This window comes from Anopheles marshallii, chromosome 3 (assembly GCF_943734725.1).
Source record: "Anopheles marshallii chromosome 3, idAnoMarsDA_429_01, whole genome shotgun sequence".
Lineage (NCBI taxonomy): Eukaryota > Metazoa > Arthropoda > Insecta > Diptera > Culicidae > Anopheles > Anopheles marshallii.
In genome coordinates this window covers 10474292-10596187 of record NC_071327.1, presented here as the reverse complement: position 1 = coordinate 10596187, position 121896 = coordinate 10474292, and the positions used below count along the sequence as shown (strand labels likewise).

Sequence of the window (121896 nt, the reverse complement as noted above, 5' to 3'; positions counted from 1 at the left end):
GGTGTCGCGCTGGAGGAAGGCGTCAATGCGTTTCGTTGGTGGTTGGTCGGCCGTTCGGCAACGTTACGGTGCCACTTTGTTAGCTTCTCGTCCGCGAACTCTGTAGTAACTGTTGGACCGTACGGGAAACCGTGTGAGCTTGTGCGCGTGCGTATGTGTTTGTATGTTTAAGTAAGTGTATCCCTGTTAGAAACGGACTTTGATTGCCTCTGATCGCCCTATCGCGCGCCACCTTCTAACCGTGATTTCCGTGCGAAAATTTCTCCCCACTCCTTTTGTGATCGTGGTTTTAAAGAACGGAATAAATCACGGATAGTGACGGCAGAGCAGGTGCCATCCGCAAAACCAGATTTTCGATGGTAAAGGCACCACTATTATCGACCGCTTCCCAGCAGCAGCACCAGAAGCCCCAGTGCCCGAAGGAGATCATTCACCAGCCGTCATCGGTGGCGCTGTCCTGCGGTTCGTCCACCGCGCAGGTGTTGATACAGGCACAGCCCCATCATCAACACCTTCACCATCTGCTTCCGGCCCATCCCGCGCAGCTTCAGCAGCAATCGCAGCAGCAGCAACAGCAGCAACAGCAGCAACCATTATTCAGCTTCCCCCCTCCACTAACTGCAACTGCAGCGGCCACGACTGCGTACTATCCGATCGGCACGGTGAAGAAACATCGGCGCGTGCAGATACAGATGGCCACAGAACCACCGGTCGGTGTCGGTACGGGCGGTATTGTAGTAACGAAAACGGCTACATCGGCCGCCATCGCGGTAGTCGCACCGACCGCCCGAAATGCTGTCGCCATGGCCACCGGGTCGCTGAACAGTTGCATCACGACCAGTACCGGTGCGGGGCCGGTAACGGTTTGTAGTGGTGCGGGTTCCACCGTAGGGGTTCCGTCGGCCACCAGCCAATCCCAGCAGCCAATTCTAACCCTTGCGCCCAGTACGGTAGCCACGAGCGGTGCTATCAAGGTCAACCAACCGACGCTACAGCACCAGCGGATTCAATCGATGCACCACATCCATCACCATCACCATCATCAGCTGATCAACGGCATACCGGCCACGGCCGGACAGCGGATGCCGGCGAATGCTGCGGCAGCGGCCGCCGTCGTAGCGTCTACCGCCACCCACACCACGCACAATCCGGCCGCCGGGTGGCCAATGGTGGAACCGGTGTTCCATTTCGGGCCCGGCTTTGAGCTAGAAACGCGCCCATTCTGTCCGGCCCATACACCACCGTCGGAGCACGTTGTCCTGTTTCACGTACGACCTGGGGTAGCTGTCACGTTTCAAATCGCGGGCAACCGGGAAACTATACGAGGTAGGTGAACCCGATTTTTTCCCATTTTCCTTCGTATTGTGTTACTGTTTGATTCGCTATTTTAGGTAGAAATTAATATGCAATCCCGATAGCTGATTGATCGACTTTCGAGTGTAATGCTTGTAACCGGAACGGAAAGGGCTTTCGTTGCCGAAATATCGATGGAATTTGTTGGGGGTTTGACAATAAACGCTTGTGGCGCGCATATTGAATGCAAGTACTTGCACCCCAACCTATCGGGGGTTAAGCGTGGACGCCATTTCAATTATATCGCTAAACACAAGGCAACATCAGGCACAACGCCCCCGGAGAATGCGATATCTTTTACCAAATCGTTCGTGGCTGATAATACGATGCTTTGATGATTCGTGACGTTCCATTTTTTATGGCAAGCTGCCACAGGTGCCACTGGCAGGAAACCACCAACGCATCGCGAGAGCGTTAATTGTTTTATGTTTTCCCTTTGCCGGCAGAAAGTAAAGTTTACTTTCCGCGTGCGCGCCCATTAAAAGCGATAAAAAACCCGCCCCCACCATTGGCTGGTGGTGCGACCGAATGTTAAAAGAAAAATCATAAAAAAGGTGAAATGTGGTGACAATTTGCGTCAATCTAACAGCACACAAAAATACACCTTCCCTGTCGGTCGGTCGGGTTTTTTTTGGGGTGAGGTGGGGTGAGGATAAGCGATTATTAATGGTTGCGCCTTCTCTAATCCGGCAGGATCAAACGTTAATGTTTTGAGGTTTTGAATTTTAACAGATTTGCTGGTAGAATGTTCACTGGACATCTGGCGATGGGTGGCTTGATTTCTGAGCCCCAAACAAAGGCGACGGTGTTGAAAACTAAGGGTAGTCTCAATGGACTCACTACTCGAACAGAATTCATGTTGCTAGAGTTTCGTACTCTTCACTGTAGAATGGAGACAACAGCTCGAGTCCGCTTGAGTGGTAAAAGCTTGACATTGTGAGAAAAATTATAGCTTAAATTAAAATCTGTTCCCAACGGATCAGATTGGTTGCGCGAAAGCGAGAGAGAGAGAAAACCCCCGAATGGAAAGGAAATTATGCGAACAGGTCGCCGTCAGTAACGTCGGCAAAGTCCAGACAAGTTCCTGGCATTAACAGCAGCCGGTTGCCGTTGATGGGGCGCAGAAAGGTGATAAATTTGATTTTCAAATCGGGTCCGTGTTGGTCTTCGCCGTTCGTCGACCCCGTGCTAATTCTTGCAACCACCCACATCGGTGTGGGCGCGTATCGCGGATAATGATGCCCGACAGTAGTCACTCCGAGTGAATGTCCACGAGTCGCCCAGCACGGTCGCGGATCGCGAGCCGTCCGGACGTTCGTCGTGCGCCGATGAGCCAGTACAATGCAATGATTCGCCCCGGTCACTTGGCGAAGGTTAGGGTAGAATTTAATCCATTATTTTCCAGGCGCCGTAAGGATCCTGCTGTTGGAGGAAATTATGCCCCGGGGTAGGTTGGAATATGTTCATGCAAAAGAGGGAGACCGAAGAGGGGAAGAAAACAAAGTGATGTAACAAAACGCATATGCCAACGTTTGCAAATCTGTACTGCTGCTGGTGCGAACCACTTGGTCCGTTTCTTCATCGACTGTTTGCATTGAATTTGGAATCATATTTGCTCTCGGAAGTGTGGAGCTGTATGTGCGTCCGTGTGGTGTACGTGATTCAACCGAACGATGTAAATGTGCGCCACATCGATGATTGCCGTCTCCGGGCACGACAAATCGTGGAAGGTAATGTTTATGCTGCCTTTGTGATTGTGCTGTTTTTTTCTTACTTCTTACGTTGCTTGCATACTATCAATACGAATTGCGATCGATTTCTGGTCCGTCCGTCGGTAACGCAGTGTCAAGAGCCGTTTAGCATACGGTGGCGAGACGCTGGTCCAGTTTACACATGACCCTGAATGTGTCTATACTGCGTCATTCATACACAGGATATGTGCAATATGTTTACTCTCCGATACCTGCGATAAGCCTGTCACGGCACTCGGCAACACAGACAGGCAGTATGTGTGTGTGTGTGTCTCAGCACGGAGCTGGAAATCAATTGGGAATTTCCAACATTACCATTTACACAGACACACTCCGGGGTGTTGAAGCATGTCCCATACCCCCCGTAAACGATCCAATACCGGATACCCGCTAGCCGCATCGTGAGCGAGGCTTTATCGTGCGGCGTGTAACGCGATGAGCTGATAAATTGGCCCTTTAGACGTGGAAATAACCGGAGCTCGGATATCGAAACCTCGCGGAGTGAAATGGTCACACTGGATACCAACTACCACTGCTCCCTAACGGAGGGAAAGGAACCCGGAACGAGGAAGGACCGATTGCTGCCGTCGACGCATATCGATGCGAGATGTGAGCGATCGGGTCAACGAAGAAGTTGCCTAGCAGCAGGCGGGCACACACGACAAAGACGAGAGCTTAATTTGTTGAACTAAAGCCTGGTAATGAATTTGACCTTCGGATCCTATTCAAATCGTTCGAACACGCGGGTGATCATCGCAGCCGATTGCTGCCGACACGACCGTACATCAAATCAGTAATGCAATTGCTGATCGATGTGATAGCAGCTCGAAGAAAATAACCCCGAGAAGACGGCAGAATTCCCAGCGGGAAATTGAAAGAGATTTTAATTCGCTCAATAAAATGTACATCGCACTGCCGGGAAGTTGGATGAAGGGGACCGAACCGAAGTTGAGGTTCATTCGGCATTCACAGCCACTCCATAAGCAGTTGCAATAAATCTGTTCGTAATAAAATCGTTGTATCCGAGAACCCGAAAAGCGGTACACGGTGAGCACAAGAAAAAACAAGCATAAAATGCCGCATTTGCTCTTCATCAACGGTGCGAAGCTGAACGGCGGGCTTCACGGTCCCGTTCAAATTAAGATACGGGGCAACTTGTTGCAATATACCCGGTTTGCGGTAGGCCGGACGCGGACACACAACACACACACACAAAAAGCCATCCGGATGAATATAATTCCATGGTCGGAAATGCGGGACGGTGCGAGCGCATGGCTAAAGAGGGAACGATAATCTGCCACTCGACTTCCTCGTCGGATAGAATATGCGCCCGGCCATGTCTTTTATGGGCCATAAATCGTACGTTAGAGTTGTGTGTGGCCGCAGACGCGACGCATTCTTGGCTTGCGACGACGCCATGCCATGCTGTTAACGCTGAAAAGCTCACTTTTGCGAAAGGGTTTTCCTCCTAGCTTGATATGTGCCCCCGTTTTCCCGTGCAAAAGAGCGACGATCCTTGTTCGTCCGTTCAACGGGCTCACAGGACCAGAAGGCGGTTGGTTGCTTCCCGTTTCGGCGAGAAGGGATTCGGCGTATAATGGGTTTGAGGCTGTGTGTATGTAGGACATATTATGCACGCCGCCAGACAACATAAAACGTCCCGGGCGGGAGATGGTGTGCCCAGCGGCGTTTTCGAATGCAGCCTCAGCGTTGCGTTGCCTGGGACATAAAGCTGGAATGGTGCAGAACCCCCAGAACAGTTTCCACCTTCGCGGTGGACCTGCGGGGCCAGAATCATAATGGTTTGTGTTCTTTTCTTTTTCGCACACTGGGTATCATTTTTGCGGAAATAAAACATCGTTTTGTTTTTTTACTGCCGTACAAGAAGTGGCGTAAGGAAAGCGATCGCGAGAGGTGCATATGCACGTGAGTTGTAAATGTGCAGCACTGTGCAGTTTCAGCAGGACAGGAAGAAGCTCATAAAAAATGTATTTATTGTTAGTTTGATGAGCAGCAGGGAAGGTTAACGTTCCCGTGGCGTCGGCAGAAGGTTGACTAACTAGCGAAACCAACAAGACGGTTGTCTCATTACCTTTGCGTCCAAAGACTTCTGACTGTACAACCATGATGCCAACAAAATTGGACCCAAAATTGCCCATTTCTTAACAGACTTTTGCATTTATGTTTGCAAATATGCATATGTTTGTGGTTTGCGCTGAAAGGGCAGTTTTTTGTTTGTTTATTTTTATCAGGCTCTAACTATCATATTATTGGGGCGGCCTGGTGGCATGATGGTAGTGGTGCCGGTCTTCACACGAACGGGCCGGACCAAAATCTCATCCGGACCAATCTCCCATGCGCAGGACTTGACTATCCAGCTACTGATAAATAATGTCACAGAAAGCCTGTAATGGCAGGCCTCTTGAGGTTTTGTTGTGCGGATAAAGAAGTAGTGCTTAAGAAATCTTTTAAAGAGGAGTCATTCATAATAACCTTTAGTTAAGAGTCATTCGAATCAGAAATCGATTCTTAAAGGAGGAGAAGTCATAAATTTTGGATGATTGGTTAATCTTTAGATTCATTTATTATTAACACCCATCAACCCAATATTATTATTAACTATACTAATTGGAAGACTATTTGACATAATATTAGGTAGCTCTCCAGCCTCTTCGCCTCCCAACTTTAGGTTCCAATTAAATGGCCACCCCACATTATCTCATTACTGGTCTGGCAGTATCTGGTATCTCATTACCACTTCAGGCCTGTTTCTGTAAGATTTCTATGATTTGATCTATCAGTTGTACCAGTCTACCAAATTCTAATGAATTGTTTGATCAGCCTTACTAAGTCCTTTATGATATCTTAAACTACCCCAAGTCACAACATCATCGTATACCACCAAATTATGGCTATTTAGGACCAGATTCTGATGTGATTCGATCGACGACTTTAGAGGTCCGATTATAAAATCTAACGATGGGGTCTTCTTGGTGTAAAGAAGATCTACTACTAGATCATGCCTGCCATTTCTCGCTTCTTCTACTATATCAGCTCAACAACCCTCAAAACTCCTGCAATTTCTGGCTATTTTTCAATTCATAGTTTTATCCGTAGCTGGATATAGTCAGTCCTACGTTCGGGCAATTGGTCCAGACGGGATTTTACACCAGTTCTGTCGTGTGAATACCGGTGTCATTTCCAATACTCCACCAGGCCATCTCATTTCTTGCTTACGGGATTAATTTTACCAAGTACTGTCGTGTGAAGACCACCGCTGCTGTCAATTAAACTATCGGACCGTCCCAGATAGAGGAAGATTAGGATGAGAAGATGGTACTTTGGTATTAAAATTGACGATGTAGTTTTAGACCGAGATGCGTGAATGATAGGTATCTCTGAATATCAATATTGTTTCAAACTCATTGGTATGAAATATTCATATTGCTTTAAAACACTGGACGTGCTTCTTCATGTTTTTAACTTTACTCTACAAAAGTTCGTCAAACACCATAATGACGTCTTCCGATTTCCATTGACTTTGTTTTAATGTCGTGGAATAGGGAAATTCTGCGTGCGTGGGAAAATTCTTGTGGAGACCGTGGTGGAACTAGCACTAAACTACCGGAATGCCCTAACCATGCTAGCGTTACTCGATTATTTATAGAGCTCATAGATAGATGCTCTGTGTAGGGAAATATAGATCGTCCTTAACTTATATCGATACCGGAATATAATGATGAGCTTTCTGCGAGGGGATCGATTTTCTTCTTAATAAAATGAGGCGAGTTGATATAACATGGAAGAAGCTGCACAGTGAGAAAATGGAGCAAGACTAATAGACAGCCAACACCAGGAAGATGCAGGAAAGCAGGACGTCAGCAGCTATAGCACAGCGGAAGGCACCTAAACCCATCAAAATATTAAGTTTCCACGTCACGAACTTTCAGCGGTAAGGTTCCGAAAGAGATGCTCGGTTCTCAGTTTCCTTCTGCTGCTGCGGCAAGAGATTCACATGCTAAATGTTGTCACCGACTGCATTAACGATAGGTTGTCATCGCTGAAGGATGTTGGGTGGTGTTCATGGGCAGCAGTGCCATACGCAATTGATGTGCACAGGAACGGTGTTTGGTGTTCTTTAAGATTGTACCACAAGCACCTGATTCTGCCCCCTGTCAAGAAAATGTCCAAAGCTTCATACAAATCAGCTAGCAATGTGTGATGAATATGCTTTAAATGTACATGCAAAAGTGGAACGAACTCACGGCCCAACCCTAGTTGCACCGATAAGATTGAATGTTAGTCGTTAGCCGAAGGAAGACGTCTCCGTTCGATAGCACCACATATGCTTCCCCGTCCGTTACAAGGCCCGCTGCTGCATGGTAACATGCAGTTTGACATCCGTTTTCCCCGTATGCAACACGCGGCGAGTGAAATATGAGTGTGCTATCGTGATGAACGGCGAACCAACACCACGGCACATAAGGTTGAACGAGCGTTTCGTGCTTGTCGTCTAAAACAGCGCTACACATGTAGGGAACATGCAGCAAAAGTTAAGACGTTGCCTTCATCCACCGGGGCAGCACGGTCGCAAGGAAAGGACCACTCTGTCACGAGGGACTTAAGGTCGGTACACTTCGTTAGTGATTCTTTAATGCATCCTTCTGTCCGATCCGTTTGCTCCTTTACGTAGGGCGTTTGCAGTTTGTGCCGGTGTCTCTTCGGCAGGGCTGGGTGGATGATGAGGCAAGCAGAGCACCATCTCGGCGCTGAAGAGCGAATGCCGAGTGTACTAAAACTGAAGTGGTGTACCATCAGCATATATTCGCTCCCGGGAGCTTGGACTTTGGTCCAAATTTTACAAAAAACGATCCACATGTACAAACCGTTTGTTGTATTGGAGTTGGTCGGTGGCGTAGTTACGCGCGAGATGCACTACTTGTGTGTGACGACGAAGCTGACGACCAATCTACACACCGCCACAGCAGGAAGGAGCAGTTGCCGGTCGTTGACGAGCAGCACTTTTGCGCTCGTATGTTGCTCCCTTTTATGCTGTCAGCATGCAAACAGCAAACGGATGGAGGACAATGGTAGTGGGAAACATAAAACTGGATGCTGAACAAATTCGAATCATGTCGCACGCGAGATGACCCGAAAATGAAGTCAAGCTTTTTTTCCCCCCACCGCAAAAATTCCGATGAATGGGGGCAGATTTTGGGCAGGAATTATTAAACTGAGCCGCAGTAAGGAGGGACCGGCAGGGGAGGGCATATGAGTCCTGCTTAACCTCATTTTCCGTACCTCAATAATGTATGTTTTGTTTGCTTTCGATAACGTTACTCGCGTCCGGTGGGGTGGTTTAGGGGTAGAAGATGGTGTTTTGGTGGGGATGTCGGAATGTCATAAAACTCCTCACCTTCTTCACCTCTTTGGTGCTTGTTACTTCGGCCCACCCGCCTTCGCGACGGCAGAGCGTTCGGTTTTGCACAAACAACATTGTTTCCACGCTTTTTCAAGGACGTTGACAATATATTTCTATGGGCGGAGGGTGTGCAGTGTTTTGCTCAGCAAACCCGTGGAAAGACGATGCACTTTTCCACTGTTGATTCTGTTGGTGCAAATAAGTGGCAAGCGTTCGTAGCATTTCCGGTTCTTTGGTTAGCCCCCGGTAGAGGTGCCATTACAATTGCACAGTAAAAGGTGCATTTTATAGCCGTTACCAATGCGGGTGGGGATGGTAAGTGTGTCCGGGGGCGGGCAAGTTCGTCGAGGGGTTTTAATGTGCCCAAAGACCTCGGCATTAAGGTTCTCCCCGGGTTTATGCTCCCATTTTCCATTTTGAAGCATCCAGTGAGCGGGCGTGTGTTAGTCACCAGCTTTTATTCCGGTGGTGTTAGTAATGGCGGCGGGATATCCATTACAGACAGTTGTTTGGTGATAATAAAAGTTTTCACTGCAGCACTGCACATTACAAAACTGGAAGTAACTAACCCCCCCCCACCCCCACGGGCAACGGCGTCCACTCCCCTGCTGCTGTCGTCTCACAAGTGTCTTCGCGACTGGGATCGGTTCGGAAGGCATTCCGCTCGCGTAAACCGACCAGATACGTACGGTGCATCGTTTTGTGTGGCATTCGACGTCTAGGCTTCCTGTTCTGGAACCGTTGTGGACGTACAGTGCTTTTCAAAACTATAGAACAATTCAGATTTCCAGAAAATTTGATATGTTCATTAAGGGAGATTCGGTAAATTGAATATTTTGTATCAAACTAACCTGCATTAATGAACTGTTCTGCAATTAATCTAACATTTATTGCTTTATAAGGAAAAGGAAAAAGGGAAACACAATAGAATAGTATACAATTAATGTATGCCAAAAGTCTTCAACCATGCTCTGGAAACGCAACCATCACGAGCTGTCATTGAAAAACACCAAAACACGGCTACCTTTGAGAGACATTAGTGTACAAACATATAGTGCAGCTTACAGAAAGTGATGTTAGGGAGACTTTGCAGCTTTGACAGACATAAAATGTATTCAAATTGAAGGAACTGCCAACAATATTCATCTTAGAGAGACTTGCTATCTTTCAGAGTTACTACTTTAAGCAGACTCGACTGTAGTTAGTATCTAAAGTCTCCAAACGTCCAAACATACAACATGGTTTATGGCGAAGCTATTTTTGTATAGATCGTTGACAACATATCCTTAGGAAAAAAACCCGCACTTCGTATTACTTCAAGAGCTTCACATGTTGTTCGATCCAGAAGCAATCCGACAAGGCGACTTGCATGGCAATTTTTTCCGAGAATTGCGAATTGAGCCATCTTGAACTGGTCCTAATCGATGTCATTGCATTCGTTGAGAATCGACATCACACAGAACCAAATAAAAAGGCGTTTGGATTCGAATTCGGGAGTCGCTGGGAGTCCACAAACCTGTGTCGGTCAAAACGTCGGTAAAATCGTTCGGAAATCGGGTTTTGGACCAAATTCCTGCTGGAACATGTAGTGTTCATTTCCGTAGTGGTTTCAAAGACTAGAGGCTAGGAGAGAGATGTAAAAATACGTCGTGTTAAATTTGGTCTTGTTTATGTCGAAGAACATCAAGGATGCTCGAGCTCGTCTTTTCAAACATACAAACCGAGGCTCCTGAATATTTTTTTGTCTATCCTAAAGAATTGATCGCGTTAACTGCCGCATCACTGTCACTAAAGTCGCATATAGTATGAAGAATTCCAAACAGAGATCTGAAATGGAGTACCTGAGAGTTACTTCAAATTCTTTCAAATCATAACCTAAAATAGTGAACGTATCTAACACCCGATATCATTGTTTCCATCGATCTTATCCTGACGAGAAATAAACATTGGAGTAGCTCTATAGCTTTGAAAACGACTGTATGTGGTGGCAAGTGCTGGCAAGCGGAGTTTTTTGGGGTGGAGTTTCGCTACTCGTGGTCTCCATCCCGTTGTGAAGGGCCTGCCGCGCCCGGTGGGGGGATTTTCGTCTTGGGCAGCGAAATGGGTTTGTTGCAGGGGAGCACTGCAACTGCAGCCAGCGATACAACAGTGTATTTCATCTGTTTGCTCTGGAAAGCTGGGAGCATTTTGGGTGGGAGAGACCCGGGCCGAGGATGCAAGTGGCTGGATGTCCGAAATGGCCTGGGTAGCTAAAGCGAGATAGCGAACTTGCTTGCTTGATTTACTGCATTTGTGTGTACATCTCTGCGTGTGTAGACGGTGTTCCGTGTTCCGGATCTGTTCGGTTCGGTACTGGTCAATTGGTCTTTGTTACGGCTCGCTTTTGAGGCAAGGCAACTAGCGCGACCGGCTAGGTGACGGAAGGGGGAGGGAGTACATGATGGTTGGAATCTGGTTTGTGGTTGTTCGCGCTCCGATTGCACAAGTGGTTGCACATGCAGTCTTCGTTGTCGATTGAACTCTTTAAAGATGGTGTCATCCCTCTTCAGAATGTCCCCACCATCTACAGCTGGGAGGGGAGGGGGGAGGGGGGGGGGAAGAAGGGGGTGTCAGTTCTTGGTCTCTCGGGTTTAATACACACGCACACGCAGAGCGTTATAGCGGAGGGAGACGGATAGTTTGCCGGCAGAGAGCTCAGGGGAAAAGGGAGGTTTCGATGGAGGAAAGTTGGGTCGCCGAGCTGCTCGTATTGTATCGGTACAGTCGATTCATTGCACTGGAATGCAGCAGGGAGCAGAGAGTTTCGAGACACAAGCTGACATCATGCACTGTTGCAACATGCATTCACAAACACACACACACACACACACACACAGGCATATGACGTGCGGTATACGATCACACCGTTCTAGCTCTTACAGAGCACAACGGCGACCTTCTTCCGCGTGTGTGTTACCGTTCTGCCGGCTGGAGCGATTATTCCGTCTAATTGAGTTCGAGTCAATTATAATGCTGCTCCCATGGAGGACGAGAGTTCGGTGGCAGTAGTGGCAGCATAAAACAGCCACGACGCCCAAAGAAAGCTCACCAAAACGCCTCGCCAAGTATGGCGAAACCCAATCCCCTTGTACAGTTCGCGATAATGATTTGCTTAATTGTTCCCGAAAGCTTTGTTCGAGCGAATTATGGATCCCATTTGTCAGCAGGAAGATCTGTTTTGCGTTTGCTTTCCTTCCTTCATTCCTTCTGGTGGTGATGGTTGAAGAAACATTTTCTAAACATAACACCCCTAACATGACTGGCCCCGTAGTTTGTTGCTTCAACTAACGCATGGTTGATGATGATGATGATGAAAGTATGCAACGGATGAAGGAGCGAGATGGGTGATCGTCTTTCGACCAAAAGCAAACGTGTCACACTTGCAGGCAGGGGTGACTGAATTGCTGGAGAATGTGACTCGCCGCATACCAAGACGATCAATTCCTGCGGCGAAGATCCGGCACCACCACATGCAACACACACAGATAAGTCCGCCACATAAGTCACTTTTGGTGCGGTTGTGTGCGTGCGCACCAAATGCACACACACACACGCACACAGCCCTTAGAAAGTGAGCATAACATTCTTTGGCGAGCATAAAATTGATCTCCGCATCTGTAAGTGTGTGTGTGTTTGTGTGTTGAAAAATTCTCTTTCTCACTTTTTTTTCCCCGTTGGAAAACTGTTCGCTCCCATATTCCCCGGTTTATGTGCGGCTCTCTCACATGTTGCTCGATTGTATGCATCGCTGAACGCCATTCACCGTTGCGTTTCGGCAATTTCTGTGTGTGGTGCTGCTGCACGTAGCTGTCGTGGCATAATCTTCGGTTTGTTCCAACCCCCCCCCTTCAACCCGCGTTTTGCCCACATTCACTGCCCGTGACGAATCACTCCCATTCTCATCCGTGGTGAGATACATCTCACCCGGGTGAGATCACGTTTTCTCCCATCCACAACTCACTTTCTCTCCCAATGGTCGCCGTCGCACAGGGCTACACGGGGCGGCACGCATTTGTTTATGGTGAGGGTTGACTGGAAAGTGGCCAGAAACGGTCAGCGCTGCGTGGGGAATGCGGCTTCAAGCGGCAGGCGCACCAGTTGCGAGTGACGTGCGCACGGCGAAACACACACGAGCGAAACGCGTGTGCGTTCCCGTACCCGCAGAAATTGTGTGTTTATTGTGTTGTTTTGATGTTTTTTTTTGTTATAAAAGAAAGAGGTTATATAGAGGCAACATAACACCATCAACATCAACCCCGAAAAGAGCCATCTTTAAACAGAAGAAGAGCGGGGGGGAAAAAACACCAAATTAGTTTATAGTAGTAGTTGTGGTTGTGTGGTGCCCAGTGTGTAGTACATCCGCAATCATTACCGAGCATCGTCATCATCATTCTCGCGACGGAATGAGGATTGTGTCGCACCGCAAATAACGCGCTTTTTTTTCCTGTGTGCTGGTATAGAGTTGATGATGATGCTCCATTATTACTACCACAAACGGCCCAATTGGTATTGAAAGGGGGGGGCTTTTAGACGGCGACCACTACCAGCACCAGCTAGTGGTTCCCCTTTATTCGTGTGGAATCCGGTTGCCCCTGGGGTAGTATGCGTTGGAGATGCCGTTCGCGCGATGCGCGATCGGACCAACCTCCCCCCCTCCCCACCAAACCCACTCCTTTCCCTTCCCCAACCCCAGTAGGTCGCGGCGTCGCGAGCGGACGCAGGCGCACGCGAGAGCATAGTGGGTCGTCGCGACACAGACCCAACTGATCGTACCGTTCCCTAAGTGTGTTGAGCTGGCGGCCGCCACGCTGAGCGAAGTGTGCGTGGAGAGCGAGAGAGAGAGAGAGAGAGCGAGAGAAATTAGCTTCCGCCGATTGTGCACCACTGTGTGATGTGTTCCCTTTGTCGAGCGCCTGGCGTCGTGGCACAAACGGGGCCCAACCGTTCCGAGCGCTTGTAGTCGAGCTGGTTTTACGCCTTCCGTGCAACACAGTAGCGCGTGTACACAACAGGCCACCCAAGTTTTTTGGGGAGGGTTTTTTTTTTGTGGAGTGAGTTTCGACGCCCTTTTTGTTGTGCCCTACACTCTGGAACGTGAAAAACGGAGTACGAGTGAAAATTTGTTGTACATCATCCCGCACATCAAAAAAAAATAAAGCAAGTGCGTCTTAAATCTTTGCTTCCGTAAGGCAAAAGTGTGAGAAGGGAAAAAACACGGTGCGTGCGTGTAAGTTCGATGGTGCCCTTCTCCCGTTTTCCGGGGGGAAAAGGGTGGAAAAAGGAAGGTGTCATCTCACGGCACAAGTGCGTTGCACTTGTTGTGCATCTTGCTGCATCCCGAGTGCCCAGTGAACACACAAGACACACGGGGAGCCAGTGTTTGCCGCGAGTGCGAGACAAAACCAGACCAAAAAAAAACAAACGGAAAAATACAATCAAAATCTGTACTGTTCCAGTGAGTTGCGTTATGTTGTGTGTGTGTGTGGTTATGCGGTGAAGATTGGCCTCGTTTCTGTCTGTTTTTCCCCCCGTTGATCGTTCGCCGATCTTTAAGACACACCTGCCCCAAACCTCGCTCCGCCGTGCTGCCCCCAAAAAAGCTTCTTAAACAACCAGTGCAGCGCCAGTTCCGTTGAGCTGCAGTGATTATCATTCCACGCTGAAAGTTTGTTTGTCCGCCCCGTTGGTGTACGGTTGGTGGTGGTCTAGCAGTGGAATATATCTGTGTGGAATATTGCATTCGCCAACGAGAAGAGAAGAACCATCGATCCTCCACTGTGCCACAAACCTCTCATCCACGTTCATCCCCCACTGCGCACTGCATGTTGTTTTCGGTACCATCCCATCCCAACGCCGACAGAGCGCGCACAAGAAAACAAGCGGCCCAAAGAGGCCGATGGATAATTGCAACAATTATTGTGCTTTGGAGGTTTAGCTCCGTCGAAAACCGATATACCGGGGTGTACGGGGTCGCGGGACCAGTGGCCGTGAGGGGGAAAGGGAATGGGAGCGCAGTGGGGGGGGGGGGGGCTGTCTGTTTTGGAATGTAGACCACTAGGTGTATATCGGTCCAAATGGAACTGCTGGACGGGGGGTAGATGGTGGGTGATGGGGGAGGAGTATGGGGGTAAGGGGGGCATCGATCGAATGCGCTTCGAACTTTCGTTTTCGCTGTACAGCATTGGCATTGGCTGTGCATAAATACATATTCTTCCCCTTCTTCTTCCTGCAAACCACCCCTCCCCCCTCCACCCTCACCCCGTCCACCCCCAAAAGTGACGTTCGTGGTTGAGTGCATTCCCCCGTGAAATAATAAGAAAGAAAAAAAATTGCAGACACACGCACACACCACCCCGCAGAGAGAAAGAGAGAGAGAGATAGACTTGGAGACGTGGAAAAGCGATGGCAGCAGCAGTTTTGTTGAATGTTTTTGAGCAAATGGGGGGGGGGGGAGATTTTTGTTGGTGTCCCCCGTCGGCTTTGGGTTTTGCCATTTTTCTTCTTCACGCTCGCTTCATTCTATTGCACTGCACACTTGTAAGGAAGTTGACCTCTCGGGGTTGTATTGGTGTGCGTTGTTTTGTTTTTCTTTTTTGCTCGCCTTTCAAGTGGGACCCCCAAACAACATTTTGGGAGATGAGAGCGGTAACAACGGCGAGTTTTCCCTCATCACCAGCAGCCTGACGACGGCAAGAGTGGTTGAAAATGAAGTTTTCCCTCTTGAAGAGTAGTACCCTCACCCCATTTACACCCCCCCCTCTGGTACTGGTGGCCCCCTCCTTTCCTTTCGGTAATAACGTTGCATGTACACAAGTGCATCTCCACTACACGCACACATGCGGAGCTCTTTCTCGCTCGCTGCTTACATGGCAAGATGTGAAAGCAGATCCATATTTCCAACCCAGTGTTGTGGCTGAAATCTCACTGTGTGTGTGTGTGTTTACACGGAAAGAGAAAGAGGCAAAAGTGGCCGGAAACGCAACAAAAAGGGGGAAACGATGTCACGAGCCGGAAAAGCGGGAAAAGCCAAGAAGTTGCGGAGTGCTTTAAAGATAAGAAGAACGCCCAAGGAATAAAAGACCCATCGTTTTGAGGGTGAAGCATAGAGATATGTGTCTGCTGCAGGAGGCGGTAGAATACGACACAGTGAAGGAAAACATCGCAGACAAACAGATGCAACGCAAGAGAAGAATACAAAAAAAAACGAACGAAAAACGGAGGAAAAACAAAACACACATGCAAAGTTTGTGATTATACAGTTGGCTGTTTTTTTTTTGCTGTTGGTGGTTGTTGTGGTAGTTGGCTCTGTGTTGCAGGGTATGGTTTTATCTTCGACTCTGCCTTTGTTGGTGGTGGCGACTCTGATGTGGCAGACTGAGTAATTTCAAATATGTGGCATGTGGCAGTTTGTTTCCCTGGTTTTGTTCCGAAATATTGACACCTAACTGGGAGAATATTCCTCTTTTTCTTGGTGGAAGAAATCTGGAGAATACTGCGTTGATTCTGGAGGAAAAAGGCTCTGAAACAGTTTTCCATAATGTTTGGGAGTAGTTATGCAATGCCATTCAAAAATAGACGAGGCTTAAAGAAAATCAAATACTATTTAGACCTTATTGCGTCACAATGCTTTGGTTGATTGGATAGCTATTCGATTGGAAAGCGTTCGTTAAGGGTATGCTCTAATTGATGAATTAGTCCGTCAGGCATGTTGTTACGACCAACCTTTTGTTTTTGTTGCAACCTTTTCTCAATGGTTTGGTGTATTCGAGCAGAGATGATTATCCAGCCTTGGATGACAATACGAACCGTTGACTTGTAATCCCTTTTGACAGCTAAACAAATCGTTTTACCCTTGTCGATTCTGTTTTGACTGCAAAAGATTCACTGAAGACTAGCGAAGATTCGTATCGTGGTACGATCAAGTTGGGGAATTTCGTATTAAACTTTGCGCGCCTAATATTTTTTACATCATTTTCAGACATTTCTTGCTTATATGCACCAATATAGTAAATACTCGATCAGGGTAAATCTGAAACAAATTGTTGAGTTAAAATGAATCTTAGAAATGAATGTATGAAATCTGAATTACTATTCCAAAGATTCATGAATTAATATTGTGAGAGTAACTCCCCTGACATTAGCGGCACCGGTCTTCACACGAACGGACCGGACCAAAATGCCATCCGGGCCCAATCCCCCGTAGCAAGGACTGACTATCCCCGGCTACGTGGTAAAATTACTCGATGGCGTCATAGTGTTGGTTGTCTAGATAGGATTTGAACCGCGACCCTTCGGTCTGATAGTCCGAAGACCATGGCACAAGCACATTAAGCCAGCGCAAAAATTTCCCGCTAAGTACGCAATAAAAATCTATACCATTTCTTCTATTGGTACAGTTGTCACTTGAGACATTCTTCTTGGGCGATCTTTCGAACGACAAGCACTATTTGTTGACTCAGAATCTATCAAATTCACCGCAGCGGCAGCATGCAACCTCCTTTGCACTGTCATTGATGCTGAGTAAATTTGGTTGTTCAGTGATGTTTTCTTGCTTTTCCGGTCTGTTTTTTCTTTTCGCGACGACAAATAATGAGGTGTGGAAACACACGGATGTTTATCCAGATGTCGAAGCAGAAAAGCATTTGGGTGCTGCTTCGGCTGCTGCCTTCCACCACACGGGGGTACCCCGCTCGTACGTGCCACGATCGTGATGGTTCAAAGATGTGTGTTTACATTAAGCACGACTGATGATTCGCTTTGGATTTTCCAGTGTTTGAAGCGGGGTTGATTTTTGTTGTCGCCTCAAAAGGAGCAGGAAGAAAAAACCGCGCGCGTGTGTTCCCCTCAATCACGATCAATCGATAATAACAAAACGGGGCACAAGATGATCGTGAGATGCTGGGGCTGGATATGCGCGCCGGATCATTAGAAGTAAACCTCTGCTCTGCTCTCCGGTGTCCGATGAAGGGCTGGCAGTGAGCTCTGGCTAGTGGCAAGAGAGCAGAATTAGTCGATCGAGAGCCCGCTAACAGAGTGTGTGTGTGGCAATTGACGACGCGTCACCGTCGTTTTTTAACGGAAGCCTCCCCCCCTCGAATACGTCGCGAGAGCCTGCGACGATACCTCCAACACTCACACAACGGGGTAGGACAGAGATGACGATGGGGATGGGTTCCGTATTCGTGGCACTTCAAACATCTCGCGATCGCACACGCGCGCGCACTCTTCGCAAGTTGCGTTCCCGTTCGTTCGTTGTCGAGAGTCGAACCGCGGAGTTCAGTAGTAAGGTTCAGTTAAGTTTGAGGAGTTTTTTTTTTGCTGTTTTAATTGTTGGAAGTTTCGTTCATCAGCGACCAGTGAACAGCGGCAGGAATAGAAGCGCATGATAAGGGAGCAGTGCTTTTCTTAAGGGCGAAACATCCGTGTCGTGAGTCAAAAGTGTATCAGCAACGCGCTAGTGGATGATACGCGTGCCGTTTTAAGCTTGAACAGCTTCAACACTCCACATTCTATTGAACGTGGCTGTTTGTTAATGAATGTTTTCTTTTTGTGTGGGGATTTTTGTGATCTTGGGGTTATCCGCTCGCTATCCTCACCCTGCAGTTGCTGGGAGTTGTGTGTGCCATTTCGTGCTGTGGTATTTTTCTGCGAGTAATCATCCAACTCCTTCACTCCAGCTCGTCTCCACGGTTTATGCTGCGGCTTTGCAGAAGATACTGGAAAAAAAGAGATTGTCCACAAGCAAGTCCGGGGCGGGAAACGACGTGGTTGCGAGGTCGGGTGGCCAAGTGAGAGGGAAGCAACGTTCCGTCCGTGCTCCATGCTGTGCTGTTTTTGTTGCTGCTGCCGTTGTGTTGACTTCTCTTACCATGCTCCGGTGTTGTGTGTGCCGCAGCCGCTGTGTTGTGTGTCGGGGTTGTGAAATTATGACTTACACCACGTTGGCCCTTCTACTGTGCGGCGCACTATTGTTGTGCTTAGACTTCCCTTCGCCGCGGGTTGGGTCATGCTGGAAGGGATGATCGGGGTGGTGGTGAGGACGGCCAGAGCAATTTATGCTCGCTCTAGCGAGTCTGTATGTGTGTGTGTGTTTGCGCTCGTGTAGTGAATGTGGCATTTAAAGAGATCGGTGGTACACAGCTTCAGCAGCAGCAGCAAAAAATAGAGAGTGGGACGATAGCGTTGGGTGAAGCGAAGCGAACGTTTTTTTTTTTTAGCTTCATTGTTGTGTTCTTTTCTTAACCAATTTTCTTATTAAATCGAAGTCATTCATGCAAATTTCCTTCGGTTGCGGAAGGTTGTATACCGGAGGTGGGGGGATGGGTACAGGGTTGGTAGGAGTAAAGGTGAAAGGGGGTAACAGCGGCACCGCGGGTTAGGATGAATATTGCGACAATGATGGGATTTAGTTAGAGGTGGCTTTTGTGGCTTGCGGTTGGTGATCATGATCATGTTTCTTGGACCTTTTTTTTTTGCTCTGTCGCGCGATTTTATGAATCACGAGCCACAATAGTGTGTGGGATGTTGCTGTGCTGTGGATACAAGTGTGTTTTTGTGTGAGTGTTTGAGTGTGTCCCGGTAGAATGATGGGGTTTGACTCCCATTTTTGTGCAAAGGGAGGGGGTTTGGGGGGTGATAGTTGACGTTTTTCATCTCCTTCTCTCCATAAAATCAGCGAATACGAGTCTATTGGCTAGCCTAGCGTGTGTTAGTGTTGGACTGCAAGCTGCGCTTGGTGTAGATGTGTGCGTTCGCGCATATTTGCTGGAATGTTGTGCAGAAACCAGGCAACAAGGCAAGGGGGTTGGGTGGACTGACTCGCAGTGAGATTAAATAGTCCACTTCAGTTTACATTTCAGAATAGAGTCCCACGAGATGCGTGGCCTGTTTATGGTGTGTGTGTCTCTGTCTCTCTCTCTCTCTCTCTCCATTCACGACATTGGCTTTGGGCCAGAGTTCCTCGCGTTCCATGAGAGGTTGTGAATGAACTGCAACTTTTATCAAAGGAAGTTACTTATCGTCTCATAAATTCTTAAACTCCAAACAAATGCTACCACAACACAACAGCAACAGAGCGAACTCCTCAACTACTGGCAGCTCACACTCCTTCGCCGTGTGTGTGTTCGTATTTGCAATTTTAAAGCACAACGCGGATTAAGTCGGTCAGCAGATTTTTTTGTTGTGGCTTCTCTCCTCTGGAATTTCCCTACTTCCCCACCAATGTTTTGCTGATTCCTGGCGAAGTAATAACAACACGCACTGCAAATGGAAGCTAAAGCTCCACCGCTGTTATATAGTACACGCGAAGCAGACGGAGCAACGGAGCAGGCGAGAAAGACGCATGGCAAACCACGCAAAAGCCCCCGGCGGGCAGTCACCGCGGGAGGAGAGCACGCGAGTTCAATAAACTTCACCCGTTCGGCCACCCGGGTACAACCGGGTAGGAGGCATGTGGCTGAGTTGAGATTTCGCTAGGTTCTCCTTTCCGTGTTTTCTTCAAGCTTTCCTGCATGTTCCGCGGGACTGGCGGTGGGTAGCAAGAGAAACAAACGGCTAAGAGCACTGCCACGTAACTGTTGCGATTTTTGCGTTCGGGGGGATTGATACACAACCACATCGATCTTACAAAGACGAACGCTAAAAAAGCTCGCAAGACGCGTACCAGGGAGCGGGGAGGGGTTGTTGCTGCTGTCTATTTAGCGCTGGAAGAAGATGGAACTCGCTGGAATGCGTGGAAAAGAAGTGAAAAACTGCATAAATACACAAAAAAAGTAAGCTAAACAGTTGTGAAATGTGTAATATGCGAGTGGACGCACACATACGACGGTGTGGAGTATGATTGAATCACAAGAACTAAACCTGTTCAGTTCGTTCAGTTTTTTTTTAATGGAGGAACGAACCGCGTTCGCCAAATTATGTTGCTGCAGTTCGCGAATATTCTCCCAGTTGTACTATCTATGTAGACAGATTGGGTGAAATATGTGTTAAATGTTACAGTAATTTAACAAGCTGTGAAGCAGGTTGAATAGCACACATTGAACGGCTTGTAACGCAGGTTGAACTGCCAGTAACGCAGGCTGAACTGTTCGTAGCACAGGTTGAACTGCCCGTAACGCAGGTTGAATTGTTCGTAGCGCAGGTTGAACTGCCTGTAACGCAGGTTGAATTGTTCGTAACGCAGGTTGAACTGCCCGTAACGCAGGTTGAACTGCTCGTAACGCAGGCTGAACTGTTCGTAACGCAGGCTGAACTGTTCGTAACACAGGTTGAACTGCCCGTAACGCAGATTGAACTGTTCGTAACGCAGGTTGAACTGTTCGTAACGCAGGTTGAATTGTTCGTAACGTAGTTTGAACTGCCTGTAACGCAGGTTGAATTGCCCATAACGCAGGCTGAGCTGCTTGTAACGTAGGTTGATCTGTCCGTAACGCAAGTTAAACTGCCTTTAACGCAGGTGGAGTGACTAGGAACGGCAGATTGAGCGAACTAAATGAACGAGATAAAATATGAGGAACAAAAGAACGAAAGATGTTCGATCTGACCGCTCGTTCAGTTCTTCCCAAAGAACGAACCGGTTCGCTAATCGTTAACCCAACCGTAGTGTGGAGGTTTTTGAACTAAAGAAAAATGTATTAGGTACGCGAGAAGAGTTTGGGAGAGCTTTTTATTCTGGTCGCCCCATCCTCCCCCCCCCAAATCGGCAAATCGGCAGAGTTCCAGTGTGAAGTTACTCCCCCCCCCCCCCCCCCTCCCCTTTCTCTCCGCTTATTATCCAATGTAAAACGGTGTAATGTTTGCTGGAGACCGTTTCGCAATGTGAGCAAAACCGAACGACTCTCGTGGGAGATTGCGTGGGCCACGGCGTGAAGTGAAGTCGATCGAGGTGTGAGCGATTCGTCTCACTATGGAAACCAAGTCCGAGTCTCCCGCGGTCTCCAGTCAGTTCACAATGGTCGTGCAAAAGACGCAGATCGGTGGAGATCCCCGGCCGTGTGTGAGTTGTTGCTGTCGTGGTCGTGGTTGTTCGAAGGGAGGGACTGTCGCTTGTAGACCTTCTCCCCCCCCACCCTCCCTCCCCTCCCCTCCCCCCATACGATTGCAAGCTTGTGTGTGCGTACGTGCGTTGGAGCCCGTTCATGTCTTTCCTTCCACCTCTCTGTGTTGCACATTCTTTTGTGATTATGTGGTCGTGTGTGTGTTTGTGTGGGGCATCGTTTGTGCTGTTTGATTAATGTTGCCACGTTTTAAGTATTTCCCACACCCCACCCTCCCCCCCGAGGAGCTTCTTCCGGAGCACCGTCCGTAGCTAGAGGGGGAAGGAGAGTGTGAGAATGGTAGATGCAACATAGGCAAAATCAACCAGCAACATTTTGTTGTCGGTGGTCGATGGTGCACTCAAAAAGCAATACAGCCATATCCTGTCCTCCGGGCCATTTTTTCTTTCCTTCTGCTGGCTCTGGCGCACACCATTGCATATACACGCCGTGTGTGCGGCCTAGTTTCGCGAAGTTAATTTCCCGGTGGTGTGCGTTGTGTACGTGTACGTGTGTGTGTGTGTGTGTTGGTTGGTTGCGTGGTGTTCGTTTTTGTTGTTGCTGTTTGTTGCGCTTTCTGCAAGATCGGCACATTCCTTTCATTCAAAATCGCAATTGAAGAGACACGCAGTGTGAGAGAATGAGAGCGAGAGCGAGAGAGATGAAATGTTGGTTGTGCTGTAGCGATGTTGACGATGGCAACACACGAGCGAAGAAAAAAAAGGTCTCAACGCATTCAAAGGAGCCTATGAACTATTATTGTGGAGCATTACCCTCCTCTAAGGGTGGCTGGAGGAGGACGACTCTTCGGCGATGGGCAAGTTGGGGCGGGTGTGCAGTTTGCACTTTGGAACGTACAATAATGATACTGTGTGCGGAAAAGACGCGAACGCAACGGCCCGGAGAAACCATTCCATTCCCGGCCAGCAACGGGGAAAAACGGCCGCTCGTGGTGAAGCTTTTCGGTTTTCCGGCTTTGATTTACCCAACCGGTGAAGAAGAGAACCCCGGAGGGTTGCGTTGGTCTAGTCAAATGGAGACGGAGAAGAAGAAAAACGCCTGGTGAAGCATACTTACGTTTCGGTTGCTACGGTTGCGACGGCCTGGAGTCGTCCATGATGACGTACGTGATGTGTGGTGGCAGCAGCAACACGCGGGTGTCTCCTTTGTTCGCCGGGGCCGCTGTGTTGCCAATCTTGAATGGGAATTGGGAAACCGAGGCGAATGAAAATTCCACCCACAACGGGTGGTGACCTCGGGCTGTGCATTGGACTTCCTGTCGCGCGATACGCAAAAAAGCCAAGGGGGTGGAGAGGCGGTGGGGGGGAGGATGAAAAAGTGTGGAACAATATCAGCACGTCTAATCAAACTCACTTTGCAACAGGGTTGGAAAGTTAGAAAGGAACCGACGGGTGACGCACAACGGCGTGTAGAAATAGTGAAGGAAAAGTCACCGAACCGGCAAGAAAGGGCAACACGTTAGCAAACAGCCCACGAAACTACACACCGAACGCATAATGACAATTTTTTGCAACAGGGCCAAACCCTCTTCCCATTACCCCCAACCCCGCAGTTTTCGGTTGATGCACAAGACTATGATTAAATAAATTACCAACCGCGCAGCTCGTAGCGCAGCACACAATACGCGTTTTGTGTCGTAGTTAGTAATTTCAGCTTAGTGTGTCCCATTCCTTTCCACGCTGCCTGTTGCGTTCAGGAGCAGTTGCGGCAAGCAGCATTTGGTTGGGATGTAAAGCGTCACTTCACTTGTGAGGCTGTCCGGGTGAAATAGATATCGAACCCACCACGCCAACACCTCTTAAAGTCCGCGGCTTTTCTTATCAATTCGGCGTGAAAAGGGGAAGAGCGACTGGCGGCTGGTTGTGATGGAATTTCTATTTTTCGCGATACCACATCACGGTGACACGGAACCATCCCGTCCAATTGATGTTGATCGTTCCAGAATTCTGATCATCATCTTCCTCGGTTCGGTGGTGGAAGATTTGCTTTAATCAAGTGGTTCAGAGTTGCGTCTTGATTTGCAACAAAACCGCTGGAAGTCATCAGGACACTTCAATCCACAGCGCTGCCAGTGACGTTGATGGATCACCTTGCCGGATTTTTTGGACCGAATGTGCGGTGGGCGAACAATGTATGTGCCGAATAATGGCAGGGTGCGATGGGAGGACGGCGAGCGACGGGTGTGAAGAATTTCAATTGAATATGTTCTCGCTCGCGCCCAGGATCGCCCTGGCGGTTTTCAGTTGCTGATCGACGTTAAAGGGTCGATGAGAGCTGGTGGCACCCCGAGCGTAAGAGCGGCTTGATGTCTTGTTGATACGTCTCGTTGCTTCAAGTGAGATAAATTGAGTCAAGTAGGTAGTCTTGGTTCGAGTCCGGGAGTTCTTACTGTTTGTGTGGCGAGTTCCACGCCGATTGTGGACCTTACTCCGCCCAACTCCGAGGGTGATCTGTGCTGTTCCATCCTTTTGCGCTTTATTCCCGTAAAGAATTACTTTTTGGTGCAGGATAAATTGCAGTTTTTTCGTTGCTGTTGTTGTTGCCCCCAACACGTTTACAACTGCTGCCTTTTCGCGTTGGTGCTTTGGAGTTCTACACTGTTGTCCCCGGGTCACGGGTGATAAATTCGGCAGATTGATGCCGTCTGAGCGACCCATCCGATATGCGTCCTTGCAGACGGCGAAACAGAAAACGGCCATTTCCGCGTCTGGACAAACCACACCACCACCACAACCCCCGGGCGTGCGTGCCTTTGCGAAACGGAAATGGACTGTCGGCGGTCAAGCGGACTGGGTTGTGAATGTGTCCGTGTATACTAAACGGGTTGCAGGAGAAAGAAAAAAACGAAACGAAACAAGGGAATGAAGTTCAGTTTTCCATTTGCAGTTCCTCGTGTACAAAAGCTCCGTTTTATCTGTGTATCGTCAGCGTTTTGAGTTGGCAGCAACATCAGCCAAGTGTGCTGACGGCTAGTGAGTGTATGTGTGTGCGCCCTACAATATCTTACTTCCGGCTAGCGACATGTGAAACCTTTACTGCAAACGCACTTTGCTCGTGGCAATAGAAAGAGTAAGCGCACCAGCCACCAGCCCCACAAGCTCGAAGAGAAAGTGAGTGAGTGAGAAGGTGACCGCCACTCCGTGTCCGGCTATCCCAAAAGTGAATTCCCTGGCGAGTGGTGTGGTGTGGAAACGGGGGTAGGGGGAACGGGGAGCGTTTGATAAAGAAAAGCAAAACGGGCTCTGCTTGGTCGGAAAAGGCGCGTACACCGGAAGGCCCCATTGCTCTCTCTCGGTGCAGCAGCTCCAGCATTTACAGTGAAACTAAGTAGTGAATGTGTGTGTGTGTGTGTGCGTGGTGTGTGTGACGGAAAATAGGAGGGGGGGTGTTTGAAGAGGAAGTTTGTTTTGGGTGAAAGTGTGTGTAGAAGAAGAAAATCCCAAAAAGGCACCCTCATTTATAAGGATACCGAACGTGCGGTCAGCGCGGAGACCAGATTTTGTCTTGCTTGTTGGAACGACGTCCCCTCGTTGGCCAGTATCGGGGGTAGCCGAGTTTATCCATCATGGTTCGACGGGCGGTGTCCACTTCCCCGGAGTCGACGAACCACCATCTAAACAGCCACCATCACCTCAGCCAAGCACAGACGCCAACCTCATCGACCTCCTCGCTGTCATCGGCTTCCGATGGCCAGCCAGTGTCCCAGCAGCCGTCGCCCTCATCGCAGCAACACTCACCGGTATCGGTGAGCAGTGCGACCGGTGGCGGAGTGGGAGGCGGTGGTGGCGGGGCTGTCGCCAATGCCGGTGCGAACGCGGCCGGCGGTCACGGGTTCGATGTGCTCCAGTACGTACGACAACTGCCAGCGCCCCTACCCGGGCAACCACACGTGCACCTTACGCCGGCACCACCGCACGGTGAAAACGGTGGACACGGCGGTGGTCCCACCGGTGGCAGCATCTTTATCGCAGCGGGACCGTACGCCGGCGAGTACTATTCCGACCACTCGTACTACTATCCGCATCCGGACTATGGATCACCGCCGCCGGGTCAACACATCTGTCCGGTGCATGACTACGGTAAGAGGGGAAGCAATCGACAAACCGCCACCGTATCATCCAGTGGGCGCTTGATCGTCCTGGCCGTTTGGTGCGTCTCGGGACGGAGCAGCGTAGTAAACAATGATGCATCAAATTCTTAGTAGACACACGTACTATCAACACATCCGCCCATCCCACGATCCCACGTTGGTGAATGAGAGATGTGTTTTGTGACCCTTGATACCCAGGCAACAACATCAACAACTCCACTGTACTGATTTCTTCCTTTTGACAGGGGGTGTTTTTCACTAGTGTCAGGGGTTTTCAACGGGGTGGTCTCATCACGGCTTTGAGTTCCTCTACTTCATATCAGTCCGGGCAAAATGTCAGTCTTGTTTTGTTCTAATGCTATAGGCATTCCCGAATATTCAGAGCTGTAAAAAAAGTCTTAATGTCTTATGTCTTAAGTTTTATGTCTGCCTCAACGTGCATGCGTGCAGGCAAACCCTCTAAATTTGAAGAATGACAACGGTTTGGTACCGCCTACCGTCTAAGTATCGACTACTCTTCAAACGTTTATGCCCCATTACTTGCCTGAAGTTCTAATAATGGATTTGTCATATCATGCCCTGTTATTGTGATATCATCTGGTGCCTTTTTTATATTTCCAATAATGGGTTTGTTACATTATGCCCTGTTATTGTGATATCATCTGGCGCCTTTTTTTATATTTCCAATAGTGGGTTTGTTACATTATGCCTTGTTATTGTGATATCATCTGGTGCCTTTTTTTATATTTCCAATAATGGGTTTGTTACATTATGCCCTGTTATTGTGATATCATCTGGTGATTTTTTTGATTCTCTTGTGTTATTATCTGACGTTAGTGTGTTGTTTACTTGTACTTTTGCGATATACAGTGAATGTTTTACGAAATCATCTGCAAAAACCTTTACGATGCATTTAGTGAGGCATCTGTTGCTGCATTGAGATTCAAATCTACTTTGAATAATTCCAACTTCTACGTTCGTGGTGTTTTGTTATGGGAGATCGTAATTTTTTGCTGAAGTACTCAATAAGTCATGCCTGCATTAAATTGCTCATTAGACTTTATTTTTTTATTGAGGTTTCAACGGTCTTTTACACAAATGTCAAATCGAGAGTAGTATGAAACTGATGTTTGCCAACCACAGGACTGCAGGGTGATTATCGTTTTGCTGTGAGTAATCAGCGTTTCGCAATTGACCTGTACGCCTCCCTAGTGCCAAGTGTGGCACACATGAACTTCGATTCCGATTAAGACAACTGTTTCCAGTAATCGTGCATCACAAAACACACCACAGCAATAAACAACAATTCCTGTAGGATGATGCACTCTCCGCTATGATCGCCTGGCGGGCGATTGCGTGTCAAACACTTCTGCATGTTCGCATGCATATGCGGACTTGGGAGGCTTTTCAATCTTGAAATGTAAATATTATGATACAGCCTATCATCCACTGGAGTGTGTGGAATTCCCAGAACAGTGCGTCAATGGTGTACCTTAAACCGGCTGGACTTAATGTTTGCTAATCTTTTTGCTGTTTCCGGTTGCTAGGATGTTGAAGGTTTTCGGAGGAGTTTTAATTATCTTTAAATGAACGCATCAACGCACCCCAAAACGCGGATGGATGTATGCAGTTTCTCGCTCTTTCTCTCGCCTCCTCCCCCCAGCATGCATCAACCGTTTCCGTGCTTTGTTAGCATTGCTTCACGGGGGAAAAAAGCATATCTTTATCTGACGGTTCGCGCAATAATTCTCAGCAAACACAAGACACCACCGGTCCGGTAGGATGCGCTTTTTGTCCGAACGCAATTAAACGCGCTTTGTTTTGTTATGATTGGGGGAAGATTTTTAAGGTTTTTTTTTTTAATGGGTGCGAATTTTTAGCTTTTAAATCTGCGCACACATCTTTCTCTTTCTCTCCGTTCTGATGCGAACAATATTTTGCAACGAGTTGCGAAAAGAAGCAGCAAGAATGCTCCAGCACAGCGCGAAAAACAAAAGCACAGAAAGAGAGAGAGAGAAAGAGAGAGAAAACACGGATTAACCTCTACCATTTCCGCCAATTAACCTTCTTTGAAAAGGTTAGCAGCGGAAAAGGGAGAGGTCTTGGGAAAACTTTGATTTATATATATTTAAATTAATCACTATTTGGCTGCAGATCTGTGTTCTTTAAAAGTGCTCGAGCCCATTGTGCGACGTTGCTTTAAATGCACATTTGTGCAGTGTAAAACATTGTGCCGAATGATTTGTTGTTAAGTGAGCTTATTGGGGGGGTGGGGGTGGGACACGAATGTATGAAGAATTTTATGGTGAAGTTTGTCGACGTTAGTTGTTAAAGCCCCGATCGGCACGACACATTTTAACGGCTTTCGTTAATACACAGCAGCTCTTAACGATTTTGTAATTGTTTGGCCCTAAAACAAAGTGCCGTTGATGGCACATTTGAGGTGGCTTTTAAGTGATTACAATAGCCAATTGGTTGCAACTAAGTGTGGTGTCCGATTTTGTACTGGATGTCATCAGTGGAAAGGAATTTTTAGGGGGGAGGGTTGGAAAAACCCACTTTTAAAGCTGTCAAGTAATAAGTAATTCTAAAGGCAATTAAATTTTGTAAAATTGTATTTTTTTTAGTTAGAACTGTCTAATGATGATAAGCATAACAGCATACTACACCGCGGAGATGAATGTACGCGTGTGTGACGATCGTGACACGTCCGCGAATCTGAATTCCACTCCCCTTCCACGCTCTGTGTATGTGTGTGTTTGTGCGTACGCCATTGTAGGTGGGCTGGCTAGAGGGGGAGCCATGGATGGGAGGGTGGCAGATTACTGGAAAGGCCCAACTACCGCGAGAGAGCAAACCGAGCGACCGGAATGACTGGAAACTGGTCGGCTTTGGTCGGGGATGCGCGTTTGTCGTTGTGCGGCGAACGTCTCGAACGAATGACTCCGTGAGGTTAAGTGATGGGATTGTGTGGTGAATAGTTTTGCAAAGGAACAGACCGACCACACAACAGCCGAAGCGCGGGGGAGGGGGAGCCCGTGAAAGGTTTGGCCACCCCAGGTTGGGGTGGACAGGGGCGGGGGGGAAGGCTGCTTTTCGCGAGTTTTTGTTTCTCTGTTTCGCGCTGTGATGTGGCTCTTTGCCGTGGCCGGTTTTCTTTGTCATCGTCAGCATCATCAGCAAACGGGGAGCGAATGGAATTGCCTGGATGATCGTGCCAAAGTAGTCTCCTTCCATCGCTTCCCATCCTTCGAACAAAAAAAAAACAAAACGTTCCATCGCTTGGAGAGCAGCCACCTCGCGTGCAAAACTCGCGAATTCGTAGAATGTGGTTCGCTCTCACTGTCGTCCCGCTGTTTACCCCACGCCAGCATCATCTCACCACGGGAAAACCGTTGTCTGGGTGGTGGCAGCAAGTTTTAAGCCCGTGCAGCGAACGGTGCTGTGAGGGGACGGGCGGGACGATTCGCAGAATCCCGGAGAGCAATAACGGAGATTGGAAGATGATGTCGAGGACGAACCTTTGGGGCGAAAGGGAATCACCCACCATCGTCTCTGCTAGGCGTATATGTGGTGGGAGGGGGAGGGAGAGCGCACACGTATTTATCATTAAAGGTCGTTTCGTGCATCCGTTTCGTCCGCGGGCGCACGTTTGCCACTGACGTCTCACTCGATTCCGGTTGCCACTCGTGGCCGCGGTCCGCGATTGGCCATCGATTTTTCTGCAACGTAGACTTTGGACTATCGACCAAAAACTCGTTTGACTTACTCGGTGCGACAGGATGGACGTGTTGTGGGGAAAGAGAAGGGTGAAGAAGGTGAATTCACATCCTCCACATGATGTGTTCCGGTTTGCTGCTGCTGCCGCTGATGGTTGCCGCCGCTCCGATGATGATTTTCTAAAAGGTTGAAGACAAACTTCTTTGCGTGCTAATGTTTTACTTCGCCATTTGCCCGGTGGCGCTTATATTGCGCTCGATCGTCGGGCGAACAGGGAGGTCGAAATTAGAAATGTACAAAACTTACTTTAATTTTGTTCGCAACGATCCCACATTTATTGCCCTTTGTTTGTCGAGTGTTGGTTCTGCCCTGCTAAACTCTGCCAAAGTTATGAGAGCGTTTTTGATGATTAGATCGCATGTTTCATGTGATGTGATGTGAAATGCGCTGTAAAATATGTACTTTTTTGCGTTGTTGTTTGGCAAGTTCTTGGAAAAAACTTGGCAAAATGCTTTGCTTCAAACATCGCTTTTATTGATTGCGTTAAACAAAAAAAGACGAGACCGACCATCCACTGCACTGTGTTGGCATTTTTACCGCATAAAAGCATTGCACTGAAATTGTGTAACGCAAACGACCCCAATCTTCGTCTAGAACCACAGAACGGAGCTAATGTCGCCCGCCACCCAGTTAAAGGATATATCTCTTGTGGTCGCGATCGTAAACCCGACCGTTTCGACTATCTTTCGGATTGCCCTCTACACCGGGCCCGTGGCTATGCCAGAACACCCTCCGATTTCTCGCGGGAGGTACCGAAATTCCCATTTTATAGCACAATTCCTAGGGCGAATGCAATTCGCTGTGAGGTCATGTGCAATATCTAGACATAAAATGTGGTTGAGTATCATGGTGCAACGTCGCCGTGTTATATTTCTTTCCAGTGATCATTTTTCATCACCCCCGGTTTTTCATGGGGGGATGGTGCAGTTGAAACTGCTTGAAGCAGAAAATGTAAGTAATGCAATCCAGGATGGAAGCGTTTCGAATATTAAATCTTATATATTTAAGAAGTAGTTTTGGGCAAAAATCTGAATGTATCTTTGGACGGAATGAATGCATCTGAACCTGTATGGTTCTTGGTATAGCTTTTTAGACATCCGCTTTTGAGATGAATCTTGGGAGAGTCGATTGCTGATTTAAATGACTCCTCACTAATGATTCACATGACTCTTCTCTAAAGATTCATTACGCTAACAACACTAATATTTACTTATATTATATATCTTTAGGTATCTAAAGGTTTTAAGTTGAAGTGAGCACGTCGAGTTGAAGACGACTCTTTGTATATTAAAGTTGAAGTTGTTCGAGTCGAAATTAGAATAGTTGAACATAATCGGAGTTCTATTCTTCGGAAAATCCGACTAGCACTCTTCGTAAATGGTTGAAATAAGGGCACAACCCTAATATGAATTCTCTAGCCCAGTTCTCCCATTTAATTTAAGGATCTTTAAACTTTTTAAAAAGCGACCCACATTTCACGTCGATAAGAGCTATTAAATAAATACCCACACACACACACACACACACACACACACTATCATCTTCCGTTTTATCGATCGGAAAGCAACGAAGCGTAATCGTGTTACCAATGCGTGGCCACGAATTTTCATTCTCGTTTAAAGAACGGCATAACCCCAGCAAAGCTCAGTGAAAGGTCCAAAGCGCCAAATTGAGTGAACTTCGCTGCAAGGAAAATGGAGCAACTTACAAGAAGAGAGAAAGACCCAAAGGGGGATTGAGAATGGAAACAGTAAGAACGCCAGATACATTTGGTGAACCGCAAAAACGTCGAAGAGGTGCGTGAGGTTGCTGCAAAGTTGAGACAAGGAAAAAAGAAACCGGAGGTTCGTCGCTAGGTAACGGGATTTCACTTATTATTGTTTATCATATGATGAAAGGTCGAAAAGGGAAGTGAAGCGTGGAAGATAAAGCAGAGAAAGAAAGATCACACATCATGCGCGAAGAAGGCCCCGGCGGCGGTGCGGTGTAGCGCGCGTCGTATCATCATCGCACGCACAGCCATCCCTTAAAGGCACGGCAGCCACAGGCAGGACGGGAAAATAGCTGCCCTTAAGAACGGGTGTTCGATTTTTCGAGAATGGAATTTGGAATCTCTGCCGCCTGTTAAGTGGAGCCCGCGTGGTGATACGGGCGAGAACATGGGAAGGGAATGAAGCGCCCAACAACGTGAAAGGCGACCCTAAAGCAGCAATGAAGCTGCAAAACAGGATGACGATACGAAGAGCTTAAATAAGTGTGCGTGTGAGGGAGGCAGAGTGTGGCATGTGAAGAAGACACTACATATGGTTTGAAGGGTTTTAGGGGGCCGTGTTTCCTTCGTCCCATCAACACCCATCACACACACACACACACCCGGGTTTACTAATGCCGATCGGGTTTTGTTTTCTTTATACCTCGACGTCTTTCTTTCTGAATTCTCAAACGTCCTTACTTGCGCGTGTGTGTGTTTGTTTGTTTGTTAGCAAGACAGCAAGGAAAAGATCCAGATTCTGTTGACCGGTTTTGCTGTTGCGTGTTGGTAACGCCACCCGCGGGGGGTTTTTTTTTTGTATTGCTCCTCTTTGGGGCGACCACCGTTCGCTTTGCTGCTCAGCTGAGCAACACTCACTAAAAAGTAAGGGAACTAATGGGAGGGGGGGGGGGGGGGGGGGAAAGGCAGTGAAGTTGGGGTTGGAGCAGAGAAAAGGTTTGAAGATGTTGAGTTGAAGAAAGGTGAAGAACTTCAAAACTGGTTCTTTCGCTGGGATGAGCGAATGGAGTGAACACTTCGCACAAACCGAAGGCATCAAGGCAGCTCCAAGGTTCTTAGATGTGGAGACGACTTGAAAGAAGTGCGGCCCCCTGGGTGGGGAGTTGGTCGGTGCTCCTGGTGTCGTTCGTTGGAGTTATTTTTCTCTCCAGTTTTCCTTCCCGCATTCTAAACGTGCAGACAGGGGGGGAGGTGGCAGGGTCGGACAGCAGACGAAACGGTGGGCTTAGCATCACACGCCAACGGGTTGATTGTACTCTGTGCAAATAATGACCTTGATTAGTTATGCTCTTTTTCTTTTTCCCCCCGATCAGCCCCCTGGCCCGCCTGGTGGCGCTTCGAAACTGGAGCCATGGTTGTGTGTGCGAGTTGGCAAAAGAAATGAATAGACACACGAAGCATGAAGCAGCGAGAACAGAGCAGGGCAGAAAATGCATGCTCTAGCGCTATTTGGTTCTGCGCGGTTCTGCGCTGGTCTGGGAGGAGGAAAGGGGGTTCGTGTGGTCGCAAAGCATCGGTGGAGGGTTGGTACGCATCGTTATACCGAAATATTTTCATCCATTTCTGCCAACACACGCGCAGCGCCTGTCTCTCTGGAGAGCGACCTAGTCGGGGGAGAGTCGTCCGTCTGGGACGAGTTTGACGGGAGACTGTTGCTGGGGGAATTGGGGAATCCGCGCGGGTTGTCTATGTATATAAACACGAAATATTAATGACCGTCTGGTCTGGCCCTGGTACGCTTCACCCAACAGGGATGAAGCGCACGTGTGGGGCCGGTCGATCGTCAGCCGTGGTTAAACTATTTCGTATGACCGTTTCATCGCGTCGGGTTTGCCGTTTGTCGTGCTGGGTTTGGTTATTTAAGGTAGTGAACTGGACCGTATTACGCTTTGTGATGGACACACTGCTCGGGTGCAGTAGAACCCGTACCCACCTTTACAGACCATTATTCCCCGAAGATTATGATGCTTTCGTTGGCTGGCAACTGGCAAAATATGTAAACGGGATGGCCACGGTTGCCGGGAAAATGTTGTTTTTTTGTTTGGATAAATGAAATGACCAATCGCCAGCAGACTCTCCGCATCGGGTCGTAAATCGAACGATCAATTATCGACCTTTCACTGCACTTTGGTGCGCTGGGAGATGCAAAAGTGCATTGGGGGACAAAAAAAAAAACGCCCGTATATTCGCACACAGTTTTGCTTTCCGTCATGGTGGTGAAGTTTTGTGAAAAATCGTGCATCATTTCAGCGGTGGCTCACGTTTTCTGGACGCGTCCTACCCTTACACGCGAAGAAAGCGTGTCCGAAGCATTCCATCTGGTCACTCAAAATATGGTGGTGGTGAAGAAGGGCGTCGGCAGGAGCGAAATGCGGGATCGAGGGCACTGCAACAGAGGGAACAACAAGCACGTACAGTGTGGGGCATTTAATTACGACTAGCTTTAAATGTAGCATAAACAGATGCAACAATTTTGATATGTTATTTAGCGTTACATTATTAGTAGTAAATCTATTTAACTAAATGTTAATGACATTGTTTACTAAGCATGGAGTTTTAAGCATTCTTCAGTCATTGTGTGATTCATTGAATACATATATAAATGTTTCAAGATGTTATAAAATTCTAGCATTTTCTTGATACATGACTGAGATGTTGAAAGGCCAAGAAGAAATTCGTGTTTTCACACACAATGGGGTTTGACGTTAAGATGAAGACAGCGAATTAATTAACTTCCAAGGAGGAAGTATGCCTTTGAGTATGGAAATTTAGCATATAACTGAAGGAACTTTGGGCGATACAAATTTACCTTGCTATTTATTACCAGAAGACGAAACTCTACTGTAAACATTCGAAATCGATCAAATCAAAATTATTAAACATAATAAACTTAAACTTACAGGTTTCATATTTTAAAAGATGTATGGGTAGATGTAGGGATATTTTTATCGTGATTTATCGACCTTGAAATGATTGTCTGTAATAAAGTAATTTAAATGATGTATTGAAAAACAGAACTCAGAGTTGATAAATATTTAATAATAACTAACTAAACATATACCGGTATGGTGTGCTGATCTTCACACGACAGGACCAGTTTAAAAATCCCTTCCCGACCCCAGCCACACACTTGGCTTATTGTCATGCTACGTGTAAATTAAACTAGAAATTGCAGGCTTAGACCTCTGGTGGTTGTTGTGCCGCTAAAGAACAAGAACTGAACATATATAACAAACAAAATGTACAAAGACACACGATGGCCTTATTTCATCGACCATCACTGTACATGCAGACCAGCCCCGTCGACCGACCAGCATTAGTGTCAATTAGCGTCGCGTTGTTGACGTTCCCAAGCCACAACCGAGAGTGTGAACGGATCTTTTTTGTTCCCTTTTCCTTCCCTTCTCCCTGTTCGTTTTTCCACCCCATCCCACGCCCCGCCGGCGGGTGAGGTTTCTGGACGGTTTTTTGCCGGGAGTGTCATCCAATCCAATAATGCTATACCATGGGAATATTTCCAAGGACAGTATATGTTGTGACCGGCTAGACACGTTTGGAGCAGAAAATGGAGAACCACGATGGGATTGTTGCATTTGAAATTGTTGGATGATCACTTTTGATATTTTTTTTAATATAAATCATATTAACGAGGAAGTTGTACTAAAATATGTTCGTAATATATAATTGATTTAATAATCGGTTGATTAGCGTGATCTTTTGCGCATCTATGATTGTCTTTGTTATGCTTATTAATAAAAAAAACATGCCAATAATTAGAACAGAACCGAACGAACCATCGTTTGGGGTTTAAAATCACTGCGCGAACGTTCAACCGCAGACGCAAACGACGCAGATTTTTTGACTCCATCCGGTTTTTTTATGTTTTATATTGCTCGTTTCGTAGCCCTCCATCGATTCGCCGAGACGTGGGGCCGTGGAGCGCACTCCGTTTTATTTTTCTTCTTTTCTTTCGGCTTTTTGTAGGCCGAATGTACGAACATGGAAGGGCCAACGGTACCTCCGGTGTGTTTTCTTTGTTACACCGACCTTCACCACTTCGTCCGCGTCCCATCCCGCGGACGCGGTGTTCGTCATCAGCTGAACGGAAAATTAGTACCCCTTCGGGGCGGTTTCGCGGCGGACGCACGCAACGAAGAAAGCGCGAAGATATATCAAGACAGTTGACGCGTCGACGGTATGTTTATTTGCCACCAATTGGTTTCGCGCGAGGGCAATAACCGCGAACGTCGGTGCGACCATCGGCGCGCACCGCGTATTGGTGCATGTTTGACGAAACACGGTGTACGTCCTGGAATGTCTGACCCGGACCAGTAAAGTACACACCGGACCGATGTTGTGTTTTATTTTATAATTCGCCTTGCCAACCGCTCGCCGCGTGTCCGGCGGGTTCCACGAAGGTCTAAGTGGAGCGGTGGTGTTTTAAAAGTGCATACGTAAATAACAATGGAGAAGGGGGGGCCAGCTGCCGGGTGGAGGTGATGAGTTCGCGCATCTTATAATCTCAGACGCGAATAAGGCCACGACCTACCTGCACCACGCTGGTGTATTTAGGTGGATATTTTAAGAACCGGCTGAGCGCACTCAGCAAACCAACCCGCGAAAGCAGCGAGAAGAAAACGGGAACTCCATTTATCTTAACAAGAAGTGCGTCTTGGACGTGGATGGGAAAGAAAGCGTAAACAAAATGCAATTGCGTATCGTCCCTGCCTGGTGCGTACTGTACACCTCGAAGAAGAAGTGTCGATTTAAAATACACGGGTTGCGAAATTATCCAGAAACATTAAGCCCGGTGCTTGCCAACATGTTGCTAATCGAATGTATCCTCTGCTCTCATTTCTCCCCAGGTCCCGTCACACTGCCGATGGTGTCGCAGAACGGTACGCCTCCGATGGCGATGCCGATGCAGGTACCCCACGGTCACATGATGCAACAGATCGTGGACGAAAACGGAACGCTGCGACACGTCATCCTTTCGACCCAACCGCCCCAGCCACTGCGACAAGGCAATGTCCAGCACCATCTGCATCCGTCAGCATTTGTAAGTAGCTGCCGCGGCCGCACCGGAAATGTATACTTAACAAGCGCAATCTTTGCGCGTGCAGGCCGTCGCGCAAACCGTTCGTTGGTTTCGCCGGGCGTTACTGTCCAGTCCCGCGACCAGGTTGGTGCATGAGTCACCGCGTTGGCTTCCCGCTAAGAGCTATAATAAATAGCTGGTGCTAACACTTATTCGTCTGGAAATTCACACATTTCTCAACCGCTTCTCCGTGCCGTGGGTCCGTTGCACGCGGGTTAAAAAGGTGCACGATCGTGCTGATTTGTTGCTAATTTGTGGCACGTTCAGGCAGCATCGGTGGCCGGCCCTACACGTTTGTGACGGAGGATGGAGGGTGCTCCGGCTGAGGGTGGTTTTAAGCTCCGCCGGACGCCATTAACGCACGAACACTGTAACTGCGTGCTGCTAAATAGAATTTCTTCCCAACGTGCGTTCTCGAGTACGGCGCGGTCTGAATCCGGTACCAAGCGTAGGATGGGTGTTACTTTTTACATTTCTTGCTATTACTCATCAATTAGGTCCATTCTTTTACCCAACCCTGACCGGGGGAACATTGCAAAGCGTAATGATATGTATGTTTTCTCCCGGCATTTATTGCGGTGGAACGGAATTGGTACTGCAGACCAAATATGTTCCGCGCCGGTGCGCGAATGAATGGCATTTCCAAGAACGCTCCGTGGGTTACGTGGTAAGGGCTACACTTAGAGCTGCTCTGCTCTGCAGGCAGCGTAAAACAACGGAACGATAAAACTGCATCATCCGCGAACACCCGCCTGATGGATGTTCTGCGCAGAAGGTGTACCGCAAGCAAACCTCTCAATCGATCGCCAATCGAGCTGGACCAAGTGTCTCTTCGCTTTCGGTCGGGTCGTAAAATGCCCCGATCCGGCAATCTAAACGCCGCCGACAAACGTGTATATAAAAGGGCGCACATATGCAGCACAACGGCTAATGATTTCCGCACGTTCCGCGGTTTCATGCGCGATCGGCTTTGAAAGGAGACACAACGCAAATCAAAAAAATCTGCTTCTTTAATTCCCATTTTCATAGGCACTAGTAGTCGAGCCGGCCGGTTTTTGCAGAAGGCAAACTAATTAAACCGCTTCTTCGTTGCGTAAAAAAAAATGGGCACAAAAAAGATTGCTTCTCCAGGGTGCTCTCCGCCCATTTACACGGTTGATGATCGGTAAAATGTGGTCATAAAATGGGGGGCAAAAATATAGTTTTATGATAAAGCCGTATTATATTATCCACCACAAAAAGCGACGAGCGTACCCGGGAATTATCTGTGCTGCGCAAGGATGTTATGGTATGTGAATAAGGGAGTTTTGTTGCTGTTGTTATATGTCTAATTTTTGTGTTTTCTTTCTTTCTTGTGCTTTTAGAAACCGAATCATGATCGTTTCGGATGAGTTTTTGTGGTAAAAGATGAGCTAACGGAAGGAAACAAGCTTGACGAAACAGGCAAAATCGAATTGGGCTGGACTGGGAATTAGAAATCTTTCGATGCATGCTCTCCCAGCTTCGGATCGCTTGCCTTTGGAAGCTCCGCTAACGGGATTGTGGCCCTTAGCAACCATGCAACCGTCGGACCAGCAAGAGATGGGCGAAAAAACAAACACGTTGTGTATCCACGTTAGCTCGGCGTGGAGCTGCGTTTTCTCGGCGCTCTATTTGTAGCCTGCCGGATCTCGGAAGGTCGTCGTCGGCGCTGGGAGAGGCAGGCCGGAGAGGAAGTGTTGCTTCCGGATTTGATCAGATTATGATTGAAACAGGGGCATGGCGGCAGAGCATTGAATGCTCATGTATGTGCGCGCACGCCATTTTGCGCCGCAACCAGATGCCGGAACACTACAGTCTTCCGCGCGCCGCTGCTGTGGTGATTGTTGGAAACAAAAAATATATCAAGCGTAATGAGCAACGCAACAAGAGACACCCGTACAGTTCCATCACCACCCCACACGTACTGGGCAGTGCAGTCCATCCGTTGCATTAGGCGTCGATTTATAAATGGTCTCACCATGAACACTCCCTCCCGTCCCAGGCACGGTGGTGAAGCGGAAAAATGGGAAGCGAAAATGGTGGCAGGGGAAAATATGAACAATTATAATCGACAACGGAATTGTTGGTCGGTCCGTGTGTACAACAACCAGACCAGCTGTGCTGCGTCTATCGCCTTCGAGTAGCGCCCACGGGTCACGCTACAGAACACAACCGAAACATTGTCGCCGCATCGCGCACGTTGATGTACGCGCGTAATTGGTGCCCATCACGGGGCGCAATGAAAAGCACACTCGGGACGGTTTTTTTTTCTCGTCTTCCCCTGCCCCATGTTGCCCTAATGATGGATGTCGTCGCTGTCGATTGTGTCGAACATGCGTTGACCCGACCGCTTGTACAAAAAATGTGTGTTACCGATGGGTAGTTGGGTCGTCTGTACAGTCTCGTTTGACCCCAAACCCCACTGGAAGAGGTTATGTGGGCTCTTTAGTCGGTGCTTCTTCGACAATCATCTGGAAACACCGATGCGCCGCTGTCGGGAAAAATGATGAAATATGATCAGAAAAAGATCACGTCAGCTCGCTGAGGTCATGTGTGGAGTTTGATGGAAAGCGTTTTAGCCTTTTGTTGTCTCCAAATGTCAACACATCATGTGTTCGTGTGCGCCCGCGTGGCTTTCAATGCAAAGCGCCGAGTCCACGCAAGGTTACTTAATCCACCTTCATCACAACGCACCATCACTCACATCTCGTTGGGATGGAAGTAGCAGCAGCGGCAACAAACAAAAAAAGAGCACCCAAACGTGATTAAGCCCAAAAAATGTAAAACAAAAAAAAAAACGCTCCCAACTGCGTCGTGTCCTCCCTTTCTCGAACGCGCGCGGTAACCAGACCGGTAACCGTCCAGTGCAAAATGTCAAATGCTGACGAATGGTGGTTGGTCTATTGCCTATTGCGCAGCGCTAAAAATCGCAAACACTGCAAAACGCACCGATGATCATAGGTGGATGGGGTGCGGGCATCCTCAAAAGGCTGTACGAAATTGCATTTTTGTGGGTTCCACAAAACCACCACTCTCTCAAGGTCGTATCGAATGCTCAAATAATGTTCGGAGGTTGAACCGTGGTGGCCTCTTTACAGAGCCGCCTAGCATTCACACCTAGCGGGAGGGTGAATGGTGCCGTCTCGCACAGCTCGCTTCACAGTAGTGGGATGAGTTTTTGTTTGTTTTAGAGATTTTTTAATTGACTTACCATACCCGAATGCGGAATGTTGTGCAAAATTCAATCCACACGGGTCGCCACTAGCCAAGTCGCCACTAGGCACAATGGGTTCCGCGGGAAGAAACCGGATCTACTCCACACGGCGGGGGGAAAGATCACGCGGGATGGAATGGAACCACCACCCCCCGAAACATCCGGTTGCCGGTTGAAGAAACGCCAAAATTGCGTTTGTCACTACGGATTTTTTCGACCAAAACTTTTCTATGTGTGTGAGAGAATGCGTGGAGGGGTGTTGAGCATTTTAAATCGATGCTTTGCATGCTTCGCGAAGGACAACCGAGTAAAATTATATCCAACGGATGATGGGGGAAGATGAGAGGACGCACACAGTGTTTTGTGTTTTTAGGTTGTGCAACCATAACAAAAAAGAGCCAAAAATGATGTGAAATTAAAATTCGGGTGACAATTTTCAAATCGTGGCTAAAAACGGTCATCGTTGCCCACGACAGACAGAGGATGATGCAGTGGACGGAGGTAAGCGGGTGCAGTCGCGCGGGTCAGGGAAATTGCAGCGTCATTGATCGCATGTGTTTTTGCTTTTCTTTTCGGAACATCCTCCGGCCCGGGGTTATGTAGACAAACAACCAACCACCCGCACGGTGCGACGTGTCAATGTGCAATTTTCGGGCGGTTATTGGCCTTCTGAGCTTGGTGGCGGTGCCCGGGGGTTTCCCCCCCTCCCTTTCTATGTCTTTATGGCTCGCTGAATGCTTTTGTGTTTGTTTGCATGTGGTGCTCTCGAAGTTCCCGGCACCGAAATAGTTTCCAGCGGTTGAAAGCTTTACGGCGAGAGAGATAGCGACCGGGTGCTTCCAGCAGTGGAACTACTGGAACTAATTTGCTAACCCTTGCTTCCGGCCCATTCACCGACGCACCCATCATCCCGCCCCCGGAACTGTTGTGTTCCGAGCTGGCCCGGGGGTAATTTGTGATGGTGTGGTATCGGCAAAGTTTATCTCACTTCCGCCATTTGTGCGAGTTGCGAGGTGGTGACACGCGGATTTGGAACAAAAAGAACCGGACCGAAAATAGGCTACGAATTAGCCGAGCGGCTATTTTATCAACAGCCGTACGGTTCCACTCCGTAGACTAGTAAATTCATCTCCATAAATGTAGTCTACCTCACTCTAGGTCGGGACGTAAAAGTCTGTCACGAGTCGGAATTCCAGTTCCAGGGAAAGGATTTGCCGGAATATTGAAATACCCCTTGAAGAATAAACAAAACATTCGCTGAAAGATGTGTCTCTTATCATAGTCCAAACAGGGACCCATGGTGTTGGGCTTGTATTGAGTAACAACAACCATCAGTGACCATCAACAAGAATGTTACGACCAAGACGAAAAGCGTAGTCAGTCATTCAAGAAGTTGAAATAAACATTGCTAATAAAAATCCCACCGTCATCGTTTGGGTGCCATAAACCGGCGTGGCATGGGTCTCTTTTAGGCTGCACTACGTGCAGATATGGTGAGACAACAAACTTTAAAGCCGTTGTTCCGTGGTTACAAATCTTACTGACACGCCGCTTCCTGTAAGGCAACAATTTCTTCCTCTACGCGAACACAGCCCCCTCAGGAGGGCTGGAAAGGGAGTGGAGGGGGGGAGGGGGGGACGTTTGTTGCTATTTAACTGTTTGCTGTGAACGTCGTGGCCAAACAGTGACTGGTAACAACGCCAAGCCTCCAACGCGGTGAAGGCTTTCCAAGTCGAAGTTAGACTAAAAGTGTGTACGTTTTGCCGGCCTGTGTTATCGCACACCAGCGGATGGTTGATAACGCGACACACAGAGCCGGCCGTCGCGTTGTTTGGCTGTTTTTTTTTCGATTATCAGCCGACGCTACCGGCCACGTATACGAACGCGCTCCAAACTGCTTGACCACCGCACTGGTAGAACGACCAATCGGCAGCACGATTGGACACAAATTGAGTGGCTTACGTGGCGATTTTCCATCGTTGGCTATTCTCGGGCCGTATTTACCGTGTCCCGGCCGATTGATTACATCGATTTGAACTGTATGCGTATGTTGCTGCTGTTGCATTTATGTACCACCTGAAACAACCTTTTTCGTGCACTGGGTCCGGGGTCTGTGGAAGACAGAGAGTCCGTTTGTCTGTTGGGCGAGAAAGAGAGAAAGCAATCTTACCGGTGGAGCAGAGAGACTAACATGTTGTGCATTTAGTCGAAGCATACAGCTCTGTAAGCAAGACGCATTTACTGTATTGACGTGTCATTTGCTGTTAAGGCGATATTGGAAACAACAGTTTTCTATCAGTTCTGTGATATCGTAGACAAAATCAGTTGATTCGTTTTATGGACTTTAGTTTAGTGTCCAGATAGGAGATTTATTTGTGTTTTTGTAGCGTGGTAATATTTGGCATGGAACCGTCTCGTAAACCTGCCAACGTGGCAAGAATAGTGCTAACGGTATGAGTCGTCGGTAACGGTCGAAATAATAAATCAATTGTTGTGTTATTTCGTTTGTTTTTATTCAAAAAGCGTAGTGATATCTAATCTGGTTTGCGTTTATTCGTTTGTTTCAGATAAATGGTACCACGGCACCATTTTTCAATCCGATCGCCGCCTCCTACCCAGCGGGTCCTGGTGCCGGTGCACCGCAAATGTATCCACCGCAGCTGATTGGAGCGAATGGAGCGAACGTCGGTGGAACAGGTGCCGGCGCTGGTGTCGGTGGTAACCATGGGCTGCACACGCCGCAAGGAAACATGCCACACTCGCCATCGCCTCCGCACACCAACACCAGCTACCACAAGGATGAACGAGCCCAGCGGCAGCACTCGAAACTGCATCGAAAGCTGGACCAGAAGCAGCGAGAATTGAGTAAGAACCTTTCGAAGTTTAGATCATAAGAAAGCAGCCGTAACTAAGCGTTCTTATTTTTTTTTCTTTTTCAGACGCATCGGCAACGACGCCGATCAATTCGCCTCGAAAGCATGCCGAACTGAACGGGAGTGGCGGTGTGCGGAAGTCTCACACTCCTCACCATCTGCTGCCTAATCACATGAACCACCGCAATGGTACGGCGGCCGTTGCGATTACCACACCGTTGGCCACTTCCGAGGAGGAAACGTCCAGCGCACCGGATGAGGAGGACGACAACACGCAGTCAATCATTGTGGAACACCTGAGCTCGGTACCGTCGCCGCAGGTTACCGAAATAACACCTCGTACGGCGCTGCTGCAATGGTCACCACCGACCCCGGTACCGGTACAGCAGGTACCGCCCCCGGTACCGGCCGGACCCGTCCCGGGCGTTCCTCCACCACCCATTCCCGGTGCCTTGGAACCGCTGCCCTTTAATGTGCAGGATCTGCGCTACGAGGTGCTGCTGAGCGACCATGGCAAGGAGAACAAGTATAAGAGCATTTTCAAGGGTTCGTCGCTTTCGTGCAAGGTGCGGGATCTGCGACCGGGGCAGGAGTATACGGTGCGACTGCAGGTGTACCTGGATCAGCTGCACGGCTCACCAACGGAACCGACGGTGTTCAATACGCCGTGCTGTGAACCGGACGTACCGGCATCGCCCAAACTAATAGCACGTACCAAGAACTCGCTTCAGCTGCGTTGGAACGCACCGTCAGATAATGGTTCGCACATCATCCATTACATTCTCGAGTACGACAATGGCAAGAGTGGTGGATCGATGCACCATCAGCAGCAGCAACAGCAGCAAACGATGCAACAGCAGCATCACTTGGGCTACGAGTTTATCGAGGTGAGCAAAACGAAGGGTAAGCAGTTCCAAGTCAATAAGCTACAACCTTCCACGTACTACGTGTTCCGGTTATCGGCGGTGAACGAGTACGGTCGCAGCGGCTATTCCGATCTGGTCAAATATAGCACCGTCGGTAATGCACCGGCACAGCCTACACCGCCAACCTTGCGCCATGCGACGGCCACCACGCTGAAGTTGGCCTGGCAGCGTCGATCATCGTGCGAGGAGTACACGCTACAGATGAACGACGACCAGGGCTACGGCTATCGGAACGTCTACAATGGTGTGGATACGCTATACGAGTGTAGCGGTTTGAGACGTGCTTCAACATTCCAGTTTAGATTAAGGGCCGAAAACGATAACGGGCGGGGACCGTGGAGCGAGGAGGTCGTGTTCCGGACGTTACCGACGTGTCCGGGGCGGCCAACCAAACCGCAGGTTAAGGGCAAGATCCATGCAAACGGGTTTAAGGTGAAATGGGATCCGCCACACGATACGGGCGGTGCGGAAATTGCGCTGTACCATCTGGAGATCAGTTCCGGCGCATCGTACGATCGTGTGTACAGCGGTAAAGAGTCGGAAGCGACTATTGAACGGTTGAACCCCGGCACGGCGTACCAGATCCGGGTGCTGTGTGAAGGACCCGGCGGTATTAGTACGTTTTCCGAGCCGTGTTTGGTAACAACGGAACCTGTAACACCTGGCCCACCACAGAAACCCTATTGCAAGTCACCACCGACGCCGTATGCCGCTTGCCTCGGTTGGGAAAAACCGGACTACAACGGTGGTTCGCCAGTGCTCGAGTACGAGATGGAAGTGGAAACCGTCAGCACGAAGGTGCGCAGTGCGGTGTACCGAGGAAAGGAAATGTTTTGCGTCGCGAAGGATTTGCTGCCGGGTGAACAGTATACCGTGCAGGTGCGCGCACTGAATCGCATCGGTGCCGGCCCGTGGTCGGACGAGTTTACGTTCACGGCTGGGGCCGCACCGCCCGAATCGCCGCGCGATCTATCGATCGTCCTGAAGTCGCCAACGCATTTAACTGTGATGTGGGCCGAGCCGCACAGCAACGGGTCACCGATAAGCGAATACATTCTTCAATCCAGTGCCGATTCCAACGTATCATCCACGGCGGATGATCATGCCAGCGGTAGTGATCCGAACGCGAACTACCAGACGGTTTACCGTGGGGCGCACCGTTCCGCCGACGTGCGCAACCTGCATCCCCACTCGCGGTACCACTTTCGGGTGTGTGCGCTGAATGCGGCCGGATGCTCCCGGCACTCGGTATCGATCAGCCAGCAGATGCCGGCAGCGCCACCAAACGCACCCACCATCGGTGGGCAGAAGATCACGGCCAAGAGCATACTTATTAGCTGGCAGACACCGCATGATAACGGTTCGCCGGTGACGCAGTACAACATCGAGTGTGGCGATCGGTTGATCGCGACGGACGCTCAGAGTGCCAGTGCAGCCGCTATCGCAGCTACCTCGCCCGACCACCACCAGTCGGCCGGGTACCCAGCAGCCGAAGATTACGACGACGGAGCCGAGTACGACGACGAGGAGGAAGAGGAGGAAGCATCCATCGGCAGTGCAGCGTCGACTGACGCGGAGGATGAACCATCGCAACCGGCCCCACCAGCAACAACGGTTGCAGCGAATTTAGTAGATAGCAACTTAGGCAAACTAGCAGCATCCACAGCGGGGTCTGTCACCGTCCCCGCGGCAAGTCCTGCACACTCCACCAAGGGAGCTAACAGCGGTGCGAAAGGGCAAGGCGCATCAGTGGCCACTGCGATGGTCGGTGGTCGTACGAGTAACAGCAACATGCTGTTGATCAGTGATCTGCACCCGGAAACGACGTACAAGCTGCGAATACAGGCGATGAATAGCATCGGTACGGGACCGTTCTCAAGCTACATCAAGTTTACCACATCGCCGTTACCGCCGAAGCCGCCGAAGTTGGAATGCGCCCAGGCGGGCTATGCGCATCTGAAGTTGCGCTGGGGCGAAGGTAAAAATCTCGATCTGGCACGGTACTTCGTCGAGATGGAAAACAGACGTACGGGCGAGTTCCATAACGTGTACACCGGTACACGCAACACGTGCAAAGTAATGCGGCTAAACGAGCTCACCAGCTACACGTTCCGGATATGCGTCGAGACGCGACACGCCGGCAGGGGGGAGTTTTCGGATGGATTCAGCTTTACGACAGCGGTAGCCGCACCGAACAGCATCAAGGCACCGCGCATTTGTATGGATCCGGCCGCAGCTGCAGCCGCTTCCGCTGGTTCCGGTAATGCTGCTGGTGCGGCTGATCCCGCCCGGCACGGTACACTTACGATCGAGTGGCAAACTAGCCGAAATAACCCGTTCGTCGATCCGATCGAGTACATACTGCAGATGGCCAAAGCTAGGGACCAAGAATTTCAACAGGTATGTATGGAGCCGGCGTGTAAATGCATACAAGCTCGCTCAACAAAAGTTTAACACACGTTTTTTATTCTGTTTTAGGCTTACCGTGGACCCGAAACGCGCTTTACTGTGCACAATCTGCAGCATGGCGTAAGCTACACATTCAAGGTATGTCCGGTACGTGTGCGCCAGAACGGAGAGCACGTAAGTGGATCGTTTTCTCCGGTACTGAATCACCATCTGGCCACAAACGTGCCCCGGTCGAGCGCGAATGCAGCCCGGTCCGGACACGGTACAGATGACGTCGATGGACGCACAATGTTCCAGGGAAATGTGGTCAACAGTCGGGGTGAGTTGGTATTGACAAAAGCGTCGGCTGGTGCTGGTCTCCTGCTGTCCGGCACTAACGGATACGGTCCGGATGCCGATCATCATGGGTCTCGAAGTGAATCGGTCGCATCGACGACGCTGCAACAGCTGCAGCGGTTCTTTGAGCCAGACTCGAGCAAAGCGGTTGTCTGTGTCGTTGCGTTCATCCTACTGTCCATCATTGTTGCCGCTTTCCTGAAGTAATCTGTCGATGGGGATCGATCCAACAAACTTAGCAACAAAACAAAACAAAAAAGCCCAGGGCCTCACTCCGTCGCTCTCCCCCATATAATGCGCCCTACTGTGTAATTGTGTTGTCCTCGATGTTGTTATCTGTCCGCCGCAGGGATGTCGCTTCATATGTCTAACAAATGTAGCTAAAAGTAAAACTTGGCCTACGCACCAAGCCACAGAACATCCGCGCTACGGTTGCGGAAAACTGTGCAAACCTATCGAAACGATTGAACAAGCAAGAAAATGAATGAGTGCAAGAGTATATAAATAAAATAATGATATAACATATACAGAACACAACAAAAAAAAAACAAAACATAAAGAAAATCATGTGATGTGCGCACACTAACCTATATTTTATGCAATTATTAGTCTACTCACAATCAAACAAATGTATGTTGCATTATCACAAAACACACATACACACACAAACACCGAAGCTTACCGAAGCGGGAATCGCTAGCAAATCGAATGCACCGAAACATAACCATGAACGAAATGCAAACAATCCAGTCAATCTTAAAACCACCTATTGAGGACAAGAAAAATCATTTTTCCAATCAGCAAATCGCTCAAAATCGCTTTAATTACCCCGACATCAGCTCCACTTTCACACAGAGCTCCTAGTAATGGCCGTAGGAGAGAGAATGAATCGCAAACGGTTAGGGATCGCAAGAGACCAGCTAAAATTGATGATTGGTACAAGGGCGAAAAGATACCAACCGCAAGTTACAAAGCTAAGTAACAAAAATTAAATCAGCAGCAACCGAAACAAAAAAACAAACCTGTCCAAGGAATCGTAACACAACAAGTTCAGTTTGTGTGGCTGTGTTTGGGCGCGGGTGTTACATTTGCTATATTGTTTATATTGCCTACTATTTGCGATCTTGATTTTATTGCCTGGGGGAGATTATATTGCGTGTTTGTATTTGTGCTTGTTTCGGGATGTGAAGGAATAACCCAGCAGCACTGGGAGAAAATGATCAAGTTAATTATGGAGCTATTCTCCTTACGTTCGTGTTACACTACTACTGCTATTACTGGCTAATCCGTTTTATTTCTGTTCTGCAGTGATCCTGCAGAGCCAATCTACACATTCTACTAGGCATTCTACTGTTGCGTGCTTTGATGCACAACGGCAATGACTCGGACAGTCGGACGAAGAAACACAAATAAGTATTATTAATGGTAGAGACTATGTGCGTCCCAGCGCGTTTAAACTGCATAGCAGACGGGAAGCGCACACAGAGTTGTGGATGAGGGGGGGGGTTGTGTGTGTGTGCGCGGTGGAAGAATAAGCAAATCCTTTGAACCTCATTCACTCATACAAAACGACTAGCCAGCAATCCTGCAAACCATAATCTCTTTAATAATTTCTCTAGTACATAAGCAGAGAGCACCACCGACCGCCCGGCCGGGGCGTTTGAGTATCAAATGATGCAGGACAAACACTGTGGAATCTAACTTTCATCTCACCTACACAAACAAACACACATTTGCAAATACACACGAGATTCTAAATTTTAGCTAATGAAGAACATGACCGCGTGTGTATGGAAGCAATAGAAACAAGCACACAGTGAACAGTGAAACAGCGAAGAATGGTTTGGCTCCTAACAAGATCAAACACAAGCCTTTTAATGAAAACGAAAAGCGTAATCAAAGCGCATCATAAACGCACATGCCTCTTGGACCTCTTCTTTTCTTCTCCTCCTTTTTCCCTGGCAAGCAGGAAAAATGGTACGGTCCCTCCAACCTCCAAACGATGAACCCGCAAAACCCCTTCTCTCGGGTCCAACAAAACCGGAACGAACGCATTCCAAATGAGCATGTGAAATGTTGTGTACTTGTATACCGCGCATGTATGTGTTAACCACCATGTATTTGTTTTAGCCCTATGTGTCCTACCGTATCAAAATTACATACTTTAATCAGTTAGTGGAAGTAAAATGTAAACAAAACAAACAAACAAAAAAGCATCCCTATCAAAACAAACCCAGTAGCGCAAAATGTGTTAGTAATATTGAGGAGTTCTGTTAAGTCAAGACGAAAAATCTGTAAAACGAAATTAATAGGTGCGCGCGCGTGTTGAAACAAAAAAAAAACTGCAAGAAAAACGTGTACTTAAGCTATCGATTTGTTTTAGGCAATCAGTTTTGGTACTTTCTCTCTTTCTTTATTGTTTTCTTCTGCAAGAACTTTATTTTTATCAGTCTTTAGTTCGTGCGTTCTCTGATAAACTTTTCAACTAACCTTGTTGGAAAAGGGAGAAAAAGGACAACATACCATGATTTCAGTCACGATAGTCTCGATAAGGATGTCTTCCATAAGGCACGATCCACCACAATAGATCAATGACTACTAGGCTTCCTCTTTTCGTTTTGTGTGTAGCGTAGCTAAAGCACCCGAATGATGTTTGTGTAGTGCATAATGTTGGGTGTGCGGGTGTGTGTGAGAACAGGACACGCTAAAGAGGAAAATGCATTTTTATTTTGTTTTTTTTTTGCAAGCAAAAGGGTATATTTTCCGCAACAAAAATGTGCAATTTTATTTAAATTAATGACGTAGCCAATTTCGTTCGTCTGCTGCAATACCGTACCGTAGTTAGAAGAGTGAGTAATTATTTTGTTTTTGTTTTTTGGGGTTGAAACAGATTATTTTGTTTTATTTATAGCGTTATGTAGGTATTGATACTGAAGCGGGTTTTATTTCTTGTATTCCAACACTACTGAAATATGGTGCATTTTAATGCTTTTGTGGTAAATTATTACATTTCGCTTAGACAGTTAGCAACTGATGATGAGTTGTGAACACAGTGAGGAACTAATTTCCCTTTGTTTGGGTTTTTTTTAGTCAGCAAATGAAGCATAACGTAAAGCGAGTTGTTAGGTTTAAGAAGAAGATGGCAAAACACACTGGAAAAGAATGGCTTTAATTATTGGAATTTAAATAGAAGAAAAGGCGCCACTGATCGGTGCGGCATAATCAATGGAGGCAGTTAAACAGGAGAGCAAAGGAGCTAAAAAGGCAAGGAATTCAAAATCACAATTAGAAGACAAACATTACATACAGCAGCTATGTTGGATGTGCAAAAGTAAAAATGTAAAACGAAACACGAACCATAGACGAATTGCCCCCCAGTTAAATCAACACAGGAACATGGCACAACGCACAATACACACACACACACACACTTGCAAAAACTAATCAAAGTATATTGCTAAATGTTTCCTTTAAGAATCACTTACATAATGCTAAGTGGATAATGAAGAATAAAACAAGCAAGCACATTCAAAATACACCGAGCAAATCACATTCTACGAGACTGCTGTCCTCAAATGGAAACGACCGTGTGATTGTTGGTGTGTGTGTGTGTGTGAATGTAGGTGAAAGTGTAACAACAAAAAACAAAAGAAATTTAAAAGCAAACAAACAAACTTTTTTTCTGTGGATATTGTAAAACATGGCGCCTAAACATAAAACAAAAGCAAACATTATAACAACAAACAATAAGGGAAAAGTAACAAACGCAACAGAAAAAAAAACTGTGTAAAAGAAAAGAAGTGCAAAATGAAATGAAAGAGCAAAATTGTTTTATCTTTCGGTTACGCAAATTTGTTAAAAAGAAGCAAAACAAGAGCAAATATTGTAAATATTAAGCGCATCATTTAGGTATGTTTTTTTTTTTTGGCAATTGTTTCTGCGAAACGGCTACAAAAAGAAAATGTCGCTAGCACCTTTTGTTCCACCACTCCCACACGGTGCAGATTTGGTTGGGCGGATTACTTCTAAATTACAGGCAGGAAGGGATAAGGCCCTACTATTGCTGCTTTACTTGTACTACTACTATTACTACTACGGGGAGATAGATCAGGTTTCTACTTAGGCTGGTACCAGTTGATGATATCTAAATGAATAGGGAAAACGGGGCACGCACACACACACACACAGGATGCCTCCACAGGGAACTGACCAGCGCGCACTGGTGGCGCTTAGTGGTGCACTACTACTACTACTACCATTGGCCGCATAGTGAAATGAACAACGCAGAACCTAGAACGTATAGGTATTAGAACGAATTGATTGTAGCATCAAAATGCTTGTTTATTGGACCTGAGAGGGTAGAGAAACTACTTTTACTTGTTGAAGTCTGTTATGTTGACACATTAGTTGAAGGACGTGGATGGGTGCGTGTGGGCGTGTGTGAAGTTGGTGCAAAGGGATTGTATGCAATTTGTTAGCGCAAGCAGGAGAATGATAGTTGAATGATTAGATAAGAACTGCAAGGATGATACAACCATATATAGGGCACGTGCTTCCAAACGAAGGAAAGGTGGCGCTGAAGGGCGAAGAAGGAAAGGAATCAGGGGAAAAGCAGGGGGTAGGCCGTACTAAACGAAACTGATGGATTGATTGATTGATCATTTTTTATATGCATATTTTTATCTCACTTTTAGCAGTATGAACTCTATCGATTGAATTCTGAGTTTGTTTATTACTTTTTTTTGTACTATTTTAACTATTTAACTTTTTTACCGTGCATAAGAAGCGATAGAGCGGAAAAAAACAAACAAACAAACAAAAGAGCAAAAATACAGCTTTTGATGAGTAATCAAGGCAGAACGCTGATAAAGAAATAAAAAAAAAACTGGAAACGAATGTAGGCAATACGGTTAGGGAAGGATGTGTTGTGGCCGGAGATGAAATATTAGGGAAATTTAATTGAATGAATGAATGTAACGAAACAGAAGGAGAGGGGAGTGCAAGGACGAATTGAATGTAAGCTCCAACCTTGTCCTTCCCCCCCGCTCCCCATCCAATCCTTCCAAAAAGGGGTCGATGGTCCTTGTGGGGGGAGCGAAAGGTTTGTACAAAGTGAAGTTTTGTTTGTTTTGCGAGCGAGAGTGGCGAGCGTTTGCGACATTGTGAATGTCCCGTGGGGATTGTTCGGGGGTAGGATGTGATGATGAGGAAGGGAAGTAACCGCAGGAAGGAACGGGTAGGGTTAAGGCAACAACGTAAAAAAAAACAACAAAACAATGGGCTTTGAGCAAGAACATACAAAACAAACAGCCGTGTTTGCTTTTGCTGTAGGTAAAATCAAATTCTACAAAATGGACAGATACCACGGACCTAATGCTACACTACCGACAACCACACTAGTACTATCTACTATTACTACTGCTAACAGACGCATGTGTGTAATGTGTAACAATTACTATGATGAGCGGAAAACGAGGAGAGGTAAACAAAGGAAAAGGAAACAATACGCATAAACACAAAGTGAAACAATACGGAAACAACCAACAAAACAACAACGGACGGCGACACCCATACAAACAAAAACAATGTAAGCATAAGGTGGGGAAAATGGATTACAAAAGAAAAAAAAAACGGATGAAAATACAAAAAAGATGATTATATGTTGAAAGTGGACATTAAGTATATATATATACATATAAATGAAAAACGAAACAAAACAAAATTATCTTAATATATACATATATATATACACGTACATACATACATAAAACAATATTTAATTTAACAGAAATATATTTTATGTAAAAAATCCTAAAATGTATTGTTTTAGTTCCGGAAGTTGTTTTCGTTATGGCCGATCAATTATTCCGAAATGTGTTCTAGTGTTGAGTTCGGTATGAAAGATGAGCGCACTGAGCAGGATTGAGTGAGTGAAACGCGTGCAACTCAACTCACGAAGATGTTTTCATGAATTCTTTGAGTACTAATGTTACTTTATTACGATTTTAAACACATGATTATAGTAGTCTGTTACGACACGTTAAAAGGTTATTCAAATCCGAAAAGAAAGAATTGTCGCACCTCTAGTCGGGTATGTTCCAAAACGATCCGTTGATGTTTCATCTACTCGATCACGTGGTCTAAATCTTTTTAAGAGCATCGAAGCAAGCGATGGAAAGAGATAATCGTTGAAGACACGATTGCAAAGGATCTTGATTCGGAGTGACAGGTAAGAAAAATGCAGAATAGAGAAGAATTTACAGTTGCAAACATTGAGGTCATAGCTTTATTGCTTTGGATGTGCCAACATTCGCATTTCAATCGGATATCTTTAAACTCGTGAATGATTGGATGGAGGATAAATGAGACGAAGACGAAGAAAGTACCACAGACGCAATAGGGGCCCCGTCTGTGGATCACTATATCATTTTATGGCGACTATCTCGAGGTATCAGAGAAATTCTGCTACGTCGGTACTTCGAACAACAACTTAATCAAAGAAACCCGGAAGCCTTACTATGGACTACTATGGACAAAAACTCCTACGATTCAGAAGACTCCATCAAAATACGAAAGGCAGCATACACCACACACACTGATATATCCGGTAGTTCTCCATAGTTTTGGATATTGGACGATACTCCTGGAGGACGCCAACGCTAGCCAAATTCGAGCATCGAGTGTTGCGGTCTATCTTACTCTGCTGAGCTGTTTGGTAAAACTGACATCCTAACGGTGGCCTAGGATTCGATTGTGTGGCGACTCTACACAATACTCTACACAAAAAAAAAACAAAACAAAAAATGACGGAAGAGTCGTTAAGAACGTTGATCGTGAAAGTTTTCAGTTAAGTTCCTGCTGCTGCGTTCCATTGTAACGTATTCTAGACCATTGTCCACGTTGAATGCATGCCGCACCATCAGCGAAAACACACGCAATTCAAACCACACATGTACAGCTGTTTGGTAAAGAGACGAAAATGCGTTGAGTACGTCCAACTGCAACATGCACACGGTTTGCAATGCACCTTTGGCAAGTGCATCCATGGTAAGGTGCATTTTGGCGGGCTAAAAATAATCATTCCCCGTTGCCTTTTTGCAGTTCAGCTGAGATAGTTTTTTTTGCCTTCTTTTGACAGCTTGACAGTTAGCATTGCAGCGAAGTAAGCCACGATCGACAACGACGGTTGCAAACATCCACCAGCCTACTAGTGCTACCCTGGCTTTGCCTGCTCCCTTGTCTCTACAAGAACCTTGTTCGGCGTTGTCACGATCCATTTCATCAGTGACCCAGCTAGTCGTGACGCGTGTGGCTTGTGCTCTCCGGGCAAATTTGTGTTTGATTGTATTAGCCCAGTAACAGGTAAGCGGAACGAGTCAATATGGCGATCCGGATGGAAAAACGTGTCGTGTGTGTGAAGCTATAATTTCGTGCCGTGCGGAGCGGAGTGTCAAAGTTTGCCAAACGGATCCGCCAACCGCCAATCAGGATTGCATAATTCCAATCGCCATTTTCGGTTGCACCTTCTATTGCAGGGTGAACAAAGAACCATCATGGGCCACCATCCCGAACCACCGGTGATGATTTCGGACAAGCTGCCGGAATCGTTACGTAAGAAGATGATTACGTTCCAGGCGAAGAACGAACTGCCCGTCTTCCTGAAGGGTGGACCAGCCGATAAGGTCCTGTTCGGCGTTACCGTTTCCCTGTGCGTGGTCGGTGTGCTGGGAATTTTCAAGATGGTATACGATCTCGGATTCGCCAAGAAGAAGGCCTAAATCAAAGGTTGTTCATGTATCCCGCTGGTGATAGTTTGTCGTCGTTGGAGTCGGAGATGGAAAAAATGAGCTAACATAAAAATTTGTGTTTTATTCCCCCAAAATGTACAAAATATGATTCTCAGCGTAAAAACGCGGAACAAAGGAAAGAAACGGTCGCTGTTCCCTGGTTCCGCCACCGATACGAGTTCCAGTTCGTAATCGAAGGTTCGAAACGGAAAACCCTCTTTCCCCCTTATGCATTTATCCTACATAGTTATAGACTAACATCGCGTTAAGTCAGTCTGTTCCCGTTTGGGTGTTACTTCTCCACATTGCTTGAATGGAGCTTCTCGATCGAGAAGGACAACTGTTCCAGCTTTTGCACCAGCTTCTTCATATTGCTTTGGGCCTGCAGCTCGTTGTCGGTGTTCGGATTGTTGCTGCCACCGGTAAATGCTTCTGTGCCAAGGTCAAAGTGTAGCTTAGCCAAACTTTCCTGCTGCTCGCGGATGCTCGTCATCTGCTCCATCGTACAGCCGGAACCTGAAAAACAAACCCATCCGTTAATCCATTGTTTCCATTGTTCCCTCGCTATTCTGCTTACCGAAAGCTTTCAGTTTGCCCGAATGGAAATCCTCCAGCAAACCCAGCAGGGCTCGTTCCATGTGCCGCACGTCGGGTACCTCTGATATAAAAGAATGGTGCTTTAATGGACGGGATGAGAAATTGTGCGATTTTGCATTGAGCGTTATTGAGCTGCCCGAGGCAGACGACACGGGATGGGCGCTAGGGGCGTTCCGTAGCTTTGTACCACCGCTTCCACCACCACCACCACCACCCCCTATACCACTGCTTGTCGGCGAGGGTAATGAATCTGGTGGCTTGGGGCGTTGGTACTGTGCCGGTGGAGATTTAAGCTGGCGGGTTGCGCTGCTGTTCGGAACGGCCGTTACGATCGGTCCGTCCGGGAGATTGCTACTTGTGCTGGAAGAGGTGGTGGTGCCAATGGTGGCAGTGGTGGTGGTGTTTGTGTTGGTGGTCGGAATACCACCCGTGGGTGTGAGCTCTGGTGACCGCACCCAAGCCATGGACAGCAGACGTACGGACGGATGGACAGGACAGGTGGGTATAAAACCGAAATTCGAGCCAAAACGGGAGCAATAAAATTATGAAAAAAGAAGAAGAAAAACAAACAAAAACAAAGAATAAAAAAATGAAGCTGGTACAGGAACTCAAACAATCTACATTAAAACAGGAAGACACATGGAACAAAAAACAAACAGGGAGCATGATGCAAAGCATACGCAAGGAGCTAATCAATCATGCGTGGCGTGTGTATGTGTGTGTCTGTGCACGTGTGTGTGTGTGAAGGAGCGCAGTTTCGTATGGCTGGATTCTTGCTCTAAACACAGCCACACCGTAAAGCCTAATTCCGGTTCCGGATGATACACGTACCTCGTTGGATTTTCTTAGCCTTGGGCTTCGTATCCTGCGCTTTGCGTTCGTTCACATAGTTGACTTTCGTCGTCAATGGAGCATCGTTCGAGATGCCTTTCCCCAGGGAGTAGCTGGTGGAGTTTTGGCTTCGGCTAGTTTCGCCACTGGAAAACAGCTGCAACGGGATAACCACAAATACGGGGGACGAGGTCACCATTGGATTAACGTCAAAGACGGGTAGATATGTTGCTGATAAGAATGTGACGCGAATGTGACTCACCTTGTTACTTAGTACGGGTGAGATGGGCGTCTGTACGGATTTAGCCTGTCCGCTGGAGGAAAGGTTTGTGATCGTGTTCTGATCATCCTCCTCATCGTTCGACACCAGCTTCTGACGCTCCACCGCCGCATCGTCGCACTCCATCTTGGACTGGAAAGCCCTCCTGGCCCTTGTCTTTGTCCGCCTGGTCGACGTCGTGGTCGGTGTTGGGTGGAGTTAGAATGTAGCAGATTTCAGTGCTTCGCCCCCACACACAAACACAAACGCGCGAACGCACATCCAACCTCCGAGTGTCCTGTAGATGCTGTTTAGTGGCGCATTTTATAGATCACAGATTTTGATGGGGATTTCACAGGGATGGCTTTCGCACGTCGATACACCAACCCAAAACAATCGCGACTATCGCTTTCGTGGTTTTTTGATTGGCCTTTTTTTAATCCCTGCTTTATTTACCATCAAACAGCTGTCAAACGCGAATGTCATGGAGCAGTGCTGCCAAACCCTGCTGCTTCTGAATTTAGTTTTGAAAATCGTTATTTTATGTATCCAAATCATATAATTTATAATTACAAATGAATGAAATATTCTGTTAGTTGAAGGTATAATGATCTAGTTTAGATAGTTATGTTCTGTTGTGTTTATTTGTTGTACGAGTTGTAGTGTAAAATACTTTAGTATTAGGCTCGCAGCCACAGAAAGTAAAACGGATCCTTCCTGTGTGTGATAATTAGCAGACCTGTTCACAAAACTTTAACCTAGTCGTAAATTAAATCTCTGGCTTACGCGCACGATACAACTAACATGATATATCACACTTGCACATTTGCGATCTTGCACTTCCTGTTGCAAGAATTTAGACGGGAAGTGAGCTGGACACGGAACTTCGGAACATGCTGCCAAAGAATTTCACCCCACTCATGCCACCCGGGATGGCGGCCAGGATCATCCACAACAGCGTAATGATCTGTGCGACGGCAAACAGTACCGTAAATGCGGTGCTTTGTGCAACCATTGCAAAGTATAGTGTCGCCGTTAGGCAGCATGTGTAGCTGATCGACATTGCGACACGTTCCCGAGAGAACATCTGCCGGAACATTGCTCCAAAGCCGCTCAGGAAGGAAAAGCTACAAAGAGGGACATTGTGTTCAGCATGAAAGTGTGCTTACTTTTGCCGTTTTGCTGGAGATATTCTCACCTCATGATGAAAAACACACTGCCGAGTGTGTACAGTAGGGCAAACTTTCTCGCCTTCAGTATCAGCACGGGGATGTGGAAAGTGGACACGATCATACAAAATATACCCAGCCCCATGCATGTCACGAAGCCGACTATCCGCTGGATTCGAGACTAAACACACAAAGAAAAGGAATAAGATTGGATCTCGCTTCTAGAGCACAAAACCAATAACCAAGCTTACCAGCTTTGGGCAACAAGTGTCCTGCGTATCCTTGAGCCAACTATTTGCTTCTGGTTCCTGGTTGCGACCGAACAGCTTTCCAACGAGGTCAGGCGTAGGCAGGGACGGCATTTTGGGCATCTCTAGTTTGAAGTTTTTCTTCTGATTTTCCTGCAACAGCAGGTACTCGTCCAGATCGCGCTTTAAGTCCGCCATCGTGTAAATTCGTGTGGTAGGTTTTTCGTGTGTAGTAAAACAGAAAGATTTTCCTCCCCCAAAACAGAGAGTGTCCGATGATCCACGACACGTATGTTTTGACGTCAAACAACAACAAAACTGCAGCACCATGCACACGAGGGGATGATACAGTGAAGAAATTATTATTTAAATTATTTTATGTGTATTATATTTGATGCTTAGGTCCGTTTCATGGTCAAGATTTTAATGAGAAAAAAAAGGATACATGTTTTATCACGAATTTTAATTAATTAAATTTACACTTACAAAAACATCTTTCATGTAAAAGAACCTTAGCAATCGATTCAAAGTGTCCTGTCAAATCAGCTGTCGAAATGCAAAGAAGCCGCAAAAATCGTTATCATTTTTATTTTTATCATGTTCAACTTGTGCTCAACACAAATGTATCGCAATTGACATTAAAAATTGGTTAATATATTTGCTCCAAAACCAGTTCTCGCCGAGTAAAGTCTCTTCGAAAAACGCTTCCATATGGAAACACCAAAACTCGAGCAGACGGTATAAACGGGCGTTTGTTATGGCGAATAGTTTGTTGTGATTATTCATCGCACAATACACCCACAGTTTCGCAAAACTTGGGTTGGAAAATAGTTGTGCGATAGTTTAGGGCCGCAGAGATTTAATCGGTCGAACCCCATTGATCGGAACAAACATTCCGAGATTGTGCCGTTCATTCTGTCTGTCGAGAAACCGTCGGCTGCGTGAAAGGAGCAAACTTAAAGTGTTAACAAATCGGTCCCGTCCGTGCACAGTGATTCGCAGAACGACGACATTCGTTGCGTGTGACCTGTTGGCAAAAGTTTTATTGTTTGCATTTGTAATAAACAGGTGCCACACTTGCACATACGCAAGTTAGCTTTTGGGACAAGAACAATGTAAGTGATTGCATCGCTAGGATCAGTTTCCCACGGTATAGATGTTCCCCTGTACAGGTTGGCCATTGGCACTTGGTGGTCAAAATTGCTGATCAGAAAATCGGGGCGTATTAATAACCTCCTTTAGAAAAAGTTATTGTTCTCGGTAACGCATGTGGGTCGTTTGAGTCATAGTGCGGCTTTGATTTGAACCCGCATGGGGCTCTCTTTGTTAGCCACCACAGTCACACGACCAAGGAAAATCGTTTATTTTCTAATCGTTCCCGAACCGTACGGGTCAATCTCGTTCCAGATCGATCAGATTACGCGTAGTGCGACTCGATTTGAGGCACCAGCAAAAGCAATGCCCCGCCAGTACGATGAAGATGAAGCACGTCGTCCAATTCTGCAACCGGACACGGATACGGATGAACCGACCGCGGTCAGTGGTTCGTTGGCCCGCCTAGGACGGCCGAGCGATGACGATGAATTGACCGAACGGTTGACAGGTTGCGGTGCGACCGCGTGCTGTAACCCGTCCTCGTTTCTGCATCGCTTCCAGGCCCTTATCTTGATGTGCCTGGTTGGATTCGGTAAGTTCAGCGCGGCGGCGCAATTTTCGCCACCATTGCAACCGACCCGATTCCACAGCTGACTAGTGCGCGATTACGCACGGTGTGTACGACGCTGTCTATGCGGATGGTTCGGCGTCGTCGGCGCAGTATAGATAAGCGCCTGTCAAAGCAATGCACAAAGCCGTGGTGGCCCGCAAGACGGAATGTGTGCCGATCGTGATATGGTCTAATGACGGTGGAATCTCGTGCCCAGGCTTCCTGTGGGCGGGTTTTTTTTTTTATCAGGCAAACAAATGCGGCCGCACGGCGGAAAACAACCTTTGCCCTGCTCATTCATTAATGCATCCCGGGGGGATCGTGTCGGTGTTGCTTCTTTCGCAGGTTCTTACTTCTGCTATGATAATCCGGGCGCGTTGCAAGATACGTTCAAATCGGATCTCGATCTTACCACCACCCAGTTCGTGATGCTGTACTCGATCTACTCGTGGCCCAACGTGATCCTGTGCTTCATTGGCGGGTTCCTGATGGATCGCGTCTTCGGCATCCGGCTGGGTACGATCATCTACATGTTTATACTGCTGATCGGACAGCTGATCTTCGCGATGGGTGCCACTATCAACTTGTTTTGGCTCATGATCGTCGGACGCTTCATGTTCGGGTAGGCCCCGTGGTGCATCGACCCCAAATTGGTTCTTTTTTCTTATTAATTGCTTTATCTACGTTACAGCATTGGTGCGGAATCGCTTGCCGTGGCACAGAACAGTTACGCGGTGCTGTGGTTCAAGGGCAAGGAGCTTAATATGGTGTTTGGGCTGCAGCTATCGTTTGCCCGTGTTGGTAGCACGGTTAACTTCCTCGTAATGGTACCGATCTACAAGTACGTGAAGAGTCTCGGCTACCAGGGACACATGTGCACCGGCGTGGTCCTGCTGCTTGCTACCCTGACCTGCGTAATGTCGATGATATGTGCCCTTCTGCTTGGCTGGATGGATCGCCGGGCGGCACGCATTTTGAAGCGTAACGATTCTGCCCCCGGTGGCGAAGTGGCCAAACTGTCCGATGTGCGCACGTTCCAGGTGTCGTTCTGGATGGTGACGGTAATTTGTGTCGCGTACTATGTGGCCATCTTTCCCTTCATCGCGCTCGGGAAAGTGTTCTTTATGCGCAAGTTTGATTTTACTTCCGAAGATGCCAATACGGTCAATTCGATCGTGTACATTATTGCGGCGGTCGCAAGTCCATTGTTTGGGTTGCTTGTGGATCGCACCGGGCGCAACTTGCTGTGGGTATTTCTGTCGGTAATTCTAACGATCGTGGCACACGGAATCCTCGCTTTCAGCTACCTTAACCCTTACATCGGAATGATCACGATGGGGCTGGCTTATTCGATGCTTGCCTCCAGCCTGTGGCCGCTGGTTGCATTGATCGTGCCAGAATATCAACTCGGAACGGCATACGGCATGTGAGTAAAGGAAGGTTTGATGCTGTGATCAGAGTACTAATGGACGCTTTTATTTCTCACTCCCAGCTGCCAATCTGTGCAAAACCTTGGGCTGGCCGTGATCTCAATGATTTCGGGCATGATCGTTGACAAGGGTGGATATTTTATGCTGGAAATTTTCTTCATCGGATGGCTTATCGGTATGACTAAACGCAACTGTTTCGGGACGTTCCACACAGAAGTTACGGAAGTTTATTTTCTCCACAGTTTCTCTTCTCGCCACTATCGTTATCTGGATGTATGACGCAAGCAATGACGGAGTGTTAAATATGAGTCCGAAAGCACGATCGCTACATGCAAGCAAAACGTACGATAAACACTGCGTCCACCATAGCCTAAAGTGATGGAACTTATCTTGGTGTATGTTTACAGATTGCAGCGCATGTCCGGTGAGCCGGGAAGTTCCGGCGATATGACGGACAGTCAGGAGCAACTGGAACGTGATCGGCGCTCCCACGATCCGGAAGCGATCCGGAACCGGTACGTAAACCGCGTGCTCGATGGTACACCAACCCAAAGCGACACGGAACCGCTGGTGGAGTAAACGTAGCAACCCCCTCCCCCATCCCCCCCAGATCAGAACAGGTAACATTCTTCCTAAAGATGCAAATTCCCCTCCGCAAACAGCAGAGGCTCATTCCGGTTTTTTGATGGAGGCTGTGTATGTATGTATGTGCGCGCGTGTTTGTCTGAACGTTTATTCGTATACGTATGTAAGGACTATTCTTATTGTTTTAGATGTACTTTATGATGGTTATTTTAAACAGCACTGATGAGCGAGAGGGAGGTTCTAGGAAAAAAAGGGGAAGAGTTTATTAGCAAGGAATAAAGTGTGATTACCGTGGGATTGGTCGAAATGAGGAAAAGGGCAAGGTTAGTCATGAAAAAGTATTAACCACAGAAAAGAAGTGAAAAAAGTTTCAGGAACCACCAGTGTCGGAAGCATTCTTTGACCTACTGTATCTTTATAACCGTGCCCCTCACCGTGGTCAGCTTGCTTTCCATTTGTTAGATTGTTTACTACCACAGATAGTGCCAATGATGCCAAAAAACCAAGATACACAAGCATAAGGAAAGGAACACAATTCTCGAACCCAGGGTTTACAATAGTGGAAGAAGTCGGTATTTGCATTTTATTGTTGATGTTTTATGCAGAAAAAAACACACACACAATTTGGGAACGCTTGGAGGTTACGATTTTCCACAGCAAACCAGTTGCACAAGGGAGTACGCAGAACGGTGTCGTAATATTATTGTAGAACGTATTAGGTGGTTATTGCATCGGTACGATGCTATTTTACAAAATACACATATCTCAGCCCGGAGGTGCATAGGGCCCCTCCGCCCCGGATCTTCTACTGTGACCTATATGTAACGGAAAAGTGGAAGCATATTCGAATATACATATATATATATATACAAAAGTATGGCTATACTACCTATATGCGCTGCTTTTTTTGAGTGAGTAAAGAAAAATATAGTGTTGGAATTGTGTTCTGTTTGACCGTTATGTAAATTCAGTTTCGTTCGGTTTGAGAATGAGAAACTTTCATCTAATTTCCGCCAGGTGGCGCTGGTTGCAACTTTACTGCGTTAGGAGGCGTTACACGTGCGTTATGTGAAATAAATCGTTTCGGGGTTATGGTTTGAAATGATAACAGTCGTTTGGGACTGATATATCATTTTAACGACTTATATTAGGATTAATAGTTTAAAAAAAACTCTTTAATTTGTTTCTATCTTTATTTAGGTACAGATACAATAGGAAAATGCCACATATTACAATTACGAAATGAAACACGTGTCTACTTTCCGCAAAATTTCACCCGCGCATTGCAACAATGTTAAGACAGAGACCGTTTGTCGAAATGACGATCTTCCTAACGCGAAACGACTTTCATGGAGGTAAAGCACGGTAATGAACGTCAGCCAGTCAGCCGTTAGCATAATTTACACGTGCACCGTGCGGCACCCGCAGAACCCGATGCCACGCCACGTCAGCTTCATTGAAAAATCTCATGAATTCCCATGATCGACATTCGCGGTCCACGCGAATGTGGCGATCGTTCGGCTTTCATTCATCAAAAAATCGCACCGGGGGCAAAACATTTGCATGCGCGAAAATGGAGCGTAATGCGTGAGGATGCAAATGGTTAATGTTGCGACGTACGCATACCGGGACCCGCACTGTCACCCGTGATTCCAAGCGTTTTCTTGGGCTAAAAATAGGACACCGATAGGACACACGGTGAATAAGTCGCACTTTGTTAGAATTTCACTCCGTTGTTCCATCAAAGAAAACGTTCATTTACTTCCTTGTGCGGGGTTGTACCGGCCGCGATGTGACGGCGTTGCCCTATGCAGTGCTGCGTCCACGCCGTACTTGCCCGGAGAGAACCGTTCCCGGCTGTGCGAAAAATGAATTCTATTATTAATCATTTCTTTTGGGCGAAACTATGCATCCCGGAAAGGGTTTCGGTTGGGAAGGGGGAGGGGGATCGGGCTGGCAGGAGGAGGAGGCACCGGTGTTGGAAATGACAGAAAGGGTTTGATTCATTCAATCAGGAGTAACAGCTGAACGCGGTGACGAAAGTCGCTGCGAAAGGATGCCGTTGGAGATCTATTTTTAATCGAATTAGAAACATTCATTTGACGTGTGTGTGCCTGTTTGTTCGATTCGGGGGACTTTAGAATGGGAGGAAAGGGTGGGGTCTCCATAGTGCATAGTGCTCCGGTGCGGTGCGATTTGACAATATATTAATCACTTCCTGTACGGTCGGTCCGGGTCCGTCGTGCAATCCCCGGAATGAATGGATGCGATACGAACGTTCAATACTTCGCATTTTTAACCTTCACGTTTGAACGAGAAGACGATTGCAACTATTCAATATAAGAAGGATTTGAAGACACTTATATTTCTGTTCAACCTTTCAGTTTTTTTTCCAACCAACCATAAATAAAGGCTTAAGATTTTGAAGGCAGTAATAAGACGCTCCGAAGCCAATGCTATGTATGCAAAGCGCCCGACAGTATGCAATGTGCTGCATTTAATCACCTTCTTTAGTGGTTTTGTGGTGTTTGAGGTTGCGGAATGTTTTTTTTTTGTGCGCTTCAACGGCATAAAAAAGGCCACCGGAATCAAAAGAGAGAGAAAAATGTTTGCATTGGCATTTTCCCTTCCTACATTTTCCAAACTCATCGCGAAAAAAAAAAAATCAAGGAACAAAATCAAAATAATTCCTCATTCGCGGGGCCAAGTAGTTCCAATATCCGGGCCGGGCTCTTAGCAGACGTTAATATTGCATGAGGAAGATGAAGGGACAAAATGGTCTTACTTCCTGTTTTACCTCCCTCGTGTGTATCTGTGGGTGTATTTCTTTCACAGTCGGAATAGTTTCCTCATTCGCCTAGTCAGTGTGCGATTGTGTGTGGTTTTGAAGGTTAGGTTATGAATAATACACGACAACGTCAAAGGGAAAAGCGTCACTATCGGCAGGGGGCAGGATCTATATGATAACAGCCGAGGCCAGCTTGCGTATGCTTCTGTACGCTCATGATAAATGTGTGCAACGTTGTTCGTAGAGCTTAAGCTCACTTACATTATGGGGCCACGGACACGGATCGGGATGGGGCCAATTCAATACATTACATTACATTACATGTAGAGAATGCATTCTCCATCTTCATCCACATTAAAAAAATAAAACAGCACACAGAAGACGGAACCGAAACCGAACCGGCTTCGCCTATTTATTTCCTTTCAGTCAGCCAGGCAAAGAACACACATGTGTTCGCCATCCTTCCTTTGCGGCAAGTCGGTGATAACTTTCTTTCCCCGCGTGCCGTTACGTTAAAGGATGCACCGCGGAAGAACCCCCTTTACCCGTGGAGATAGGAACAGGGGGGGGGGGGGAAGGTAAGACATGGTGGTGACGGTGGTGGTAACGACACCAATTGTGTACGAGTGTATGGAAGCGAAAGAACAACCAACCACGCCCCAAAACATCTACATGCTCATGAGCGCTGCCTCCAACGTTGGAGGCACTAGGGGGTAAAGGGGGGGAAAAGGGTAAAGGGACAACCACCTACCAGAACAGTGGCCCGGTGGCGTAAGGAAAACCGGGAAAATCAATAACATTTACTCCGGGGTACGGTGCACACTCGAAAGGACTCTCGAATCACGGTCGAAAGCCCGGTGTTTTGGATGGCAACACTGCCACTGCCAGCGACACTGCTAGAGCGAATGTGAAGCCACCCAAGCGACAACAACAACAACAACACACCGATGCACTCTCACCCCAGGCGAATGCATCCGGGGGAAGATGGGAGCAGAAGGAGGAGAGAGGGGGGGGGGGGGGGGGGGGAGGGAGAGGGTGGAAAACGCGCATTCAGACAACATTGTCTAAACAACGTCGGTAAAACGGGATGGCTCAACAGGCGCGCGCTCGTCTAGGTGTATGTGTGACGAGGGAGCATGGTGGCCCGGTTCTTGGCATTGTGTGTCCCAACCGGCTGCCAGGCGGGGCGGAAAACCCCTGCACCATTTCCCGGAAATCAGATGGTTCTGAAGAGAGACAGAGAGAGAGAAAGAGAGCTGGGAGGGAGAAGGGGAGAGTTGATGCCATGGAGCAGCAGCAGCAGCAGGATGAATCGTTGATTATCGTGGCATTCATGCTTTTGGTGTCCGCTCTCGCAATACAAGCAACAACACAAAGCACAACGCTGAACGCTGAATAAAAGGGAATTATTGATTTTGTGTGTTCCCCCCTTCCCGCCCCACCCCCTCATCCTTCTATCCCTTTTCTCTCTCACTCAGTCGCTTTCTCACACACACACAGAGGTATGCTCGGTGTATATGTCTCGCTATCCTGCTCTAGGGTTTTGCTGTTCGATTGCTGAAATGAAAGTCCTAGACTCCACGGGTTCGGTTTTGGATTCAGTACCGGGGTTTTGTGCATTCATCAGGGTGAGTTGGTGAAAGGGTGAGGGGGGAAGAAGGAAAGGTAAGGAAAACCGGATGAAAAACGATGCTGGGATGTGGCCTTCGTTGCCTGCCCTTTCCCATTTACCAGTCCCGTCCCGTGTTTCGTCCAACAAATGCCAAAAGCAACGAGATGATGTTTGGTGAGGATAAAAGGTTATTCCATTCGGTGGAGACGTTGTACGTTTATTGGAGTGGTACTGAGTTGTACAGGCGAAAGAGATAGAGAACGTGAGAGCGAGAGAATAGAAGAAAGGGAGAGAGAGAGAGAGAAAGCGTGAGGTAGTGGAAAACTTGAGCTACACCAACAAGCACGGTGTACCCGTGAGTCCCTTGTATACACATTGAATTGTAATGAAAATAAACGCTCCGATGTTATTTCTCTTTCGGAGTCCCATCCCCATCCCTCCCTCCCCCTTCACAAAAAAGGCTGGTGTTGTCTTTTTTCTTGTCTTGTTTTCTGTTTTGTTCGTGGTGCCGTGACCAGGATCCAGGAACGACGACAACGACGATTCGAACCGAATGTCGGAAAACTGTGCTATTGGCATGGGTTTGGTGTCCTTCGAAAAGCTGTAGTTGCACCGCAGCTGTGGGTGGGTGGGTTGGGTGATGAAAGGGGTGGTATTTATGGTACAACGATGCTGTTGTGTGGTGTGGCAACCGGTGCACCATCCGGGAACCCAACCTTCGAACAAAACGAACCGAGCGCCAGAGAAAGGAGCCAGATTGTGTGCTACTGCTGCTGCTGCTGTTATCCTTGCTCGCTGTGTTGTATGTGCGGCGGGAGTTTGCTTTTGTGGGAAAATGTGGAAAAACGAGAACACATAAAGCGAGCGTGTGCATGTAAGCGCGAGCGAGTGGCAACGATCGTCAGGGAGAGAGGGGAAAAATAAGAATGGGGAGAAACGCACACAGTACACACAAAGCCATTTTCCCTTTCTTGATCCTAGCGGACGATGGGGACGCTGTGGTGGGGGGATGGTTTTTCAGTAGACGATGCTGTTATTGCCGAACGACGACAACGACAACGACGACGACGACCAAGCATACAGGCAGGGTTGTTGGGAATGGAGGAAGGATGCTGTACAATGCATCGCTGAACCGTACCAAACAGTGTACGGCCGGCCCCGTTGAAGCTTTGCCTTTGTTCGTACTTTTCCGTTTGTGTGCGTGTTTGGGGGGGAGTGGGGGACCTGAAGACATGGGACGGACCATGGGGTGGATGTTGTGTGTATATTTTTCGGAACGGAACGAAACGGTGGACCGTGTGCATTTGGGATGCACACGGAGCACACAAAAGCGCTGACAGCGTTTGAATTGGAACGGTTCTCGGCCGGTGACTCCCTGAGGTATTTTTTTTTTTTTGAGGTTGTGTGGCAATGTTTGTGAAGCTCGGGCTTGCAGGGATGCGCTAACACGGTGGCTATTTGTTTGGCACGATTCCGAGCGGAAAGATAATGAACGGGAAAAGCTCAAGCTTCGGTACGGTTTGCGGGAACCATGGCGGCTGGGCTGGGATTGCTTCTGTCCGGTGAGCCATGAACGGTGAGTATGACTTACGGTTCGGGGAGTTCGATTTTAAATCGAGAGCTAAAATCGGTCGATTGTGGTATTGAGTTCATTAAAACAGGAAATTTACAATTAAAGGTAGATTTCGGAGGTATAAAGATGCTATTACACGATCGAAAGTTTAAGTACGCCATGGAAGGGATTGAGTATGGCTTAGCGTTGTGGTTAATGATTTTTTTGAGAAGAGTCATTCCTATGACTTTTTAGTGGAGAGTCATTCAAATCGTGAATTGGCTCTCAAAAAATTCAAGGATCTCCAGAGCAGAGTGGAGATCATGCCCATTGGCAGCCTACAATGGAAGGCGGAGTAGAGTGGGACGGGGGGTTGGTTTACATGAAGGACATTCTTGGCTGATTCATTTAATCTTCGTAATAGAGTTTCAGATTCATTCTTTTAATTCAAAGATTCATTCAGATTAATGAACCTTAATTTCAAATTGAGATAAACAGTCGCCATCATTTGTTTGAAATGTCAATTTTGACAGTTAGTAGTATCGTTGGAAGTAGCTTGTTTGATAGCAGGCGTATAACGCTCCTTAAAGCAGCGTCCAGACTTTAGACCATAATTTTTTTGATGTTTTACTTGTTACGCGCAACAAAAACAGAACGGCGAAATGTTGTTTGCGCCGGAAACAACTTTTAAACATTGATGATTCAACTAAGCACTGAATTAAGCTTTTTTACGAGGTCTGGGTACGAAAATAGTATATTTCAGCAATAAAAAGGAAACTTTTTACGCTACGCGAGTGGTTTTGCGCCCACATTTGTTGCGGTTGCGTTCAGTGTTGCCAAATCATCCTAAAACGCAAATTGATGTCAATGTGGTTGCCAGAAACGCCGAACTTCCACTAGAAAACCATTCGACCATATGTTATGGTTACGCCGATTTAACGCCGATTATCCGGGTAAATTATTATCTGTTGGCTTTGGCTTGAATTTATTATTGAATTATTACCGTAGTCAGAAGAAATGAATGGACAAAAGAGGAAGATGTAATGCGATAAGATTAAATTATGCATTATGCACATTATGCACTGCAAATTTACCACAAATATAAGCTTTCCCTATTAACCGTGTTGTTCGATTATCCAGCTACCGATGTCCCGATGAGCACGGATAATCGGCGTACATATCCTTAGTCGTCTAAAAGCATCTTCACTGCAAGATTTATGCTGAATCTCTACATAGCAAACGAAATGGGTTGATTTTCCTTTAGAAAAGAAGCGGATCGTAGATTTTTCCCAAGGCGGAAATAAACTTTCCCAGGATTACAGTCAAGCAGCTGTTGTAAAAATGAGATAGCAATAGAAAGATACCTGTGGGGCATGCAGTAAGAAAGTGGGTGCAATTGGAACGAGCAAATAAAGCTAAAACCAAACGGTTGGAACGGAAATGTATGCACTTCTTTTGAAAGGCAGCAAACAGAAGACAAAGAATCCGATGGTACAGCTCCTACACCTGTTACAATAAACTAGTTCTTTCAGTGTTGCTAAAAAAAATAGTGGAAAGAATTTTATGCCCCACGAAGCTTACACACGAAGTGTGCACGTTGATTGACACCTCACCATTGTACATTGTGCCAGCAACAAGCCGCAACCGTACGCAACAATGTGTTACACCACTGTTTACTAACAAATGGTTCACGGGTAGCAGCGTTCCATCCGAAACGCCACCGAGCCGAGCCGGGTTAACAAGGCATCATCGGTTCTTATCATCCGCAAACACGACCCACCCCGGAGCACGGTAACTCGCGCACACTATTTAGCACACTTTTTAAACAATCGTTGAGTTGCCTTTGGGGTTGTAATGGGGCAAAAAAAAAAGGGAAGCGATTGATTGTGTGCTAATCGAGATTGTAATTGCCGGTGAAGCAACGAGCACTACCAGAACGGATGTCCGTACGGGCGGCGGTTAACAACAGAACCCCGTGTCGATACTGCATCGCCGTGAAGATTGCACCTGTGATAATGGGGGGGGGGGGGCGCTTTAGCATCGAGAACCGACCATATTAAGTGGGACCGATGGGTCGATACGATAGGCGCCACGAAGGACCCTTAAGGATGGAGAGTTATTAGCTGTGAAGAGATCGTTAAGCTTACGCACGATACCACCGGGTTGGGTTAATGGATGTGAAATAGAAGCTTTTCTACCGCACTCGATCCGGGACGGTATTTAGAGCGAGCTTAGCAGAGCCTTTTATTGCAACCAATTAATTAAACCCGATAGCTCTTCAACACATTAGTCAAACCCGTCCGGGGGTCGGACCGATCGTGACCGCCCGGTTTCGCGTTCGATTGTGGATTGTGTGGCACAAACAGGAAATTAGGAACAGGTGTGGACAGTTTTTATATTTAGCTCGTGTTCCAATTAAAAATATCGCATTAATTCTTTCCCGCCCGGTTCGTCTCACACAGCGCGAACCGGCAGTAGAAAAGTCGCCCTGCTATTGCGTCATTGCGGGCTGGATCCTCCCCGTCCGAGATCGTACTGTGAAGATGGATGGCGATGGGGTGGAAGGGGGGAGAAAAGTTGGGATTGAAGGGAATTGCGATGAAATAACACGCCGATTCCAATATCGGGACAATCGGGTTGGACACACTGGCTCGACACCAGGCAAGGCATATTGCATATTTCTTCCTGCACGATCGTCTTGGATCGTCGAGAAAAGTGACACGGGGATTTCTACGATTGGTACGCGCCCGTGTGTGCGGGAATGGTGCAGATGAATGAATTACCAGCCACTGGGTCTGGGTGTATATTCGGTTGGTTTACGGAATAGTTGTGCATGGGTGACATATTTAGAAGGCAGCGCGGTAATAATGCAGGACGCAATGGAAAAGTATTGTAATGCGGGCAGAGAGAGGTCCCCGTGGATGTTTTGAAAGGCTTAAGCCATATTAAATCTTTTTTGAATCAGTTCAAGAGTTCAATCTCTTACTCTAACTCACTCAATCAGATTTAAAAAGTTCAAGTTATATTTCCTTTATCTAGCTTAAACATTAAAGTATTTTCTAGGTGAAGATTTTGCAGATTCTGGAATAATTTCAAACTCCTGCGACAAATTATCCGCAGATCTAATAGAAATAAAATCCACGATTTACTGTATGTCAACCCTAAAAGCAAATCTTCACATTTTCGTCCATTTATATTATTAAAACCATTTAAATAAAATTTTAATATGATTAAACCGCAAAGGAAATAGCAAATTGTTAAATAATGCACTGCTAATGAAGCCATTTAAGATATAAAAGTTGTCATTATCAGTACAGTTATCTCCCGAGTTATGCTAAAAATGCATGCCATAGCAATTCGCGCATTAGAATTTCCTTAATAATATCATTTAAATTCGAATCAAGGGGTGGAAAATGCTGGCTGCCCACAGGGTATTCTACATTCTGACGAAACTTCTCTACTGAAAATGATCTAAGCTGGAATTACTTCAATTTTAAAAAAGTGTTGACGTCTATCAGGCAAGGACTTTGTCCAATACGGACGAAACCCTCTCAGTCTCATTCGAGAGGAAGTTGCTCAGAGGGTTTTTTGGGATCCGTAATCGGGGAAAATCAACGGAAGGACAGCTGCAACGATGAGTACTGCTAGTTGTACGATGTACGATGTATGATCGTACAGTGGGCTGATAATGTCATTACAATGACACCGGACAATCTTGCTCATAAAGTCACGATATTTTTACAATTTGTGTTAGAATTATGTTTCATAATTCAATCTGTCTGTCTGTCCTTTATTTTCGTACTTCAATGTTACCCCAGAGTTATTGGATTTAATCCCTTCTGGACCTGTCCCAGGATGTATTAACTCTATAACTCTGGGCGGTATTATCTCCCTCTGGGTGGATTAGCTCCAATAAACCTCACTCACAAAACCCTCAGCCACGTACATCGATGGAACACTCAGCACAAAAGAAGCGAAAAGTGTCGGCCCCGAGTGTATGTTTCGGGATGAAAAATTAGACGATCTGTACATCAAAACATTACATGGTGCACAGCCGTCTGCACAACCGCATGCATTCAGCCCGGTTGCGCGTGAAGATATCCCGTGTCGCGCACCGATCAGCCGTGCGTGCGTGCGTGCGCCCGTGCACGCCGGTTGCGTCCCGATGCGCGTAGGTAATTAAATGACATTTCCGGTTCAAGCGGACTGTGAATTATGAATGGCGAATGGCGATCCTGCCAGCGCTTGGACGACGGTACCGATCCCGTAAAAGGTGGATCGGCGTGGCGATCGGCGTGCAAATAATGTCCCGCATACGGGGGGATGTATGTGTGCGCGGGCACGGTTTGTCTTCCGTGATTTCCCGTCGACGGGTGCCCTCTTTCAACGCCGTTCATATCGCTGCGCACCGGTTTTGGGGTACGGGTGTGTACGACTTCCTGGATGCGATCAGCGATCGAGTTCGGTCGAGTGTGCAGACCCGGCGGGGCCATTTTCTCGCGTGTGCAGTACGTTCACACTGCATAAATTGCAATCAGTGCAGTTCGGATAATTAAAGCGTTTAGATATCATGCGGCGTGTCCGATGCGATTAATCAAATTCGTAGGCCATTTTTGTCGGGGGTTTTGTATGTGGGTCGTCGTCATCCGGCGGGAAGGTGGTAGCGAAACGGAGACCCCGAACGAGTATGAGACGGATAATTCCTTTATCTTGCGTAAAACAGAACCAGATCGCGGAGACGCCATCGTAGGGGACGGAAATAATTGTCAAAAAAACCTTTGCCAAGACAGTGGCCGTTCCTTAGGCAGTGTCTCCACCTCCACCATGGCGACTCGTTTTGATCTTTTGAACAACGTAGAAAATCTCTTTGATTGTCACAATTCCTTACCGTCTGCGTGCTGTTTTTCCCCGTCACGAGCGAACGGTTTTCTGTGGGATATGTTTCCCACTCGATAGTCGTCCCAGCGCCGGGCATAAAACAACGATGAGATTATTTATAATACCTCTTGTTCTCGCACACCGAGTGTCCCTTCAACCGTGCCGTTTTCATCAGATACTTTCATCTTCATCATGCTCTCATCACTAATTCCGGCATCGGATGGAAAACGGTGCCAAGCGGTTGGTTTTGTTGGGCTTGGGTTTTCTAATTAATTGTATCCTTTTTCCGAACCGGAACACTCCCTTCCGCTCCCACTTGCATCCCCCCCTCCCTCCTCCCCGTGGTGAACCGATCAGCGAGGAAATGTGTGGCAAAACACACACACCCATTCATCCTTCGACACGGCAAACGATTACACAAAAGAAGCGAAAGAACTGGAAAGAAACAAAACAAACATCAAATAAAAGAAAATTCATGCATGCGAAAAACTTCCGTCGCCGTGCAACCCGCCGAGGATGGGTGGTTGTGCGATGGGTTATGCCTGCATCGTGCCGTGGGAGTTCCTCGCCCTAGACAAACTTGCACAATTTTGAGGCACACGCAAGGGGGAAAATACACATACACTCGCACACATACGTCGCCCTTCCATTTCGCCTCCTACCCAACGTAGACAACGATCAACAGACAAGAGAACTCGCAGCACCATCCCATGATTTCTCCTGTTTAGCCGTTTTTGTGCTGAGGAAAAAACAAACACACACACAGAGTGGAAAAGAGACACATTAACCCGCTAAAGAATGGAAAGACCGGAGAAATGGAGGAAAATGTTCCGTCTACAATACATTTTCCTTTGAAGCTCTTATGCCGGGTTCTTGGTCCATGGGGGGGGGGGGGGGGGGGGGCATCCACAACAGGGATATGCGATGGAATTGTTGCCCCTTGCCGTTCCGAACAACATCTTCCCTCATTCCTCAGCGCACCATAACGAAGAGCGGACGGTAAAGCTTATTTCGTTCGTTTGTTGCTTATGTACAATAAGCACACACAACTCCTCCATAGCCTTCCATCTGGCTCTCTCTGTGTGTGTATGTGTGTGTGGGTGTGTAGGTCGCCGTGGAAAACATACCCTTGTGCAGGGTTGAAAATCTGCTCCTGGTGTGAGTGAGACGCGACCAGTACGGGTGCAAGCGAGATGGCACAAGACAAAATCAACAATACACAAAGCTCGCTCCGATTGCACCGCCGACTGTCGTACGGAGTAAAGGGGGATATGTCTCCGGTACACCCATCTTCGGTACAAACAGCCATCCCCGGGGATGCCCGCGTGAATGCTTGCCGTACAGTTTCGGGCAAGTTCTCTCCTTCGGCCGGGAAACGTTTCCGGTTTTAGTTTCCCTCTTTCTCGCACGGTCAGTTTTTCCCCAGTTGGCATCCCTGGTTAAAAGCGCCTTCGCCGCCCCCAATAACAAGCTGCATCCAGAGCTGTTAATAAGGTAGCTGTGTGTTAGGCAGGTCGCATATAGTGAAGTTCAAAACTCGCCTACAAGTATGCAACCCGCGTAACGGAGCGTACCTAATGTACCGTCTTTTAATGCGAGTTTTGCTTAACAGTTTGTCTTGCGATCGGTAAGACTGTCTGTCACCTGGGACTGTACGGTAGATTCGGGTCGAGAGCTAGAATAACCTTTCCTTCGTCCCTCGTATGAAACGGTCGACTCCCACTGAACCGATGCCCAAGGTACGTTGTCATGCTGGCACATGCTCGTTTTTGTCATGGTGATGGCGCGAGTTTCGCATGGCCGACAAAGAGAGCTTTTGTGCACAGTGTGCTAGCAGTAGTAGGGGAGGGAAGAAGTCTCCCCCTCTCCCGTCTTCCCTTTTCGCCCTGGAGTAACATTTCGAAAAAAGCAGCATTCACTTCGATGTGTGCGATGAGTTTGAAGTTTGAGAGGATAATAATGAGAGAACAAAACCAGCAAGTATAAACGGATGGTTTACTTTGGTGTAGCAGCGGGGTGCTAGATCGGGCGGCAAACGGTGAAGCTGCTGGGCTTGTGTGGAGATTTGCGATACACGAGAAATAGAGCAACACATAGTTGAGGGGATCGTTATGGCAGATGGAAGAGCCTTGAGTTAGAGATTACGAGAAGACCCGAACCCGAGAAGGTTGGAACAACCCGGCAAATAGACATGCCGTGTGTGAGACCCCCCCGCGGGAGGGAGGGAATAGAACCGGTAGGTAGGAGTTTTCTGGATGTACGAGCATAAGGTATTTGTACAGATGAATTATTTATCAACGATTTTTATTTGTTTTCGGGATGTATTTGTGTTTAGATGCTCGAACTTCTCCCTTTGACGGGTCGGGTCGAGTGTGTGTGGGCCCTTGTTTCGGGGAGGGATGAGGTTGGTTGGGTAGGCAATAGAGGAGCACCACACACACACACATGTTTGTGTGTGTGTACGTGTGCCAAGTGAAAGAGTTGGAGCCCAGGGTCAGAGTGGATGGCCGGACTAGAACAACTACAGCAGCAGCAAAACTCCTCCGCTTTTACCGTGCTTTGTAGAATATGAGATTAATAAAGTAGAAAGGATTCCGCCCAACCGGGGATTCGGGGTGGCATCGTCTCTTCGATGCGCTGGTGTATTAGTTTTATGTATTGCTGGAAATGTTTTCTCAAGCACACGAGCGCTGGAACCACCAACAATATTATTGCGAACGGCGAAACACGGCAAGTCCTTTTTTCGTTCCGTTTTTTTTGTCGTTGCCGCTGTTGTTGCCGTTTGCTTACTTTGCCCAACCGAAGAAGGGATTCATTAAGATAATTACTACTCCAAGCTGCAATGGAGGGAAGCAACGTGAACAAAATGGGAAGCAGTAGGAAGGGGAGTGGGCTGGACGCCCGGAATCCGGACCGGCCACTTAGGTTTCCCAATTTCCGATAATCCTGTGCACCCAAGCGTACGGAGGTTATCGATGGAATGACGTCTTTGTGAAAGACTTTCATCCGGCATAGCCCGGACAAAGTGGTTCGGATGTGCTGTGCGGACTATAAATACCATTGCTTGAAGTATGATGAACCAGGACACTGTCAGAACAGTGCGTTTACAGCTGCTAGGGAGGAGTGATTGTTTCCGGTCATTTCTTGGTAATTTTCATGGCGGAGTCTTGTGTTGTTGGTAAACCTTGGTACGCCTTTCCGTAGTTGTGCGGATCCGTCCTTCATTTCCTGGGGACAGCTTGTGCAGGTGCTCTGGTACGCAGAGCGTGGGATTTAGCAAAGGGTTGCTCCTCGCTGAGCTGCACGAACGCGCAGGTGAATTAATAAATGACCCTGTTGGATGGTGCCAAGTGTATTGAGCGACCGCGATAAGGTCGGGGCGGCACACGATTGGCGCACTACCAGGTGCACTTCCCGGCGGTGGTTGGTAGTTGGGTGTCCGAATACCCGCGTTGTATTCAGCATTTGCCCATCAATCATCACAATGCTGCCAACCGTGCATGATGATGAACCATCCCGCCGCCCCTAATTCCGCCGCGTTCGCGATTTTCGGGATTGACGTTTTCCTGCCGTTTTTTCCCCACCGTTAATAGGGATTGTGTTTCCGATAGCTCGTAAAGTGTGCAAGGACGAGGCGGTTTGTTTTATTGCGCCTTGACGGAGTAATTATGACACCAAATAATAATTCAAACGCTCATTATATGCATGTCACGGTGAAACATCGTCGAAGAAAGCCAATGGGTAGCAACAAAAAAAAAGGACGCAGGATGGACGGTTGGTGGGATGAGGGAGTCGGGATTTTGCTATGAAACGATTTTATGCTGGTTCCATAAATCAGAGCAGGCGTCAACGGTGTGTCGCTACGGGAGACGACGACGGGCCTATATACAGATGTGTCTTTGTGAGTGCTTTGAGTTGAAATAGTGAAGTAAAGACACGCTGCTGCTGTTCGATGCTTACGATCTGACACGCTCTCACCTTGGAAGTAGTGTAGCACGGTACGATACGGAGCGGTTTGTTTATTGGCACAACAAATTAGAAAATTGATAGTTTAATTTTGAATGATGTGTTGTTTTTCACTCCGCGCAGGAACGGCAGGGTGGTTTTTCTTTCTTTTATTTGACGTTGTACTACACGTTCGTAGTCGGTATCAAGGCCTACTATTACAAACTTGGCGAGTTGAATTGCTCATAGCGCATCGTTAGGTAAGTTCTAATTAGTTTCTTGGGTTTCTATGGAAGAATTTGATATCCTCGATTGAACTGCATAGAAATATTAGAATGTTGCTTATTACAGGAATTCTTCATAAAATAACAGATCGGGAACAAATAAACACTACAGTATTCAGTAGTTTTAGGGTATTATCGCATGCATGCTTTAGTATGTAAAGCGTTTCTGGTGGAGCAGCCTGGTGGCTCAGTGATGACAGGTCCGATCCCTTATACCTCAGTACTGTTATTAAAATTCCATGGGATCATTTCTCCGTGCGCAGGACTTACTCTCAAGCTTCGGATAATTTAACATCATGAAGCTCAGAAATGCCCGGCCAAGACTTCCAAGGTTTCGATGAACAGTGTACATGTAAGTATGAATTTCTCTAGGTAAGTACATGCAATATTTGAAAATCTTCCGTCCAATTACCTACAGAATTTTTCAAATTATGCTTTACTGATATTGATACAGCTCTAATGTTTTCATAACATCTTTTTCATCTTACTGGCTTTGCAGCACAAACGATGAAAACCCTTAGTTTACCTTTTAATTCCCCTTTTTACTTATGTTGATGATGATGAATTCCACTTCTTACCTCGACATTGGCTTAAGAGGAACTAATTTATCTCTCGGGTATTTTAAATAATAACTAAAATTGTTGGTGCTACTTAAAGAGCAAGACGAAATCAGGGAATGGCGATTTCAGCTTTTCACTAGATAACGACCACTTGCCTACAATTCAATTGGTTTCTTGGATTCTAGAATATCTATTCTACGGCTTACTTTACTTTGTACCGGAAACTGTCGTGTGAAAATCGGCGCCGCTACAAATACACCACCGGACCGAAGGGTGTGCTTAGAGCGCTATTAAAAAAAAGATATCTGTATCGAAATACTAATGACCTGTTGTTACCTTAAAAAATCAGATATATTTTGCAACAACTTCATGCAATACTCTGGTTTTTTTCAGTGTAAAACAATAAACGAATAAGAGCAATTATCTTCGAGAAAGATTTAATGGCCTGGCGAACAGTACAAAAGCCTGTCGGAAAATCTCATGATGAACACCAAACTCTCTCCTCCCCTCCCTCCCAAAAAAAACAAGAAGAAACACAATCGTAAAACATTGGTTATTATACCGAGACTCATTAAATTGTCTGCACACTCCGTTTGTCGGTCGGGCCCATCACACAAGACACAGCGCTAGCGGAAGTGATAGAAAAATCATTGTCTTACAGTATAGCGTCAGCTTCCGTTCTGGATTTATCGCCGAATGCGCTAAGCTGACGTCTTTCTTCTTTTGGGGCGGAACAGAAAAATTGGGGACGACGCGGTGCCGTTTGGGAGTGGATGCATAAAACGTAGCCTGAAAATATAAAAGAAAAACGCAAACGCTTTCCACTCCGGAAGTCGGTTATAGAGCGGTGCTCTTGCCATTTTACCGACCGGGACTTTCCCGGCGTTGGCAAGCTCATCGGATATCAAAGCCCGTCCGTAGCCCGTCATCGTCGCCGGCATCGTCGTTGGCACAAGACTGAGCGGAACCTGTTTATTGATGCGGGTTTATGGTTCCCGCATCGCATCGGGGCCATACAGTTCGCGGTCGTTCGAAACGAATTATGTTGTTCTTTTGCTTTCGGGACGGGGATTTTCCTTTCTTTTTTTCTTTCAGTGTATGTGTGTGTGTGTGTATATATATTTGTGTGTATTATTTTCTGTGTTCCTTTCTTCTGGCAGCCACTGTTGGGATGTATTTGTTAAGCGTGCGTTTTGTGGTGTATTATGGTGTTTTGTCTGGTGGCACACCATTCGCTTTTCATTCATTCTTTTGTTGTGCTCGGGAAGAAAGTGGATGGTGTTGGGGTGAACGCGAGGCCATACGAGGAACGCTGAAACGCTGGGCCCATTCACCGTTGGCGGAAAATCTTTCACCGGCATAAAAGAAGCACCGGCAACAAAAAGCAGAGAATGAGTGAAGAAAAAAAAAACACAAGTCCACCTTATGCTTTCAGGATAAGGCCTGCATAGCGGGATGGGAGGCTTGATGTTTTCGCATGAATAGTCTGTTTTCTCAAAAGAAACAAAGCCGACCGGGCAAAAGGAAAAGCGAGTGCCGTCCGGAATCGGGTGAAGTAGAGACAGAAGAAAAGCAGTTTCATTAGATGGTATCGCACACACACACACACACACATACACACGGACACACAGCGTCATCGGCGGGACCTTTTCAATGGCAAGCCAAAGTGGGATGGGTGGGTGATTGGACAAGTAAACGATGATTTGACGATGACGGTGATGAGGAAATCAACAGCTTCCAGAGGCCGCAACAAGGCAACCGATCCGAGCAAGACCATCCGCGAGATGGGGTAGGGGAGATCCACCCCCTCATCCCACGGGAAGGGCCAGGCCAAATACAAATGAACCGAACACACCGTGCACAATGTTTCTTTTGTTTACGATGTGAAATATAGAGGCGCACATTAGCAACTTCATGCTCGTGTCGGGCGTGATCGTCAATGGTGGCCATGATTACGCATCGATGAGGTTTGCGCGATCGGCAATGAGATGACACGCAGTGTGTTTGTTGTTTTTTCTCTGCTATTAAAGGCTGTGTTGTTATTGGCTTCTTTGGCTCACGATTAATAACGTCTCAATTAGGAGGTGGTCGTTGTTTTTGTTTCCCACGTGAGTACGCACCGGCTAACCGGAGTCAGGTGGCACTTGTTTGAAGAAATGGGAGTTCTAGGCAGGGGTTTGCAGCTGATATGCTACATGTTGTCACATTGATATAATCATAGTACTTTTTGTGCATATGAACATATTTTTTTAAGTTCCAATATGATTTAGATTCTATTTGAATCGTAGTGGAAGTTCTTCTGCTGGAGAAGTTTTTTGGAATTGAAGCGTCTTCGTCCTCTAATCAATATCTTGGCCTTTATAGTATACGGTTCAATGCCATCACTATTTCATCACTTGAACCTACGATGGTTGATACGATCATTACTCATCTGATCAATTGTCAGATTGTTAACCGAATAGGTCGTCTGGTGGTATTTGCATGACTTGACAGACAATGTGTATGGAGTGGAGTGTGTTAGTGCACAATAGTGAGATAGTAGGTTGAAGATAATCTTTATAGCAGTAACTTCATTGCTTTGTTTCTTTTCTGTTTTTCTTTGTTTCTTCTATTTTTCACATCAACGTGAGAGCATACCCTCTATATCTAGATATATTTTCTAGATATATTTAGTTTCTTTAAAATATCGGGCTGTTATGTTTGAAAATTCTTAACAATACAGAATGTTACTAAATAATACTGAGTTCTTCATCGAAATCATAATAAGTTTTAACTCATTATTAGGAGGAATGTTTTCATTTAAAAATATACACATTCGTACGTGAAAAAAACCTATCGAAATCCTTAAATTTATAGTTCCTTTGAAAGAAAATACAGGCAGTCCCCAAGATACGTTATTATAGTGGACAGTTTTAACCTGGAAAAGATTAGTATTTCCAGTATTAAAATTTCTGCGTATGTCCAATCCTGATGCAAAATCGTTTATACTTCAAAGCAACATAGTAATCTTCCTTCTCCGAAATTTGTTTGTTCTGCAGTTTAAACGACTTTTCGAAAGAGATTGTCAACAATAAGTTCAAATATTTTGTCAGAGGAAGGTATTGTCGACCAATTTTTTGCCCTTTTTGTTTAGATTATGTGCTATAAATTAACTCACCTCAACTCATCTTTAACGCATAAAAGCAAAATGTCTATCTCTTAGCGCAATTTTTGTCAATTTCCTCTAAATAAAGTTGTCTTTTTACTGAAATTCATTCGTACTATAAATGATATTTTAACTCACTGTCATACAGTGAATTAGATTCGCCAGGCTACGTTGGGCTGTTCATGTTATTAGAATGACACCGGACAATCCAGCTCGTGCAGTTCGTTTAGGTCGTTCACATAGACAGAGGAGGCGTGGTAATAATGATCTAGAAGATAACATCTTAATAATGATAACAATTTTTGCATGTTCTTTCATACACAGCTTTTGCTATGTTAATGAAGCATATAATTTAATTTAAAATGATTAAATTAGATAATAACAATTATTCTAGAACCTCCAAAATGTGGTCTAAATGCAACGATTTATCACGCATAAACCCTGCAAGCGAAACGAACAAGTTTGATACTTACAATCGGAAGAAAATGGGCTTACGATCTGATGAAATGTGCGCCCGGAAAAGTGTTGTCTCATGTTTCCCTCTAATTAAACGGTTGGTTTTTGTCGCTTGACATGTCGTGGCATCCTTGTGGTGTGTTCTCATTTTTTTTTGTTGCCCCGTCCCTTTAGCTGCCAAAGCGATTATTACAAACGGTCCCTATTGCCGAGCCAAGGTTTTCATTAAGCACGAGCACACTAAATTACACGTAATCGCTTGGAATAAAAAAGACGCACATAAACCGATGCAAAACGGTGCATCAAAGCGGCGGAAGCTAAATCGGGCTTCCCGTTCGCTGCATTGATGCAACGTTGTGCACTTTTTAGCTTCACTTTCTATCGCGCATTCGAGCAACCGGTGATGCACCTGCAAATGCAAGCAAAATCGGGCACACGGTGTTTTAATTTCTTTTTTGAAATATGTTTTTCTCCCCTTTTTCCGTTCGCAAAATCTCAGTTCCGATGGTATTTTATGATAAAGCGTTCACTAACGACTCGCTTCACGGGTCCCCCTCCCCTCCCCGGTGCGGTTCGACCGGAAGGGCTTTATGGGTGAGTGTTTCTCTTTTTCTGCATCTTTGCCGGGGATAGGACTTGCGACAAGACATCGATCCCGACACGGGAAGGTGTGACAGAACCCGTCCACATTAAAACCGCGGACCCGTGACGCGGAAGTATTTAGCGTAGCAGAACTAACTCCTTCTAATTATTTCCAACGAGTAAAATATTTTAATTACGTGAATAATTTTTCTTGCACCGCTTTGCCCCTCGCTGCAGTGTATTCTGTAATTTCCCGGTTGTACGGATTGAAAGGATGCGTCCCCGGAACCGAAGTGTCATCTGTCAGTCGTCGGGAAAGCAGTCTCGAGTTCTACCATTTACGGTTGATGTGACTGAACAGGGTGGGAAGGGGAAAAAACCGGGAAATATTGCCATCGCAATTGGTTTTCTGCGAATATATGAAATTGTTTCAACCTTCCGGGCACGGATGGGTTTGTTTTCGAGTGGCACTCGCTAAAGCCACTGCGAACAGTGCCGTTCGAGGGGCGCAGAGTGATGGCGCAGTGAATAATGGCGGGAAAATGTGGCAGTACGAGTGCTTTCATTGTGTTGGATGCTAGCTGTTTGCCGTTGTCAGTGAAGTTTAAATTTCAATTAAAAGCAGCAAAACTAATGTCTGCCGTTGCTGACGGCGATTAATAACGGTGACAAATTTGAGTGGTTGTGCTAGTGAAAGTTGGGTTGGCAACTGGAATGTTGGTTGCTAACAAGTGAGGGTAACAGGGTTTGAATTTCTTTTGTTAAGATTGCTGAGCGATTTTTATTATAGGTTAAATAGTAGTTGCAGTATTTTACTGCAAATTTTTCTCAAAGTTTCCTGGACGTTCTGTTGGGGACTCGACGTATACATAAGCCATTTCTAAGCTGGAATTCTAACACCTTAGACAATAGATCTTCGACAATTTGTACAATTGTACAATGTACAATTTGTACCATTTAAAAATAGTCCATTATTTGTTGAAAGATCATGGCGGAGTTCTTAAAAAGCTAGGACAACACAGTTTAAATTGGCCAGGTTCTGATGGGTTGATTATGTAACATAAAAAGTAACACAGACCGAACTGGTCTTTAAGGTTTGAAGTTATCATATTGAGATTGGTATTGAGATGATATTATGTTCCATTGATATGTTCACCAGAAGTTTAACGATATTAGACGATGACGTTCGATCGTAAGTGATTTATAGTTCATCTCAAGCAGGCTAGAACAAAGTAATACGCTTATAAATGACTCAATACTATTTGAATCAAATTTAGTACACTAAATAATAAACTTCAAAGTAACTATAAAGATTAGAAAGTACTTACTACTCCCATTAATTGATTCCAAATTCAGACTCTTTTTCAGTTTATTACTTCCATCGCAATATATTTACACAATCTTTACTGTCGCAAACTAATAACGTTTTCAATATTAACCCTCCAACAACCAAAATGAGCGGCATTAAATCAATTTAATTATGCAACGCCACAAAACAGCAACTACCCGGTCCAGCTGTTGGCAAATCGCGATTGTTGTCCCACTGCTGACGCGGACCCCCGAACCGCATCTTCGCGATTTCCATTAAACCAACGAACCGTTTTGGCGTGCAGGCCGAGCGTTTCCGCTCACTAAATCATTGGCTTCCCCCATCCCGGCATCGTGCGCATAACAGCGCATAAACGCATCATTGAGCTTGAAGTACCTCCAGGAAGCATCGCTTCTTCGCATTCGAAATGGTCACATTCGGCAACGGACCGGTTCGTAACGCGTAACGCATATGTCGCGGCCACTCGTCAACGTCCGCACGCAACCGGGGCCAACCGCTGGACGCCCTCGGCTCCGGGAATGTTGATTTGGCTCGTTATAAAGTGGCAAACCGTCGACGACGACCGTTGGTTCGTGGTGGTGGATTCGAAAACAGGCACTCCAGCGCCTCCCATTCCACGCACTACTGCGTGCGTGCGGGGTAACGGTGTCGCGTAACGGGTGCGCGCTGGTGCTATGTGGAAATAGTGGAAACACTCGGAAGCGAGGTGTCGTCAGTAGCGTTTAATAGCGGAAATAAATTTTAAACTCTTTCTCCGAAAACAACGACGCACGGGAAAAATAGATATAAACACCCCCATGGTTAGATGGAGGTCCACTATTTTTAAGCGACAATATTGAAATCCAAATCGGTCAGGCGGGCAAAACACAACGCAAAGAAGATGCCCCTCTTTTTGGCCTGCCACAAAAACACACACTCATCAAACTACGGAATTTTGGAAGCAACAAGCAGTGGAAAAGAATGAAAAGAAACTCAAGGAGCTAAATTTAATAATCATTTTTCGCCGAACGACGAAATAATGACATTCCACCTTTCGGGACAGGTTGAAAAATTGGTCGTATTTTAATACTTTATATGCTTTCTTCAACCAAATCGAACCCCCGTTTGTCGCCTTTCGCCCACCAACAACCCTTCCCATCCCCTCCGTAAAACCCTTCCTCCCGTTTGATCGTGTCCCGGATTGACGCAATCGCCGGACCGGACCCGGGGTCGGAAAAATCAAAACAAAACGCCGGTGAAACACTAGCGCGCGCGTGGAAAACAAGGGCCACCGCGTGAAGCAATATCGATGCACGATGACCGAACACAACAGATATTGCTCGCTCGGCTGGTGTGGCTCATCCCTCATATCTCGGCCGGTTCATACCGGCCGCCTAAATCGACGGATGAATAATAGCCCTGGAAAGCAAATGGAAATGACGGTTTCGCCGGCTATTTTGTCCGGCAGCCGAAACACTTCGATGCTCGAGTCGTTCGGAGTGAGTGTGCTGCTACACTCTTAATAACTTTATGACATTTATGGGGTTCGTTCCGTGCCGCCCCGCATACCCCCAGTGTGGCATGCGCGCGGTCCGGTGGAAAACGCTTTTCCAACGCTTGGCTTTCCCCCTTCCGAATTTCCCAGCACGGAAATGGAACCACCCTTTCGATTTGGACTGCTTTTTTTTCTCCTTCTTTGCTCTTGTTTTGTTCGCTAACCGAAGAAGAAAAGCGATCTTTAATTTTGTGTTTGTTGTTTTATCTCTGCCAGAAGCGTTGGTGCACTCGTCCACCCCCACGGTCCGTTTCCCGCGCCACGCGCCCTGCTGATGCTTTTCCGACATTCCCACCAGCTGCAAAGTGGTTGACGGACACGAACACGCGTGTACACGCGGCATCGCGGGGCGATAAAAAATTAATCTGTTCATTTGAAATTTATTCAATATTATTATGATGGGGCCCCCCGATGTTGGCCGATCGTCGCTAGCATTCGACCATCCTCTCGACCGTTTCTGGGTGAGTGTATTCCGCCGGTGGGTGGAATGGAGATGCATGTGAGTGTGTGCGCTTGTTTGAAATTTTAACTCTTTCGTTTATTTCAGCACCCCGTGGCCATAAACATATTTCGTTATTAATGCATGTTTTCTCACCACAATGTGCCCGAACCTTGGAGGAGGAGTTTGGGGATTTTTTGTTTCGTTTGTCTTGAATTTTTATTCACTTACCCGGACAGTAGATCGCGATCGTGCGTGACAAGGGTTGTTACAAGGTTTTTGATTGAAAGAAGTGGATTTTTTAGCTTGAAAGAATAGGGCGCTTATTTAATTTCTATTTTTTTACAAACATATTTTTTAACTAAATTAAGCAAAAGGAATTCTTCCAATTCCTCCAGCTTAACTAACGTAAAATAATACTTTCACTGGTGGAATGTTATTTTCATCCACTTGTAAGAACACAAAAGTGCATCAACAAAAAATAGATATAACTCCCCCCTTTTCATGACTGATGACTCCAAGAAGGCCCCATGCCCCGAAAAAAAGGGGAACAACATAAAACAACAACAAAATACTACCGGCCCGCAGTTGATTTATGCCGGTGAAATACGCTATGTTTATTAGACGTATCGTTCAAAATTACAAGAGAACAACATGGAACAATACCGGAACGAGCGCAGTGACATTCTGCTTTCCGACGTGTTTTTTTCCGACGACGACGACTCCACCCAACACTCCAACCAACTGCGAAGGTGGAAAAACATAAGCACGTCAGCTGCGGACGTTTTGGGACAGGGGGGGATGGGTTCGGAAGGAGAATTCCGATGAGGATGGTTTATGTTCCGTATGCTGTTCGCTTCGATGATGGAGTGTGGCTGGTAAACAGGTGAATTTAATTTACTTGCTATTGGAAAACGTTGAAAAGCCGGTCGTGTTTAAGGAAGGGGTGCGAGTGGGATGTCCACAACACACCTACTCGTGGGATGCGGGGTGCTGCCCGAGAAACAGTCGATGGAATGTAGCGATAGGGTGGAAAAAAGGGGTTTTAAACTGAGAAGAAAATCCTCTAGATGAAGGTTAGGATTAGGGAAGCGATAGATGAAGATGATTATGTTGTCACACACATCTGTTAATTCGCCTGGAAGATGTCCAAGACACACCGGGGCCTCGGGAAAATGCGTTCCGATCGGATCCGATACGTAGCTCTATTTGTTACCTCCACTGTTCGGGTGGTAAATTATTGGAACGCTTAGCCAAAAGGCTATTAATATGTAATGGGCTGTGAGAGAGAGAGTGAGCGCTGGGAAGTGAGTGAGATTTTAGTATTTTAAGTGTATTGAATAAGAAGCAGCGAAATAGCACAACTGGAAGTTTGCTCCCGTACGATTGTTTAGAGGAAACGCGTTTCCCTTCGGGCGGATGATAAACTGCTAGTACTCCACTCACCCAGCTCGTTTCCAAGCTCGCGTGAATATTTCGAAAACGAGCAACAAATCTATCAGCGGTGGAAATAACTACACGCGCGTCACGTTGGATGTTCGGCCCGCCAGCGAAATCACTTTGTGCGAATGCAACTGCCGCAATAACAAGCAGCGAGCAATGGCAGAATAGAAGATCAAACAGACAACACTGAACAGAGCTATTCATATTTCCATTAATCTTGGCAAACAACACAAATCAACAAGGCAGGGGCGCATGTCCGGGGCGGGGTGAACCGGGTGCCGGTGGCGCAGTTCGAAATTCTCGCCGCGTAATCCGCACGATTAAACAACCGAACCCATAGTTCCGTGGCCCAAACACGGACAGAAACAAATAAATCTTTTCTTGTGGAAATAGTGAGGCCGTCGTGCAGACTCGCGTACACGGCTGCATCCGTGAGCGCTCACTCACTTGGACATGGTTTTGCGATGCGTGCTGGGTCTGTTCTGGGTTGCGGGATCACGCCTGCCCGGGAACCTGCCAGTGCTCGGATGAATGAAGCCAGTGTACACACGGCGCATCAGCAAACCTCGGAATGGCGTAAAGAGTGCTCGGGCAGGGAGAAATGGCAGCAGGAGCTGCAGGAAGTCTCCCATAATGACGCGAAGGGAGGCACGAGAAACACGCATATTGGAAAACTATGCCGTGAATGATCAAGTGTAGAAATAACAAAAAGGAAAGCAAGAAACCGATCAGTTGTTGCCTCCGTAAGCACGGGACGGAGACGTACACGAAACACAACTCAAACCACTAGTTACACGGTCAGAAATAAACTTAATTTATTGTTATAATCAATCTACTTAAGTAAATATATTTTCCACCCCGCTGGTTGCTACGGTTGGTGGTTGTTGTGAGAACAAAACATTCGCGCGAGATTAAAGGGAAAGGAATAGAAAAGGCGAGTTGGAAATAAATCTTCCACGATCACACCAAAAACCCACCCGAGTCCGGGGCGCTGTGGACGTACCTGGATGGGTAGGCAAGCGGTTGGTTTGGAAAGATTTTCCTTGTTTGAAGCAGATTTCCATACGGTTTGAGTGACCGGTTGCGTTGTTTGGTGTCTCTTACGGCGTATGATCGATTTGACAGCTTGTCTAAGCGTTGGATGAGTTGTGTCGAGCAGCGGCAGTGATGGAGACGGACGGCGTAAGCGATTTTTTGGACGGCTTTGCAGTAGAGGAGATTCTGCCAGACATTTATTGATAGTTAGTGTACTACAAAGAAACCATGATTTACCACTTAGCAGCAGTAAGGGTAGCTCGGTTTTTAATTCTATCACGTCTATAGCCTTCCAAAAGTAGGCAAAATCGGGTGATTGGTCAAATTTGTAGTCGGAACAGATGATAAGTTTGATTGAATGTTTGAAGTTGATGTGTATTTGGTATTTCATTGCATAGTAATTGACGATAGGTAGGTCTTCTTATGAAAGGCCATAATCTTAAAAAGCATATGGGAGATTTCAACGAGATGTCATATTTAAGTTGGTTTAAGTAACCTTAAGATATCGACATTAAGTACTAATTTCTTCCTCTTGATCAACTCACAGTTGAAAGCATCGTGCTGAGTATTCAGATCATCAAATCTGATCAGATCACTATTCCGCTTCATACAAGTTAATCAAATTAAATTATAGATTTTTGAATTATATTTATGTAGAGAAATCAAAAAGTGAGGATGGCTGAAGAGGCCTTAAGAGTTATGAAAACTTAAGAGGCCTTATTTGACACTGTAGAATGAATCAGTCTTTGAAGACTACCATTTTATAGTTATGGATCTCCAATAAATATATAATATTGCATTTCGATTCTACCGGTGAATTGACCTTCTTTAACAAAAATATAAGAGATTGTTATGAACCCAAAGTTGATCTCTTCCTGCTTGGTACATTCAAATATGACATTAAATTTAATGCTGTTTTTATGCTATTCAACTCAAGAAGAATTATCGTCATACATGGAAATACACTGCAGTGCTTGTGTAGATGTATGTTTAATGTCATCTTTTTAGGTTTTTTTTATAGAGCTGACATCAATTATGCATAGATTTTCGTTAACCTGGTGAATACTTTTTATACATTTATTTACAATACGGCGACTAACTTGTGATTTTGTGGAGTTGTTAAGGCTCAAAGCTGTTTTAAATTGATTTTATCATCAATAAACAAAAGGGAGAAAGTTTGCATTCTTTTTTAATGTGACAGTGAATGTGTAAAGATCAAGCTGAAGCATTATCGATGATCCCTAGTCCATCAAACTGAACATCAGTTCACGAATTACATTTGTCACACTTTGCATCTTCTTTGAGGGTTTAGTTTTTATTGCAATCCCGTTGGATACACGCCACTGTATTTATGTGACCGTCAGAGTAGGTGATTTGTTCCAAATTAAATATCTCCTCCCTCACCCCCACCACCCCCCTCATCCAGCCCCACCCCCCACTCTCCCGCAAAACACAAGAGCTCCAGGTTACGAGCATTTGTTTTTATAATCACCGTAAACGAAGTAAAACGGCAATTAACCGTATCAAGCAACCGATGAGCAGACGAAAACAAGTGTCCCTCACAAGAAGACGATTAACTGCGATGACTGCGATGTTCGATCGTAAACATTAATCCAACCGGTCGGAACCTCCCTTTGTGCGTATGACCTCAAGCAGTAGCGTTGATTTCTCTTTCATGTTGTAAATTGTTTTCCACGGCGTTTTCCTTCACGTGGGACACGTGGTTCATCCAGTGGGTGTAGCGTTTCGGAAGAAGCAATCGCGGCAATACCTTCTCCCCAACATTATGGTCTCAGGGCTTTGTTTGCCCGTGTTGAATGTTGCCAAACAAAAATAAATAGCACCACGTAACGAATTATTAGTGCCTATTGGCGTTGTTTGTATTGTGTATTTACTTAGACTTCGCATCGCGGCATCACCATTCGGGAAATGAATTTTCCTTCATTTCACCGGCCTCCCTCCTAAAACCCGGCTGATGTTGTTACATCAATTGACAGACTTCAAAATCGACTTCAGCAAACCAAATCAAATTCCAGATTGTCTCATGCTGTCGGTAAGACGACGAAGATGTGCTGTGATTTGGTTCCATCTTTCATTTCCAACCTCTCGCTCCCGTGCCCTCTGCTCCTTCCATACAGTCCCCCCGTTTCTACAACCGAACCCCCAACTGTGGAACCTGTGCGTACCGTGTCGATTGCGTGGATGTAAACAATCATTCCAAGCTCGTCAGGAAAGAAGTCCGCCACTGATTATGTACCGGGTGTTGTTATGCTAACAATCCCTCCTCCCACACGGTGCTGTGTTCCTTCCACCCATTCCGTCCCCGTCCGCCTTAAGGGGGAGTCTGTGGAAAGTATTCGTCTCGAGTGGTCGGGATTTTCCTTCTGATGGTCGGTGTTCTTTCTCCGTCAATCATCAAACGATTTTCCGCACACAAAGCTATTACTACTACGACTACTGCCACCACCACCCAGCGCGGGTCGTCTTTAAAGTAGAGAAAAGTTTCGGACGATAATTCCACTTACCAGCAAGGGAAGAAAACAAACAAACAACCGATGAGAGAGAATTGCTTCTTTCTGTTTCCATTTTCCAATCCAAACCGTTTGTCAAGCAAAAACACACACACACAAACAAAATTTCAGCTCATCTTGCTTCTTGCGCTTAACTACTGCGCACCGGAAGTGAAAAATGTAATGAGTACAATTGGCCAAACCAACCGGTCCGTTTGCTAGACTTCGCTTCTTCCTTTGGACAGGCAGCATTGAACATGCGTGACGGAAAATGCACGGAAGCATCGCGTGTTGCACGTCGATGGTGCGTTTGTCCGGAAGAGGGAAAAAGGGGTTAGAATGAGATTGTATTGGAAGACACCAAGAGTGTAATAAGTGCAAGAACTTGTGATATGCTAGCAAATGGGTTTATTTCTATCCTTAAATGAAAGAGAATAATTTTAACTAGATAGTACTTTCTATGCATTCAACCCACCAAGTTCACCAATCCTCAAGGGATACAATTTCTTGGGTGCATGATTGCACAAAATGGGCTAAAGAAAATGAACCTCTCACTCAGTGCAACCTTCTTCACCGTCCTGTTGGCTGTCTTCACATCCGATGGAAACGAAGTGCAGCTTTTCCGCCCAGATTCCGGAACCACTCGGTTTTCCCGCTTGGTTCGGGATTTTCCTCTCGCACACAATAGCAAACGCACACCGACGCTAGGCGTACGAAGTCAGCCTCCCCCCCTGCCGCGGTTTGTTACCATCTCGCTTTCATCGGAGCGAGCATCCCGGGGGGGGGGGGGGGGGGGGATTTTTTTTAGCTGTGGTGGGAAAATGGCAATTGTTGGAAAATCTCGCGCGAAGTACCTTTTCATCTCGCTTGCGCACAATGCCGCACTCACCGACCGTTGGGAAGAATGAAACGAATTGTCGCCCACTGCTTACGGTGGGTGAAAAGTGAGAAAGCGAGAGTGAGAGCGAGAGAGAAGCATATCGAGAGATGAGATATGTGTGAGAATTTAGGGGGGAAAACGATCCATATGTATCGGGAGCAGAGTGAACGTTTCTGAACGAGAGCATGGTTTCTTGGGACGTGAGATGATGTTATTGTTTGCTATTATCAAAACGGTTTAAAAGTCCTTCGCGAGCGGATCCGCTCTTTCGCAATCTCTCACGCTGGTGAGATGTAATGCTTTGAGGGGTTTGGTTATGAACGCAGGGAATGGTGGTGAGGGTGGTGGTGCGAGGGAGTATACAGACGGATAAGGATTTTCCTCCTTGCACCCTCATGACGCCCCCCCCCCCCCTTATGGGAGTGTTTGTGCGAAGGGGGATGAAACGCAGCATCCTCGCATCACACAGCAAGTGCGCCCTTTGTAGCGGAGAGTCGAACAATACTCTCCCGCAACAGAGAAGGCAACATCGCGGGCAGTTCGGGAGAGCCCGTTCCCTGAAGTTTTGCTACCGCCGACGACAACGACCACGACGGTCGTGGCAGTACGGTGACGCGCGATTCCGTTTTGCATTCGGGCCGTCTCTTTTCGCATCGCACTTGGAGTTCCATTTGGTTTGCTCTGCGCGGCAGTGGCTTCATCGGATAAAGTCGTTGTTTGATGCTGGTCGTGCCGGAGATGCCACATCCCGTTTGGTGTTTTGCGAAACGGCAAACCATCGCCTAGCGCTGGGCAGTGTGTGGTACGCGCCCCGTGTCGGTACATTGTTTTGTGGAAGAGTCTTTTGGGATGGAGCTGGGCTAGAATGGTGTACCATCTTCCAACCGCATCTTGCAATGTGATTTCGAATTGTTGCGGCGAAGTTTAGTGTTGCGCCGAGGTGACGTTGAAAATGCAAAGTGTTTAGGGACCCGGAACACCACACGGAATGACTCGCGAAAAGTGACGGTGAAAAGCGAAACGGAAAGGTGTTAAGTGATTTTTCATTAACTCGTTTAAGAAGGAAGTCTTTCTGGCGATAACCGGAGAATAAGTGATCTGAGTGAGTGAAGCCTATTACACGTACAGGTTGTGTGTAAAGATGTACGAAACGTGCCATTGTGGCGTTGCATTGTGAAGCTAATTAGCAGAAACCCGGCGGGAAAACGAGACTAAGGCTGGTGCAGTTTTATAAAAAAAAATAACGGAAAACAAAACAAGTGGTGAGTGATTGTTTTTTTAAGAGGCATTACATAATTTTAAAAATAATTGATCGTTGAAAAAAATAATCTTCATTAGAGAATTATTAGAGAATTATTTTGGGATGGTAAAAGACAAGCATGCGTTGTCTGCCCCAACCTTCTCAAACACACCAAACAAATCTTCGCTTCGTTATCATAATCGGCGTGATAACAAAAAAAAACAAAGAGTACGAAGCGTTTAGAACAAAGTAAACACAGGGAAGAACAGCTCAACAGATGCACATGAATTGTTTCCCAGTGGACTGAACTTTACCAACACGTGATTAGCAATGGTCAACTGTTGATAACGCGAAAGGTCGCCATAGAAACCTTCCCCCAAAAAAAAATGGTTACGCGATATGGATTTATTTTTTTCTATTTACTTATTTACTCGTGGTTTTTTTTTTTCATTGTTAGTATTGCTTCGCATCAGACAAACCAGACGAACAACACTAATGAAAAGCAGCAATCGCTTCCACCCTCAATTTTACTCACGGATGTGCAATTGAAACAGAATGGCCGCTGTGTTTCTGCACGTGTTTTAAACAACTCCGCGCCATTATAATTCATTCCATTTGTGTGTGTGCGTGTTTTTTTTTTGTGTGTTATTAAACTGTGTATTTTTCCTTCTTATTTTGTTGCTGGTTGGCACATGGAATAAAAGTGATAGTGTTGCGTATGTCATGCGATGCCCCGATCTGGTCACAACTGTTTTCTACCGAATCCAATCATCTTTATGGTGGCATTACTGTTTGCAAAACGGTACGGCATCAAATGTCGTTCTTCATTTGTTTTTTTGTTGGTTTTCCTTTTATACCCCCCCGCTTCAGTTCTCTCATTTCCCCACATCGATTGCGGCTCAAAAAGTGCCCCCACCCATTCTATGAAAATTGGACATGGGAAAACACACGGAAAAGGACCTAGTAGGGCATCTCAACAAATCCACCTGCACCATCGTTCGGCACACGCACACGGCAACACGCATTCTGCTAGATGTGTGTATTTATTTATGCTGACATGGAACTCCATTATCCAACTCCCTTATCAACCTGCCAACGTACGATACGGCCGGGGGCGGCGATGGCAAAGAGACGGTTTTTCCTCCCTATTTTTCCTGTTCATTGGCCGGCATTCGGAGGCCACTTTTACCTGTCCGTCCCGATGGGATGGGACCAGGTTGGTTTTATTCTACCGTGTTTTTTTTTTCTTTGTCGATGCCCAGTTGCCCTACGCAGTCCCGTAATCCATTTCCATTTACCCCAATAATTTACGGTTATCTGTTTTCCTCATTTTTCATTTCCATTTCCTGCTTCTTATCGGTCGGTCCCGTCCCCATTTACGGTCGGCCGGTGTGTGTGTGTGTGTGTGGTCCATCCGGGGTTTCCCTTCCAACTCCCCATCTGATAATACCGTTCGACAACAACATCATCATCATGAGCATCGGCCGCATCACCTTGTCGGTTGTGTTGCGAGTGGAAATGTTGTTTGTGCTTTTCGTTTCATTTTTCCCGGCTGTCCATTCGTTCGTCGTTCACTTTTCGGTTTTTCATACAATTTTCATTTTCAGTTTTCCACCGCACGCCACTTTTCCATCAAGGGTGAGAGGCGCTTTTTTTCTTCCCTCTATTTCGTACCATTGCTGTTGTCCCTCGGTTCCGATTATGTTTTCATCTCGTGCAATTCTTCAATTCGTCCCCGTCTTCCGACCAGGGGGTGTTTTGTGTGTGTGTGCGGGCGAGTGTGTGTGTGTGTGTTTTGTTACGTCCCGTTCGAAAGGTTACGGCCCGTTGAGTGCGTCGGCGTACCGTTTGCCGTAGGCTTGAATGACGGTATACTCGTCACCCGGTGGGTTTGAGTCGTTCGGTTGGAGGGAAAACAACTTGCCCGGAGGCTGCAAGTCGGTGGGTAGAGTCTAGCAAGAAGGCTACCGAAAGGGACGCGTCCCGCGGTGTGTTTATCGATTTTTATTCTAGCAAGAACCGCACAACAACACACCGAAAAGGGCCCACTTTAAGGTACGCCGTTCGCCGACACAACGAAAACAAATCAAAACAATTGTAAAATATCCGATTCGTTGTCCAATGGGGGAAAATTCGAAAACTTCAATGCTTTGTAGTAATAAATTCAAGCCACAGGACCACTGCAGAGGGAAAACGAAAAGGGTGAATATCCACGAGGATGCACCGTTGAAATGTGTGCAACAATTTAGACGAAACACTTTAATTTCGGCTCATTATCGGATGAAAGTTGCCCGTTGTTTGAATGTGTTCGTCGTGAGGGATTTACCTCCGGAAAACAAATAATTCCATCCAACAATCAACCCTCAACAAGCTGGGTGGGAGTTCCGAAATTCGAGCCCCGTTCGAGACTTCTTAATCGACCACTCTTTAACCCTAATTAAAACGATTTCTTAAACGGCCCAAAAATTTAGCCGAAATGGATAAAGGTACCCTCGCGGATGCGAAAATTTACATAAATTACCGAGTGACGACGGCCTTTTGCCGAGTGGAGAACCATTTTTGGACAGGGATTTTGATGCACCGGGTGCCTGTTGAGGGCGAACGACATCAAAGTAACAGCAACATTCGGGCAGGGAACGATTTTTTGGGCGGCTTTAACTCCTGCACCAGCGAACGCCGTCTCGTGCGTTCTGTTTGGGATTGTAACGCGTGTGAATATCGTAAAAAAACATGCGTCGGGTTGAATTTTTCGCGAGCACCCGCCAAGTATCGCATCGTTTAAGTCGTTTGCCGTGCGGGATGAAATGGAACTAGCGAGGAGGCAATTAAAAACTAACCGTCCCGAAACGTTTCCGACGCGGCAATGATAATGGGGGACGGAGTTGTAAAACATTGTCACCTCGCTGTTGCATCGTGTGAGATGTAAAGCCGTCGATGTAAAAACCCCTTTTGGCGGGTTGGTTTCATGAATGGCTGGACTTTCATGATTGCACCTTACGTACCGTGGTGTACACAGCTAAATAAATGGCATTTCGTTCGAAATAACTCTTCAATAACGTCCGTTTTTATTCACGCACGTTACGCAACAAATACAAGTTCATTGTATGCTGAAGATGCGAGAAACTGTCCTGCGATCATCAAGCATCCAACTGCAGCTTCATTCTCGATTAGCATGTCACCCGTAAAAAGAAGAAAAGATGTATAAACCTATACACGCAGCGACCTGTGTATCGAAATGGAACGGAATAAAAGTAACGCTTTCGGTGTCGTTTCCAAAACAGGAGAATTTGTTCACGTTTTTATGATCATTGCCATTATCGCTTGCATGTCGTCCGGGTGTCCCGGCGTTTATTCGAACCTGTGTCTTCCAAAGACCGTTGTTAACTGTTCCGATTCTTGCGCTGGTTACACTCATCCCGCCTGTGTCCAGTGTGCCCCGCGCGCATTGGGCAAAAGGGGAAAAAGTTTTTAAGAACGTAAAATCGCCGTTCCCCATTTCCATTTCATTGGGAACAAGTTTTTATCCCACAGCGAAGGTAAATGCGTTGTATCGTTTTATGACCGTTTTACGCTCGGTTCGAAGTATTTTTTCGGGTTTCTCAATGTACTGCACAATGGTTTGATAGCCATTTTATTAGTTTCCATTATTGTGTGTGGTTTGTTGCTATTTTTCCACTCTCTTTTTTGTTTGGTTTTTTGGGCGGGAAATTACCGATACCCTTAAATTGGTCCGTTGATTGTTGGATTGATTGGTACGGTTGGGAATTCGCATTGGCGTGTAATTTGAACGAAGGGTGTGTGTTAAATAATTTGCCGAATCAGTTGTGTGCTCTTTTTTAGATAAATTAATTAACAAAGAGACGCAATGTTTCATGTTCGTCTGTGTTATAAACATTAAGTTGCTTACTTCCAACGATGTCGCTTTATAGCCGCAAAATTTTCCCACTCTAGACGTAAAGAATGGTTCCGTTTCAGTCACTTCCAAAATTTGGATAAATAATATACATGAATTTAATTTTGATCTTCGCTAATCTGGCATTCTAGGACATCTATTTTGTATTCCATGACGGATCCAACACGCTTTGATTAACTACCATTCTTAGTGATTTCTTGAGAATCTAACTTTAGTGCTACCAAATTGTCTGCAAAAAGGGATCCTGAGGAGCTACTAAATGTAGGATTTCTATACCATAGTTTAATTAAATAGTTTTGCTGCTATGGATTCCTATTGCGGTTCGACGACGTACTCCACGGTAACTCCATTGAAATTCCATCCTTGTTATTCATCCCCCCAAGGATCTCCATAAACCACTTCGTTCTCTGTAAGATCTTCATGAGAGTGTCGCAGCCCAATAATGTCCATACCACCAGTAACACAATCTGAATTGTGTCCAAGAATTTGGTATTTTTCTTGACTTTTCCAACTGTTTTTGTTCGACGTTATAGTTTTTTATGCATGAGGATTGGCCATATTGCTACGATATAGTACACTCCTAAAGAGTCACTATGCCTGTCATTAAACAGAGCCTTACAAAGGCTTGGAGAAGTTTGCGTACAAGGTCGTATGAATTTTGGAAGTTGAGGAAGCCATGTAGAGCTATTTAATCCTCCTAGTCAATAGTTGTAGGTATCGACGATTAAATGGTTTTAAATGCTCCCTCCAGTTTAATCTACATAGGACAAATAAATTCCAACAATTTCAGGTGTTATTCAGTCAGTTCAGTTCAGTTCAGTCCAAACGGATAAAATACTAATCAGCACTCTTTAGGATGGCGCCTTTCACTTTTATTATGAACTCCACACACACTTTTTCATCCTTCGTACAATTTTTAGCGCATTCGAGGAATGGGGAAATGGAAAAACAAAAATATTTGTTCTGGAAAATATATGTCATAAGATACGCTCCAGCATTCTACGCACAGCGCACTCCGATCGTACGATCAGAGGTGTGCATCTTCAAACGATCGGGTTGCGAAGCAGTTGGTTCGCCTTCGCAGTTCTGCTTTGCTAGTATATAGTAGTTCTATTTACGGACTCTATCGGGTCGTATTATAAACAAAACTTTTTCACCCCCTTTTTACAATCCCTCCCTCTTCCCGTAGCTTTCTGCCAATGGTTTCCTTCCCCACCTGTCTTGCCACTGCTTTCGTTGGGTGCGTTGTTGTTTTGTTGTTTTTATGGAATTGTTTTGTACCGTGCTCGTTCTCGAAAGGGTCGTAGTTTGAAGTTCTGAAGGTTTCGTACTTCCGCTGCTGGTGTGGGGTTAACGGGATCCACTTATGCCGCGGCACGAGTGGTTGCGGGTAGTTTCAAATGCCGCTGTGCTCGAGCTCGCTTGTGATCTTTTGCGTACCGTTGTTATTGCTGCTTATAATGTTCTTCTGTTCATCATTTCACCCACCTCGGTGAGGTTGGGGAAAGAAATGGAAAAAAACTCACCATACTCCCTTCTAGAAGTGTGGCAAAATTATAAAGATCCTCTCCGAACCGCCACGGCTTTCTTCAGCCCCCTGGAAGACGCGACTGTTTTATGTTTCCAAACAATCAATTTTCACTAACCGTTAAATGTTATTTTTTCCCTACCTTGCTTCCCGCACAATTCCCTCGTATGATGGAATGGGCGATCGATGCAACGATTGCACGGGACCTGTTGGAGATGTTGCAACGCCTAACCTGCAAGACACCCGCGTGCAGCGCAACCGAACGCACTGTGGCGAAAGAGATCATATGTACGTTCGTATGCCGGCCGAAAAGCCGAGCCAACAAGTAAATGTTCGGACTGTGATCGAAAAGATCGCCGATGATCGAAGTGGGCCCTCCGCACCATTATTGTGCCACTGCCGGTGCGAGGTGGTGGTAGAATTGGGAGGGGAGCAGGATAGTGCCGGTGGGTAAAATAATGACGGAACGGCATCACTTTGTTGGCTAGCATCGACCGCACTGTTTGCGCAATACCGAATTAGAATACGGCCGCGGTGATGATTGGTTTTCACGAGCCAGGAACGCTCGGATGTAGGGGAGCGGGCAGCAACGCCCAAGGAGCAGTTTGAGGGGGAGCAGTGGAGCTGAGATGCAGAGAAGCGCGCAACGGAAGCCGAATAAAAATATGATGTAACAGGCAATTAAAAGTGGAAAATATCGCATTGTGAGTAGGCAAAGACAAGGAAAACCCAGAACAAGGGGAAACGTTTTTTTTTTCTTTGGAGGAAAAAGGGTGGTAAGCAGGGATGGGTGCTGGGAGGAAACTTGGAAAACGACTTTCCAGCGAACAACGAGCCCTGATCTCCAACCCACCGGGGGGTACGGATGGATAAACGGACAGATGAATCGTGTCGAGTGAACTGAGCCGATGCGTCCCGGGGAAAGAATGAATGATGGACTACTGGGACAGGCTGATGGTGCATGAAATGACTGTGTGTGAGCCAGCGCTCGTGTGTGCGCGCGGTGTGGTGGAAAACTGGTACGATCATAAATTATACTCCCGATAGACAGAAGGTGAACCGTCGCTGGAGTTTCTGGAGAGGGTGGAGAAAGTATATTTCCTCCATCGATCGTACGCTGATCACTTGTGCCAGACAACAACAGTGGAAAAGTGCCTTCGTGGAAAAAGGGCAACGCAAGTAAATGGGCAGAAAGGGGGTGGAGGGTGGAGGGAGGACTTTTTAGTGGGCGAAAAGTGTGAAGAGAACCCATCACACTCGCTGTGCTGTTGCTGTGTGATTGATTTCGATGCTCTACCGGGTGGGATAGTGGTTCATCAAGCTCGAGTGGATAAAATTTAATAGCAGCGCGCGCGCGCGTCCAGAACCAACAAAGAGGGAGCCGAACCTCGGTGTCGGTTGCACATTATGAAGCGGGAAAATGGTATAGTCTTCGCCGCGTCTGTGTGCGGCGAGAAAAGCGGTAACAATTTGTTTATATCCTTCACCTTTACAATGGGCAGTAATTGATCAGCGTGATCGCCGGTCGGTTTGGTTCTTTGAAGATGCTGCACTTAGGCTACTGAGGCGGTCCGGAGGTGTCTGACACCAGGTGCAATTTCAGGATCGCTTAGCAAAACGGTTCATTATCACGTGTCTGAAGTTCGTATTGTCTTTTGCGATCATTTCCGGGGTCTGGAATGCAAACAGTGACGCAGTGTACGGCTGCTACTCTTCCAGCTCTGGCAGGTTCCTTCGCCTACCTACCAGGCAGTGAAAGGTATCTCCATAATGGAAGTAATATTTCAAACTACCCACAATTCTCTTTCCCTGTTGCTCCTTCTATTCCACATCCATTGCACAGTTTTATTGATCCCAGCGTTTCAACTGTTTTTGGTGCGAGGTTGCTTGGCGGGTTGACGTTTAACACCTATACGCCCCGAAGCCGGGTCGGTCCGCCCGCTTTGATGCAAACCCCAAAATGGACACGCAAAGGCACCACACCGAAACACCGGGAAACCTGAGGCGGCGACACCCCGAAGATCATGTTTCATGCTTGGCCCCCTAGCCCAATCCTGGGTGGGAGGATGATGTTACGGTACGTTTTGCGTTGCAACTTTTCCGTGCCTTTCCGAGGAAAAACGCGAACCGATTTGGTGCTCTTTACTGCACGTGCGGAATAAGCGGAAGAGGAGGCAAAAAAAAAATCGTTTTTCTCACGTTCGACGTTTCGGATTGGCAGGTCGAATCGATCGGTGCGCAACACCGGGGTGGGTGCGTGGAAAACGGAAGAAAATAGAAGTGATTAATAGTACTTTGTTGACTTGTTGGGGGCACTTGGGTGCAACTGCTTCGATCTGGCCGCGCGATCATCGTTAGCAAAATGGGGCGGTTTAGGTAACATGCTTTTATTTTCGTTGTTGCTTGTGAAGCGATAAAGTTGGAAAAGAAAATAAAAAAGAAAATCTTCCCACATTGCGAAAGTTATGAAGCGAAGGAGGTGCGCATATAAACCACTCGGCACCACTGGAAGTTCTCCACTTTGCCAATTGAAGATGGATTTACTTAAGCAAAGCTGCATAATGAGTCTGCCGGTTGCATTATGAAAGGGTTTCTTGTTGTTCTCTGCTTGCCCCGCAGAGTTGGCAGATAATCAGACAAAGATGATTTTGATCTTCATCTGCAGCTTCAGCGCGACCGGCCGGGTCCGAATGGTGCAGCAAAACGTGCACCGCGAGTGGAAGAATGCGTTGTGAGTCGGATCCCGGGCGCTGCCGGAGCTTGCCGCCCGAACCGGCTACATTATTTGTTATGAACTCGTTTTAATTCTTCTTGCGTATTATGATCGTTGCCTTTTGTCTTTCGCTCATTTCAGCATTCCAGCATGTGCGTTTCGGGCCCGGCGTCATTGCACTTTCGCTTTGGATGCATCTCTTCTCCGGTTGGGGGATGGTGGATGGGGTTAACATTCTTGTTATTTGTTGCACCAAGCTGTTTTCTTACACACAGCAACCTGCCACTCAGCGAACCCTTAATCCGTTTTGAGGTTCACATTTAGCATGGACAGTGGGTGATATGACGAGAAACTGCTCGCAAAACGGGCGGAGCGCAAATGGAATCTCTAAGGCACATTATTCGTACATTGGGATGAGTGTGTCGCCGCCGCGATGTCGATCGCGGTAAGATGAGCCCTGCCAGCAGCCAGAATGGGCATGAATGGGAAAACGAGAATAATAATAAAAAAAAAAACCGCACAAGCACACACGTTCGACTGAACAAAAACGCACCAAGAAACGTTTATTAAGAGCACAATCGACAGCAAGCATGAAACCGCAGGGCCCCCAAGCAGGCTTTGGTTGGTTGGTTGGTGACGTGACCAGGAGACTGAAGCGATAACACAATGCTACACACACACACACGCATCTTTACACAGCTAGAGAGAGAGATGGAGAGCGAGAGAGAGCGTGAGATGGAATGGAGAAAACACAAAAAAACGACGAATGTCAACATAATTAAATTCTTTGTTTTAAACGTTTTGCCTTCATGTGTTTTGCTTGGTGCTGCTGCCTTCTATCGCTGCGCTGCGCTTAGAGGCCACCCCGAGACGACGGGGGGGTAGAAGGGGTTGTTTTTAATGGAACGTGTACCACAGGCTTTTGGTGCGATCGTCCCACCAGCCTGTTGTTGTCGTTGTTTTGTTACTGTTTTTATGCTTTGCGTTTGTTAGCAGGCAAAATGCGTTTGCTGCTTTTGAAGCGTTCGGGTTCATTTGTCCGTTTATGGATTTTTAGTTCGCCTCCTTCCGAGCTCATGTGTGCGTGTGTACGGGGATGATGGGATGTTGGTCCTCCACCCGATCTGGTCGGGCAATCTTTTGTCCATTCAATCAGCCAAATGTGACTGTTACAAAGGGGGGAAGGGTCTGGGGTGGTGAACCATAACATTAACAGGCTCTTTGCGGAATGTGCGATCGCGCGTTTTTTTTTCGGGTTAGTACCCGGGCGAAAGGAAATGACATGATAGTACAAAAGAAAGATAAGTTTCTAAGGTATTAAGCTTCCCGTGGCCTGGCGTTGGGTGTAACGGAGGACAGGCAAATAATAAAAAGAAATATTACGATCAAAGACAAGCGTACAGTGTGTGGCCAAGGGTACCAAGCGTTACGAGAGCTAATTTTTTTTATGGCACAAGTCGCGTTGTCGAGCGACTTGCGGAACCCCGTTAGAGATTGAGGTGTTTTAATTATGCTACCAGCACCATCATCCTTCCTGCCATTAGGAAAGGTGGCCATTCCTAGGCGGGGGGAGAAAAGGGAACTCCAGGGGGGCATGGTCGTGCAGCTAATGAAACATTATCCAAGCCGGTGGCGAATGGTTGGCGGAGGCTGTCTCTCTTTTGTCCACATGTGTGCTGGCTTGGGGGGAGATGACAGATAAGGTTTTAGAACATTTTATTGTTAAGGGGTCTTGTTTTAAGAGGTTAATCTATCTTTCGTTTCGTTTTGTTAGAATAAAATACTCGAAAGTCTTGTCAAGTGATGTGGTATGCAAACTAACTTCAAGAAACGTTCATTGCTACTGTAAACGGTACTGACCAAAATTTGGCACAAATGAGTAAGGGAGTGGTGTTGACTAATGTAAGTGAGACATGATGATTTCAACTATTTCGATCCATCTTTCTCTCTTTCCATTTTTCCATTTCCATTTTCTCTCTTCCCGTTCTCACCGGTAGTATATACTTTAATACCTACCCCACCATACGTATGCCATATAGATCCCGATGAGATTTGATCCACTGTCTTCGGGTGTACTATACCGCACGATAAGGCACTCGACCAAAAGAGCTCTGTTTTCTTTGGATGCTAATAGCAGTCCTACTTGACAACAAGCTTCATTAATTTGATCGTAATTGAACTCATCCTTCTGGGAAATCAGGGCTAGCCTTCAAGTTTTTACAGAATATAATTGCAGAAATGCTCGTATATCTCATAACATTTTAACGTTGCTCTTTGAAGATGAAATTTGTGATAAGTTTTGAGTTGTTTGAAATAATGGAATTAGACAATACCTTAAACAATGCTCTAGTTATATTAGATAAGTCAGCGGTAATATCTCAACGCCCTTCTTCATGGCATTAAACAAATGAGGTAAGTGAGTCCGAACAGGCCGTCTAAGGATTTATACAAATATGAAAAATACAGTCGATGATCGTCTGCTGAAATTACGCTACAACAACTAGCATGATGCGTTTGATACCCATCCGAGCCACGGAAGCATTATCAATGTCTCTACTTCCAGTTTAATGCACACTTAGCGTAGAACAAAGTTCATACCATTTTTCCATTACATTTCGTAAATTGTGTATTGTCACCTTAGCAGTACAATTTATTTTTGCAATATCGAGTGGCGGTTGTGGCCCGCACTCGTGTACGTGGCGATTAGTGCCCGTGCGCAAGTACACCCATCAGCAGACAGTTGCGAAAATGTCTTCTCGTACACTTTTATTGCTTCATAAGTAAGGAGATGGATGTCGCAATTTACTCGCCTCATATTAAACGCATAGTTAATGTGATAGCTCATTACTTTGGCCAGCTTTGCCAGCGTTCGTTTTCCCCCTAGTGTCCACCCCTCCCTTCCCTCTTTCCTTCCACCTGATATACGCCATACAGCCATCATTGGATCTTGGAGTTCGGATGATATCTGTAGGTCTGCCCGGTCTCACCGGTTTGTGGTCACCGTCACAACCTCTTTCCGCTCGGTTCTGTTTTCTAGCCTCTTCATCCCCATCTCCCCTGTGCTGGTCAATATAATATTCGTGGGTTCAGGCCTCATCAGCACGGGCCTTCGTTCGAACGTACCGAAGTTTTTCCCATTTTGCGAATGGCTACGGCCGCTGATTGTGGACATTTAGTGAAGAAATCTATTCACAATCTTCGGACTTTCCCGCCTCCACTATGCTTACCATGTCCCCTCCCCTCCTCCCTACAACTCCCTCTTCACACGCCGATGAGGTATGGGGAATTCTGGTGGGTGAAGGTGAAGCTTCTTCTTCTGTGGCTACCACAACACACGGCTACATGACGGTCCGTATCACGACAGGCTGAGAAGCGCTTCGACGACACGAGATTATCGACTGAGAAGCCAGCGAAAAGAGAACGCGCCTGGCCCGGTGTGAGCGCGCACGCTTGCGTGTCCGGACTCCAGAAGACACCAGGTTTGGTGGCACGCAAAACTAAAAAACATGCGAGTGCCGGATGATGCGAGGTGGCGGGGAGGGGGGAAACCGTGTGGAAGCGAGAGCCTTTGACAGGCGAACGGAGGGTCCCATAAAAAATGGCAATAAAAATGAAAATAAGTGCCTCGCGTCGTTTTGGTGCGTTCGGCTTGGTGGTGCTCTCATTGGAGCGCCTACCAAGGCTCTGTTTGAACGATGCAAAAAAAAACTAAAATGCACACACACACACACACACACACCAGTTCTTTAAAGCATGGGTGCTAATAACAGTTTGGCCTATCGGACGAGGGTAAAATGCTGCGACAGGTTTTTTTTTCTCATATGCTGATGTAGTGCAGCCGCCTGGTTTTGTGATCCCTTCTGCTGCTGCAAGCGGGTTTTGTCTGATTAGCGACGATTTTTTACATTTTCTTTATTACTATTATTATTATTATTATTATTATTATTACTATTTGTTTTTATCTGCACCGAGTTTTGCGTTTGCAAATGCAGGCCCCGGTCCCTTTTGCGCGCTAATCTCTTGCGCGCGAAACCGTTGCGTTGCGCGCATGATGTACGCCTCGGTGGAAATGAGTTTCTCCAGTTTTGTGGGTTTGAGGTTAGTTTTTCAGTTAGCGTTGGTAGGTATGGCAGGGCGGGAGTGGGGTTAGTTAGTATGTTGTATCGGGTTTGTGTCTTTCTTCTTTTCCCCTGGTTCCCGTGGGTCTCTCCCCCTCATAGCTTGTTTGTTATTTCCACCCGGGGCCATGTCACTTGCTGTGGAGCCCTGTTTCCTCGATGGCTTCTTCTTGTTTAGTGGACAAGCAGGGCCCCATGCTTGAGGTGAATGAAAACTGGAATAATATTTTGCAAGTACCTTTTACGCGCGCGCTGCCCGGTCAGACGGAACCGTAGTCTACGCACACGCCGTAGCCCGCCGAAACCGCGAATCTAGCCACCGTGCGTCTCCATGTTGCGCAAGAATTAGCCACCGACGGGCAATGGAGACCCGTTGTCTGCGTGCAATTCGTAGGTCGCTTTGAAGCGATCGTTAGTTTTGTTAAGCTGACCACTTTATCATTGGCGGTGCCGCGGTGCCTGGATTTATCCGACCGATTGCAATAAAGTAGTGGAAGACCTGCTCCGAGGAGATAGGCAACTTGTTTTCCCTTCTGGCGGTTGCTTAACTGCACCACGAACAATGTTTCATTTGCATAGCGGTTGGGAGCTCCTTTCCATGAGTGCTCAACAAATTTCCTATAAAACTACCTAACGCCAGGAATTGTCTTGCCGATTGACGTAGGAATGTAAGGCTACTTAATGCCATCTTGCCATGAAGTAACACGAAATGCTAATTAAATGATGAAATTTTCGCATGAAAGGTTTGACGTTTGTGAGATTTTCTTCTTGCCGAGGTGGAGATGTCGTCAGGGCAGAATGTAACCATCCATTTAATTTCGAACCTAGCCTCGAATGTCTAGTGTTCCGGAGCAACCTGTTCCTTGGAACGTCATCAAATCACTCGAAAGATAGCAAGCCGAATATTTGCGATTGTAATAAATTCATCCATCGATACATCTTGGAACTATCCTCGGTACACGACGAAAATGTAACAAATCATATTTTCCATTAGCAGAAAATTAGCTTTTCCTGTTACTTGTTTCTTGGTAGCGCAAAGCACAACCGATCCCAGTACTCGGTGGAGCGATAGAGACGGGGAACGATCGGGCTAGGTGGACCGGTGAACCATATCCGCTTGCGTGGGTGTACAGGGTGGGGAAGCGTATACTCTCCTCTCTCAATTTTCTCCTCCCTTCCTTCCTCTTTCACAACCGCCAAAAGTAAGCGCAAACCAACATTCGCGAGGAAAAGAATGGAAAAGAATTGTCAGCCAGAATTTTCCCCACTCACCGTACGGTGGTGGGGAACGCCACGAAACTAACCGTACAGCACTGTTTCGTCTTTTTTTTCGGCCAGAAAGAGATCACACGATCGTGCACGCCCTGCCGTGGCGGGGTGGCGTGACGAGCTCTCGAGAATTTCCCGCACGTTTCGCGCTTCCCAGCATCGGTTGTTTACAATGGGAATGTATTATGAAAATGGCACACAATCCATTTGCGAGCATGGGTGGAAAAATGCTTCGAGCACGAGAGTGGGACGAATGGTGTTGTCTTGCTTTTTCTGGCTGATTTTTCTCCTTCTTCTGTTACGGCCAGCAGGGGAAAATGGGAAACTTCTAGTGAGTGAGTAACCGAATTTTCCCCTTGATTAAAGTGAGAGAGAGAGAGAGAGGAAAATGTGTATGCGAGAGATTTTCTCCTTACTCACAGTCGCATTTTCCAACACGATACATAGAATTCGGCTCCGCCGAGGGATTGAAAGGGAATGGAGGAGCGGGAGGGTGGCAATACGAAGCAGGCGGAAAATGACAATTGCATCGAACGGGTCGTTCGCACCAACGTGATGTGCCCCAACCGTAGAGAAAGTGCATTATGCTTGAAAGAACTCAATGTGTTCGGTTCCTTCTCGAGCTGGAAAGGATGCTTCGGCGCTGGTAAGAAGGAATGCTTTTTGAAGGTTTTTGTTGTACATAAGGGGGCAGCGTTGTGTTGGTGTAGATGTTGCTTTTCCCAGTGTGCAAACACTATCAGAAGATAGCCTGGATCGAGCAGAGTATTAATGTTTGTAGTTGGATACATTAAAGGAGAGCTTATAATGTAAATAAGATATTGAAGATGAAATAGTTTCTGGTACTTATTATGTCATGGGTGAAAAAAAATCAAAAGACTTTAAAGAAATTCTTTTAGCGTAAATATATTACCAACGGACAACTATTAGCTCGGAAAATAAGCATCTTCGTGTTGCAAGAAAACAGAAAAATCAACCCAAGTCCACCCAACAATCTGGAGGTGAAAGAAAGAAAAAACAACACAGGAGCAATGTTCGCAAAGCTATTCGCAAACAGGTGTAGTGCAGTGAATGAGAAAAGGGTAGATCGTAACAGCACCCCCCCCCGCCGCCCGAACAAGCGGGACAGCACGAAGAGAGAACGCACCAGCACAAAACGGGAACGGATGCAGTGGAGCAAACATGCATTCTTCCTTGCAAGGCCGTTGCATTACATCGTTTAAAGAGAAACGAACTTGTGCTGCTGCTGCTCGGGTTGTTGGGGATGCTGCACACATACACTGCCCTGGCCGCGATCGTATATGTATGCAAGCGAGGGTGGTAATATTTATTTAGCATATTTCACTTTCGGAAGGTCGTTGTAAGGGTGTGTGTGTGTATGATTGTGTGTGTGTTGATGGGGGGAGGGGGGGGATTTTTGGCAACCCACTTGACGATGGTGGAGCGTTGTAATGGCATGTACGCTACTACCACTTGAAGTAATGATTTGCACATACGTCGGCGTGGCACGATCACGAGAGGGTGGCAAATATGGAAATCAATTCAAAATGGTGCACTTCGTGTTAGTAGCTTCCAAATGTGATTTCTTGTTTGATTTAGCAGATTGCCGCAGTTTCTTTAGCAATCGGAGCAAAAGCAAACAAGTTAAAACCCCCTCCCCCGTACAGGTTTGGATTTTGTTCGCTACGAAGCTAGGAAAAACAATTACAACACCAACTTCAACTGCTCCCATAATGGATGGAGTTTTAATGGCGCTGGATCATGTTTTACGCTGTCGATTAACGCATCGACTTAGCTTGAGTGCATGTTTCAATATATCATGACCGACCGATGGTCAGGGACACAATGCGCGTAGGATAATGACTTCCACTTGGTACCGCGACCGAATTGTTTGCTGGCCGGCCCAAACCACCGAACCGTTCGGTCCGAATGGCAACAAAACACGATGAAGATATGTGTCCTCGGGGCCCATGGGAAAGACGAAATTTGTGGCGAAGAAACGGAGAGGAGATCGAGAGATATCATTTGACTCTGCACGGGCAACTGAGCGAACGAAGTTCCGCGACCCATCGTCCCCCGATTGGTACCGAACGCCACGGCACCGAACCACGGCTGAGGGCTTTTAATTTTCGCCTGTTTTGAACGGGAAATAATTTATTTCCCTTCCCATCTTGGAAACGGAAAGAGGGGAAAGGGGGGGAGGGGGAAGCTCGATGCCATCATCCACAGGCTCCGACTGCGATGCCATGAGCCATCGCATTTGGGTTCTCGCATACGCGCTTCGGTTTTTAATTGATTAATGTGTATGTTTACATTATTTATGTAATGCTCGATCTTATTTGCCTTGCCGTAGTCGTTCGACGTCGCATCGCTTCGTTGTGTTGCTCGTGTGTTGGCTTTCCTTGCCAACTCCTTGCCAAACTCCGGACCACACATGGAAGGTACGAAGCTAGAACCTTTTATTGGCCCTAGTCCTAGTAATGAGCAATCACAGAATCGTGCGTTGAAATCCACCAAACCGACGCTTGCCGATCGACATCGCGACATCGCCGACCCGAACATCACTCTCGCAACTGCACACCGGAATGCGCACACGGGACTGCAACTGCACTTGCACCAAACCGACCAGACCGGCAGCGGCTTATCAACATCACGCCCGGTCTTGGGGACATTCGCTCTGGTGTTCGGCCGCGCCAGCGGCAAAGATTTGCTGCACGAGATTCGTCCGTTTGGTCGAGATCCGGCCAATCCAACCTGTTCCGCCCGAATGGCGTCCCGTGTCGGAGGTTGGACTTTCGCTTCCCAGCCGGGGTTTCCCGGGATGGTAATCGTTCATTCGGCAGAATGCTGGCAGCGTGCGAGGCATCGGGTCACCTTTCTCGCTTGCTTATCTGCTTTTCAGAACAATCAAACGCGTACTCACACACACACACGTGGAACAGAGGTGAAAAACGGGATGAGAAAAAGCTCGTACATAAAGAGCTTTGATTTGATTACCTGAACCCTTGCAGGTTCAAGTGCAAATGAAGTATGATCCAGTTAAGATTGGTGCAGCACATGCATTGTGGACCGCGTGTAATAAAATTCATTCTACAAATACAAGAAGTTAGAAGCACTTTAGACAGAAAAAAACATTAAAACCACCTAAAAAATCTATAGATCTTCAATTTTAAAATACTACAATTTGTTTTGTTTTTGTTATATAATGTTATAATGTTATAAAAATTGAGTTGCATTACAAATCAGACAAAAAAGGAGAGTGTTGAAAGAGATTATATTAACGTGTTTTTTCATATTTTTGGAGTTCTAAAATACCTCAAAATATACACCAAATACGAAAAATTATTCGTTGCACTACTAAAGGAAACTTATGTAATTATTCATTTGTGTAAATGGTTAAATGCTAAGATTTTTCTTTTTAATAAGTAAATGCAGTTAATGTTAATGTTAATAAAACAATGCTGTTTAAGAAAGTTAATATTACATATTTAGATATACTTTATACGTTAAAATGTTTTATATTTAAAACGAATAACACAGGTTTACTGCTCATAAATAATTGAAAACACGTCAATACTAGTGTTGAGTAGTATGAACTAAACCTGTCAGTGCGATCAGTTCTGTTAAGTGAACGAACAAACTCCGTTCGTCAAAATATGTTACCGCAGTTCGCAAAAAGTCCCCAGGATGAACTATTTATATGAACAAGTTGAGTGAATTATAAATTCAGTGTAAAAGTAATTAATCGTATCTTTTTATATATCTTAACTATTTATAATACATACATTGTACAATGTTTACATGAATAGTAATTATTTGAAGTAGTAACTTTTGAAGTAATTATAATTTATTGAGATACTTTGAGATAGATTTCTTTTGAGATACTTTACTCAAGTTTATCTATTATTTACAAAATCGGAAACTTTGCATTTCGCCTCAATATTGATCCTGCCGCATGAAAGGTTAATGCTGCAATCCTTCACCCGTCTGAGTGCGCCTAGGAGTGTGCGCTCGCATCACTGCCCTTTCTCAACTTCCACCATGCATGTACGGGCGACCGCTTCCCATGGACCAAAACGGACACGCCAACGAGGGAATGGACGCTTAACTTGTTTTTAAGCGTACGGCCACAAAACAAGCGTGCGATGCTCTGCATTTTGTTTTATGTTTCTACACAACATTCTTGATGTGCTTTTTGAATTACGCTCTCATTCCTCATTCCGTTTCCCTCCACTCCTTCTTTATCTGCTGCCCACCCTTGTGTGTGTGTGTGTGTGTGCGTTTCGTGTCGGTCGCATTTTCACGATCCACATGGGCCGCGATGGCGATCCCATTGGTAAGTGATTTATTCCTGCAGCAGCCAAGAGATATTATTCTCCACCTTTTGCGATAACGGATGACACCGTACAGGTTTCATTTTACTTCAACCTGCAAAGTGACCAATGTCCACCGCCACCATCGCTTCATCGCCGCCGGTTGCCTGCCTGTTGGTGCGATTGAGGGCGGTTAAATGAACAGCAGGACGATGGAGGTGAGGCTTTGAAATTAATCCCTTCGGGAGTGGTGATGGGAAGGTACTGGGCGGGTCAGTCCGAATGGATCAGATCAGTAAAAGATTTTTGCAAACGGAGCGCGATGCTAGGCACTAGACAACTCGTTTGACGATGGTTGACAATTTTGTTGGAAACGATCGGTGGTTGGGCGCTGAAGAATAGTTTCCTTAAGAGGCGAATAATGAGTTTGCAAACGATTCGTGCGGGACATTTCTGCGGGACGCGACCTAGACAAGACAATCCCGCAAACGGGGCAATTATTTTGTGACATTTGCTTCCCGTCGGGGAGGAAAAATGGAGCCATTCTTACTGGCTAATGGAAATGATTTGATTAGCGAAACATTCCATCACCCGTTAGCTGGATCTGCAAAATTGCTGATGCCGTTTTTCTGCTGCCGGTCGCACACGCACCCGCGCGCAAAACAACACAAAAGACAACGCGCACGCACGCTGGTTGACGTTCGGCCGGGATACATTTGAATGGACAATTGTGGCGGAATTGTGTTGTGAGTGAGCGAAACGGAGCGGCACTTTTCTCGCTTCGACCAAACATCCTTCCATCCGTCCTTCATCCACAATCAGGTGTATCTGTCCTAGCAGGGCCACAACCTGCATTCATTTATTTCCCTGCCAGCAATTTTTGCAAGCAAAGTTCTCCCCTCCCTGCCCTCCCGCGTCCAAACTATTCACAGACCCGCGGAACCCGATGACAAGTGGATCAGAAGGTGCGCGGCATGTAACGGCGCAAAATGGCGGGGGCGCGCTGACTGGAGGTGTGTGCAACGCAACGCAACAAAACAAAGCTGACAAGATGCACCAGATGCATCTTCCCCTTGTATGGGATGAAAACAGAAGGGGGAAGGGTTGGAGGGGGGGGAGACGATAGTGTAACCACGAACCAACCTTCTTCTTCTCACCGCACCGTCCGGCAACACGGCATTATGCTTATGGGACCATACGCCGATGTCAAAACGGAAAGAAAAGTTGTTTTCTCGTTTGGCCGTTCCGTGCCCGTTGGTTGGGGGTTTAAAATTTATTGTTTCTCCAGCAGTTGTTGTAACAATGTACGGTTGGGCCGACCAGTGCCAGCCCGCCTGGGATGGGATTTTCACTCGACCGTCGTCCTACGCCATCGTCCATTTTCCGCATGCGGTTTCGCATGGCGCAAGATCCCGTTTCATTCCCCAATGCCCCGTGGGAGTGAAGTGGTGCGTGAGGGGAAAGGGCGATGTTGGGTGGGACATTTCGGGGGGTTCACGAAGTGGTGGGTTTTCTATTTTGCACCTTAGAAAAATTAGCGTGAGCCAAACGGAAAGGTAGACACGCATCTTCTGTGGTTCAGCCGGAACCAACGAGGGACGCTGGAGCACGATGCACGATGGTACTGAGGAGGACATTTGACTGAAAATTTAAGAGGCATTCAAGGCGTGATATTTAGATCTATAAAACTTCATTATTTCTTCGTTTTTCATCTATTAGTTGGAAGGATGTGACCATTTTAAACGAAAAGTTTCATGATATTCTCGCTTTGGTGGAAATTATGTTTAGGGTTTTTTTTTTGTTAGGAAGAATATTTTGTCTATTACCAAGAATTATATTTGAAATATAATTTTAACTAGAGCTAGACGATGATTGTGAAAATTGTTTCAAGATTGGTCACTAGATTAAACACTGATGTGAAGAATAACTGACTCAGAATGAAAAAGTAACTCATAAGTAAGAGCTCTTAGATCGACTCTTTGAAGAGTAGTTTTTTGTTACAAAAATTGACGAATGGTTAGGTAAAGTTAGGTTAGTAAGTTAGGGTAGGTAAAGGATTAAGTCAACCAGCTTGATAAAAAAAAACTCTGGAAGCAAGTGACATCGCAACAGATAATAAAACAGATCTTTATGGAAATTCAATTCAACTCGATCATAAGTAAGATTTAACTCACTCAATCAGTTCTTACTTAGAATGGTACTTAGTAGAATTAGTATAAAAAAATGAATTAATGGAAAATAAATAAAAAATCTTGTCGCATTAAGCCTTGGTTTAAAAGTCTTTAACAAATTATGCCTTAAATCAAGAAAAGTCTGAATTAAGACTGTTCATCAAGGATTCAAGTCGTTATACGTGTGTCTCCTTGATTTTGTGCCTGAATTTTGTAGTACACCTCAAAGGTAAAGTCGAGACAGTATCACCACCAGGAGTTTAGAGGATATTTTAGTGACAAAGGAGAATATTAAAGAAGAATATATGCGACGCGCTAATTTAAAAACAATAATAGAATTATTTAAGTTGATTATATAAAACATCTTCAAGGAGTGTCCATCCACTAACCTGAACTGTACCATTGTGCAACAGTTTTACAAAGAAAGAGATAGTATCGAAAAATAGTTTGTAGAGTGCTTTTTTTTAGTAGAATATGAGTAAAACTAATTATAAATACTACTAACCAAAGTAGTACCGTATGCGTGACGCTACAGTGTTGCCGATCGTCTACTACTCACCAGTGGCTCCGTTTCCGATCGCCCAGCTGTTGCTAGATCGAGTTTGGAACGGAACGAAACGAACGCAAAAAGATACAGATAAAACCGTACCATTATAAGATAAAATCGTTCATGTGAAATAAATCTTTGCGTACAGCGTTGCCTTCCCTGCGCGATAATCTCCCGCGTCTTTTTTTTTTCTTTCTTTTCGTCCCGGCCCTTGCAATCACCATGCCACAAGTGCCAGTGCTGCCAGTTTGCTGGTGGTGGATTTTGATCTGTAGTGTAAATGAGGAGAAATCTGTTGGAGTATAAGGCGGGGGAGAGAGAGGGTTGGGGGAAAGGATAGATGGGAGGATGGGAAAGAAAGATGTTCCAGTGCAGCGATCATTTATAATTGTACGTATGTTGCGTCGAAACGCAGGACCCGGTTTTGTTTCCCGCCCTGCATTCTGGCATTTTTCTCATTCAGCTTGCGTTTTGCTATTCTCTGCTGTTTTCCTATCGCTAGCCGTCGTCTTCGTTTGTCCGCTGTAGTTCACCTGCTTCTTATATAGCGGCATTGCAGTTATCAGCACAGTTTTGCTCTAGGAGTGGTGCAAAGTCCGTAGACGTCCGAAAGGAGCAAAGGAGAGAAAAAATATTTTAATTATTTTAGTTTCTTTATTATTCCACTCGAACCCGGGCGCAAGACATGTTGTGTCCGTTCCGTTTCCCCTAGCAACCGCTGCGGGATGCTGCAGCATATGTTCACGGTGTTGGGTGGTTTTTTTTGTTGCTTTTGCTTCACCGGGTGGAGATGTACACCGACACAGGTTCTACCGATGGTGGCGACCTTTTTGGGGACGGCGGACGGGAAGCTGGATGGTAAATTGGTTTTTATCGTTTGATTTTTGCATAGTACTTGCAAAACCTAATGCGTTTTGCACCGGAATTCCGTTCGGCTGTCCATTTCCACCGGCAAACGCGCCAATCGGTTGGAAATAATGGTTCGCAAACAGCAAAGTGACCATTCAATCGGAGCAATGGATTAGAAAATGGTGCGTTTGAAGCACGACAGCACGACCGTGGCAATCGATACGCGCAAGCGGGATGGCAAACAAATCCCTAGATTTGTGACACGATGGTGAAGCGGATGGCGACCGGGACGGGAACGGTTTCACCTCGTTTCGGTTGTTGTTGCCGTCCATCCGTTCAGACGTTTGAAGCGTTTGAAGCAGATTTCGTGACTGCAGCAGCAGCAAAGCAAACGCAGACAAGTGGTGCTACAAACTTACACGGTGCGGTGCGGAACTATGCTTTAGCATTATAATGCGTATTTAAACGAGCGATGCGAACATTTTCCAGAACCTGCAGCGCATTAATGAAAAACTTGTTTTTTCACCCTTTCCATTCCCGGCCCCCGGTGACTCCCGCTCCCGGGTCTATTCACCCGGACCGAAAGGAGGGGGGGAGATGAGTGCTACACGTAAATTAGACGCCAGGGAGTGAATCCCGCTACAACTGTAACCCTGGCCCCCGTGGACCTTCCGCCAACAGCTTGGCGTTTGTTTAGCTGGAGCCGTTTTTCATTATTATTGTCGTACGTCGGCCCCCGTGGAATGGTGGGGGGGGGGGGGGGGACCGATTCCGGTGGAAACATTTTTCAAATGCACCGGGGCCCGAGTTTTAATTAAACAGCATTCGACCCGATCCGGCCGGGGCCGCCCGGTGCAAATGAAATTTACTTACCGGAGTAATTAAATTTATCGTTCGCTCAAACGTTCGTACCGGGACACATTGGGCGCGTACTTTGTGCTATTTGTACGTGCCCGCGTCCGCGTCTGTGTGTGTGTCCTTTTTTTTGCTGTGTCTAAACGCGAAATAGATAACGCAACCGGCAACGCTGGTTTTAGTGTAAGGTGCATACGGCCTAACGGGGCTTTTTATTAGCGCCGAGGATGCGTTTTAATCAGCGACCGGGCACTAAACCAAACTGCCAACTGTCCATGCCACGCCACAGTCCATCTTCCGCACGGTGGAAATTGACGCTTATTATAATGAAGATCGAGTTAAAAGCGTTATTACATTTCAAACCTTTCAGCACACTGAACGGAACGGGCGTCCTATCAGCCCCAACCGGGCACTGGATGTGTGCTTGGAGTGGAACGATTTTTTTGCCATTTAAAATTAGCAGCTTACTGGAGGAGGATATTTTTAATTCCTCCAACCACAGTGCTGGGGCACTGCAGCCATGTTGTCAGCAAAACAATCGACAAACAAACCCTTCCGCTCGGTTAGATGGCCCGGATGGTCGGACGAATCGGTGTGAATAATTGCAGGCGGACCGTCTTCGCCACCAGAAACCAGTTTGCACGTCCAACCAAGGGCCATTCACTTCGGGGCGGGCGACACAATTGCGGTACGGTTTGAATTGTCGTTCGTGGTGTGGGGTGGGACGGTGCGACGGGAGGCATTCCGTGGTCGCATTTTCCACCCAGGTATGGGGAGACGGTGGGCGGGATGGAAGTTTTCCCTTTTTCTCACCGAAATCAGTGCCAGCGGTTAGGGGTAAACGGAGATCAGGGAAAATTCCGATCCATCGATGGTTGTTGTTTTGTTCGACATAATGGTCCTTTTTGCGGTGCGTTTGGCTTGCTTTTTGGTTTGTCTGTGTTGTTAAACAGCCAACAATGGAAGTGTTGTTAGGAAAGCTGCGGCTGTAAATGATTGTAGTTTGGTTCGATTTACACTATTACAACAGTTCCTGTTGTAGCAAAATGCAAGGTTCCATTGTGCATTTTTAAGCCCTTTCAAATGGGTCTCGCTGATGGGATAAGTGGGTAAAACTAATGACTATTATTTGGGATAACATTTTTATTTTTAATTGAACATACAACGATAAGTATAACGAACGAATTTGTAATCAGTTATAACTGATTTTAACATTTTTTCCGCAGGTATGTGTCTGAAATTTCTAGTTGGTGTAGGTGGTAGGAGTGACTGGAATAATTCTTACGTTGTGGTGAAGATCGCTAATTAAGATAACAATAGATCGTAAATTTCATCACCAAATTATTTCCTTTAAAATAGAAATATGGTGACTCTCTGAAGATTCAATTTTAGTCACTTTTATTAATTATTTTGCATTTTAGTAACTATGCAAATAATAATTGTTAGCATATTTTGATTAATTTAATTGTTTTTTTTTCTCAGTGGGACGTTGAATATATTTATTAATTTAGGGATTTTAAGTTAAATATATTATTAACGGAATAATATTATAAAAGCTGTACTAGGCGCCTTTAAGCTTAATTAAACTTCTGCCCTGGGTTGAAAACGCCTAAAAGTATGCAATTGAAATATATTCTTCTTTTTTATCGGCACAACAACCTAAAGAAGTCTAGAGGCGTGCCATCTCTGGCGTTCTTTGACGGTATTTGACTGACTTTGACTGACTGTACTGGGATTTGCGTGGGATAGGTCCGGATGGGATTTTGGATCGGCTTGAGAATGGTGTTTTTTTGAAACTGGATTGAGAATGGTGTTTGTATGTTTTTTTTTCTATAAATCTAAAAGTATTTGTTTGATTTGCTTTAAGTTTGATTATCAGCTTAGTAACTTTACGACTCCTTTTTGGCAACATTTTGACAATTCGCCCTTAATATTCAAAAGGCAGTATGAAATAGATGTGCAAAGTTTTTAACACAGCTAATGTGTACATTTCAACCCGTATGTAATGTTATTGGACAGAGATGCATGCCTTTGAGCCCTCGGGCCTTAAACAATATATAAAACCAGAAAATTGCACGTAGTTGCGCCGCTAGGGCACATGGCGTGCCAAACGCTCGAACATGAAAGCGATAAACACAACTACGAAACGAAAGAAAAAAAAACCAACAACAACAACACATCGAAAAGTCGTTTATTTTGTATGGCATCGATCGTTTAGGTATAGCGCTTTGGTCATACTTTCACCAGCGCCATTGGGCTCATCTCTAGCTGCTTACAACATCATCTCCGCATCCCCACGAGGGAACGCGACCCTCGAGGCGGACAAGAATTGCACTGCTGCACGGCTGGCACAAAAGCAACTGCAAAGAAAAAAAAACACAAAACCCACAGAATGCGTGCGTGCCCGATACATTCCCTGGTTTTGTGCCAGGAGCTAGCCAACGGGAGAGCTTCTTTTCTATTTCCTCGATATGAACAAAACTACCTCCGTACCATCAAACGGCGGCTAGGCGTTGGGGAGCTGTTGTTGTGCCTTTGGTGCGCTGGTGTTTGCATCCTGGTGTGTTCGATACCATTTTTTTCTTTCGCATTTTATTTTATGTGGTCGGGTTGTTTTCATTCGAGTGTTGAGCAGAGTTGGGGTTCGTTATAATATGCATTTTAAATTGTATAAAGCCCCAGTGGAGGATGGGTTTGTGTTTTAGCTTAGTTTGTTTTTTTTTTGCTCTCTCGCTCCTTTGACTCTTAAAACATTACACCGTCACCGTCCGCCACTGTTGTTACCCTTTGTACCGGCTCCGGCTCATCCGGCAGACTGGCAGCACTTTGATTAATGAGCCGAGCCTGTCCCGACTGGTTGGTAATCTTTTATGACCTCATAATTGTTGTTGAGGAAGGTTCGTGCTTTGCATCGCGCATGGTGGTGCGAAGGAAGGAAGAGGGGAAAGGGAGAGGGCGCGGGAAATGAGACCAGAGGACGAAACGATGCTGTTTGTTTTAAGAATTATCTTAATCATTTCCGCTCCGCATTGCTGTTGTTGTTTGCTGATGGTGGTTGGATCGCCTCTCTTCTAAAGCATGTCCATTTTTCTACGTCTATCATTCACAGGCAGGCCCCAATCATAGTTAAAGGATTGTACATCCCTGAACGAGGAGGGAGAGAGCGCGGGAATAGTTGCAGCAACACCACACGTTATAAATATTGGTAAGTTCTGTTTCAAGTGTTGCAGACAAGCAGTACCCCTTGGGCCAGCCAAAGTCGACGAGCTGGAGATGGATGTTAGATGACTTAGATTGATCTTTTCTCGCTTGCAAATGGATTTGTGAGTGAATGATTGTGCTTGTCAGTTACCTTACGCTACGGTTATGTATGTATGTGTGTGTATTTTTGTGCATTTGGATAAATGGCAAACGTGGTGGCAGACGGTACATTAAGGCATCCGGCGAGTTACCGCTGCGAGGCACAGAAATAACCGATACGGACCACCTTTTTCAATTGAGTGCATTCTATCCGGCAAATGGCACGCGTTTTTCATCGCAAACAGGATGGGGACGGAATGCGCTATCGGGTTACTTCTAATACCCCATTCCTGCATTTGCTTATGACACTGAGAAGATGCACATTCTCCTTAATTGAACCATATTGAACGGTTGCTTTTTAATGAGAGAGAAAAAACGGCCACTCTCATTAATTTGATTCGTGGTTCGAAGGGTTCCACGGATGAGATGCACAGCATGGGAGGTTCTGGACGTAACATAACTCTTCGCCCTCGTGCACATCAATCCCGGCCAATGCAAACATTGGCGGAGCCTTTGGGCGACCGCAACCCTTGTGCGCATATTGAATTGATAAACGTGAAGGCGGTGTGCAATTATAAGTGTTTAAAAATTAATCCTATCAATTCCATTCTTCCGTCGAATGTCACCATTTGTATGGTGCCATCAATTCTCTCTATTCACCGCGCCGCCACGGTCTGGTTCTGGCCCTTTGTCCTGGTGGGGAGCGCAAGCGGGGCGGGGGGGGGGAAGGACGCAAAACGAGGACCTGCTAAACGAGAGCAACCACAAAGGGCGATGCCGCCAAGGGGTTTTGCTGAACGATCGCATGAAATAAAAAAAAAGAAGAAAGAGTTGGGCGCGCGCGGCAAAACGAACCCCAACGAAACTGGACGGACTTTATCCGCGATTGTCAATTGCTGCGGCTGTTGTATGAGTGCAAGTAAGTAAGTGCACCAAATCGGGTGGTGGAAGAGAATTTGAAAACACCCAACTCGAAAGGTGACCGGGGGGGGGGGGGGGTGGGGTGGAAGGGAGGGAGGTGGAAAAGCCGCAAAAGTACACAATAAACAATGTCTTTCGCTCCGAGCCCGTCTCCTAAATCGTTCAACGCCGCATGATCTCGTCGCAAGACAAACGAGGGTGATCGAAACACATTGGCGGCATTGGCGCGTGACGTCACAGCCGTACCGTACAACATAAATATTGCCGGGAAAAATCAGAGGAAAAAATGCCGCCCTCTTTCAAGGGCGGGGGGAGTGGGTGGCTTTGCTCCAGAAGGTGCTTCGTTCGATTGTTTAACTACGCGACACGGTGGGACAGATTTCGTGATCCACGCGTGTTAGTGTGTGTGTGTGTGTGTATGTCCGTATCGGCAATTGCAATTGTAAACAATCACACACTACCATCCCGGGTGCGGTAAGGTGTCATGAAGTGCATCGATGTACTTGCGCAACACCCCCCAACCCCCCTCTTGCGGGTTGGTATGGGACGGGTAACAAACAAATGATAACAATAATTTAAGCGTTTTCTTCAGTGTTTCGCTCCGATCGATCGAACGAAGACGGAATGCTTCCTTCGGTCCGCCGTCGATTGCACTTGATTGTCCGGATTCATGGCACAGGGGCGGAACACGAACTCAAAGGCTACGAAGCCGCCATTTTACCGCTTTTTTTTTGCAATAGCGCTCCGGACGCCCTAATGGACATATGTATGGCCGTAAAACATTGATACATCATGTTTCCAATTATACAGCAAACACACACACACACACAGAAAACGCGGTAAATTATAATAAAAACACACAATACGTTGCATTCATCATTCAATAATTGAATTGAATTTAATTGAAGTAGTTGAAAATGGTCGCGTCCCGGTCGGGTTGGGTTGGGCCCCGTGGACCGATCGCTCCCGGAAAGGGTTTTCACGACCACATGTCCACGACCCCGTCGCGCTTCCGCAGTCCCGTGGGAGATCCCGGTTGATCGTACCGATCGATTAATGGTGGAAACAAAGGCGCGGCGACACTGCGCGGGAGGGGGGTGGGGAGGGGGGGTTTGGAAAAATCTTCCCAAAGATCCATTCCCGTCAGTGCTGAGCGAAGTCGATTGTCAGCGTCCCGTAAGCGGGAGGAAAATCAACTTCAAAGGATCGATGCCGCCCCGGGAATGGCTACTACACTCCCTTTACGAGCGTGTGTATGTGTTTGGTGGTGATGGCCATGGGAAGCTGTGATCGGATCCGTCGTTCGGTTTAGCAAAAGAGCGATTTAGCCGCCCGCCTTTGTTCGATGGCGATTATGGATTCCTGATGCACGTCTGTATGCAAATCTGTACACAACCCGTGTGGGGGGGGAAGGGATGAGCCACCGGGCACAGTATGAGCGAGTCATCTATCGTCGGGTGTAGATGAGCGGTTAATCCATCGATGCCGTTCGCCGGGATGGTGCGCATCAAGCACCAGGAAGAACGGTCAGAGTGACTTGACTCAATTATTAACCCGATAAGCTGATGATGGCTGTGGATGCGGGGTCCCGCTAGAGTACGGCCCGGCCCGGTCCGAGTGTAATGCATTGTCGTTTCCCTATTTCCGTGAAATAAATTAACCGCGCTCCCGGCGAAGGATGGTTGACAGCTGAAAGAAAATTCACCGAGCGGGAAGGATCAACTGTCAGACGCGGGGCGGTGCGCTTTGGGAAACTGGCGAGACAGATGAATGATTTTTCACATCACGATCACCGTTCGCGGTCGCTTTTGTTTTACGCTAGCGAGCTGGCCAGGAGCTTCTGCAGCAAGGTAGAGAAATTATCCCGCTAAGAAAGTATCGATGGAGGGTTAAATGACAGCACCGCAAGCTATCCGTTCCAACTGTACAATTGAGTGTATTTTTATTTCTAAACCTTTTATGGAATGTTGCGAAGGCAGATTGTAGTCATTGAAACAGCTTAGACTCAATGGTTAAACGTTTATTTTGTGATTTTGTCGGCTCTTATCGTAGGTGCACTCCCAGAAAAAAAACAGTAAGTGCCCCTTCCAGTAAACTCATCTGTAGCAAGAGAGAAGCTTTGCAAATTTATTAATCATGCTGATCACTCGGTGGTCATGTCTAGGCTGTTGTTAAAAGACACAGTAACTCGTGTATTTAAATCTCATCTTGAACGTTGTTGAGCTTTGCGGTAATCATTAGTATGTTTTGGAAGTTTGTTGAGGCAGCATTGATTTGGTAGGTCGTCAAGTCAGGGCACTTTTAACACGTTCCGTGCCACGTCCGCGTCACTGTCACCCGAAATATGGGTGACGCGATATATTTCCAGGTTTTTGTCAACGAAATCGATAGAATAAACTCCTATGCGTTAATTAGGAATGAAATAGATAACAGTAACTTGGTACTTCTAGGTAAATTAATGTAGATCCATGTAGATAATTTTTATGTAACCGATATATTACGCAAAATTAGTTTTTCCTTTCTGTCGTAAAACAATATCACCCCTTCGGTGTTGAAAACTTCAAAAGGTTTTATTACAGTAATATTTTTTGAATGTTTTGTTCAACATTTTTTTCTGTTGTTTACTACATAGTTTTCGCAAATTTTTGAATATCAGTTTTAAAAAAGGTTTTTTGTGTAAAACGTATTGAAACGTCTTCGCTAAATCCCATAAGATGGCTTAGTTATTAGATCTCGGCAAAATACAGAATACATGGCTATAAAATTGAATAGAAACTAAACAATTGAATATTCACTACATGTAAGCACAAAACTAATGATTATAAACGAAGTACAGAAAGTGTCCACTGAATTACCATTAAATTATACTGACACTTTGACAGGCTTAAAAATGTTTCATTTAGTGCTTAGCTTTAGTATTTATTGTCGCATTCAATCACTGTTGCAGAATGCATTGTATGGATCATATCATTTATACAAACATTGTATCGCTTAAAGCTATCCCCCGCAAGCAGGAAGACGATTCTGAGTGATCGATGACTTAGAGAACCGATCGGCTTTTCGTACTCACCCATCCCAGTCCCTTTCGCTCGATCAAAACAAGATAACGGCACACGAGCGGTTGCTGCATTTGCCATTTCCTAACCAGTTCATGCCTTTGTAACGATGCAACACATTTCCAAATGTTCGTTCTCATTAGCTGGCAACGAGCGGTGCGCGCTGAAGTGTTGCCGAAGTAAAGCCAGGGCGGATAAAAAATAAACCCGATGGACGGTTCCCTCCATTAGCGTCCTTCGTTGAGTGAAATCCTGCGAGAAGCAATGGCTGGAAATGGGACGACTCGGCCCGAGCGTATCTGCATACGCGAGTTGAAACGTAGCAACGGCAGCAAAACATTGCGTGAAGAGTGTCAGACCCCGTGCGCGGGACCGGGGCAGGTTGGGGAGGATGGCAGGTACAACAACCCGGACCTCGAACAACAACACGCCAACAACATGCTTTATCGAGTAGGATCTAATCCATCGTCATGTCATGAAATAATCCCGTTTACAGCGAAATGATTATCTATTTATAAAAGGCACAAATGCACACACGCACGCATCCACCTATGCTGCCGATGCGGTTGGAGATGCGTCGAGGTGGAAGCCTCACAGTGAGGTGATCACCTGCAACGCTTTTACCCCGTACGGAATTCACCGGACGGCCGGCCGAACGCTGGCGAGGAGGGTTTTATCTTTTCGCACTCAATTTTGCTTAAACTGTTCCACCGTAACCCATCCAGAGGGTTTGCGTTCCGGTTGCGCATGCACCAAACCTCCCGGGTGAATCCATCGTCCCATCGCAGCTCGCGAACTGGAAACTGCAGCCAGCGCACGGAAACGGTGCACTCGGAACTGCCCTGCTCGGGCAAGGCAAGGTTGATGATGCTGGGGCATTGCTGCTATTGCACTGTCATTGTGTGCACCACCTTCAATGCGTTTGCGTTCGTTTTGAATTTACTGTCTTAGCTCATCTCTCTATTTCACGGGACACCTCCAGTGGTCACCTGACGGGACACCGTCCCGTCCGCGTACGGCTAATTCTCGGCCCATCCTAACGCACGACCACGAAGTGAAGGGATCCCCACGATCTGGCGGGCGTCGGAGGAAAGGTAACTCCGTTACCCATTCGCTATCATTTATTTTTGTTTTATGGCACCGTATCGCTTAAACGCTGCGCGCGGAAGACTTGAGCGGCCGGCAGGCAACGAACGGGGTGGAAATAAAATTCTTTTGTTGTTTTGCTGGCTGCAAATCGTTCACCGGCCGCATCGGGAAGGTTTTGTGTAGTCACCCGCGGTGCATTAAGGCACCCCTGTTGCAGGGGTTTCCAACGGGTTTTGTGTTGCGAAAGTATTTTGCATATCGTAACGAAAGGAGGAAGAAGGTGAAAAAAAAA

General features: G+C 46.5%; 5 protein-coding genes across 6 annotated transcripts; 3 read left to right on the top strand and 2 right to left on the bottom strand.

The window, feature by feature from the left end:
* The first annotated feature begins 356 nt into the window (after positions 1-356).
* LOC128711590 (fibronectin type-III domain-containing protein 3a) lies at positions 357-46345 on the top strand. Its single transcript, XM_053806472.1, has 5 exons — positions 357-1326; positions 36127-36320; positions 42162-42459; positions 42534-45793; positions 45872-46345. Exons 1-5 carry the CDS (start codon positions 357-359, stop codon positions 46343-46345), a joined length of 5196 nt encoding a protein of 1731 aa, XP_053662447.1.
* A 7346-nt stretch (positions 46346-53691) lies between these two features.
* On the top strand, positions 53692-53916 carry LOC128713910 (cytochrome c oxidase subunit 7A1, mitochondrial). The gene has a single exon (XM_053808781.1). It carries the CDS (start codon positions 53692-53694, stop codon positions 53914-53916), a length of 225 nt encoding a protein of 74 aa, XP_053664756.1.
* A 301-nt stretch (positions 53917-54217) lies between these two features.
* On the bottom strand, positions 54218-55759 carry LOC128711401 (uncharacterized). The gene is made up of 4 exons (XM_053806271.1): positions 55616-55759; positions 55354-55510; positions 54503-54964; positions 54218-54441 (listed from the first exon to the last, which is right to left on the bottom strand). The coding sequence occupies exons 1-4, from the start codon at positions 55757-55759 to the stop codon at positions 54218-54220; spliced, it is 987 nt and encodes a 328-aa protein (XP_053662246.1).
* A 709-nt stretch (positions 55760-56468) lies between these two features.
* LOC128711874 (vesicle transport protein SFT2C) lies at positions 56469-57242 on the bottom strand. Its single transcript, XM_053806761.1, has 3 exons — positions 57033-57242; positions 56811-56962; positions 56469-56739 (listed from the first exon to the last, which is right to left on the bottom strand). Exons 1-3 carry the CDS (start codon positions 57225-57227, stop codon positions 56469-56471), a joined length of 618 nt encoding a protein of 205 aa, XP_053662736.1. The 5' UTR covers positions 57228-57242.
* A 1245-nt stretch (positions 57243-58487) lies between these two features.
* LOC128711190 (major facilitator superfamily domain-containing protein 1-like) lies at positions 58488-60743 on the top strand. 2 transcript variants are annotated; one of them, XM_053806054.1, is made up of 6 exons: positions 58488-58716; positions 59080-59356; positions 59426-60160; positions 60227-60339; positions 60407-60506; positions 60572-60743. In XM_053806054.1, the coding sequence occupies exons 1-6, from the start codon at positions 58488-58490 to the stop codon at positions 60741-60743; spliced, it is 1626 nt and encodes a 541-aa protein (XP_053662029.1). The 2 variants fall into 2 exon arrangements, with proteins under 2 accessions (XP_053662029.1, XP_053662028.1); XM_053806053.1 differs by having other exon boundaries at positions 60407-60522; positions 60579-60743.
* Positions 60744-121896: the final 61153 nt, after the last annotated feature.

Bases quoted from the DNA above. Each gene is read 5' to 3' on its own strand.
- LOC128711590 (XM_053806472.1), top strand. From the start codon at position 357: ATGGTAAAGGCACCACTATTATCGACCGCTTCCCAGCAGCAGCACCAG. The intron at 42,460-42,533 runs GTAAGAACCTTT...TTTCTTTTTCAG, and splicing joins CCAGAAGCAGCGAGAATTGA to ACGCATCGGCAACGACGCCG. The intron at 45,794-45,871 runs GTATGTATGGAG...ATTCTGTTTTAG, and splicing joins GGGACCAAGAATTTCAACAG to GCTTACCGTGGACCCGAAAC.
- LOC128713910 (XM_053808781.1), top strand. From the start codon at position 53,692: ATGGGCCACCATCCCGAACCACCGGTGATGATTTCGGACAAGCTGCCG.
- LOC128711401 (XM_053806271.1), bottom strand. From the start codon at position 55,759: ATGGAGTGCGACGATGCGGCGGTGGAGCGTCAGAAGCTGGTGTCGAAC. The intron at 54,965-55,353 runs GTACGTGTATCA...TGCGGTCACCAG, and splicing joins GGCTAAGAAAATCCAACGAG to AGCTCACACCCACGGGTGGT. The intron at 54,442-54,502 runs GTAAGCAGAATA...TTTGTTTTTCAG, and splicing joins GGGCAAACTGAAAGCTTTCG to GTTCCGGCTGTACGATGGAG.
- LOC128711874 (XM_053806761.1), bottom strand. From the start codon at position 57,227: ATGGCGGACTTAAAGCGCGATCTGGACGAGTACCTGCTGTTGCAGGAA. The intron at 56,963-57,032 runs GTAAGCTTGGTT...TTGTGTGTTTAG, and splicing joins ACACTTGTTGCCCAAAGCTG to TCTCGAATCCAGCGGATAGT. The intron at 56,740-56,810 runs GTGAGAATATCT...CCCTCTTTGTAG, and splicing joins AGTGTGTTTTTCATCATGAG to CTTTTCCTTCCTGAGCGGCT.
- LOC128711190 (XM_053806053.1), top strand. From the start codon at position 58,488: ATGCCCCGCCAGTACGATGAAGATGAAGCACGTCGTCCAATTCTGCAA. The intron at 60,161-60,226 runs GTGAGTAAAGGA...TCTCACTCCCAG, and splicing joins CTCGGAACGGCATACGGCAT to CTGCCAATCTGTGCAAAACC. The intron at 60,523-60,578 runs GTCCACCATAGC...TACAGATTGCAG, and splicing joins AAACGTACGATAAACACTGC to CGCATGTCCGGTGAGCCGGG.